At 46.5% G+C, this 125,405-nt stretch overlaps 1 protein-coding gene and 1 long non-coding RNA gene across 3 annotated transcripts; one reads left to right on the forward strand and one right to left on the reverse strand.

Moving 5' to 3' along the window:
* Positions 1–3,073: 3,073 nt before the first annotated feature.
* On the forward strand, positions 3,074–52,270 carry MYOM3 (myomesin 3). Its single transcript, XM_077150820.1, has 37 exons — positions 3,074–3,239; positions 6,087–6,266; positions 6,569–6,649; positions 7,366–7,522; positions 8,305–8,462; positions 13,482–13,577; positions 15,220–15,308; positions 17,226–17,270; positions 18,221–18,361; positions 19,415–19,576; positions 20,227–20,368; positions 21,948–22,147; positions 22,513–22,566; positions 22,861–22,988; positions 24,019–24,202; positions 26,654–26,828; positions 29,215–29,336; positions 29,735–29,922; positions 30,176–30,302; positions 31,372–31,550; positions 34,306–34,420; positions 35,435–35,591; positions 36,272–36,381; positions 37,931–37,975; positions 38,556–38,692; positions 41,851–41,995; positions 42,180–42,239; positions 42,603–42,670; positions 43,633–43,743; positions 45,463–45,550; positions 46,012–46,050; positions 46,312–46,420; positions 47,601–47,764; positions 47,972–48,008; positions 48,204–48,226; positions 49,850–49,905; positions 50,749–52,270. The coding sequence occupies exons 2-37, from the start codon at positions 6,106–6,108 to the stop codon at positions 51,010–51,012; spliced, it is 4,317 nt and encodes a 1,438-aa protein (XP_077006935.1). The 5' UTR covers positions 3,074–3,239; positions 6,087–6,105; the 3' UTR covers positions 51,013–52,270.
* Positions 52,271–71,301: 19,031 nt separating this feature from the next.
* On the reverse strand, positions 71,302–88,826 carry LOC143674757 (uncharacterized). Of its 2 annotated transcripts, XR_013171204.1 has the most exons (4): positions 88,413–88,826; positions 88,162–88,243; positions 72,176–73,570; positions 71,302–71,582 (listed from the first exon to the last, which is right to left on the reverse strand). It is a non-coding gene; the product is annotated as an uncharacterized LOC143674757 (long non-coding RNA). The 2 variants fall into 2 exon arrangements; XR_013171203.1 differs by having other exon boundaries at positions 71,302–73,570.
* Between the last annotated feature and the right edge of the window lie 36,579 nt (positions 88,827–125,405).

Below are 125,405 nucleotides of genomic sequence, written 5' to 3' on the forward strand. Positions count from 1 at the left end.
TAAGAACGGCACACATTTTATCTTGAATCCCAGTGCTTGTTAAAATGCAGAGTTAGAATAAGATGAGAATAAAGGGGAGGGATTTTGTGAAGACATAGGGAGATTTCTGAGGTCTTCTCGAAGAGTCAGATGATTTAGATATCTTGTCTAATTTTTGGCAAATTTTACTTGCCCCTCAAGTTACTTTTATCCCTGTCATGTTCAGGTTGGTTTTAGGTTCACAGGTCTATGGTTTGAATCATGTCCCCCATGAAGGCAGGTTCACATCCTAACCCCTGGTCCTGTGGACATGAATCCACTTTTTTTTTTTTTTTTTACACAGGCAGGTGCGGGAAATCAAACCCGGGTCTCTAGCATGGCAGGCAAGAACTCTGCCTGCTGAGCCACCGTGGCCCACCCATGAACCCACTTTTAAATGGATCCTTTGAAGGTGTTATTAGTGAAGATGAGGCCAAACTTGACCAGGGTGGGCCTTAATCCAATATGATAAAATCCTCATATGCAGAAGAAATTTGGGCTCGGCAGGGAGAGAGGGACAAGGAGGCAGCAGCCACGTGATGGGGGCAGAGACTGAGTTGTGAGTGGCCAGCAAGTGACCGCCAGAACCCTGCAGACGTCAGAGTAAGCTTGGCCCTTACTTGATTTGGACTTCTAGCCTCCAAAATTGCAGGTAATAAATTCCAGTTGTTTAAGCCAATTGGCTTGTGGCCTCAGCCCTGGCAAACTAAGACAACAGGTGAATAGATGAAGAAAGAAAGAAAGAGATGGAGATGAATGTTCCTGAGAGAAGGGGTAAGAGGCGGAAGGGGGCACAGGGACGACAGAGCAAATGGCCTCACCTGCAGGACTACAGCTCTGAGAGCTCTGTCTACTCACAGCCCCTGGGCTGCTGGAACCAATTTTCCCTTCTCACTCTAATAAAGGCATGTAAGAAAGATATAACTCGACCTGTGAGTATGAAAAGATCAGAAATTGGGATTAACTGAAGTTCAAGAGCAGCAGAGGCAGGAGAGGGAGTCTGAAGCACACAGAGTCTTCTGTGAGCAGGGAGAGAGGTGGATGACAAGCATTGGGCCCTGCAGTTCCCCGCTGAAGCCACCAGGTGGGGCTATCAGCCCAGGGCAGTTTGGTTGCCACCTGGAGAAACGGTTGGGAAGGTCAGGGTAGCTGGTAAGTAAAATAGGGTTCAGATGACACTTACCTTGTCTTAAATGCTCTAAAGTCTGAGGAAGGAAGTGGAGGAGAAAAGGAAGAAAAGAGAGGAGGGAAGCAGAGGGGAGGAAGAAGGAAATATCCAGTTACTATTCCAGGTACTTTACACATATTAACCTCATTTGAGTCTCACGACCATTCTGCAAGATAGTTATTCATTCATTCACCCATTTTCAGCTTATATATTGAAGGCCCACTTGTGTGTCAGGCACTTTTCCTAGGGCCAGGGATACAGTGAGAAAGACACGCAAGCAAGCATCCGGCTGTCTTGGACTTTATCTCCAATTTACAGATAAGGAAACTGAGTTCCAGAAAGGAGGCTTGCTAGTGAGGAGAGCGACTTGATTTGAACAAAGGTTTGTCTAATTCAAGTCACCTAACTGTCACTCAGCCTCATGTGTGGGTGGCTGAATTTACATTAAGGGACGTCAGGACCCTCCTGGGGGGCAACACTAGTGATGAGTGAGCAAAGGGGTACACGTGAACCCCAAATCCAGAAGGCTGGGGTGAAAGAAAGCACTCAGCATTCCTGGAGTCCCAGAGGTATTGGTGGAGCTCTCATTTAGCAAAGTTCTGTCGGGTACCAAGCACCGTGCTAGAGGGTTTCCATTTCCAGACTGATCTTTACAATGAGATGGCAAAGTAGGTGTTATTCCTCACTGTACAGATAATAAAACCAGAATGGTAAAATGACTTGTCCAAGCTGCTATAGCTGGTAAGTGGTGGGACTGGAACAGAAGCCCAAGGATACCTTGCTCACCCCACAAGTCTGCCTTAGGCAGGGTTTAGGGAGCCCATTTAAGTGTCTTCTTGCTGGGCTAGAAGCCCATTACCTCATTGCTTACGTACAGACTCACACCCATCCTTCTCAGGGAATGTATGGATTTGAGTCCTGGAAAACCCTTCTTAGATTGGGTCAGAAGAAGAGGGAGGCCAAGTGTTCTCCCCACCAAAGATGCGATAAACACTGGGTCCAGGGAGGAAGGGAGAGAAGCAGGCGAGCTTAGAGAGGGGCTTTTAGGTAATGCAGAAGACTTAGATGTTGTCCCCAAGGCTTTAGGGAGAGTGATGGGCACAGCATTGCTGGCAGCCAGAGGCCCCAGGAGGAAGCCAAAGAAGCTGTGCTCCCCGGGCCGCGCTGCCACCGCCTGCCCCGACACAGGCACAGGTTTCTGCTCAGCCCCCATTGAAACTGCCTGTCCCCCTTTAGACCAGACCCTCCTCCACGTCGGGGGTCTTGCCTTATTCCGAAGGCGCGGAGTAGATGCGAATGAATGAGACAGGAGAAGCGTTGAGGTGCGGGAGGTGTGTGGCCAAGGTTGGGAAGAAGGGACCCACAGCCATCACTCAGGGAGGGGAGAAATTTCCACCAACCGTGAAGCAAGAAATCACTCCCTCCCCTCCCTCAGCCACGCCCCATATACTTAAGACCCCACCTTGGAGAGAGTAGGGGCTGGATCAGAAGTGCTAGGGGTGGGAGAGAGATAACTGCAGACTCATTTTTATTTTTCACGTTCCTTCCACCGTCTTCGTGAGGTCTAGGTGCCCTGTCTCACTGACTCCATGTTCCAGAAGGGGAATCACATCGAGAAGTGGGGCGTCTTCCCCAGGGCCCCCCTCCATCTCGAAAGAATTAAGATCAGAATCCTGGCAGCTGGGAAAACCACTCCCCACGCACCTTCCAGACACCCAGGCTTGAGCCCTCACATTCTTTCCACATTGAAGGGGTAGAGCTGGGCAGAGGGCTTGGAGGCAGGGGGGTGGGGACGCGGCTCAGCTCCACCTGTCGCTGCTGCCTGAGCAGTACTAGCGGGACTGGCCGTCCCTCCCTCTCTTTGCCCTCCTCCCCCACAGTTCTCATCCATTGTCACCACACTGTCTCAGCACTGCTATATTTAAGACCCGTGTGGGCTCCAGGAGCACATTCTCCTCTCAGCGCGCACAGGGCCGAGGACGAGAAGAGGCCAAGGACCTCTCACTCCTGGGATCTTCTCTCCAGAGACTCCTGAGTGGGCACCGCTGCTTCTGTGAGTCACCTCCGGGGGCTCGGACCCCAGAAAAGTGGTGATCTGTGTGTGTGTGTGTGTGCACGTGCATGTTCACGCATGTGTATGTGCATTTGGAAAGGGGCCTGCAGGATTTGGGAACAGAAAGCAGACACATGCTTAGGCAGCACCCCAAGTAAACCAGAGGAGGTCCTAGAAACTCCCGGCCTTGTCCACTCTTCTGTGTCTTCTGAGCTGGGTCTTCTCAGCTGGTCCTTTATGATGTGAATGCTGCAAAAAAAGAAAGACATTTGGGGACGTCCTGGGAACTGGGGCAGGAATGGGCAAGCACAGGGGTAGGATGGCAGGTCCGGCAACCTTAAAGCAAGGCTGGCTGAGCCCTACTTGGCCAACCCAGCAGGCAGAGGAGGAGGGCAAGCACCTCGGATCCGAAACTTAGAGCCGGAAGGGATTTCATCCAGTAGCTGGGGTTTACTGGTATGCGGCCGAGGCCTGGAGAGGGGAAGGAGTTTCCTCAGCTCATCAGTGGCTGGGTCACTTTGGGCCTCTCCGTGGCTGGTTGGGGAAGAACACAGCGCTGCCTGTACAGACAGACTGGGCAGCATGCGTCTGCTCCCCACCCACTGAACGGACCTCGCCGCCATCCATTCGCTGTGGGGCCTCAGCAAAGTCACTCAACCTCTCTGTGCTCCTCTTTTCCTCCTGAGGGAAGGGAGCGGCCTCCTTGTTCTTGCCTTTTGAGGCCTGGAAGGAAAGTGGAGGGCTGGCTCAGAAGGCCGGGGGGCAGGACCTCTGGCTCAGGGCTTCGAACTCCCAGGAAAGGGCATGGGGGTTGGTTTCCCCTCCTGGGCACACATCCCGCTGACCCCTCCCCAGCAGGCACACACAGCATTTTGAAAAGAGAGTACCCTGGTCCTGTGGGAAAAGGGCAGGGGAGGCTCCAAACCTGTCCCTGGCTGATCCTTAGCCTCGGTCAGTGCTTTAAAAAGAATCAGTGGCTCATTGGCTGGACCTGGGGGTCTGGCTGCTCGAGGCCCAGGAGGTCAGGGACAGCACCAGGCCCAGGACCCGCTGTGCTAATCAGGAACAGAGCACCCCAGGGCTGGGAGCCAGCGGCTGACGCCAGGAAATGTTAACCCTCAGCTGCCAGGGCTGGGGGGAGGGGGGCAGCTCCCTCTACCCAGGATGGTCCTCTTGAGCTTGAGGAGGGAAGAGCAGCTGTGAGCAGGGTGGGGCTTCTCTGGGCACAGAGAGACGCTCTTCCATCCGGGAGGGGCTAGATGTGAAGTCAAAGAGATGGCTGGTGCCAGCACGGCCAGCTGAGATTATAAAGGGAAGCCAAGGATCCCTTTAGGGGCAGCTGTTCGCTTCTGCCAACCCCATGCAAGCATCTACTCCCTCTTTCCTGGTGTCCACAACCCCCATCCTTCACAGCAAATCCAAAGGGAGCAAGCATTCAGGACTTTGAAGGAGTAAATGTCCACTAAGGTTGACCAAGATGGCCTTGGCACCCCTGGAACCCCAAAAGAGGGTCCTTCAGGCCATCCCCCATGCCTTGTATTTAGAGACATGGCTCCTGGGTTTGTCTCCACACCCAGCTCAGAATGCACTCAATACACACACACACACAGAGCCACCCACCCCAGCAGGCCCCTCAGGAGCCAGGGTCAGTCGGAGGCAACAGACTGCTCCTCGCTTCCTTCAGAGGCCTACCGGCCAGAATTCCTACCCAGGGGAGGTATGAAAACTGCTCTAGCCGTTCCACCGACGGCGCTTCCTCTAGCGCTAGCTCCCACCCTAGAGCTTTAGCATCAGAGAGACGCTCAGAGACCTGGAAGTAACCTGGGGCCCAGCCCTGGGAGAGAACGTACTGCCCAGAGGCAGCCAGCTCGGTGGCCTCCCGCCCTCCTTACTTGTCTCTGTGTCTGTGGATTCATGCCCTGATCCCTGACCGTCCCGTACACCGATTTGATCCAGCCCTACTGGGTGCCATCTGGGGACCTGGACCTGAGCCTCGGGAGGGCCTGCAGGTGGTGATCACTTTGTGGGAGGAAAGGCTGTGCCACGGACACACAGAGGTCCCGAGGGCTCAGGAGCCAGCCCGCCCCCCGCCCCCACCCCATCCATCTGTGCAACCTTCGACAAGGGGTTTTGTATCGGGGAGGGATACGAGTCTATTTGAAAATTCCTAACATGGGGCCAGCATACAGTAAGAACATGCTGGAAGCCTTACAATCTCGTTTAGGAGTCAAGATGCACAGATACGAAATAGTTAAATGGCCAGGAGAGGCATTTTCTGAATCAGAGCTAAATCATAGCATGCTTATAAAAGCACAAAAGCACTTAGAGGACGGCGAGTCCTAGATGGCCTGTGTAGCGCTGACCGTGTGCCAGGTGCTCACCTTTACAACAACCTGGGAGGTTGGTAGAAACTCCATGGGTGAGGAAACAAGCCTGGGCAAGGCTCAGAGGGCAGGCTGAAGGTGGCCTCTGCCGACTGGGAGGACATCATCCCACCTCACATCATAGGCACAGTCCTTAGACGTGACAGTGTTCAGTGACTCGTCGTTTGGGGAAAACTGAGGCCCAGAGAAGGCAAGGCCTTGCCCTAGGTGGCACAGCGAGGGAAGGGCAGGGCTGCAGCTGGAAGCCAGGGTGCATTCCCTGCTGCAGGGCTCTGCACGCTCAGCTCGGGGAGGACACAGGGTGGTACATAAGCCCGAAGCCTGCCCTCCACCACCCTGGGCAGGGCCCTCTCCCGTGCGGGGCCTGTTTCCCCGGCTACCCCGCAGAGCTCCCAGAGCTGTTGGGAGGATCACTTGGGGCGGGGATGGGCAGATGCCTGACTGTGCACCTTGGCCTTGGCAGGTGGTCGCCCCTGGTAGCCATGACTCTGCCTCACAACCCTGGGAGTGCGGGGGGGCCCCGGCCCCTCCAGGCTATGGAGGTCCACAGGCTGGAGCACCGCCAGGAGGAGGAGCAGAAGGAGGAGCGGCAGCGGAGCCTGCGCATGGGCTCCTCCGTGCAGAGACGGACCTTCCGCAGCAGGTGGGGGCAGCCACGCTGGAGACCCTCCCCAGCCACTGCCTCCGCCCCAGCCCCCCACGCCGAGTGGGGGATGGAGCGCTGCCGCGTGCAGCCCTAAGTCTGATGGGGAAACACAGCCCCGTTTCCTGGAGCTCTTATTCTGGGAGGGGCAGGCACAGCCCTGCCCTCGGGAAACCCCAGGCTGGGGTGTTGGGGGGGCCCACCCTGACGCTGAAGTGGGTGGGGGGAACCCTAACCTCAGGGAGCCCCAGCCAGATTCCAATCCGGCAGGTGCCTGTTAACGCCCCTTTCCCTGGGAGCAGCGAGGAAGAATACCAGTTCAGCCCCGAAGACTACGCCCTGGCAGCGGCCCTGGCTCTGACGGCCTCCTCAGAGATGTCTAGGTGAGTCGGGCGACCTTTCCAGAGAGCCCTGGGTCAGGAAAGGGGCCATCCCGTCCAGTCCCCTGCCTCTGTGCTGGGCACCCACCTGAGCTTAAGTTACCTGCTCAGAGTGACCCATCCAGAATAAGAGGCCAGGCCAGGATTCAAACCCGGGGCTGTCTGACCACAGAGCCCACCCTACCACCCTCTGGTGAGATCTGCAGGCAGCACCATCCCCAGGGGACAGGAGGGGGGCCTCCTGCTCACCAAGGGGCTTCACATGGTGGAAGGGGGGCTGGGATGGGGAGAGCAGGAGCAAGTAGCTCAGCCCCAAGTTTTAGATGCCACCAAGCAAGAGACGGGGAGCCAGCGTCACAGCATGGGAGGCAGCACGGGCTCGGGGCGGTGCCCTGAGCTAGGGGGCTGGGTGCTGGCCTGGCCGGGCCCGAGCCTCAGTTCCCTGGCCTGTGAACTGGGGAGACTCATCCCTGACCACCTGGCTGTAATGAAAACAAGACGAATAAAAGAATCATCACAAAAGCTTTGCAAACTGTAACAATCAATAACGCGAAGGACCCTTGCGGGGTGTTTGAGGGACTAGGGAAGATTCAAGGTCGTTCTTGTTCAAAAGAAGCTTCGAAGTGCAACCGGCTGTGATGGCTGCGAGCCTGGAACTGACCAGGAAGCCCTGGGGCCTGCCTGCGCTGTCCCGGCCCTGACAGCCTCTGTCGCCCTAGGGAGGCCCTGCTGAGGTGCCAGACCACTGTGGAGCTGGAGGAGCGCGGGCAGAAGCGCGTGGGCTTCGGCAACGACTGGGAGAAGATAGAGGTCGCCTTCCTGCAGACGCACCGCCTGCTGCGCCAGAGACGCAACTGGAAGTTGCTGAGGCAGCAGGTGAGGGGTTGGCCCAGGAGTCCAGCAGCCCTTGGTCCTGGGACCACCACGCCCATTCCACACTGCCCGCCTCCCTACCACGCTCTTTTCAAGAGGCAGCTGGAGGTCCAGGAAAGAGTCTGGGCTCTGGAGTTCAGCCTGGGTTGGAATCCCAGTGCCGCCACCTTCTAGCCATGTGACCTTGGCCAAGCAGCTCAACCTTCCTGAGCCTCAGTGTTCTCATCTGTAAAACAGATGCAGGTGTACCAGCTGCCAGGGCTGTGGTGGGAATTAAATGAGGCTTGTAAAGCGACTCTCCCAACACCTGGAACACAGAAGATCCCCCAGGAAATGCTATTCCTGGCAAATGGGAGAGATCTGAAGCCGCCCTCCGTTTCCCCTCCCTGGGGTACTGATATTTAAATAGGACTTTTCAGTGCCAAGCACTGTTTTGAATGTTTTTCACATGTCAACTCATATAATGCTCACTACAATCCACATGGGAGTGGAGGGTATTATTATCACCCCCACTTTACGGATAAGTAAACTGAGGCACAGAGCTATTGTGCAACCTGCCTACGGTCCCACAGCTAGTAAGTGGCAGAGCTAGGCCTGGACTCCAGGCCAGCTGGTTCCAAAGCCCGTGCACTGCCCACTGTGTCACACTGCCTCTCAGCTGGTGGTAAAGGGGGAGCTCCAGTCCCTGGGCATCTCTGCTCAGAACCTGGGCACCGGGGGAGAGGGTGGTGGCAAACAGGGAGGACAGGTGGCCCCTGGCTCACAGGACCCCTTCCCACTTCCAGACAGAGGAGAAGGTCCGAGCAGCCAAGGAGCTGAGGGAGCTGTGTTCTGGCCGGGGGCCTTGGTTCTGGATCCCACTGCGCTCCCACGCTGTCTGGGAGAACACCACTGTCCTGCTGACCTGCACCGTCCACGGCTCCCCTCCACCTCAGGTCACCTGGTAAGCCATCAGGGTGAGAGGGATAGGCCTAGCCCCGGTCACCCGGTGAGTGGCTGGGGTGGGAGGGAGGGGTCCTTCCTCTGCCTCTACTCTCCAGGCCCCAGGGTCATGAGGAATGTAAGTTCCTTACAGCCCATCGTCTCCCTTCCAGGAGCCCAGTTCTTCCCCCAGCTCTTGCTGCCTTGGGGAAGCTGGAGACCAACAGACCCCAAACCTACCGCTCACCACCACCACCTGCCATGCCCTGCCCAGCCCCCAAATACAGCGGCAGCTGCAGAGGAGGTTCAGGCCTGGATTATTCTTAGCTGCCGCCCAGCCAGCCTGGGGCTGGAAGTCCAGGCCCCTGGGGAGTCAACGCTTGTAAAAATATGATTCTGGAGGCATGAGAAGGCAGCTGCTCTGAGCTGGGTGGCTCTGGGTTGGAGGATGGCAGGAGGCAGGAGTGGGACTGGGGTGTAGGAGGGGAGGCCAGGGGGAGCAGGGTCCTACAGTGAGAAGGAGCTCAGGCCTGGGCTGGGACCCCATGTTCCAGGCCTACAGCTTTCTCTCCTAACTCAGCATATGGGTTCAGCTAGGTCTTGCAGCCTCTCTGGGGCTGCCTCAGTTTCCTGCTCTGTAGATGGTGCATGACCTCCTGTCCGGCTTGCCTGCCCTGAGGATTTAGCGCCACTACAATGTAGAGGCCCTTAGAACTTGAGCTGGGAAAGCAGGAGACCCCACTTCTGAGAGTGTAGCCATAGCAGAACCACAGAGCTCAGGCTCTGCCGAAGAGGGAAGGGGGAAGGCGGGGGGAGTCCTCAACTCGTTCTGGTCTCAGTCCTGCACCAAGGAGGCACATCGTTCCTCCTCAGCCCTGAGGTTGAGCCGCTGTTTACCAAGATCCCGCCTCATCCAAAGCCCATCGCCAGGGACTTGGGGGGCAGGGAAGGGACTTCCTCAAACATTTACCAAGCGCGTGATCTGTTCCAGGCCCACAATCAGGCACTGGGACTCAGAAATGAACCAGACATCATCTTGCCCTCAATAAGCTCTCAGGCCAGAGAAGAACTATGGGCACAGAGAGAGAATTACATTCATGTTTGATATTTGAGATTGGAGGGGACAGGGTGAAAAGGAGGATGTGTCCAATCCACCCTAGAAGGATCCAGGAAGGCTTCTCAGAAGAGGTGACATGTAAGCCAGATGTTGAGTAATGCACAGGCACGGCCTAGTAGGAGGGAGAAGTCAAGCACACACGTTACCCAGAACCCAAAGGAAAAAAGCAGTATCCTATACTTGAATCCACTTTACAATTAGCCCAGCCCTTCTCTATCACTCTCTCGTTTAAGCCTCAAGGCCACCCATTGTCCATTTCACAGCTGAGGCCATCAAGGCTCAGGGAGACAGTGTGAATTGCCTGAAGTTGCACAGGCAGCGGGAGCCGGCAGTCAAACTCGGACTTCCTGATTCCCAACCCGTAGCTCTTTCCACTGGCCTGTGATAGTTACAGTTTGTTTTTTCTTAAAACACACAAACTACTTCAGAAATCAGAGAACTAGGAAGCTCTTAGCCCAGGAGCCATCAAGGAAGGGGGTGCCCGAAGGGAGTTGGCCTCGGAACGGGTCATTGCAAGGGGGCATTCGTTCCAAACAGTGTGCCAGGCCCACCTCCAGCAGAGGGACTGGGTGGCCCCTGGTGACCCCGGGCTTTGGGGGTCTGGTTTTCCCTCCTACAACCTGCTGGGCCCCGGATGGCTCCTGACACCCGACCTCAGCTAAGCGGGCGTCAGGGCCTCAGCTGTCCGGCCCCGCAGCCAAGCCCGGCCCTCCACTGGCACTGAGACCTGCACCTAAGCCATTCCGTGGGTGCCCCTTGGGAGGGGGGCTTGTTTCCACCCCTGCCAACAAGGTTGCCACAACAAGGAGCCGAGCATTCCTTCCACGGGGCGGAAGCCAAGGCCAGACCAACTCCAGCCGGAGGGACTAGGTGGTCCTGTCATCCCTGGCTTTGGGGATCCGGTTTTCCATCAGCATCACCTCAGGGCAGCTGCGACTTGTCCCTGGGTTGCCCCTGGAGGTTCTGTCCAGGCCCTGGTAGAGGCCCAGCCCCAGGGTCAGGAGGAAGACCTTGGTCCCCAGGGCTTGCTGGTGAGTCCATTCACTCAGCAGTTATTAAGCACCTCCTGAATGAATACACAGGCTCTGAGAGGACTCAGACACACAGCGAGCCTGCAAGGCATTTAGGCTCTAGTGAGGGAGGCTGGAGGCACACACAGAGCACTGAGCAGGCACCAGAGGGCTTGTGAGCTGAATTAACTTGAAGCAGTGTCCCTAAGAAAGGAGGAGGCAACCTGACGTTGGAAGGCTGAGGAAGGATTTTTTCTAGTGCTCTGCAAAGGAGGTGGGCTTTGAAGGACATGGAGGATATTCATAGATTTGGGGTGGGGGGGGTTGCATCTTGGCAAAAGGACAGGAAAGCCTCCAGGCTGGACGTTCAGGGAACCCCAAGCTTGGGCCAGGGGTACAGGAGGGAAAATGTAAAATGCACTGAGAAGGTGGGCTGAGGTCACATGGCGGGGGAGGGCGGAGGACCTTGACTGCCAGGCCAAGGAATCCTGGAGACGATGGAGAGGCGGGGAGGACTCCAAGACCATGGGGGGCCTCTGAGGAAACTGCTGAGCCTGGGGTGTCAGAAACCCTGCACCCCAGACTCCTGGCTCTCAGGCACCATCAGGACAAGGCCCGGTCTGCCCCTGCTCACCCCGCAGTCATGGGTGGAGGCCGCATTCTAACTGACAGTGGTCAGGCTCCGTCTCTCAGGCCAAGCATCCTCAAAAAGTAACATCTGGGCGGGCCACGGTGGCTCAGTGGCAGAGTTCTCGCCTGCCAGGCCGGAGACCCGAATTCAATTCCTGGTGCCTGCCCATGCAAAAGAAAAAAAAAAAAAGTAGTATCTAATGCCAAAATTAGCGAGGAAAAACAATATTTAGAGAAAAAATTATATGGGCTCTGAGCCAGCACGGGGCTGGGCCCCTCACCTCAGCCTTCACTCAACAGTAGTTTCTGGCATTACTGGCTGCCTCAGTGCCGTCCACCCGGCAGGGGCCATCAAGGGCCTGGCCACACCGGCGGGAGACTGAGGCCCAGAGAAAAGCCAGATGAGAGTCGAGGTCTCCGGTCACCCAGGCTGTGCCCAGAGCAGCAGCTGCTCTTTCTTCCAGGAAGGGCAGAGGCTGGCCAGGCTGAGGAGTCTGGAATGTTCCCGACAAGGTGTGGGGTGAGCTGGAGAGCTGGAGAAATGGGGTGCCAAGACTAAGCACCGCCCTCCCTCCTTTCCATGCGGGGTGCGGCCTGGGGCTGGGTGGTGGGGCCTGGCGTGCCTTCTGGTTGCCATGGAGACAAACAGGCTGGCGCGGAGGGAACCAGCGGTGGGCTGAGGCAGGGTGCCTTCTCTGGCTCAGGCCTCCTCTTTATCCTCAGCCATCACCACCACCACGGACAGAGATGCGTGACCCTATGGACGGTCCGTTCAAACGCCTCAGGGCTCAGAGGCCCAGAGAGGGGGACTGACTTGCCCAAGGTCACAGAGCGTTCTGACAAGAGTCTAGGCCGCCGGACCCTGACCCCACAGGCCCCCAGAACTCACTCCCCGGCCTAATGGGCGGTGAGGAGGGGCAAGGCCTCCTCCCTGCTCAGTCTGCACAGCACAGCAAGGAGGAGACCCCAGAGTTTACAGACAACAAAGAGGGGGTGTCCAGGGTGCACAGGGTGGGCTGACCCGCTGGGCCACCCATGGAAATCACCTGGGGAGTTTTGGAAAATTCAAATTCCCGGGTGCCCCACTCAGAGAGCTGATGGAATTGATCTGGAATGCATCCTGGGCCCGGAGAAGTTTAAAGACCCCTCAGAGGATTCTAACGAGAGCCAAGATAACTGCTGTCCTGTGGGGTGAGCAAGAGGGTAGGGCTCAGGGGTGCCTTCCTTGGCAACCCCCCTCTGATGAAAAGCAGGGCGCAGGCCTGGTGTTCTAGTTTGCTAGCTGCTGGAATGCAATATGCTAGAAACAGAGTGATTTTTGAAAAGGAGAATTTAATAAGTTGCTAGTTTATAGTTCTAAGGCTGAGAAAATGTCCCAATTAAAGCAAGTCTATAGAAATGTCCAATCTAAGGCAACCAGGGAAAGATACTTTGGTTCAAGAAGGCCGATAAAATTCAGTTTTTTTCTCAAGTGGAAGGGCACATGGCAAACACAGTCAGAGTTTCTTTCTCATCTGGAAAGGCACATGGTGAACACAGCATCATCTGCTAGCTTCTTCTCCTGGCTTCCTGTTTCATGAAGCTCCCCGGGAGGCATTTTCCTTCTTCATCTCCAAAGGTCACTGGCTGGTGGACTCTACTTCTAGTGGCTATGTCGTTCTGCTCTGCTCTCTCTGAATCTCACTCATTCTCCAAAATGTTTCCTCTTTTATAGAACTCCAGAAACTTGTCAAGACCCACCCAAATGGGTGGAGACATGTCATCACCTATTCCAGCTTAACAACTATTCTTGATTAAATCACATCTCCAGGGAGATGATCTGATTGCAGTTTCAAACATACAGTATTGAATAGGGATTATTCTGCCTTTATGAAATGGGATTTAGATTAAAACATGGCTTTTCTAGGGGACATACATTTTTTCAAACCGGCACACTTGGGGACCCCTGGGGAGGCCCTGCTGAGGGAGGGAAAGCTACTCTTAACGGGGGGGGGCCCTCTGCTCTGCACCCCCCAGCAAAGGGGGATGGACGCTTGAGCACCTGCAGCGCGGGGCCCCAGGCAAAGGCTGCGCACACCAGGTCCCATGGAATCCTCTCCGCAGTCTGCAAGGTCGGAGCTGTCGGTGCTCCCATTTGGGGGCGACTGAGTTTCGGGGCAGCAGAAGTGCTGCCCAGGGGGGGTGAGCGAGCAGCATGATGCTGCAGCTACAGTCCAGGCCTGAGAGGCTCCACATCCTTTCGGCCGGGAGCCACACGGCCTGCCACAGACCCATGTCCCCACAGGTACAAAGATGACATGCGAATCAATCCCCGCCTCTTTCCCGCTGGAAAGTACCGGATCAAGAACAACTACGGGCTGCTGACCCTGGAGATTAGGAGGTGAGACGGCGAGCCCCAGAGGGACTCGTCACCCCCAGGCCCCAGCACCCCCAAAGCCAACGCAGAATCCCGACCCCTTCCTTGGAGCAGCATTTCCCGAGTTTTCCTTGCCTGCAAAATTACCTGGGATGCTTGTTAAAATACTAATTCCTGGGCTCACCCAGCTTCTCCCAAGATTCAGGTTAGGCTGGTCTAGAGCGGGGGGGCCAAGAATCAGTGTTTAACACCCTCCCCGGGTGATTCTGGTTCCTTGCACTACACCGTGAAAGATTCAGACTCAGAGGCTGGCAGCCAGCCCTGGACGCTGAGTTGGGCGTACGGGAGGAGTGCCTCACTGGGGGAGGGACACGTACGCACGAGCAGGCAAGAGGAACTAGTTAGAGGACGGCCCCTTGCTTGTTGGATAGGCCTTTCTCAGAATGGAGAATTCTAGGCAAGGTTTGAAGGAAGGGGCAAGTGCATGGCAGGAGGCTATATGGGAACATAAAATTACATTCCCCCCAAAAAGTGTAAATATGAGATGCCACATACTGAGCTCCACCCAGGAGCTGAACTCTATGCTAGGTGCTTCGTTCATATCATCGGTAATCTTCCCCACAGTACTTCAAAGGAAGCATCATTGTTCCCATATTACAGACGGGAACACTGAGACTCCAAAAGGTTAAGAGGCTCGCCCCAAGTTGCGCGGCTAGTACGAGGCAGGCCTGGGTTTGAGCCTTGTTCTCTCGATCTGGGACTTTTCCAATATACCAAACCCTCCACCTGCTAGCTGCCACCTGCTCTGGGTTTCAAAGACACTAAGATAAATACGATATTGATCCTGCCTTCCGAGCACAAAATGGGTCATAATGACATAAATGCCTGACCATACCAGGCCACGGTAGGTAGGTGGAACAGTCAGAGAAGATGTGCAGGTCCAGGAGAGCCTCGAGGAGCAATTCCCACCCGGAGCGATGAGGGGAGGCATCATGGTGCCTCCTGCTTGCACATCCCACCACCTACTCCCTTCGTCACCTGGGATAGGGGGTCCAGAAGTTGTCTGCCATCCCACGGGCCCCTGGAATGGAGCTGGTGTAGTCTCCACTGGGAACATGACAGAATTGGCCTGGCTGGTGGTGAGACCCAGGCCTGAGAACCAGGGTACCTGAGCATCCAGCCCAGTTCTTCCACAGAGCGCAGTGTGCCCCGGGCAAGTCCATCCCCTGCTCTGTATGGAAGGAGGAAGTTCCTGCTACAGGATTCTGATTTGGAGGTATTGCTAGGGCAAGAGGCAATGCCAGGGAGAGGGCTCGTTGCCTTCAAGGCAGGTTGAATTCCATTGCTGTGTGACTCTGGGCAAGTCTCTGAACTTCTCTGGGCCTCCAGAGTCAGTTCTACAATGCATATGGCACATGATATTTTCAAAGCACTTTCATCTGAGGTAGTTTAAGCTGGTATTATGATTCCAGTTTTTTCGGAGGAAAACAAGGCACAGAGAGGTCTAGTGGCCCCCCCAAAGGATGCAGCTTTTCAAAGGTGGGGCCTGAACTAGAGCCCGAAGTCTCTGCTTTGTACCCTGAAGGCCTCCTGTGAATCCCAGCCTTTCCCTCCCCAGAGGGGGCCTTGTGTTTCCATGGGTCCCAGCTCCCCCTCTCCTTTCCAGATGCACTAAGGACGACTCAGCCACCTACACCGTGGTGGTGAAGAATGTCTTCGGCCAGGCCTCCTCCTTTGCCAAAGTCCTCGTCCGCAGTAAGTCCCCCCGTCCCTCCGGGCCAGGCTGGGCCACAGCACATCCCAGACCAACACCTGAGGATATAGGTCTGTGGTCAGCCTCAAGGAAGGGTCCCTGGTACCCAGGGGTGTCTGGCCTGATGGCAGGTGGCCAGGGCAGAGACCGAGAGTCTCACCTCACTGGGGCCCTGGAAACAAGCAGGCGGGAGTCTCCTCCTGTAGACAGGCACAGGGAGCGGTGCCAGGGAGGCAGGGGAGAGGCAGGATCAGCCACCCCTGTGGGTTGGCATAAGATTGATTAGGAGGAAGGGGAGGAGACCCGGCGTTTTCTGCGCCTCCCTGTGCACCTAGCACACTTACGAGTCATCTCATTTCGTCTGGAGCTAGTCGGTGGCAGGGCTGGGACTTACTGTCTGTCTGCAGGGCCACCATCAGCATAGCGGGATGTGGGAGGAAGAATTAGAAAAAGGGACCTGAGTCGTGTCCTGGCTCTGCCACCGACGAGTTGCGCGAACCGGGCAGGCCCCTTCTCTGAACCTCGGTTTCCTCATTTCTTAAAGGGGGGCTCCTAGGCCCGCCGTCAAATCCTCCTGTTAATTAAATGAGATCCTATGGATAAAGCTGATTTGCGATGACTTCCCGTCTCCTTCCTAGGACCAGAGAGGAGAATTCCAGGGGGGCCACACCGCGGAGAGCCTCTGTGCCCAGGAGAGAGAGGGAACGCTTGCCCCTCCCTCCCCACCACCCTTACTCTCTCAAACACGCACGCACAGACGCTCTCCCTCACACACACAGGGGCTCCCTGGCAGCTGTCTGGGCAACAGTGAAGCTGGAGTCCAGCGCACCCTCCCTGTCTCTCATCAGACCCTTGTTAAACTGTCCTTCACAGTCCTCTCCACCCCCCGACCTGTTCCCCAAATAGCTCTTGAGTGGCAACTGTCCCACTGCCAGCACAGGCTCTTCAGGCAGAAGTGTGAGCTGTCCCCATAGCTGAGCCCAGGGTGCACCCAAGGTCAGGCACCGGAGCCCTGCCCCCTTCTGACTCCCTCCCCCATCCTTCCCCTCATTTTGTCCAGATCCCTGTCCTTCCCACCACCAAGGCCAGCAGCCCCGGGACCCCCCAAGTTCTTCTTGGCCCCCAGCCTCCCGCTAAGAGCATCTCCTCATGGCTAGTACAAGCCCCTCCCCTGCTCTCATCTCCATAGCAACTGCGGCGGTCCTAGCAGAAGCCCTGGGCTGGCGGCAGGAGCCCTGTAACCCTGAGTCCTCCGTGACCCTCCGAGTGACCTTGGGTAGCCTTCTGTCCCTCTGGGCCTCACTCACGGAAAGGCCTTTCCAGGGAGACAGTGTCGGGTCTGGAACTGGGCTGCTGGGGCGTTAGCTGGGTGACCCGGCCTCAGTCGCGTCATCCCCATGGGAGGACACTGCGGGGCTCACCAACTGGGCCATCGTGAGGGTTAAATGAGTAGGTACGCGGCACGTGGTAAACACCAAGTCAGCCACAGCTGTTCTTTATTCCCTGCGGGTCTGTGCCAACGCGACCTTGGATTTCGCCCTCTGGCCCCCCACTGCTGTGGGCTCTCCCTGAGCCCCCCAGAAAGCCCAGAGGCTCCAGGGATGGACTCCGGCTCGGCCTCTCGGTAGACAGTGTGTGACCCTGGAGCGCGTTTGGGCAGAGAAGGAGCCCCCCTGCTCTGAGCAGGCCCTTGCTGAGGTCTTTATTTATGTGGACCCCCCACCACCAGGTAGAAACCATTGTCACCACTCTCTGACGAGGGAACTGAGGCACAGAGAGATGAAGGAACGTTCCCAAAGTCACAGCATGCGCCGCCAACAGACCAGGACTCGAACCCAGGCCCTAAGCCCAAGCCTCCAAAGCCTTGTAGGAATGTGGGGTCTGAACATTCTCAAACTCTACTTGCTTTGTGCTTTCAGCCTACCTGGGGAAGGAAGCCGGCTTCGATTCGGAGATCTTTAAAAGTAAGGAGGGGAGGGGAGGGACGCACGGCCAGAGGGTGGTGGGTAGGGGTGGTGTCTGGGAATCCTTGTTCGGGCTTTGGCCTCCCCACAGCCTCATCCAATGTCCACAAAGGGCTGTCCACGGGGGGGTGGCCTATGAGCCCCCTGCAGATTAGCTGCTGGGGTCCCAAGGCGCCCCAGATCGGGTCCTTCACCACTGAGCCATCCCCTGTCCAAAACTGAATTAGAAAGGTCAATCCACGGCCCAAAAGACAGATGGAGGTGGCCCCCGGATGTCTGCTATTTGGGCCTAATCAGGTGTTTATTTAGAGAAGTCTCTTCCCCACACCCACACCCCACCTCCACCACCACCGCCAAACCAGGCCCCTCTTCTTGCCAAGACCATCCAGGAGCCATGAATCCTGTTTCCTGGCTGCTAAAGCGAATACCACACAATCAGTTGGCTTAAACAACAGGAATTTATTGGCTCACGATTTGGGGGCTAGGAGAAGCCCCAAAGTGAGCAAGGCCTGTAGGAGGGCTGCACACGGTCCCTGGGCCTTGGCTTCTCCATCACATGATGAGGCACATGACAGCATCTTCTTTCTCCTCTGGGTTCCATGGACCTCCGGTTTCTTGCTCTTCCTATGGTTTCTCCTTCCATGCCCAATTTCCTTTGCTTATAAGGACTTCAGCCCTCTGGGATTATGGCCTGCCCTCGTTCAGTTTGGGCACACCCTAACTGATAGCAACTTCAAAGGTCCTATTTACAAATGGGTTCGCACCCACAGGACCAGGGGTTGGCAACTCAACGTGGCTTTTGGAGGGGACGTGACTCCATCCCCAGCACTGACCCAGAGAAGTTGGGACACTCCAGGAGGGTCCTCATTCACGTCTGAGCCCCAGGCCCAGTCTATGCCCTGGACTGACCACCCCAGACCATTTCCAAGCCAAATTTCTATCCCCACCAGGACGGATGCTTGGTACCAACGTGGAGTTCACCTCGGTGCTGATGCCTGTCTTTGCCCGTGAGAAGGAACCCTTCTCCCTGTCCTGCTTGTTTTCGGAAGATGTGTTAGACGCTGAGCAGAACATCCAGTGGTTACGAAATGGTGAGGACACCCCAGTCCCAGCCCTGCATTCCAGCAGCATCCCCCTTCACCGCTCAACTCGCAGCCAGAGAAGCCGGAAACCAGAGAGGGACGAGCCCTTCACCACCTGCTCATCCCTGGGCCCTCAGGGGAGAGAGACTGAGTGCAGTTAGGAGGGTTGAAGTGGCGGAGGGAGGCAGGGGCACAGCCAGGCGGTGGTCAGAGCAGGCCAGGCCCCATCCACGGCACTTGCTCCACTCACCATGGGACTGCGGAGGCACCGTCCAGAAGGCATGTCAGCACAGGAGCACCCACAGCAGGTTATGGCGGTGGGGCAGAGTCAGGGTACGGGCCAGAGGGCAAACAGCTGCAGACTCGTGGGCTGGGAGACCTCTGGACATGTCGTGGGCCCAGCAGGGGATTCTGCCTCTTAGTCTTTTGAACCAATCTGGATTCAAATCCTGGCTTTGCCAGTTTACTTCCTAGCTGGAGAGCTGGGGCAATGAGAAGTGGCTCAGTGAAGGAAGAGGAGGGCAGTTGAACTGCAGCTAAGGGGCAAGGAGTACAGCCCCCCCCAGCACCCCCAGCTGTAGGCCAGGGGCAGAGAAGTGGGGAAGTCATAAGGAGCCCTGAGGAACAGCAGCAAAAACAAGGCTGAGATGTTCTCCAGAACCTGTTCCGGAAGGGAGGTTGCTGACAGGAGGGAGGGACCTTCACACGATGCAAAGAAAGGAAATGGCCCTGATCCTAAGAGTCCCTCTCTGAGCCCCCACCCCCTCACCCAGCCCCCACCCCTCACCCAGCCCCCACTCCCCTCACCCAGCCCCCACTCCCCTCACCCAGCCCCCACCCCTCACCCAGCCCCCACTCCCCTCACCCAGCCCCCACCCCCTCACCAGAGGGGAGCTCAGCTGCCACCTGGGCAAAGCCCTGGAGGTCACCACCTCACCCCCAAGCCGAGCCTCTGGCTATGGCCACGCCCTCCCCATGCTCTGGACCCCCGGGGGAACGTCTGCAGGTTCCCAGGTGAGGTGGAGAGCCCCCACCTCCTCACCCTGGGCTCCACCTCTGCAGGGAGGTTGCTGAGGTCCTCAGCGCGCCGGCAGCTCCTCTATGCAGACCGCCAGGCATCCGTGAGGGTGTCCCGCGCCCACAAGGAGGACGAGGGCCTCTACACGGTGCGGGTGCCCTCGCCTTTTGGGATCCGGGAGCAGAGCGCCTACGTGTTTGTGAGAGGTGAGGTGGGGGCTGGGGGCGGGATGGGGAGCCCCGAAGCCAGAGTGCTGCCCGCGACTGATTCGCCGTGGGGCCCTGGGCTAACCCCTGCCTCTGAGGCTCCACTTCCCAGCTAGAGAATGGTGTGTGGGCCAGACTCTCTCCAGGAGTCCCTGTGGCACCCTATGAACCCCCAAAAGAACCAGCCGGAGAGTCTCAGACTTGGTGGGGCCTGTGGAGGGAGGGCTCGGCGTGGAGCTGAGATAGAATTCTGGTCCCTGGTTAGGTTCTCCCTGTTAGCTTTTTGATCCTGATCTGGGTTCAAATCCTGTCGTTGCCAATTTACTGGCTGGTTGACCATGGGCAAGTCACTTTGCCTCTACGAGACTCAGTTTCCCCATCTATAAAATGGAGAGTTGCTATGGGGCTCATAGATTAATTATGACTTGTTCTGGGGTGTGGTGTAGAATGGGACCCTAATAAATAGCAGCCCTCACCCCAAATGCTGCTGTTTGGGGAGCAGGGAGTGCTGAATTCAGGACCTGGTCCTCGAGATCAGAACTGAGCCCGTGGGGAGTTATGGAGAGAAAATGCTGGGCAGGAGAGGAAGGGGCTTTTTCTAAGTGGACATCGAATGGAAGACCCTCTGCCTGTTGCCCCCTGGGTTTCAGATGCTGCAGCAGAGCAGCCCGGGGCCCCAGGCTCCCCACTGAACGTCCGGTGCCTGGATGTGCACAGAGACTGTCTCACCCTGACCTGGACCCCACCCAGTGACACCCGGGGCAGCCCCATCACCAGCTACTCCATCGAGCGGTGAGGGGGCCCATGAGGGGTTGGGAGGACGAGCATGGGGGCCACAGGAGGCCCCTGGCCCTGGCCAAGCCCCAGCTCCTTGGAAGAGGATTGTATAATTTAGGAGCCAGAGAAGGCTGCCTGTGACCTTCTCCTCCCCAAATGCCAGAGACGGGGTAGCCTGATCCTAGAGGCAGGAGGCACAGTAAAAAGGGGAGAAGCCCAAGGGGGAGGGCCCGGAACATTCCACCTGCCCCTGTGCCACGGTGACCGTGTGCACGCCTTGCCCCATTTAATCCTCACAACAGCCCCTATATCAGGGAGGGGGCTACAGAGGAGGAGGAAACTGGGGTGCAGGGCGGTGGCTTTGCCCCAGGTCACACTGCCCATCCGTGACCGGGTCAGGATTTGGACTCCCCTGAATGACTGCCCAGTCAGGGCCGGGTGCTGTTGCACAGCCGGAGGAAGTGGTACCGAGGGCGCGGGGGCCAGGCTCCGCGGGCCTGGGAGGCACACTGGCTCGGGGAGTGCGCAGACCGCAGGTGAAGTCCTGACTGCACCACTCACGAGCCCAGGGACCGTGGCCAGGGCATTGCACCTCGGAGCCGTGGAGCCACACTTGTAGCGTGAAGAGAGCAACAACTACCTCCTGCGAGTGCTCTGAGGACTAAATGAGATGCTGGGCGGGAAGGGTGCAGGACAGCTCCCGACCGCGCAGGAAAGCTCTAAAAGGCAGTTGCTGTTTGGATTAGCGTCAAGGTCAGGGAAGGTGGAAGGCCTCTTGGGGCCCGAGGTTGGAGCCAGACTTTTAAAGTGGAGAGAAGGACCTCGGCAAAGACAAGCTGGGTGGGCAGGCTGGGGAGGGGTGCGGCGGGCAGGCTGGGGGTGGGGCAGGCAGGATGGGGGTGCAGGCTGGGGGGGTGCGGTGGGCAGGCTGGGGGGGGCAGGCAGTCTGGGGAGGGGTGCGGCGGGCAGGCTGGGGGTGAGGGCAGGCAGGCTGGGGGTGGGGCAGGCAGGATGGGGGTGCAGGCTGGGGGCGGCAGGCAGGCTGGGGGTGGGGCAGGCAGGCTGGGGGGGTGCGGTGGGCAGGCTAGGGGTGGGGCAGGCAGTCTGGGGAGGGGTGCGGCGGGCAGGCTGGGGGTGGGGGCAGGCTGGGGGTGGGGCAGGCAGGCTGGGGGGGTGCAGTGGGCAGGCTGGGGGTGGGGGCAGGCTGGGGGTGGGGCAGGCAGTCTGGGGGGTGTGTGGCGGGCAGGCTGGGGGTGAGGGCAGGCAGGCTGGGGGTGGGGCAGGCTGGGGGCAGCAGGCAGGCTGGGGGTGGGGCAGGCAGGCTGGGGGCGGGGCGGGCAGGCTGGGGGGGTGCAGTGGGCAGGCTGGGGGTGGGGGCAGGCTGGGGGGGTGCAGTGGGCAGGCTGGAGGTTTGGGCAGGCTGGGGGTGGGGCAGGCTGGGGGTGGGGCAGGCAGTCTGGGGGGTGTGTGGCGGGTAGGCTGGGGGTGAGGTGGGTAGGCTGGGGGGGTGCGGCAGGCTGGCTGGGGGAGGAAAGGCCCTCGCAGAGGCTCCGAGTGGGAAGGGGGAGTGGTGAGCAGGGGCCTCCCTCCACAGGTGCCAAGGTGAGTCTGGGGAATGGGTGCCCTGTCACGAGGCCCCCGGCGGGACCTGCAGATGCCCGATTCAAGGCCTGGTCGAAGGGCAGACCTACCGGTTCCGGGTGAGAGCTGTGAGCAGAGCGGGCAGCAGCCTCCCCTCCAAGGCCTCCCAGCTGGTGCTGATGGGCGAACCTGATGAAGCCCTGAAGAAGACAGGTGGGTCCGGGGACCCTGCGGGGACCCTCTGCAGGGGCGATCAGGGTGTGCTTCACACAGGAGCGGGTGTGCAGCCCCCAATCCAAGCCACATACCCAGCTCTCAGGAGCTCTTAGTGTGATGGGGGAGACACATCTGTCCCCCGAGGACAGAGCATCTCTCTGGGTCTGAGAGTGACTTTGCTGCACTTTGAACCCCTGAGGCCCCGAGGCCCAGCGAGGGCAGCCGGAGGTCACCCAGCGAGGGGCTGCAAGGTCAGGACAGGAACCAGCGGGTGGACTCAGAGCCCAGAGCAGGGCAGCCTGAACACCTTCTCCTGACCCAGCAGCCCCATCTCTCCCCAATAGCCTCCTTTCTCCTTCTAGAGATCCCCTTTGACCTGGGAAACAAGATCACGCTCAGCCGAGACGACTTTGAAGGTGCGTGTCCACCCCCCAGCGCCCTGCCTCCAGACTCCAGCCTCCCTCACGGCTCTGGAGCGCCAGGCACAGACTGGCAGAGGCACCACTGTCCATGTGCAGGATGTGTGTGTGTGGGGGGGTTCTCGGGGTGACTGTGGCCCCCAGTGAGGGGGGAGCCCACTGGCTGAGTGACCTGGAGAAAGTTCCTGGCCCTCTCTGGGCTTAAGTTCCTTCCTCCATGGAATGGGGGGCTGAGATCTGGGGTCTCTCCGGAGCCCACCCATTTCCGCCCCTGGATGACTCTGATTCCAGACTCTGTGACCATCCCCTTGGCCCCAACCAATGTCCATGCGCACGAGATCCGAGAGAACTACGTGGTCCTAGGCTGGGAGGAGCCGAGCCCCCGGGGCAAGGCCCCACTGACATACTCCCTGGAGAAGGTACTAAGACCCCAAGGGCCTCAGCCCCAGGAGAGCCTGAAAACAGGCCTGTCATAGGAGCCCAGGTAGGGGGGAGCACAGGAGGTTCTTTGAGCCCCTGGGCGGTGTCCTGGGGGAGGCGTCCAGAGAACTGAAGAGAGTTCCCCGCCCTCAGGGGCCTGAGGGTGACCCTGCACAGAGGCAGGGGTGGGGAGGGGGTGGGGAAAGCGGTGAGGGGGGAGGGGGGGTTAACTGACCTTTGGAGGCCACCCCAAGCCCCAAGAGGCCCAGTGACTGACAGCACTTCCTGAAGCTGTTTGTTGAAATAGTTAAAATGAAGAGGCACAGAAGACAATGATAACAATCGGAAGAGTCACCACTTCCTGGGAGACCCCCAGCGAGGCCCAGCTGGCCCCGTGCTAAGTGTTCACATCCCACTCTAGCCTCGGGACCCACGTGGGACCCAGCACCTCTTCTCGGCAGGGCCATGCGGGTGGAATGCTAGGCTAACACCCACCAGCGAGGGCGTCGACTGGGCGCTGCTTGGTGTCCTCAGCGCTAGGAGGAGGTTCTCAGTGGGGACAGGTGTCCCAGGAGACCACGAGGAGGGGCCGCTTTGTGGAGTGGATTTCCCAGGGCTGGGGAGCCCCAGGTAGTGGGAACTGGCCCCGGGGGGTTAGGGTCAGTTCGCACCCTGGGTTGTGCTATGTGAGCCTCAGTAAGTTTCTTGATTTCTCTGAGCCTCAGTTTTCATCAGCATAAAAGGGAAAACCTACTTGGGAGAATGAAATAAGACCCAGCGCAAAAACAGGGGCCAGCAGCCCAAGGAGATGTACTTAACCTGACCTCCCTGGAGGCAGAGACCAGACCTAGCGTCTCATCACCTGCTGTGCCCAGCACAGTGCCCGGCACCCACTGGGTGGAGAGGAAAGGCTTAGGAAATTTCCCCGGAGAAACCTCTGGCTCCACGAGCCTCTCCTTTCGCATGTGCAGGCCAGCCTATTTCTCTGCAATGTGAAGTGTGTGTGTGAGTTTCTCTCCTCTTTCACAGTCTGTCATAGGTAGTGGCATCTGGGAGGCCATCAGCACAGAGGACACCGTGAGAGCCCCGCGGTTCGCCCTTTTGGACCTGGAGAAAGGGAAGTCATACCTCTTCAGGGTACGCGCAATAAACCAGTATGGCATGAGCGACGCGTCGGAGCCCAGCGAGCCCATCACCTTGGGAAGGAAGCCAGGTGACCAAGGGGCGGGGTAGGGGGCAGGGCAGGCCAGGCCGCCAGCACCCAGGGCTCAGGACAGCATTTCCCGGTGTCTGATCTCTCCCACCCATCACGAAGCAGAAAAGCAACTTACTCAGAGGCCCAGAAAGTTTTAGGACATCAGAAATCACATTTCTGTGGGCAGGAGGCTTATGGGGGTTCAGCCATACATAACCCCTTATGGGGGTACAGGCAGTTTTTTTGTCCAGACCAACAATTTACAGGTTATAGGATGCAGCTGAGTTCAGGGCAGGAGCCAAGTGTTCACAAGTCATCCTCTGTTCTCAAGAGCTCTGAGCAGCCCCCCCTCTATACTGCTTCTTGCAGCCAAGCTTTGTCAAGAAGTGAGCCTTCTAAGCAGAACCCCCCCACATCCCCTCCTGGTAGGAGCTGAGCCCCCCAGGCAGGACACTGCCCTTAAGTGCAGCCTGGCTGGGCCTGGGAACATCCTTCCCGGGCTACAAGTCTCACAGCCATGGTGACCCTCCCATCTCCAGCTCCTTCTGAGTCTCCCAGCGGCAGCTCCATCCTGGACCCCAGCTTCCCGGGGCTGCCTCCCTCCTGTGAGGCCCCTGGATTCTGGACTTCTTTGCTCTTCAGTCAGATAGATCAGAAAGTTCCCCTTAACTGCCACCACCAGCCAGTGCCTCTAAGGAACCCAGCTGCAGAGTCAGCCCTCAAGGAAAAGCCAGGTTTGCTGCAGGTCCCATTGGGTCAAGGTTCAAGGTCCTAGATTTGCTCGACTTCAACCATCTAGAAAAATATGATCCTCATGGCAAGTATGAATGAGTCGGTAGGCAAGTGCTGTTTTCTGTAATTCTGGTCCCGTGGCCATTTGGGTTGATTCGGAGCCTGGCTAGTGAGCGGTTTGTGATTGGGGGTGAGGCAGGTTCTGGACCACAATTCAGCTTTAGGGTCAGGTCCATGTGCAGTGAGAAGGGGCAGGGGGGAGAGAAAAGAGAAGGGAAAAGAAGGGGCTTTTATTTTTATAATAAAAGTAAATTTAGGGCGGGCCACGGTGGCTCAGTGGCAGAGTTCTCACCTGCCATGCTGGAAACCTGGGTTCGATTCCCAGAACCTACCCATGCGAAAAAAAAGTAAACTTACTGTACAAAAATGGGAAAATAAAAAAATAGTAGAGAGAAAAGAGTCACAACACACACACACCCTGCCCCTGCTCCCCCCCACCCAGGAGTGACACTATTAACACCTGAGGCCTGAGCTTTGGGCCTTTCACATATCAAAGCATCTTTCTGAAAGTACATTCAGACCATGGAAGGAGAGGTTTGCATTCTGTGCCTAAAATTTGATGTCATCTCATAGACGTTTCCTCGGGACATGAAATCCTCCTTGAAATCACGGTTTTGGTGTCTGAGGACCACTCCACACCAAGGATACACTCAGCTCAAGTCCTTGTCCTTGGGTGGAATTAATCCCTTGGATGCTGGGGCCCCTGGGTGACTTCCGTGCAGCCTGCACCCACCGTCACATTGTCTTCAGTCCTAGGGGCTTTGAAGGAGCCGACGGGACCTCCCGTGAGGCCCTGGACCACAGGTCTACATCTCACTGCTTCTCCCAGGCCAAAAGCAGTGCCTGGCTCAGGGCAGGCACTTTATAAATCTCGGATTGCTGTTGGATGGTCAGGGCAGGCTCCAGAATTTGGGAGAGAGGGCAGGGCTGGAAGTAAAGCCTGAGGAGTCAGCTGCAGAGAGGCGAGAGCTGAAGGCATAGGCAAGACCCTCGAGAATGAGAGGAGAGAAGAAGAGTGGAGCAAGTCAAGGGACAGAGAAGCCTGAGAAAGCCCACGCTGGGGACAAAGGGAAGATGGAGGGATACAAAAGGTGTGGAGAGGAGGGTGTTCAGGAAGTAAAAAGAGAACTAGAAAGGTCACACACCTGCCATTTATCCACCCACCTGTCCATCTATCCATCCGTCTGCATCTCTGTTCATCCACCCATTGTCCATCTGTCCATCCATCCATCTATCCATCAATTCCCCTGTCTAACAAATCACAGCAGCCCCTACCTCAAGGAGCCTAATCAAAAGAGGAGTTGCAAGGAAAGAAAAGCAAGTTTTCTAGAGAATGAAGATAAGGACTGAGGAAAGTGGTTATATTTGGTGACTTCTGGAAGAGAGCAAGAGAAGCAGCTTTAAAGATTAATTAATGAGTAGGGACATTTAGTGAGGAAGAAGAGATGTTCCAAGGTAGAAGAGAGGAATTGTTAGGGCGTGAGAGTCTGCGTACACTGCTGCGCCCCGAAAGAGAGCTGTCCCAAGTCCCAGGGCCCAGCCAGAATTCCCGAGCCACCCTCGATTGGGGGTGGGGGGGATGCACCTGCCTGCCGCTCCCACACAACTACCCCCTTCCCCTGCCTGATACAGCCTGTAACCCCGCGTCCTCACTCGGCCCACGTTTCCGTTTTTCAGCTACTCTCCCGCCTCCTGCTCAAGTTCAAGCTCTCAGAGACACGCAGACCTCGGTCTCCCTGACCTGGGAGCCTGTGGAAGGCGGCCAAGACCTCCTGGGCTATTACATCTACTCCCGGGCAGCGGGCTCCTCTGAGTGGCAGACAGTTAACAACAAGCCCATCCAGGACACCAAGTAGGTCCACCCTGGCCCCAACGCTGCCGGCGCTCGGGCATCCTCCAGGGAGGGGCCGTGGCCAAAACAGCAGCCTCCCATCGCCCAGTATTGACTCTGGGCCGGCCGCCGTTCTCGGCCCTTTGCACACATCAGCTCGCTGAATCCGAAGGGCAATCCTGTGAGGTCAGGACTGTTATTTTTATCACTGTTTCGCAGATGAAGAAACTGAGGTCCAGAGGGGTTAAGTAGTTTGCTGACACTCCTATAGCTAGTAAGGAGAGAAACTCACTGGGATTTGAACCCAGTCTCTCGAAGGTCTCTTTTCAAAATACTTGCCAAAGGGCGGGCCACAGTGGCTCAGCAGGTAGAGTTCTCACCTGCCATGCCGGAGACCTGGGTTCAATTCCCGGTGCCTGCCCATGCAAGGAAAAAAAAAAAAACTTGCCAAGGGCATGTTATTTGCAGAATTCATGGATAGGGATACTGGGGCTGGGTCTCCTCCCTCCAGGAGCTTAGCGAGGGAGGCACAGCGTGCGGAGTGGCCAAAGGACCAGGCAGTCTGGGCAGCCTGGGTCCAGGTTCCATGTCACCCTCACTTCCCTCATGTCCCTGGGCAGGAGACTGACCCTCTCTGAGCTGATTCCCTCCTCTGAAGACCTGGGCATGGGGGTGGGGGGATGTTGTCAGACTCTTGATTTTCCATCTCCCGCTTGCTCTAAGGCTCCCTCCTTTCTCAGTAGCCCTCAAACACCCTCGTTCTAGCAGACATGGTGAGTCTCGAGGTTTCTCTCAGTTTTGAGGTTCTTGGGGGAGGGGCTGGGGTGGCAACGGCCCTCCCCTCCCCTCCCATCAGACGGCTGGCCAGGCCCGAGTGCAGCACGCTGGGCTGCTGTCACCTGGGCCCTGAGCCCCAAGGAAATCTTCCCCAAAAAAGGGACGGGACCTTGTGCCCACTGGTGCTTGGCACCTCAGGGCCAGCTGGGAGGAGTCAGTCATGATTTGTTACTAATAACAGATAAAGTTTCCATGTAGTAGAATAATTCGATTTGGGGGGAATTAGCTCTAAATCGAGGTTATCCCTAGAATGACATCCCTCCCCCTACTTGCCTTAGGATGTGCCTCCTTGGGGGCCAGGCAGGGGCGGAGGGAGAGTTGGCGCAAAAGGCGTGGCATGTCCAGGGAAAGTGCCACACCTGGGAAATGTTTTCTGCTGCGTGTGTGTTGGCTGGAAAGGAGTCAAAGTCTGGAGTTATAGCATGAAGGGAGCTCAGTCAGGCTCACCTCCAGTTTTGGCTTCACCAAACCCAGCTCAACAGGAGATGTCCAAAAATCGCCTGAACGAATGAATGGATGAATGATGTATGAACGGGCACAGGGCTGGGATTCAGGGGCCCTGGGCTCCAGTCCAGGCTGGTCCTTAATGCCTGTGTGCTCCTGGCACATTGCTTTCCTCCTGCGAGAGTGCTTCCCAACCTGTAAACTGAAGAAATTGGATGATTGGCTCTGTAAAGTTTGCTCCAACATTCTCAGAGTCAAGTCTCCAAACTCATCTCCAAAACGGAGACAAGTAACAGTACCTCTCCCAAGGGTGTGTGGCAAGCACCTGAGCTAACCCATGCATGGTGTGTGCTGGGCACGTGCTCGCTGCAACCATCACCATTATCATCATCATCAACTGTCACCAGGGTCTGATCTGGGGAGTCGCCCTCAGCGTCACCTGGTCAGGTGCTGCCTGGACCCCTGCCCTCAGGGCCCCTCCCTCTCAGCAAAGGTATGTCCCCCCTTTAGATGCACATGTCCCCAGGTGCGGAGCCCCTACACTGTATCAGCCTCAACCCCTGGTGTGACTGAAGTCCTGGGGCTTCTCCAGGACAGACAGCTCCCCTCAGAATGAGATTTGCACCATGGAAAATATTGAAAAGTGGAAAGGGAAAATGAGGTCCACAGTATGGGTTTTATCAAGAGGGGAAGGGATGAAAAGGATATTTTTCTGTAAGACTGGTTGGCCAAAGTGTCCTTGTGATAACCTTAGATAACAGTTCTCACTAGGGGGTCTTTAAAAGGACTCCAAGGTTTTGAATCACATCAGTGCAGATAATGAGACTCATTTGTCCTTTTTCAAGGATGAGGCCCTAAGCACTGAAGATGTACCATGCATCTGGCATACATTTTAATGGTGGGCTCTAGGAGAGCAAGCATCCTTTAAAATCTTAAGGACAAATGCTCCCTGGTGCTATTTCAGGCATTGCTATAAGAGTACGGGAGATACTTTTAGAAAAGAACTTGTCCAGAACCCTCAAATCCTACCATGCTGGTAGCCTCTTTTCCCACAGGTTGTTCCAGAATGTCCTAGAATGTCTCCGAGCTGTTTGACATCCCTGAAGTCTGTGCATCTCTCTCCCAGGTTTACGGTTCCCGGTCTGAGGACAGGAAAGGAGTACGAGTTTTGTGTCAGCTCAGTCAGCGAGGCAGGGGTAGGTGAACGCTCGGCTGCCACCGAACCCATCAGGGTCAAGCAGGCTCTGGGTAAGTCCAAAGCGGCAGATCCAGCGTGCAAGCTCACAAGGCAACCCTGGGGTGGGCAGAGAGCTGGGGGTTTCTAGGCTACATCCTGGAGGATCCACTCCCAGAAGCCAGTGGTATTTAAGTCCTATGGAGGGGAAACAGGGCTGAGCCTGCCCACCCTGTCCATTGGGGAGGAAGTAACAATGGCCTGAGGCCACGGATGAATTCTGACCAAGTCTGAGAGGTGGAGAGGCCCCCAGGCTCAGAAACCTGAGGCCCAGGTGCCCTCCAGGATTCCAGAAGAGGGCTCTGGCTAAGAGAAAATGCTCTAAGGCAGGGGGTTGCCCACTGGGGATGACTCCTTGGCTCCCTCAAGCACCACTTCCCCAATCTGCCCTCACCTGCTTCCCTCTGCACAGCTACCCCATCTGCCCCATATGACTTCATCCTTCTGAGCTGTGGGAAGAATGACATGGTTATAGGGTGGAAACCCCCCAAACGTCGTGGAGGTTGCAAGATCCTGGGCTACTTCCTGGACCAGCACGACTCGGATGAGCTGGACTGGCATCCAATCAACCTGCAGCCTCTCCCAAAGCAGGTCTGCAAGGTAAGGCTGGAACGTGGCTGCCGGCCTCTGGTCATCACTTGGACAGGTGGAGGCTGGCAGTCACTGTTTGAGGCCCTGAAGTTGAAGGAGACCTCAGGTTCCTTTGCCTCAACCACCCAGAGAATTTTCAAGTGCAGACCTACTTGGACAACGTTGTTTAAAGCTCCCCATAGGAACCTCTCCTAGCCATGGCGCCTCTTCCCCTTTCCTTCTCCAGCCTTGGCCTTCACACTTTGTGTTTCTACCCTTCAAGGTCAGCAACCTTCATGAAGGCCACTTCTATGAGTTTCGCGCTCGGGCAGCAAACTTGGCAGGTGTCGGCGAACTGTCGGCACCCAGTGGCCTGTTCGAATGCAAGGAGTGGACGATGCCTCAGCCAGGTGAGAGGCCTGGAGGCCCTGAAGCCTGGTGCCTGCCTTCACCTCTCCCCTCCCCAAAGTGTAACCCATGAGATGAAAGCCACTGAGTTCTCTGAACAATCAAGATTGCTTTACTGGTCCCTGACCCCAGACCCCCAGCCCCTTACAAAAGCTGACCCTGTAATGCCTGGCCCCGACTGAGAGTTAGCCCTGCCTTAGAGGACCCTGCCCTTGGCCATAGACCAGCACAAACCCTCTCTCAACTGGACACGCTAACTGAGCTGTGATTCTCACCACAGGCCCATCTCAAACCCCAAAGGCCCACAGCTGGAGTGACCAACTAGTTCCAGTGGGCCTGAGACTTGCCTGATTTTACTACTGAAATTCCCATGTCCCAAGAAGCCCTCAGTCCTGGACAGAGATTGGTGGTCGCCCTACATCCTGCTCCCACAATCCCAGTAGCCTCCTCACCAATAAGCCCTCCCCGCCTAGGAAGGAAGGATCAGCTGTCCAACTCTGTTCACCACACTTCCATTTTCTACACAAAACCCTCAGCTGACGGCAAACAGGTACCCTGAGTGACCCTTCAGACAACAGAACAGAGGCTAATATTCAGTGCACTTCGCTGTCACAGACACTTTGCATAAATGATCTCACTAGTGCTCACAGCAGCAGTTAGAGAATGATTACTGCCCCCATTTCACAGATGCGGCAACAGGCAGTGGGGATAAGCAAGAGAGACGGGAGCTGGGACAGGAACCCTGGAGTCTTGACTCCAGAGCTCACTCTCTTATCCTTTACACGACATATGCCATGGTGAAGTCCCTACAGGGATTAACACTACCTGGCCTGGGGATGCACAGGAGCAGGGAAGCTTCTGGGAAGAAGAGGTGCCAAGCACATTTCAGAGTCTTACTTCTGTTTCAGGCTTGGAGTCAAGCTTTGTGGTGCAGCCGAGGCCAGCCGGGTCCCTACTGTGCCCAGGGCAGGCGCTCCCAGGCCTGGTTGTGGCTGACAGGCTGACCATTTTAGCCCACTGACCCGCTGGCCTGCTGGCTGCCTGACTTCCTCTCTGCCCCGTCTCCCACAGGGCCCCCCTATGATGTGCGGGCATCCGAGGTTCGGGCCACCTCCCTGATGCTGCAGTGGGAGCCCCCGCTGTACACGGGAGCTGGGCCAGTCACAGGCTACCGCGTCAGCGTCCGGGAGGAAGGCTCCGAGGAGTGGAAACCAGTCACCCCGGACCCCATCTCTGGCACCCACCTGAGGGTGAGTCCCTGCCCCTCCACCCTCCAACCACCCCTGAATCCTTTCCTGCCACCGGACATTACAAAACCACACAGAGCATCAGCCCTGAAATGACCTCCAAAGGTCACTGCCCTCACTGAATGGCAGTAGAGTCCCCAAGGGTTGGCAGTGGGCTGGGTCTAAGTTGGCAGCAGGCTGAGCCCAGGCCTCCTGCCCCTGGCTGCTGGGTGGTCTTACCTGACTCCACACTGGGCAGAATCTTCCCTGAAAATTCACTTCATCAGCCAGATGCATCTACATTTGAATATGCATATCCCTTGGCCCAGGAATTCTGCTTCTAGGGTCAAATTATAGAGAATTAATTAGGCACACATGCAAAGACCTACGGCCAAGGATGCTCACTGCAGTACTGGGTGTAACAGCAAAAACTGGTACTAATTTAAATATTCAACAGTAGAGGGTTTTCTTAAAAAAATAATAGTGCACCCTTAAAGTGGAATCTTGTGCCAGGTAGTAGAAAAAACAAGTTTTGATTTAAGAAGTAAAGCAGTATACAGAGTAGCAATAGCATAAAGAGTGAGGTAGGCTTATCTGTATGTGTTGACACGAAAATATACCCAGCATAAGTGGTTAAGAGGGGGGGAAAAGAAGCAGATACAGAGTAGGCTGCTTATATGCTAGATAATATATCATATTTATATGTGTGTGCATTATGGGTATATATACATATATATTTGTTGATTTAAATGAAAAAAAAACACTAACCCCTTTGGACAAAATCTAGAAGAGTTGTAAGTTTTAATCATTAGTGATGGTGGTAGTTTTAACTTCCAAACACATAGGAAAAAAGGGAAGTACAAACAATCCTCTTCTGGCAGAACCAAGACAACTCACATGTATTTATACATTTCATAAAACAAAGGTGTGGGCTGAAACATTATTAGCAAACAGAAATCAGCAACTTAGAAAATCAGGGAGAATGAGAGACTCTCGGGCTATCAAAGAGTTCACAGGTCATAGCCACCATTTCTTCGGCGGCACGTCTCACAGGCCTCCTTAACCTAAGTAGCATTTGTAAGGACAGTTCTGTGACGGGGGTTAGCTTTGATTCTAAAGCACTAGGGAAAAGTGAATGTTTTCTCAACTCATTTTCCTGAGATGTGTTTCACCAGCAGACAGGAGAATGCGCAGTTTCAAGATCACACAGTAGAATCCAGTTTGTACCAAGAGAAAAGAAGGCAGGTTCATGAAGCTCAAAACTTCCAATGTGGAAAAAATAAGACTACTAGCTTAGAATGGGAACCATATCATGCTTCTGCGTGGTTTATCTGCATTAAAATGTCTATAAGGATCTTTGGCAGGAAGTTAATTCTGATCATCTCTGGGGAGGGCCTGCAGGAAAACTTGAATTCTTTGTTGTTATAGTTTTCGTTAGTGGTTTAAAATTTTCCCAGCAAGCATGTATTTCTTTTGTAATCAGAAAAAACAAAAAAAAAAAGATGTTCATTTTGAAAAAATAAAATGAAGGCGACCTGAGACAGAATCAGGGAGGAACAACCCCGGCCACTGGAGATGCTCTGAGGTTCTGCAGAATTTCTGCTTCCGGAGGGCTGCTCTCCCTACAGTCGAGAGAGCCAGGCACCGTAGATGGTCTCTCCACCTCCCATTGGAGACTCAGGGGTTGGCCCAGGCGAGGAAAGGGTGACCCTTGGGGACTTGGCACCAGTTTCTGAATGTGCATGTTTGACCACCATTCACTCACTCCTTCAAGTAAACATTCTTGACACTTACTTAATGCTAGGTCTGGAGCCAAGTTCTAGACGTAAAAAGCTAAGTAAGTCATGGTCATTGGGTAACAGGCCATTACAATACTGTGTGATAAATGCTGCAAAGGAGGGGAACCCAAGGAGTTCAGGCAGCTCGAAGGAGGAAGGTCAGAGAAGTTTCCAGGAGTTCTTGCATATGCTGGAGCTGGGTGATGAAGGATAAGTAGGAGCTGGACCAAGGAGGAGGACGGTCCAGGCAGAGGGCTCAGCAAGGGCAAAGCCAGGCAGGCGTGGCACCAGGTACGAGGACTCTGAGGGAGGCACAGCATGAAGAGGGAAGAGAGAGGAGTTAGAGGACAAATGCAAAGGCAAGATTGGGTAGACTTAAGGCATTTGGATATTTGAACTTTATCTTGAAGGCCCCTGAAAGATGTAAGCATGATCAGATTAACATCTTAGAAAGCTTGGAAGAGGGAAAGGTAGATGGGGGAAAATGGTCTAGAGGCAGAGATGTCATTTAGGAAACAGTTGGGATAATCCAGATGAGATGAGATGAAGCCTCCATCAAGGACATGGTGGGACATGGGGGAAGAGACCGCATACGAGAAACATGAAGGAAATAAAATGGGTGAAACTTGGTGATTGGAAGTAGAGGGGCTAAGAAAAAGATAACTCCCAGTTTCTCTCTTGGGTGATGGATTGGTATCACTGGGGAGGGGATGGGAACACAGAGGGTTTTCCTGCTGGGAGGTGGATGATGAGTTAAGCATCAAGCGAGTGGCGTTCCAGGTGTGACACTCAGGGGAGTGATTCCAGGTGGAGCGGCCCATTAAAAAACTGGAATTCTGGAGAGCTACGTGTGGCTGGCCTGCCCCCCACCTTAAACCTGTGCCCTTCCAGAGTTCCACAAATGAGAGACTGACTCCCTGCATCTCACGGCCAGGACTGTGTAAAGGGTGAATCTCTGCCGTCAGGGCTCACCCCTGGCTCCCTGCCTCCCCGGCCCCCAGGTTACTGACTTGCCGTCAGGGAAGAGCTACGAGTTCCGGGTACAGGCTGTGAATTCGGCTGGTCTGGGGCAACCATCAATGCCCACTGACCCCGTGCTCCTGGAGGACAAGCCAGGTAGGGGCGGGCAGGGGGAGCCGGCCACAGCTGCTGGGCCATGCCAGAGGGATGGGGGTGGCACTCGACGGGGCGCCGGGAGAAGCGTGAGGCGGGGCAGCGGCTGGGATGAGGGGACAGGATTCCCATCCCAGAGGGCCGCTCCTCCCCAGTCGCTCCACCCTCCTCCCAGCTCTGTCTTTCCCCGCTTGCCTGCTTCCCCTCCCCACTCCACCTCCACTTATTTCTGTGGGATTCCACAGTATGAACATATGTTTTCCATACAATTTGATGGACTCTTTCATTCTTCCATATTCTCGGGGCCCTGCAACTAATTCTCGGTGGATATTTACATTAATATTCAACTCCATTTTGAATACCAACATGGCTCGGCCTTGAGGGCACAGCCTCTGAGGGCCTCTCCTGTTACACACCCTAGAAGCTGTGCCTGGTTCCCACACCAGCCCCTGAGGCGGGGATCACTGTTCCCAGTTTAGAATTGATTTCATCATAGCTCAAAGAGGTTAAATGACCGGGTCACAAAATTAGTGTATGACAGAATCCATCAGCTGTCCTAACTCTAAAGCATGTTCTCTTCCTAGTCATTTAATTATTCATTCATTCAACAAATATTTAGCGGTGCTCACGTTGCAAGGCAGATGCAGTGGGGAATGAGAGAGCAAGGCCCCTGCTCTGTGTGTGTGTGTGTGCATGGGGGAGGTGTGCAAGGGGAATGGACAGTAAACAAGCAATTACATAAAAGACATGAGTTACGATCATGGCAGATGCTGTTAAGGAAATAAAAGAGGGCGGTGTGGTGGGGTGGGGGGAACTTTAGCCAGCACGGGCAGGGAGGGCTTCACTGAGGAGGTTGCATTTGAGCTGGGAAGGAACCAGATTAGGCAAAGCCTGAGGATTTTATTTATTTTATTCAAATGCACTGGGAAGCCACTAGAGGGGCGTAAGCAGGGGAGGGACATGACCTAGTTTGCTATTTTGAAACGGCTGGTGTCCTCCGTTGGGTCCTCCCCTCAGATGCCCGGGAGATTGAGGTCGGCGTGGACGAGAAGGGTTTTATCTACTTGGCTTTTGAAGCCCCCGAGGCCCCCGATTCCTCCGAGTTTCAGTGGTCCAAGGACTACAAGGGCCCGCTGGACTCCCAGAGGGTAGAGGTCAAGGATGAAGTTAACAGGTAAATGACGGGAGAGGAGGGGCCACAGCTAGTCAACAGGTTCCAGATGTGACCACCTGGTTGGCAGAAGCTCCTGGGTGGGACAACCCGCCAGGACCCCCAGAGAGGGGGCTCAAAGGGGCTACGTGCTCTTTTACCGAGGATGGTCACCCTTAGAGGGAAGTGAGGAGGGGGTGCCTTCATTTGAAGATTACTTTTTTGTAAGGAAGCATGCCTGCCTCTGCCTCCGTGCCTCCAAGGCAAACGCTCAGGACCAGGGCTTGGTCTCTAGCCTGGGCTGCCAGAGACTTGCTCTCTGAGATTCTCTCGGCTCAGTTTCCTCCTCTGTAAAATAAGAGGTTGGGACCAGATGGCCACAAGAGCCCCTGTCAAATACCCCCATGTCTCCTCCTTCCCCAGTAGCTCCATCCTGCAGGAGAGAAATCTCATGCCTTGAGCTATGGGGGGAGAGAGACATGGCAGTGTGGTCTGTAGGCAGACCTTAGGCCCGAGAGTCCCCCCATCAGGGGCCACTGGAGGGGCCAGGCCAGTGCCGCCTGGGGCAGGGGACCTCAAGGAGGTGTGGCAGGGCCCGAGGTAGATGCAGGGCCCCAGAGCCAACAGAGATTCTCTAGTTTCCAGGCTCCAGGGCACAAGGCCAAGAGCCCCTCTTGGAGATTTTGCTATCCTCTCTCTGCCAGGTCCAAGGTCATCCTGAAAGAACCCGGTCTTGAGGATTTGGGCACCTACTCAGTGGTGGTCACCGATGCCGATGAAGACATCTCAGCCAGCCATGAGCTGACTGAGGAAGGTAAGGCTCCCCCTCCACTGCCTCCTCTTGCCCAGAAAGGCAGATCCTGACTAAGGTCACGAGCACACAGGCCTACAGAGGCCGGGCAAGGAAGCAACAAAGGTGAGGTAAACAGCAATTTCCACCAAGAAACAGACCTTCACCCACCTATTCATTCATTTATTCATTCAACAAATATCTGTTGAGCATCTACCATATGCCAGGTAAGGTTCTAGAAACTAGGGATTACAACTGTGAATTCAACAGACAAAAATCCCTGCCTCTTGCACTTCACATCCTTCTTGCCTATCTTTCATTTTCCCACTTTTGATAAAGACAAAGTTATCAGAATTCATCAGCTTCCATCTGTAGCCCTTGAAAAACAACCAAGCAAGTGAAGTGATGAATGGCAAAAAGCAGTTGGTCTCAGGAGTGAGGACCACAATTGGAAGCAGTGGAGACTGTGGCAAACCAGATAGTGGATGCCATGCCTAAAGGGCCATCCATGTTTAATGAATTAAACTGAACTGAACCAAATCAGTGCTAGTGACCGACAGATTTCACTCTCTGCTGTCTCCATGGCAACTGAGGGACAGCCCTCATCTACTGCCTTCCTTGCTGATTGCACATGAAGCCTTCGGTCTTATTAAGAAACAGAAGCCAAGTCCTGGTTCCCAATTCCAATTTCACCATTTGCTGGCTGTTTGACTTTGGGCAAATCACTTCACCTCTCTGGACTTCCATTTCCTCATCTGAAAAAGGGGATTATGATCCCTGGCAGCCCCCAGTAAAACCTGAAGTATGTACAATTAGGTGATTCAAATGCACGCTGAAGACACCCATTAAAGTGATGTTTTCCCATGTGTAGTTTTAAACATGTGCTTGCCATGAATCTGGCATCATGCTAAAGACTCCACTACTTACAAGGCAGAATGAAGCACAGGCTCTGCCTCTGCAGATTCATCCATGAAATACATATTTCTTTAGCACCTCCTGCGTGCCAGGCATTCATATAGGTTCAGAGCTCATTTTGGCTGAAGAAACAAACCTGCCACAGAGAAACTGTTAGCAAATGAGACAGCACTCTGCAGAGTAGCCTTAGATTCTTCTAGACTGCAGTGCCCAGTGTGCATGCCAGATCCTCAGACACCTGGATGCCTGATTACAGTGGGTCTGGGAATCATTAGGAACTGGAGAGGTCCAGAAGCTGTCACCTATAAAGCGGGGACAATATCGTGCACCCACAGGATTGTACGAGGGTTGGAGGAGATAATGCAGTGCAGGACACGTGTCGGGGCTTCTCCAAGGAGGAGGAGCTTGATTTAGGACAAGGAGAACAATATGGGGTGGCCAGCAGCAGCCCTCGGCATTTCTTGGTACCCGGGGGTCCAGGGCCCACAGCACTGAGCATCCACCCCTGAGCAGCCAGCGGACCTCACATTGGGTGGGTGTGGGGGAGTTGCAGATCTCAGATCTTTCTCCCAGCATGGAACCCAAGAATGGTTCCCATGGACCCTGCTGGCCCTGGGATTTCATCCGCCGTTTTCTTCTTTGCTCTTCCCTGTCCCAGAACTGAACAAACTGAAGAAGTTGAGCCATGAGATCAGAAACCCAGGTAAGCAGCTGCAGCCTCAAGCAGCTCGGGCAGGGGCTGACTGTCCCGAGCAGAGCTGAGTGGAGTGGGGAGCTAGAAAGCATCATGATTATTATTATTGCCTCTCTTCTCATTTGGATTTTGGATGACCTAAACTTCTGCTTCTCCCCATTAGCTAGGGGTAGTGTGCAGTACCTGGAGCAGGGGTCTGCAAACTTGGCTGCACATGACAATCATCCTGGGAGCTTGTAAAAATCCCAATGCCCAGGCCATACCCCACCCCCACCCCGGATTAAATCAGAATCTCTGGAGATGGGGCCCAGTCATCAGTACTTCTGAAAGTCCTCAGGGGTTCCAATGCACAGCCACCTTGAGGAGTGCTGCCCCCAGAGACCTAGGAGGGGGAAATGCTTCACAGAGATTGATTATGATTCAAGAAGCAGGTGGCAAAACCACCACCACCCCCAAACCAGCAATGCTGCCTTTGGGTTTTCCAAGCTTTTTTATGTTAAATGCAACGATTTGCTCCACGTGGGGCTGGCCTGGGTGGGAGGGATCCCCACCCACCCCGCCCACCCGTCCCGGTCCTGTGTCCCCCCAGTGATCAAACTCATCTCTGGCTGGAACGTTGACATTCTCGAGCAAGGAGAGGTGCGGCTTTGGCTGGAAGTGGAGAAGTTGTCTCCGGCCGCTGAGCTACATCTCATCTTCAATGAGAAGGAGATCTTCAGCTCGCCGGTAACTGGGCGCTGGGAATTCCTAACTGAGGTTTCTCCGGAGAGCAGCCCGTCGGGGGCTGGCGCAGGTCGATGGTTCTCCGCGCGCCGGTACCGCCCCCTGGCGGGCATTTCAGAAATGACTAGGCTCTTGGGGCTGTCTCCGTGGAGTGGGTGTGGTCACCTGACTTTTTGTACATGGGGTAAAAGACAGAGATGTAAACAGTCGCCATGCGAGGGAGACCCCATAAGCAAAGAATTGACCACGCCCCTCACAACTTTTGACTGTCCTGCCAGACATTCTTAAGATGAAAAATCTACATTCATGTTTATGATAAGCCAAACTTAACCCTAAATCTATTTTATGTAAATAAATAATAACTACGAAGATTTTCTGCACAGTTTTAGCAGGCACTGAATGTAGATCTTTTCTCCTATCACCCGCTTTACCTATACTCTTTTGTTTAATTTTTCTGTTCTTCCTGTACAGAATAGTTTCTGACCTTTTTGCTTTTCTTCCTTCTCCTGAATCCAAACCAATTCATTATAAATCCAGTGCAGACCTCTGACTCCCTCTAATAAGATTGTCTGAGTAACTTCCTATTGAATGCTTATTATTTTAATGTAAATGACTTTTTATTTCTTCTACATATTATCGTTCGAGAATTGCACTGATTTTTTTAGGTTATGTATATATATTTTATTTTTTATTGATTTATATTATATATTCACACACCATGTAAATCATTCAAAGTGTACAATCAGGGTTCACAATATCATCATATAGCTGTGCATTCATCACCACAGTCAACTGTTTTTTTTCTTTTTTGAGAAAAATAGCATACATACAAAAAAAAAAATTTCAACACATCACAACAATTAGGTGTAGAGCAGATTTCAGAGTTTGGTATGGGTTACAATTCCACAATTTTAGGTTTTTACTTCTAACTGCTCTAAGATACTGGAGACTAAAAGAAATATCAGTATAATGATTCAGCAATCATACTCATTTAACTTCACCATCACCTTTGATCTTTCTATCCCACTCTTTAGGGGTATTTGGGCTATGCCCATTCTAAATTTTTCATGTTAGAAGAGGCTGTCAATAATATGGAATAGGGAGATGGAATTAGTTGATGTTCTGGAGAGGCTGACCCCTCTGCATTTCAGCTTGTCTGGTCCAAGTACTAGATAATGACTTTATTTTCTTCTATATATTACAGTTAGAGTGTTACATTGATTTTTAAATTTAATGTGTGTAGATCGGTTGTATTAGATTGAATGGTAAGAGTTGCCAATATCCAACTCTTTTTACTTACAAACATGGTCATTTAGAGCTCATGATCTTTATGAGATTTAAATCTCATAATTCAATCTCATATTTGTGAATTTCATCTCCAGATGGCAAAACAGCCACCAGAAAATCTGTGTTGTAGAGAGGGGTTCTAGTTCTGACAGAGAAGAAAGAGCTCTGGGCTAGAAGTCAGAAGATTCATTTACACCCCCTGTGGGCCATGTAACCTCTAGCAGGTCCTGTCACCTCTGTTGGCCTCAGTTACTCCATCTGTAAAATGGGGCTCATTATCCCAGGATCAGGAGAAGCAAATGAGAAAACAGAATCGAAAGTTCTGTGCAAAGATGAAGCATAACCTTGTCACATGGTAGAGGAAGCATGCAAAGTATGGACTTTTTAATATGTAGTGTTAGAATAATCGATTAATTATCCCTATAGAATATGAAAATAAAATTATTCCTCCTTCAAATCATATATACAACTAAAACCAGAGGGAATGAGAGCCTGCATGTGGAAAATAAAATTTTCAGAACTGTCAGAAGAAAATATAGGAACATAGTTTTAGAACCTGAGTAGGGAAGGAGTTCTTAAACAAGGCACAAAATTTAACATTTATTTTTGACAAAAAGACATTTTAAACAAAATTAAAGCAGACAACAGACTAGGAGAAAATATTTGCAAAAGACAAAGGATAAGAATACAGACTAAGTATATATTTTAAACTCCTACAAATTGACAGGAAAATAAAACTACAAAACACTCAGTAGAAAAACAATGGTCAAAGGATATTAAAGAACCAAATCCCAGAATGGAAAGTCCACATGACGTCCCTGAGTAATGCAGGAAGTGTACATTGAAAGTCTAACAAAATCAGTTGTTGCCCCAAGAGCGTCCACATTGGGTGGGGTGCCAAACATTATTACCATTTTGGAGAACAATTTTGCAACACTTAACACTTAGTGAAGCTGAGATTCACATAGCATATTATAGAGCAATTCCACATCAGGTATAGACCCTAGAGGATCTCCTGAACACGTATTCTAGGATGTTCCTGTAGCTTGTTAATAGTAATACAAAAGAAAGGAAAAGAAACAATGCAGATATTCCAGATAACCGTCAGTAGGGAAGTAGATAAATAAATGACAGCATATAATTGCATGATGGAATATTATACTACAATTAAAAATGAATGAACTGGGCAGGCCATGGTGGCTCAGTAGGCAGAGTTCTCACCTGCCACACCAGAGACCCAGGTTCAATTCCCAGTTCCTGCCCATGAAAAAAAAAATAAATGAAGTGCATCCAAACATTTGAACATGGATAGTTACAAAATAATGTTGAATGAAAAAAGTAAGTTGCAGAACAATATAATCTGACCCTATTTACATAAATGGTTAGTTATGAAATATAACATGACACATTGTTTATGAGTACATGTGTTGTATCCATACACGGACTGTATTTACACACCAAGTTGGCAAGAGTGGCGACCCTGGGGATGAAGAGGAAGAAAGAGAAGCAGAGACTGGAACAAGGAGGATTTCCACATATCCAAAATGCTTTGCTTCTCGAGAAGAAATCGGAAGCAAATACGACGCAGTGTAAACTTGCATTAAGCATGTATACAGGCATATTTATATTATCCCTTATATTTTTATGGCTTTTTTTTTCTTACTAAATTCTAAAAGAAGCAGAAAATAGCAAAAAGTATGGCACCGTAGGGGTTGGGAGCTCACTACTAATTGTGATTAGCATCCAGCACCTAGGACTCCTTCCTTTGCCTGCCTGGTCGAGAACGTTCCCAGGGGCCAGAGGGTCAGGGTAGGGGGTGATTCCCAGGATGGGAAAAGGGCCAAAAAAAGACTCTGGGGGTTTGTTTTCCCCAGAACCGCAAAATCACTTTTGACCGAGAGAGGGGCCTGGTGGAAGTGATCATCCAGAACTTATCGGAGGATGACAAGGGGTCATATACTGCTCAGCTCCAAGACGGAAAAGCCAAAAACCAGATCACCCTGGCACTGGTGGATGACGGTCAGCCACATCCTGCCCGGCCCCTGACCTCTGACCCCTGACCCCTGCACCTGGTTCCCCGCAGACTCTCAACTGGGAGCTTTGATGTTTGTTGAATGTGTCCTGTGTCTTCTGTCCCTCCTAATGTCCCCTCTCTGGGCCTGTGCTTCCCTTGGCTCATGCTGGTCCCCCTTATTATTCACAGATTTTGACAAACTTCTAAGGCAGGCAGATGCTAAGCGAAGAGACTGGAAGAGAAAACAGGGTAAGAACTGTTAGGGTGAAATTCGGAAGCTTCGTGCACCAGGTCAGTGGCAGGTGGGGGGAAACTGCTGGACGAGTGGGTTATAGCTTCCTCAGCTCTGCTGGGGCCCTGAGGTCCACTGCAACTCAGTCCATCTCTGTGTGGGTCCCAGAACAGAACAGCACTTGCCTGACCCTGAAAATGAATGCCTCCTTAAACTCTGCGTTTTTACCCTGGTGGGGGCAGCCTCTGAGGGGACAGTGGTCATTAGCCACTCCAGCCACTCCAGCCCCCCCAGCTGGCTTCCCCTGTCTCACCACCAGGTGGCGCCCTGGCTGAAACTGGTGCCCTAACGGGGCTGACTTGTCTGGTTTGCACTCACAGGTCCCTATTTCGAGGAGCCTTTGCAGTGGAAGGTCACAGAGGACTGCCAAGTGATGCTGACATGCAAGGCAATCCCTTGTCCCCAAGCCCCATGGTTGTCCCTGCCCCACCTACCCCCAAATTCCATAACCTTGCTCTCCTCTGATCCCATACCTGGGAAGTAGCCCCGGGAAGACTGCATTTAACCCAGAAAACACAGGCACCCCTGGCAGCACCTAGAGGGCAGAGCTAGTGTGAGTTGGGTCAGCCCTGAATTAGGTCTCCCTGCTGCTCCGGGAAGGGCTTCTATGGGGCCCGGTGGTCTATATGTTGAAGGACTTCCCTGGTGTGTGTTATTAGCCTTGGCAGGCAGTGGGCTCAGTGCTTCCAGGAGTATTTTATTGCACGTGCCTCACAAGCACCTGTGATAGGCATTCTCATCTCCACTTTGCAGGTGAGAAAGTGAGGAGGGAGATAGCTCCTCCAGACCATATGATAAGAGGCAGAACCCAAGTTCTGATCAAGTCTGTCTGACTCCAATACTTGTGTTATTTCTCAGCCCTCCACCATGTCTTTAGATGATTAGGGAAGGGGAGGGCAAGGGAGAGTGCTCCCCCAGAATCACATTCATTTGGAAACTCAGAGCACCTCTTATGCGCCAGACATTCTGTCAGGCACTGTGCACACAAGGATGAAGAAGTGTCCCAAGGCAGGGTCACTGGAGAACCACATGCCTCACGCTGTGCAGGAAATGAATTCACCCTGACTGGGGAAGGGGCTTATTCTGGGAATGCTTCAAGGAAGGCTTCCTGGAGGAGGTGACATCTACTAGGTACTTATGAGACAAAATAGGGTAGGAAAGGGCTCAAGTGGCAGAGGGCACCCATTAGCAAAAGTCAGAGAGCCAGAGAGGAAACATGGAGATAGATGGTGTGACAGAGGAAGGAGTCAGCCCCAGGGGGGAGGGGCGTTCATGCTTATAAAAGTTTTAAATTTCTACTTAAAAAAGAGAGAAAGTTGATGGAGTCTTCTCCTTCGCCACCTTCCTCAGGTGACCAACACCAAGCCCGAGACCCGCTTCCAGTGGTTCTTCCGGAAGAAAGAGGCACCAAATGGCCAGTATGACCCACAGACTGGAGCAGGGCTTCTCTGCATTGAAGAGGTAAGGGCAGCTCCAGGGCTTATGCCTTCCATCAGCCCCAAGCTGGGCAAGGGGAGGGGAGTCAGAAGAAGGGCCAAAATTAGGGTGAGACAAGTAAGGCACTCGCCCCAAGTGCAAAATGTAAGGGGGTGCCAAAAACCTCAGTAACCAAGATGCTATTGCAATGCATTATTTTAATAAATCAAAATTTTAAATAAAGACAGGATCAATATTACTGATTTTTTTTTTTTCTTTTGCCTCTGTATATGGCTTTAGACAGAGTCCTGGGCTCCAGTCCTGGCCCTGCCACTGACTCATGGTGTGGCCTGCCCCCTCTCAGGCCTCAGTTTTCATGGGAAAAATGAGCAGGTTGGAAGGGAGGCTGTCATTAAGATTCCTTCCTGCCCCAAGAGTCTAATGCAGGCCAGGAAGGGGCCTGGGTATCAGGTGAGTCTGGACAGGACAAAGCAGGACCTGGAGCTCCGTTCTCCCACCCGAGTCTCCCCCACAACCTACAAAGGTGTGTGGTCTGGCTAACAGAACAAGGCTTGTTCTTAATATTTTTCTGTCCTGCTACTGCTACCCTGACCCCAGTCCCAGGGAGGGCTACAGCAAATGTGGGCTTGCTAGCTAGGAAGGGAATAATGATTTCAGGGTCTCCTCCCGAATCCTGGCCAAGGCAATGCCACATCAGCCTTCTTCACCTCTGCACAAGCTCCTCATACAAGGTGTGGGATCAAGTAGGCACTTAATATTTACTAATGAATAGATGGCTCTTGTTACAATCATCCAAACCACTGGTGCAGAACTTGCTGGCTTCCAAAGAAATACCTCACTGGATCCTCACAGCATCTGTAGCATGTAGCAGGGCAAGGAATAAACTGAGGCTTAGAGGATTTAAGTGCAAACACAAGGTTAGAGAATGAAGACAGAATCACTCCAGTCTCCCAGCCCTGGGTTTGGCTGGGCCTTTAGAGCCCTTGTAGGCCAGTGGCGGTGGGTGGGTGGGTCGACTTGGAACTTAGGAGGGGTAGATGGAGGGGTGTGGAAAGGCCTGTTAGTGTTCAGCCCCTTGACCCCAAGATTAAAGCCACCTCTATCTTGGATCCTGCCTCAAAGGCCACTATGTGGAGATGGTAAGGTGGAAGGGGGCCCTTTGAGGGGACAGGAGACACCATGTAAGGGGAGGTCACTTCCCATCTCTTGACCTTATTTTAAAAGCACATCCCAAGTTTTTGCTCTGCTAAGTGTTGGTTCAGATTTCCTTTGGAACTGACACGCAATGTGCCAGAAAGTATTCCCTTGCCCTGGACGAAAGAAAACACACTTCCTTCTGGGAAGTGCAGAGCAGCCCCTCCATCCAGGAACCTCCAGGGTTCAGAGAACCTCAGGTTGGGTGTGTGCCAGGCTCAGAAAAGCTCAGAAGGAGGGCACTGTGCGGTGCTTGGAGCAGCTGGCTGTAACTCCAAATGCAGGCTGGCTGCTTCTGCCCTCAACCGTTCCTTATCCTTTCCCCAGGCTCAGACAAGCCCTAAGCTAAGGATTAAAGGATTCTGGAGCTGGAGGGAGCTTCAGAGACCATCCAGCCCCAGATGAGGAAACTGAGGCCTGGGGAGACGAAGGATAGTGACTGAGGTCAGAGGGTTAGGGGCAGGCCCAGATGCCAGGCCTCCTGATATGCTGTCCATCACTCCTTGTGGAACCCATGCTGGAACCACCATCTCTTGTCCATCTTTCTAGTTGTCCACAGAGTACGAGGGGATTTACAGAGCGGTGGTTTCTGATAATCGAGGGGAGGATGACACTATACTGGACCTCACGGATGAAGGTAGGAGATGGCAGTGTTCGAAACAGGCCAGCAGGGCCACCGGTGGGTCACACTGCAACAAGAGACAATAAAATGCCCTTGGGGTAAAACGTATGTCATCCTCATAGCCCATGGGGAAGCTAAGGCACAGAGAGATTGCATGACTTGCCCAAGCACGCAGAGCTCCTTGGTGGGTGGGGCCTGGTCTGTGACTCTGCTGCCTGCGCTCACCGGAATACACCAGACCCAACCATCAGGCTGACTGGCTCAGCCTACCAGGAAAGGGTCACGGTCGCATATTTTTCTTCCATCCATGGTGCCCTGGACCCCCCTCTCACCACCAAGCCATGGGAATTGTCCTGCAGAGCTCCCTGGGCCCCAAGAGCAGGATGTAAGCTGCACTAGCATTTTCCAATGTCCCCACCTCTTGGTGGGTTCCTGGGGGAGCCTTAAACCTGCTGACAGTCCTCTTCTCTCTCTAGTCCTGGGTGCCATCTTCACGGAGCTGGGCAGGATGAGTGGTAAGCAAGCTTGCCTCTTTGCCCAGCCCTGCCCTGATGCCAAACACCCTCCAGAGGGACCAATAATCAGCCTTGGCTATGTGGGGGTGGGTTTAGTTTTCAACTTCTAAGACTGAGAGAGAGGTATCTGCTTGCAGTACTGCATTGCCCCCACCGCACACTCTGCAAACCCCACCGCCAGAGCAGTGTTGAGCAGGATGGCCCCAAAAGTGCTGCCGAGACAGCCTTGGGAAGACTCACCATCCTGCTCTGCCTCCCCAGCCCTCTCTGCAGCCCCACTGAAAATCCAGGGCACCGAGGAAGGGATTCGAATCTTCAGCAAAGTCAAGTACTACAATGTGGAGTACATGAAAACCACCTGGTTCCACAAGTAAGTCTGCCTGCCCTGCAGCCCTAGCCAGGCTGGAGGGGCCCCTGCACCTGCCAGAGGAGCTCGCCCACACCCAGTCCCTCCATCAGAGCACAGTCCCAAGGGATGGATGGACTTGAGGGTCTCCCCCCGGTCCTGCTGCCCACAGAGGGAGTCAGGGATAGGGAATAGCAGTCAGAGGAGGAAAAGTTCTTGCCTGGACACACAGGGAAGGTGGGAAACCTGGTGGTAGCCCCATTTTTCCAATATATTCATAGACACAACAGGATCATTGTGTCAGAGCAATATCTGAGAACTGGGGGAGGGAGGAAATGGAGAACCCAGGAAGAACCAGAGAGTTGGGTGAGTCACAATATCCTGGGGGCCCTCTGCAACCTTAGCAAACTCAGGCCACCAGGCACCCACATACAGGAGAAAGTGCAGGCAAAAGGGACCTGTGAGACTGGCAACTAAATGAAGGCAGGACAGATAAAGAATCCACAGAAATGCAGGACTAAAATTTAGCCAGGGACTCAGTGATCCCAAATGGTTTGGAAACAAGCCTTTCCAGAGTTTCTTATCGTTTGCGTGCCTCAGCCTTGTGGCGCAGACATTACTGCACCCACTCCATGGAGAAGGCTAGACTGACTTGGTTGTATTTGTCAAATAAGTGAGAGGCAAAGCCGGATTGAATTTCAGGACAACGGGGCTTCCTAGCTAGAGTTTCTGAGTGCACAGTTCAGCCCAGAGGGACAGCTTCTGCAGGGCAACACTGGGGACATGAGTCAGGGTGTCTTCAGGGAGGAAATTTAAGCAAGAAAAGGAGTTGAACTTTATATGGCTTCAAGGGCTAGGAGGAAGGGATTGTAGGGAGAAGCCCCAGGAGCGTATGGACGTGCCTCATGGGGAGGTGGCGAACACGGACCCTGGAGGCTGGGGACCATGTCACAGCAGCAGCCTCAGCACCAGCACAAGGCGACGCACCACAAGAGCTGATGAATAAACAAACAGATGGTTGAATGATGAATGAATGAATGGATGGCTGTTCAGCCACTGTCTGGCGGATAGACACTGCCCTCTGCCCGTGGAACATGAGACAAAACCCCAGGAGCGGAGATTGGGGTAGGGGGTGTACTCTGACCTGTAGTGCTGTCACTGAAGGGCCGAGCCGGGTTAACCCTTTCTTTGCCCGGCAACCCAGAGAGAAACGCCTGGAGAGCGGCGATCGGTTCAGGGCTGGCACCACCCTGGATGAGATCTGGCTCCACATCCTGGACCCCAAGGACTCGGACAAGGGCAAATACACCCTGGAAATAGCGGCTGGGAAGGACTCCCGGCAGCTCTCAACCGATCTCTCTGGGCAAGGTGAGTCCAGCCACCCCCGCAGAGAGACATGTTTGGAAATCCCATGGTCTTGTGCGGGACCCCCATCCCCCCACCCCATCCTGGCACTGGCCCAAGACACCCGGAAGGGGGAGGAGAGTGTGGTGCAACTGGCCAGCGCTAGACCCCGGGCCTGCGGGTCACCGGGCCGAGGCACTGACCCCCTCCCCGTCCTGTCCCTTCCCGCAGCCTTTGACGACGCCCTGGCCGAGCACCAGCGACTGAAGTAAGTTGCTCTCTCTGTCTCTCCGTGTGGGTTACAGGCCTGGGGTGGGGCATGGGGGAGACGAGCTGTGCCCAGCACCCTTCCCGGGAGCCCCAGCCAGCTCCACCTTTCCCTCTTCTCCCCGTCACCCCTACCCGGGCAGGTGTGACCGTTAACACAGGGTCCCTCACGCCTTTCCCTCCTTCTGCTTTTCAGAGCCGCGGCCATCATCGAGAAGAGTAAGTCTCGGCCTGCCCGCCATTCTGGTTTCCGGGCACTCAGGCCAAATGCCGGGCTGCGGGGCGTGCAGTGCCCGGCGGGGCCTGTCCGTGCCTCTGCGCGCGGGGAGGCGGGTTCCCGGGGGCAAGAGCTGCCGGAGAAGTCCCAGAATTCACCGTGGAAGCTCCCAGTGCGGCCCTGGGGCCAAGCACCAGCCACATGGGTGGGACCCGAAGGGCAGGGGACAGCAGGAGGCACTGGGCTGAAGCTGGTTCGGGCTGCTGGGGCTTTGGGACCTCGCCCGATCCAGAACATGGCCCCAAAACCACAGAGACGGCCCCAGCCTCTGAGCCACCATGCGCTGGGGGCTGCCCCCATTGGGTCTCCCTCAGCCGGTCCGAGACCACCCAGCTCCCAAGAGGTGGGCCTTCCCCTGTACGGACCCGGCAGATGAGAAGTAGGAGCGTCTGTGAGGCCGTGACTTCTGGCTGCTGAACCAAGCAGCCCCTACTGCCTGGCAAAGGAGGGAACTGAAAAACTCTAAGAAACTGATAGGAGGACTAGAAATGCTGCTAGCTTGGGATCATTCGTGGGGGTGAAATTCATCCTACATGACTTCACAGTCCCCAAGTGTCCCCACTTGACGGGAAGGCCTGGGCTTGGTGTTCCGATCGCCGTCTGAAATGGAGCACTAAGGTCTAAGGGCCGCAGGGCTGCAGCCCGTGCAGGGACGTCCACCTCGGTGGAAGGAGCTGCCCAGGACCAGCCTCTCCGGCTCCCTTGAGTGGGTCACACGGCCAATCTAATCATCTTCTAGGCAGGAACATGCCGTCCGGTCCTGGAATGCCATGTCCCTGACAGGGCGCCTCCTCAGCCTTCCCTAATAGAGGGAAGTTGCACCTGCCAATGCATGGTTGCCCGGGCCTGTGGAATCAGAGTCAAGCAAAGTGGGTGGGTTCACCCCAACTGTGGAGGGCGCCCGGGAAAATCCCTGCCCTACCTGGTCCATCCTTGGGGCCTTCCCCACCACAGCCAGGGTCCTGCTCCCCTTATGTCCCAATTGGACAGACATGGTCAGCTGTGGGCTCTCTGCACTCCCTGATCATGGCCTGGGCCTCTCCTCACCATACCGTCTGCCCACAGCTTCTGTGGCAGGATGAGGAATCCAGTGGCTTTCTGCTTAGTGATGTGCAACCACCTTCTCTTGCTGCCCGCCCACAGTGGCCACCAGATCCCTCCCTTGACCATACGTGGCTCTGTCCCACTTTTCCTGACCTCCCCTTGGCTCACCCCCTTAATGGGTCCATCACACCCACAGTGTGTCCATTCTACCAGTTTAAGGCTCACAGCCATCTCACTGACCTTCTCCCCCGGTCAGAGAGGGAAGGGCGCCTCGCTGTCACCTCAGCACCACCGGTCAAGCAGTGACCTAAAAGCAATGACAGAAACACTTCATCTCCCATATCTTCTACTTATGGAAGCAAGGAAACATAAAATAAATTTTAGGGATTTCCACCCAAACTGATCAAAATAGAAAAAAAGAAGCATGGTTTACAAAAAAACCTCAACTCTATGGAAATCTGCTTCCGTGAAGCAGCTGGCAGGAAAGCATTCATCCTGGGATCTCTTTTTTTCCCTTCCAGATCGTGCCAAAGTCGTGAGGGGCCTGCCAGACGTGGCCACAATTATGGAAGATAAGGTACAGACCCTTCTCAACCCATGGCCTTCAGCCCACACGTGGGTTTTATCGTGTCGATCACAGATCGTAAGACAGTGGTGCATTGTGGATTCATAAGCCAAAGAGTAGCTGGTCAGCCAAAAGGTCTGGATCCACCATAGCCTGGCCACAGGACCCCACCTCATGGTGGCCTCTAGGTGGCCCTGAGGGTCATTTCTGTTTTGAGGCTTCAGTTTCCATAAGATTTTGACTGGATGATCCTAAGAGCCCTTCCTGAAACTGTGCAAGTCTAATGTTCTAGGAAATGACACTTAGCTTTTTTTATGGTGTTTACATTGTGCCAACCACTATTCCATGTGTGTTAAACATTTCCACTAGTTTAATCAAGGCAACCACTTAAAAATGGTGGGGAGGGTGAGGCCCAGGGAGGTTGAGGGATTTACCTAAGGAAGGGACAGAGCTGGGCTTCACCCGTCCCCAGAGCCTTTGTGTTTACACATTACACTACAGTGGTCTGCATTAGAGCTTGTTCAAGAAGTTTCAAACTCAATTCCAAGAATTTCTGTTCTAAAGCAATATAACCTTATTTGCATGGTAAAATCATAATGACCTGCAGGCCATTCTGTAGCAAATAATTGCTAGAGCAATAATTGCTTGAAATTCTAGCTAGCACTTTAGTCAAAAGGACATGGGCTTAAATTAAATATCTCTCTACCTTTAATATTATCACTTTAAGGGTTACAGTGAAAACACATGTAACGAATTTATCACAAGGAACAAGTTGTCCTAGGAACTTTCTGGGTGAATGCCAAGGATTATAACATGATATGAAACTGAGTCATCTTGTTCTGTCCTTCAAAACAGACCCTGTGCCTGACCTGCATTGTCTCCGGTGACCCCACCCCTGAGATCGCTTGGCTGAAGAATGACCAGCCTGTCACCTTCCTTGACCGCTACCGCATGGAGGTGAGGGGGACAGAGGTCACCATCACCATCAACAAGGTCAGCAGTGAGGACAGCGGGCGCTATGGCGTCTTCGTCAAGAACAAGTACGGCTCCGAGACGGGCCAGGTCACCATCAGCGTGTTCAAGCATGGGGAGGAGCCTAAGGACGTGAAGAAGATGTGACCAGGCATGTTGCAGGCACAGCCTGAGGTCTGGTCTGCATGGAGCAGTAGGGCCAACCAGTGGGACACATCCTGACCCAGGCCATGGGGCAGAGCAGAGGGGAGAAAGGACAGGGTGGAACCCAGGATGTGAGGGCAAGGATGAGGTGGACACACCAGACTTGGAAAGCAAAGACCTTTCTAGTGTCCTGGGAGGCCTCTAGGATAGTAGGGTGAGCACTGGACTTGGAGAAGGAGACCCAGATGCAAGACTTAGTTTCACCTCTAATCTCTCCATGAGTCTTGGCTTTGTCATCTATCAAATGGAATTCCTACTTCTAGGGATTATTAAACCCTCATAGACCATTTATCAGTCAGTGATTGTCAACAGGAGGTAATTTTGCTCCCCAGAGGACACTGGGCCAGTGTTCGTTTTTAATTGTCACAATTAAAGGAGGATTCTACTGGCACCTTGGAGGTGGAGGCCAGGGATCTGTGAGCACCCTACAGTGCTGTAGGACTGCTCCCTACAACAAACAATTATCTGGCCCCATATATCCACAGTACTGAGTTTGACAAAGCCTGCCATATACTGATATATCACGATAGCTCTCTTTTAAGATGCCAAATTTTCAATTCACGTAAGTTCGATAAATACTTATTTAAAGTCTTGCATGCACCAGGTTAAGGGTAACTCTGGGAACACAAAGATAAAAACTGTGCAGGTCCTGCCCTTAAAGAGGCCTCCATATAGTAGGAGAAAAAGTTTTGGGTGCAAATGACTCCAGGACAAGACAGAATATAAGGTTTATAAAGCAAGTCCAAATAAAGTGCCACCAGAGGTCAAAAGAGAAAGACATTTATCTCAACTGCAGGAGGTGAGGCTTCAAAACCCCTGCATCGGAAGGGGCAGAATTGGTGCTGGACTCTGAAAAATAAATCTGATTTTGTGGTGGCAATGGGAGAGGGACATTTCAGGAGCAGAGCATGGTGTGAGCAAAGGTGAGGAGGAGGGGCAAGCTGCCCAGGCAGCCTTGGGTGCCCAGCTAGAGAGTTGGATAGCTTTTAGGAATTCTTCCAGGAATTCCTGCCTGGCAGGACAAATACTAGTTGGCCTTAACTAATGGGTGTCAATGCAGAACTGGGCTCTGATTTCCTACACTTTTTTATTATTATTATTTTTTTGATTATAAAAAGTAAGGTGTTTGTTGTAAAAATTTGGAAAACCCTGGAAATTATAATTTAAAGGAAGAAAATAAAAATTACCCATCTTCTCAAGACCAGGAGGTGACACTCGCCTCTGATTTCTGAAATGACTTTGGAACTTAGGGATAAAATGAATCAGGGCTACATCTACCACCACGGGATGCATCAGACGTGGGTGATTTATAACCCCAGTGGCTTGTGCACTGGGCTGTGTGATCTGTGAGGCCTGGGTCAATGAGGACATTGCTCAGGGGTCCCTGATTGTGCCCTGGGTGAGAACAAGTTTGGGGAATCCTGAAGGTCCTGGAGGCAAACACATATGGGCTGGAAATGCCCTCCACCACATACTCACTGCGTGATCTTCAACAGCTGTGTTCCCTTTCTCCGTGCCTCAGTTTCCCACCTGTACCACCAGGTGCTGAAAGATCATTTCTGAGGCCCCTTCCAGCTGACGCTAAGATTCGTATCGCTCCCCAGAACTTGAGTCTCCTTTGCTTTTCTCCTCCTGTGGAGATGTGGTGAAGTCAGACTCCGCCTTAGCCCATCCACCCACTTTCACACTTGCAATCTCTGAGGAGAGACTTGGCTTCTAGAATGAGTCAAAAAAAAAAAAAAGTCACAGATTTCAATGAAAGTGGCCAGCCCACTAGCCACGCACCTTTTCATTAAAACATGAACAGCCTTCCATGAGCCCTTCAGCTGCCCCAGAGCACCTCCCTCCTCCTACTTCTCAGGACCCTCACCACAACACAGAGTCTGCAGGGGTCGTGATGACGAGAATAAGTTGGGCAGCCCCACACCCGAAAGGTCACAAAGCATTCTCAGACCCCAGTGCTCCTCAGATCACCTGGGACAGCAAAACTGGCCCAGTTCCTACAGATGTGGCAGCTGAGGCGCCTCGAGGTCACTGGCAGTCAGGGCGAGAACCTGAGTTCCCGGGGACTGCTGGCTCAGCAGATGTCCCCCCTGCCAGGAGTGCTGGCCCTGAGTGACGCCGGACGCCGGAGGCCAGTGGTGCCTCAGTTCTCAAGAAACACTTGAGAATGGCCAGAGTAAGGGGAGTGATGTGTGAACGGAGGTGGCTCCTTGGCCCCGTTCTCCGGCAGAGTGAGATGTTCAGTCCCACTCAACCGCCTGAACCACTGGCCTTCCTCCCTCATTTCTGACCTGCTCTCTGTGCAGGACCACTCCTGACTCCTGCCTGGTCTACTCTTTCCAGCGTCCTGCTTGCTGGGCTCCTCTACTTCCCCCTTAGCTACAATTCCCACTTGCTCCTGTATTATTCTTTTCCTGGATTCTGGAAAACATCCCGGTTGGTTCTGTTTGGTCCCTGGAACACTCCATGGAACACTAAGTCAGGAATTTTGCATGCCTTCTCCGGTGGAACCATCAGCAAGCACAAATTCCAGCATCCTTCAAGAACCCTCGGCGGATCTCCCAGCAAGCTGAGTTTCCAGAAGCCCGGGCAGGGTGTGCAGGTTGAAGGGAGGATAGTGGCCAGTGGGGTCCCCCTTTACCACACCACCTGCCACCCTACCCCCACAGCTCTATGCCACCTTCCCTTCTCTCATGCAATTCCTGGCACTAACCAGGAACTGCAGGAGAGACAAGAACCCTGGTGGGAAATGACTGCCCTGAGTAATCATTAACCTCTCTCCACCCGGCCTCAGCCCTGGCTCTAGCTGATTCTTTCAATATCTAAAAATTCCCAAATAGCTTGAAGCAACTTGGGTGACATTCTGATGCCAAATATAGTTTGGGAAGCAATATGCCCCAGATGTCCCTAGCTAGGGGAAGTCAGATATTTGATATTTCTGTCTGTGAGAAAAGTTATCAGTCCTGAGGCTGGAGGACTCTCAGCAGAGAAGTACCCTGGGCTCAGAGCAAAACAAATTGCACAGTGTCTGTGGAATGTGCCCCTCCCCTCCGGGCCTCCCAGAAATCCGCAGGCCCCTGGGCTGCTTTCCACGTCACAGCTTCCTGTGTGAGCAGATCTAAAGAAGAGAATCAAGGCCACACAAGAGCCTTTTCATTCCATCTATGGAAATGTTCATGGTGAAATGAGTCCTTGGTTTGCTTTAAAATACTTAAGCTCAAAAAAAAAAAAAGTGGGAGAAGAGGAGATAAGTAAAAAAGTTAGCAAAATATTGATAATGTTTGAAGTCTGACGATAGGTACACGGGGGTTCATCCTACCATTTTCTCTACTTCTAGCAAATGATTGAAATTTTTCATAATTTTTTTTTAATAGAAAGAAAGAAAAGACCCATGGGAAGCAAATCCTCAGCTGTCTCTTCATCTCAAAGTATACTGGTTATCTGTGTCTGGCAGTTAGTCAAAGACATTAGATACAGGCAAGTAAGCACAGAGCTCTTCACTTGCAGGCAATTTATACAGCCTGTTATTTTCCAATTGCACTAATTAAAATGAACGGCAACATAGGTTCTTTATAAGAAATAATTAGCAAATGGTGCTGTGCTTAAAACACACACACACACACATCCAAATGATTCATCGGCCGTGTATTCATTCAGCAAAACCTTTTATTGAACTTAACTATGTGGCAGGACACCTGGTGGTGTAATCTGAGGTCCAGCTTTGTATTTAATCGTGGTACGGCCTTGAATGAGTTATTTAAATTTTCTGCATCTCATCTGTAAAAGGAGGACCGTGGGAATGAGATGCATGATGTTCGCCCATGTCCAGCCCAGTGCCTGATAACGGCAGGAACTAAACAATGATGCATTCCCCCCACCCCCCACCCCCCACCCCCACCCATTCCCTGGAATCACAGTCCAGGGGGCAGGACAGTCACTCCTGCACATTTTTGACTGATGACAGTATGTACGTTTTCAGACATGGGAACTCACAACCTTAAAAGGGATTTTTTAGGTAGTGTTTATTTTTTCAATGATAGAAATCGTAAATGCCTGTTGTAGAAAAATTGGACAACACAGAAGAGCATAGAGGAGAAAAGTAAAAAACAGCCACCCACCAGAAATAAGGGCTTGTGGGAGACACCGTTTATTCAGCAGCCTAATGGATATCCCTACCCCTTCCTCACTGCCCCCTCCGCTGTAGAGACTAAGGAGCTAAATAGTCACTTTCCCAGGCTCCTTGTACTGCAGGTTCTGGTTAAACAGATCTAAGCAGAGATCTGCTGGGGCATCTTAGAAAGTTCTTGATGTTCTTGAACAAGGAGACAGAAAGTGCTTTTTCCCTTCCTCCTTCTTCCTGCCTCAAATGAGGACATGATGTCTAGAGCTTGGGCAGCCATCTTGTGACCACGAAGAAAAGTGAATTGCAGATATGCCAGCACTGAAATCATCAAGCTGCTGATGCCAGGCCCTTAGCCACCCACCTCCAGACTACTTAGAAGAGAAAAATAAATCCCTTCTGCCTTTATTTCTTTGAGCTGAAAGCATTCCCAATTCACACACCACAGAAGATTTGGGGGGTATTTTCTGCTAGTCTTACAGGGTTGAGAAATCCTACAGTCAATTTCACACTCTGGTATTTTCTATGTGCTGTTAAATCATAAGAATTTTCTCACACCCCAATAAGCATTCCAAAACCCTATATTTGTCTGTCGTGTGATTATGCACCATTTCCATATTGTTAGAAATGTAGATAGTCTCCAATTTCCCACTATTATAAGTCAAACCGGGATGAACATCCTTGCATATAAGTCTTTGTCAGCATCTGTTTAGGGTTGATTCTAGAAAGGGAGTTTTTAGGTCAAAGGGCATGAATTACTAGGTTGACAGCTTGTAAAGGCTATTCTGGTATTTAGGACCAAACAGATTAGCTATACAGCAAGGGTGGAAGCCAGTAACCTGTGACGATGCCCTGGGCCTTCCCCTCAGGGACACAGGTGGGACATGAGTCCATCAGCCAGCACATTTATTGAGTGGCTCCTGCACTCCAGGTGATAATGATGAGGAACAAAGAGACAGGGTCCCTGACCATGTGGGACATGCCTTTATCAGATGGCTACCCAGAGACCATCTTTTTTACTGGACCATGGACAATGGACAAGAGGGCAGCTCATCTTTTAAAGTAAAAAAGCAAAAGACCAACTGAGAAAAACATTTTCGATCTATCCAGCAACTATAAGGTTAACATACTTAACACACAACCAAAGTCCGGTCCTGTTGTGACTGGCATGCAGCCATTAAAAATGACGTTGTAGAAAGGTATTTAGACACAAAGAAAGATGTCCAGGATAGGTTTTAAAAATCAAAAAGCACGTTTCAAACAGTATAAACACTGTGATCTTATTCTAGTTAAATAAAAATTATACATATAATATTTAGAAGACTGGAAGAATATACTCAAAAATGTTAACCATGAGTTCTCAGGCTGGTACCCAGGTGGGTGATCACTCTGGCATTTGCCAATTGAGGGCAAATGCAAGGTGTGATAATGGGACCAAAGTAATGTGTGTCGTGTGGTTTGTTAACTGGTTCTCAGAGCCCCACCCAAAGCACCAGTGGTCATAGCTGTCCCCCTGAATGTGTCACCTCCTACCTGTCCTGCCTTGCCTTGACCTTCACCTCCCTTTTCTTTCCTCCATCACAAGTCTCTTACTTTGCTATTCATTCTAAACATACCAGCCAGGTACTGCCCTATTCCTCGGGCTGAATTTAATAGTCCTTTCTGTACTTGGAAGCACAAACGACATAGAGAAGACATTGGAGATCTCAGAAGCATGATGAAGAGGTAGAATTTTGAAACATAACATTTTGAAAGATTTCTTAAAAATAATTGCTGTTGGATCTTCTGGCTATTTTACTGTCAATATTCTCATCTGAGGAAGAACTTCAATTACAACTTAAAAAATTAATCTGTAAAAGAAAATCAGCACATTAAAATATGTATATAGGTATAATTATTTCCATATTTATACTTATATAAAAGTATTTTAGAACTGTATTGTTAATTATCTCTTGGGTTGGATTTTGAGTGATTTTTATTTTCTTTCTTATAATTTTCTATATTTTCCAAATGTTCAAATAATCTTATTACCAAAAATAATAATAAATGTTAAGAGAGTGGGGCTTTGGAGTCAGACAGATGGGTTTAAATTCCTGCTAGCTCAATTTGAGAAAGTTATTTAACCTCTTGAAGCCTCAAGGCCCTTCTCTGTAAAATGGAATAGTGATGATATTTGGGCTTCATAGTGCTGTGGTGAGCATTAAATGAAATAATATGGGTAAATTACTTCACCCAGGACCTGCCACCAGAACGTCCTCAATCCACGTAAGCAATGATGCTGATGATGGAGGAGACAGAGAATGGTTTCACAGTGGTCCCTAAAACCCTACAAAAGTCATTATTTTAAAAGGTGGTTTAGCAGGGTCTGACCTCCCAGTGCCAGAACTAGGGTGTCAGCCAAGCCCCTGGTCACTTTTGGAGGCATCGAATTCCATGGAACAGGAATCCCCTCTCAGTGTGCCTGGGCTTCCTGCCAACGAACAATCCTGAAACCAGGTTCAAGATACAAATTCAATGCACACAAAATAATATACGAATGTTCATTCTGTGTACGGAAACAGAGAGTCCCTCCAATCCCAACCTTCTGTCCTGATCACTAAATGCCCAGAGCTCTAAGCTGTGTGTCCTACTTAGGCTCTTCGAGACCAACAAAGCAATTCTCCTACTACTGGTAAAACCCTAGGTTGCCACTCACTGCCTCAATTTCCCCAAGGCCACAGTTCATGAACTGTATTTGAAGGGGGAAAGGACCCTCTCCATCTCTCCCATCCTCACCATTTCTTCTGCCACAGCTTTCTCCTTTCAGAGAGACAGCCCTGTCCCCGGAAAGCAACAGACACAACCATGAGATTGCCTTTGAAAACTGACTACCATTCCCTCTGATGTGGACCCATTACCACTTTCCAAAAGGAGGTATAAAAGAACAAATTCCTCCAGACTATTACTATATTGGTGAGGTACTTGATGGACCTCAGCTTCTTTTCTGTACATCCATAAAACAGGACTCCCACTGCCTCTTTCTCCCTCAATGCCTCAAAAGCATTCTCCTCAGTTCTGGTCCAAGATGGCAGGCTGCATACATGTATTTTCTTCTCTCCCTTCTAAGATCATATTAGAATGATAGTAAAGGACTTTAAAAGGAAAACACCTGTAACAACAAAGAAAACGGGAGCTCAGAGTCAGCAGTCAAGAGCATACAACATATTTTTTGGAAGGTGGAAAGTGGATACAACAACATTGATTGATGAGGTAGACAGAGAACGCTTAGGCTCCAAAAAAGCTTGGAGGGGGCTGCAACCAAGGAGGGCACGGACCTGCCCAACAGAATACCCAGCAAGCTCCCAGCTAGAAGGCAGTGAAGATGACTGAGTGGCAAGAGACACTGAAGACAGGGGGGTAACTAAAGATTTACATGTTACGTGTAGACCATCCAACTCCCCTCCCCTCATCACACATGTGCAGTACACACTCCCCTTTTCCCTACTTCCACAGGCAAAATGGCCTGGAGCTTGGCATTTATCCTCCCAGCAAAAAAAAATCAAATTATTCTTTTCTAAAGAAATTGAACATTCCAGAGAGACGTGGAACAGCTGGTAAGGGTAGCAGACCACCTCCACCCCCACCCCCCACCTCACCCCCACCCTATCCTATCCCAGGGCCAGGCCCTCCTCTGCCAATATTGAGATGGGTTCCCTTCTCTGTTTCAAAATAAATTTTGAAGGTTGGACAAGAAAGACATAATCCAAATGTAGAGAAATGGTACTAAAGAACAGGGAAGCAAAGTTTAGAAGGAATAGGAAGCTAGAACAAATGAGGAATTTGGTAAAGATGGTATGCGGCCCATCTCAAAACTAATGCGGTGGTTAACAGTATGGTGGACCCTGGAGCCAGGCAGCCTGCATTAAATCCCAGCTTTTCACCTCTTTGTGATCAGTTTTCTCATCTGTAGAATGGGGATACTGCTCTACCTTACTCTTGAGGAAATTGTAAGGATTCAATTAATGATCATATGTAATAATTAGAAATGTGCCCAGCATGTGATAATCATGCAAAAAAACAAAAAACAAAAAAAAGCAATTGATTGGCTACTCCTCATAAGAAATAGAGGCTCAAAAATAAATGCCAAGAAAAAAAACTGGTATGGGAAAGACGTAGTCTAAAAATAATACAAGACATGATTTTGAACAATTGGTGGCATGGATGATGGGAGACTCCATTTGAAATTGACTCTGGGGACATTCTCCTTTAAGTAACATCCCAATTACAGCAAAGGAATTGTCATCCTAGCACACTATTTGGCACTGTTTACACAGTCATAATAATGTAAACTCTATTTATTGGAGGTCAACAGATAGCTGTGGAAAGTTCGTCCATACAGAAAAGAATAAGAAAAGATAAGTCTATGACATAGAAAAGATAAGTCGATGAGGGTAAAATACATAGTATCAAAATTAGAACCAGAAGAGAAGAATGGAGGCAGCATAACAAGAAGTCACAAGAAATTCCTAAAATCAATGAATTAAGAAATAACCATACAACCCTACCTTTAAAGATATGGGGATGACCACTAAAAGAACCAAAAAGAGAACCATTTAAAATGGCTCATCTGAAGTTGTTTTCTGAGAGTGAGAAGCCATTAAAGTCTTCAGGCAGCTAATAGCACTTAGTTTATTTAATTATCTTATGACAAATTCTCTGGTCCCTATAGCAGCCTCGGGGTTAAGAGCACCAGACAACATGGGTTCAAATCTCAGCTCTTTTATGGCCACCTAAATCACTTAGCCACTCCAGAATTCAGTATTTTCACCTGTCCAGAAGTGACAGCAAACATGCCTCCCTTCCTACGGGATTGCGAGAATGCGCCTACAGATGCTCTCCATTATAACTCAAAGGATTGGCTGGAGCTGGCCTTTGAGGCAATTCAGCCTCAGGCAGAACCTTCCCCTGTTTAAATGAATCAGAAATTGAAGAGATTTTGTTCATTGCACATATCAAACTGCAAAAGCATGCAGCATTCTGGCCAAATAACTCAGCTCACCCGGTATTAGTATCTCACTCAGGCCCTGAGCTGAGGTTGAGCCAAAGGGGCAAACGGGTTGGTGGCTTGGTGGAATTTGTTCCTCCTGGCATAGACTGGGCGAGCCAGCTTTTCCAGCTTTCATACACCGTGACATCTTTAGTTGCTTCCTACTTGCTTTGGTTACTGACTTCACTGGATACTAAAGTTGCTTGCTAAAGTTTCCCATTAACCTTCTCCTGTTCCCCATGGCGAGATGCCCAAGGCGTCCAAATGTATAACACTTTGAGCAATTATATTAGACACTGGTATAGCAAATCTTTTATCTATGTGCCACCTCATCTGATCTTTACAGTTGCCTTTTGGCAGATGTTGTAAACCAGTTAAGGAAAGGAAGACTGGGAGGTTGAGATTTTCCAGAGTCCACACAGCTAGTGAATGGTTGAACCAAGATCCAAACCCCAGGCTGCCTGACCCTAACACTCTTTTAACTATAGATATTGTCAGGTTCATGTGTCAACTTGGCCAGGTGGTGGTGCCCAGTTGTCTGGTTGGGCAAGCACTGGCCTATCTGTTGCTATGAGGACATTTCATAGACATAAACCATGACCACGTTGGCGGCCATGTGGGGAGTATCTTCTGCAATGAGTGGAGCTTAATCTGATCATCAGAAGCCTTTTAAGGAGGATTCAGAAGAGACAATCCCCTTCTGCTTCAGCCAGCCAGCCTTCCTGAGAGTTCACTGAGGAACTTCACTGGAGCTGCCAGCTCGCGGCCTGCCCTACAGACCTTGGACTCTACATCCCCAAGGTTACATGAGATACTTTTATAAATTTTATATTTACAGATATCTCCTACTGATTCTGTCTCTCTAGAGAACCCTACCTAATACAGATGTCCATACCACACCTTCCATATTCTTCATTATCGCCCTGAAAGTTTGACACGTTAATCAATAAATTCTAATCCAGGCCTGGCTTGTTCAAGGCAGCAGCCACAGGTCACATGGTTATTGAGCACTTGAAAATTGGTTGGTCCAAATTGAGATGCGCTGAAGTATGAAATACACACCGAATTTCAAAGTCTTAGTACAGTGAAAAGAATATAAAATAACCCCATAATTTTACATTGATTATACATTGAACTGATAATATGTGGGAGCTATTGAGCGAAATAAAGTATACTATTAAAATTGATTTCACTGGTTTCTTTTGACCTTTTTAACGTGGTTGCCAGAGCACTTTAAATTCTTCATGTTATATTTCAATCCCGCGGAGCTAAGCTAGACTGGGCAATTAAAGGAGACACCTGAGGCTCAATGGAAAGCCCACCTCAGTGCAGAAGTTAGGGCACCTGAATTCAAGTACTGGCTTTGGTACTATCTCTCTTTGAGGCCTTAAGCAAAACCACGTACCCTCTCTGAGTGTCAGTTACCTACCTCTACATTGAAGGGTTGGATCAGGTGATCTCAATGAGTCCTTCCCCCTTGACAGTCTAAATTTGTGCCAGCAGTTTCCTCAGCCCTCAACATTTACATCTTTATCTTGTGCCTGCTGGGAGTCCTATCCCCTCCTTCTACATCGTGGACTCCTTGAAGACAGAACAACAGTAAGCTATCATCCCCTGACCCCCAGCCCCTGTCCACTGCACTGAACTCAGCACACAGTCAGCACTTAATAGTAACTCGTGGGTGGTTTGATACATCTTTAAAATAAATATTCAACAGCCCCTGCTCCACTTTTCCCCCAGGGTTTCTCCAGTGATCCGCATGGTATAGTTTCAAGGAGCACAGAATGAGAGGGCAGTTTGGCAAAAGTTTAAATAACTTCTTGCCACCCGAGATATACAAAAGGTGAAGGGAGAAGTTGAAGAGTAGCTGTTATTATCCAGCCCAGAGCCTCTAAGCCTACTTTGATCACCAGAAGTAGCAGAAGAATATAAATAAGTGTGAAACATTTTGTTCTGAGTCTGTTTGCACCCATTTTGAGTAGGTGTTCCAGGAAACATTGGAAATTATGAAACTAACCTGATTAAAATTAAAATATACATGAGGTGAATCAAAAAAGTATTTGCAAAGTCCCCTTGGGGGAATGGTGAGAAAGGGGGAAAATTCAACTTCCCCAACTGGAAAATTCTTGATATTCTCACAAGCAGTGGGGACAACCAAAGCAATAAGCTGAGCCCCCAATCTTGAGATTTATTCATATGAAACTTAACTCTGCAAAGGATAAGATAAGCCTACTTAAAATTAGTCCTAAAAGTCACCCCCAAGAGAACCTCTTTTGTTGCTCAGATGTGGCCTCTCTCTCTCAGCCAACACGACAAGCAAACTCACCACCCTCCCCTTCTCTACGTGGGACACAACTCCCAGGGTGTGGACCTTCCTGGCAACGTGGGACAGAAATCCTAGAATGAGCTGGAACTCAGCATCAAGGGATTGAGAAAACCTTCTCGACCAAAAGGGGGAAGAGAGAAATGAGACAAAATAAAGTGTCAGTGGCTGAGAAATTCCAGAGTCGAGAGGTTATCCTGGAGGTTAGTCTTATGCATCCAATAGATATCACCTGTTTAGTTAAGGTGTAATGGAGAGGCTGGAGGGAACTGCCTGAAAATGTAGAGCTGTGTTCCAGTAGCCATGTTTCTTGAAGATGATTGTATAATGATAAAGCTTTCACAGTGTGCCTGTGTGATTGTGAAAACCTTGTGTCTGATGCTCCTTTTATCTACCTTATCGACAGATGAGTGAAAAGTATGGATTAAAAATAAAAAAATAATAGGGGGAACAAATGTTAAAATAAATTTAGTAGATTGAAATGCTAGTGAACAATGAAAGGGAGTGGTAAGGGGTATGGTATGTATGAATTTTTTTCTGTTTTCTTATTATTTCTTTTTCTGAATTGATGCAAATGTTCTAAGAAATGATCATGATGAATAGACAACTAGGTGATGATAGTGTGAATTATTGATTATATAACAAGAACGGAATGATCATATGGCAAGAATGTTTGTGTTTGTATGTGGTTATGTTTCACAAATACAAAAAAAAGTACACATGCTTTCATTCTATGAGCAGGTCCTCTAATTTCTGTTTTGAAAAGCATGTTCTACATCACTCCAGAAAAAGAAAAAAAAGTATATTCTGAATTTAATTAGATTATTAACCACCTAGGGACAGGTGTAGCGTCCCAATCACCTTGATATTTGGTGCCTTCATGGCATTGGGAAATTGGAAAGGTAAAAAATAATTGCTGATATAATTAAGTAAAAGTCACAAAAACAGTTACCAACTTCAGGGACTGGGGTTAGATAAAGTATTCATTTAGAACTAATGTAAACTGAACTCTTACTATGAGCTAGGCTCTGTGCTAGGACATGAGTGATCACATTTAATCCTCTTCATACCTCTGTGAGGTAGGTTTCTATTATAATGCCCCATTTGGTTTATCTGGGAAGTTCGTTCCTTCCAAAAATATGTTCTAAGCTCCTGCTGTGAATCTATTCTAGGCATTGGCATCTCTATTCTCATGGGCCTTACATTCTAGTGAGAGGAAGATAATAAGTTTACAAATAAATAAACACAATAATTTCAGATAGGAATGTGTTCAAAGTAAAGAAAACGAGGTACATATGGTAAGGTATTAGACACTAATGGTGAAGATGGAGCTAGCGTAGGTTGTAATATTAGGGACAGCCTGTTTGACAAGGTGACCCTGGAGCTGAGACTTGAAATGTGAGAGGGGGCCATCTTTGTAGGGAATGTCCCAAGGGAAGGATATCACAGTCAGAGAAGACCATCAGGGAAAGTTCTCGGGCAGGCATCAGCATGTGGCAGAGGCACTGACAAACAAGGGAGAGAATGCTGGGAGTTGAACTCCAGAGATCACCAGGACCCATTCACATAGGGCCTTGCAGCCTAGTCAGGACTTTGTATTTTATTCTAAATTTGATGGTGAACCACTGGATAGTGTCCAACAGTGACATCATGCGATATGAAGACCGGGCAGTCGAGAGACTGACAGTGGAAGCTGGAAGACCAGTTAGCCTACTGCAGTTGCGCAAGCAAGAGATTATAGTGGTCTGGATGAAGGAGATAACCATTGGAGATGGTGAAAAGATGGTAGATTTGGAACATCCTTCAGAAGTAAACCCAACATAATTTCAGGAGAGTGAGGGAAAGTGTGAAATCAAAAATGAGGCCTAGGTTTGGGACTTGAACAAAGGAATTGAGGTGGAGAACCTGGATTCAGTTTTGGCAATGTTAACTTGAGTTGCCTCTTAAACACCTAAGTCAACGAAGCAATAAGATGTCGATCTGGAGTTGGGTGGGAGATAGGAAGGCTGGAGAAGGCTGGAGACATGTGTGATAATAGCATATAAATGCGTCCCAAGGCCATGCAACTGAGAGATACAATCTAGGGAGAGAGCGTAGATTGAAAAGAGAAGAGAAGAGAAAATGAAGCATACCTTTCCAAGTACTCTATTACTAACTGGTTGCTAGAAGGAAAATGTAACTTGACAACAGAAGGCTTCATCTCTCACCATCTTTACCGGTCATCTATATTAGATCGCTAATAATAGAGGGAAACCTGCCATGCCTTGGATGTGATAATGCAATATGAAGCATACAGCATCACTCCTCAAACATTTATGGTAAAATGTATTACCTAAGTCCAAAAAACCTTCACATCTAACTCCCAATTTACAGGAACTATGGGACATAGAAGAACATGCTAGTTGTCATATGAGGACGGTATGACATAGTTCAAGACCACACCTAGTTGTCTTTAATTAATCGACAGTCAAGTATCTTTAATTAATCAGTGTCATGGAGTGGGGAAGATAGTTGGGAAGACTCTTCTAGATTAAAAGAGACTTAAGAAATATAGCATCAACGTGTGGTCCTTGACTAGATTCTAGTTTGGGCCAACTAGACATTTGGAGGCTGGCAGGAACTATAAAACTGTAAAAGACATTTAGAGGCTGGCAGGAACTGTGAAGAGTGGAATTTTTCCATGCTTGTAAGCTAACAAATTAACCTGCCACAATTTCATGAATGCTGGCAGAAGACATGAAAGTCTTGGGTTAGAGACATAGGACATTATTATTCACAGCACAATGAGCTGCATGATTTGCATTCATGTTTGCATTGATTTCCTTGACCCCCAGTCCCAAGGGGCTTACGCAGTGAGTTTACATCACAGCCAAGGAAATGTGAGCGTCCGACACCCAAATCTTTTAGAATGGGCTGCAAACCAACCTGCCCAACATTCTTTCCTGAAGGAAGATATTATCTTCATTATACTGGACAATAAATTATTCTAAGAGACACACTATCTTCCAAGATATTCAGTGCTTCTGCTCACAACACATGCAGAAACATGAGAGATCCCTGGAGAACTATTTACCAACAGGAGACAATGAGGAAAATTTAAATCTGGACTGTGTATGAGATGATATTAAAGATCTATTGTTAATTTTGTTAGATATGATGATGGTATTTTCATTAGGTAAGATAATGTCCTAATTTTCAAGACATGCATACTGAAATATTTAGGGCTGAGATGTATGAGGTCTATAATTTACTTGAAAATTTTAAAAAATGGATGAAAATATAGCAAAAGCAAAATTATCGCTAAATTTCTGTAATGGCTGTATGAATTTTCTTTATACTATTCTCTCTACCTTCCTGAATGTTGGAGATTTTCCTTATGAAAAAGTTTTAAATGCTTATTCTTTTAAATTACAAACAGAATACGTGACTGAGATTTTTTTAAAAGGGTTGAGTTATGAAATCAGATTCAAATAAATCGTTGCTCTTACCCAGGACCAAACACTACTAATTCAAAGGATGCAGGCAACTTGGAAACAGGTGAAATCTGAGACCATCAATGCAGTTCCCATAAATACTTTCTCTCCCATATTAGGACCTATTATCGTTTGAATTAAACATGTCAGGTTTAGGCAATTATGCATGACATCAGTGTCAAGGGAAAACCATATTGGTTATGGAGCATCTTCATTTTATATCCCATTAATTATACAAGTTCATATGAGATTTTCCAGCAAACCATGCCCCATAAATCTATAAATTCCAAGTTTATTCACAATTACAATCTTGGCAGACCAGGTATATCCCATTCAATGCATTTCACAAATAAGGACTCTCTGCCATTATCTCTCTGCAAACCATTTTTTTTTGTTTGTTTGTTTACCTGGAATTCTGGTAACTAGCCTGTTTGCAAGGAGATCTAAGGGAGAACTACCCCCCTGCCCCCCAGCAAAGATCCTTGGTTAAGAAAAGTAATAGGTTGCAAGCCTGCTGCTAACTCTTTCCCTCCCAGTGACTATGTCCTTGCTGTAAAAATTCAAACATCATAGAAATATCTAAAATAAAAAGTAGATACTCATTTACCTCACTCTCCCCAGTATGTATCACACACACCTTTACCTCACTCTCCCCAGTGTGTATCACACACACCCTCTGACTCCCCCTTTCCAGAGGTAACTACTGCCAGCATTTTGCAGTATATCCTTCCAGTTCCTTCCAATACATTTACATTAATGTGTACGTATTTGTATATATAGAGAGATATACCCTTGTGTTTGTTTGCTTTTGTGTAAATAGGATTATTTTATACATATTATTCTGCACCTTGTTTTTTGAACAAAATTGGATATCTTTTCACAAGCAGTGTGAACTACCAAAGCTATAGGCTGAGCTCCCAGTCTTGAGGGTTGTTCATATGAAACTTAACCCCACAAAGGATAGGTTAAGTCTACTTAAAATTTAGGCCTAAGAGTCACCCCCAAGAGAGCCTCTTTTGTTGCTCAGATGTGGCCTCTCTCTCCAGCCAACACAAGTAGTCTCACTACCCTACCCCTCTCTACGTGGGACATGACTCCCAGGGGTGTGGACCTTCCTGGCAACGTGGGAAAGAGATCCTGGAATGAGCTGAGACTCAGCATTAAGGGATTGAGAAAAACCCTAGAATGAGCTGAGACTTAGCATCAAGGGATTGAGAAAACCTTCTCGACCAAAAGGGGGAAGAGTGAAATGAGACAAAGCGTCAATGGCTGAGAGATTCCAAACAGAGTCAAGAGGTTATCCTGGAGGTTATTCTTACGCATTAAGTAGATATCACCTTGTTATTCAAGATGTAATGGAGAGGCTGGAGGGAACTGCCTGAAAATGTAGAGCTGTGTTCCAGTAGCCATGTTTCTTGAAGATGATTGTATAATGATATAGCTGTCACAATGTGACTGTGTGATTGTGAAAACCTTGTGTCTGATGCTCCTTTTATCTACCTTGTCAACAAAGGAGTAGAACATATAGAATAAAAATAAATAATAGGGGGAACAAATGCTAAAATAAATTCAGTTTGAAATGCTAGTGATCAATGAAAGCAAGGGGTAAGGGGTATGGTAGGTATAATCTTTTTTTTTTTCTTCTTTCCTGTGTTCATTTTATTTCTTTTTCTATTGTCTTTTTATTTCTTTTTCTGAATTAATACAAATGTTCCAAGAAATGATGAATATGCAACTAAGTGATGATATTGTGAATTACTGATTATATATGTTGATGTTTTATTTTGTTTCTTTATTTTTTAATTAATAAATAAATTTCTAAAAATGTATTAGATTTTCATGAAAATACAACCTGGTTATGTAATATGGTTTAAAAAATTGGATATCTTTTAATTTCTGTATAACATTTTCTACCACATTCCAAACAGTGTTTAACCATTCTTTATCGATGGGCATTTAGACAGTTTCCATATTTTCATGTTACAAATAATAATATAATGAACAACCCTGTTCATATACTTTCAGATTCTTGTGCAGTATTTCTGAGAACTAGGGCAGTTCTATAGGATAAAATATTTCTTTGGGACAGATAACTAGAAATGGAACTGCTGTGTTGAATGATGGCACATTTGAAGTTTTGATAGATGCTGGCAAATTGCCCTCTAAGAGAGTCTGTACTATCTCATACCCTCATTGCTGTGAATGAAATACCTATAACCTTATACCAATAACCAACCCTGGTTATTATCAAACTTTAAAATTTTTACTTTTCCGATGGGCTGAAAATGACATCTCAATCATTAATTTGTTCTACAAAGACTTTCAGCACCTACTATATGCTAGTCTCTGGGAAGCTGAGTGTGTTGGACACAGAGAGGTAGAAAGGCAAATGATTAAAAGACATCCCCGGGGTGGGGAGAGTAAGAGCGAAGGCACAGATATCAGCAGGCGCATGGCCCGTGTAGGGGTCAGTAAGGAAACTGAAATAGCTGGAATTGAGAATGGAGTAGGGGAAGACTGGGAGGGAACACTGTGCAGCCAATTACACCAGGAAGCAGGGCTTGGACTCGACTCAGTGGGTTCCACATGGCCAGTCCAGTGCCTTGAGTGGCAGAGTAACAGAGAACAAACAGTGTTTAATTTAGCTTGCTTTGCCCCAAAGTCAGACCCTATTTTAGTATGTTAAATCTGCCCAAATGCAATACGCCAAAAATGGATTGGCTTTTTTTCCCCAAAGTTTAACGGGTTTATTGAGGTGAGGAATCAGGGAGAGGATGGGTAGGAGAGTGAAAAAGACAAAGCAAGTGAGAGCCTGAAAATGGCTCCCAGTTGGGGAGCCAGTGAAAGGAAAGAGAAAATGCTCCTGCTCTCTGTTCTGGGAGCTGTGCTTAAAAGGTACAGTGACGTCAGGAGTGGAAGGTGTCCACTAGGTGGTGTGTCATCCCTGGATTGGGTGGGGGCTTGTGAAAAAGGAATTGGGGTTAGATTTGGGGGATGCTTTAGCCCAGCTCAAAGCAATTTTTGGAGGGAGCAGGGACATCACGTTCTTTCTTTAGCTACTTCCTGGGGACAAAAGGGCATAGTTGGGGGGTGGGTGGGGATAAATCGCTTCAAGCTGAGTGGGGGACATCATTAATTGGGTTCCTGGGTATCCTCAGTTGGAACAGACTGGTAGACAAGGATCTGGATGCAAGTGCTTTATTTGGGAAGTAATCCCAGGAAACACCAGTAGAAGAAGGGGCAAGTAAGATGTGAAAAGGGAGGGAGCCAAGCAAGGGCTTCCTGAGCAGATACTGCTGTGGACAATCAGGCTGAGACCAGTGAGGACTGTCTGAGACACTCTATAGAGAGCAGAGTTCTCCCTTCCAAAGGGCAAGGAAGTTGGGGTGTTTACCTCCCAACTTCTATCCCTCACAGTTGGAATTATGCTGGGGCATTAATCCCCCAGCATTGCCAATATTTCTGTGCACCCGCCAAGCAAATAGCTGTAGTCAGAGATGAGATGAAGCCACTGCAATGGAACTTTCCATGGGTGATCTCCAGGTGGACCCAGGGAGTACGAGCCAGGCACGACTACAGGCTTTTAGGACTACAGATCAGGCTTAGAAATGCTCTGCATCATGAACAAAAAAGAGCCTTAAGTAACATTATGACTAGTGCTAAAGTAAATATGGTGAAAACACATTGTCATTTAGCCAAATCAACAGCTTTACAGCCACTAACCTAATTATAAACTATTGTGGTTAAGGCATTAATGAAAAAGTAACCTAGATTATTCTTTTCCTGGAACACAATGAACTACTAGTAAATAGCCATTTACAAAAGTCCATTAGCCCCTAGTCAATAATCTTCCATGGGCCTAATGAGATCCCACACCCCATATAAATAATCTCAGATACTCCATGAAGTCACATTTCATCCCAGCCATACTCTTTTGCCCTCTACCTCCTAGTTCCAGAATGGCATTCAATGGAACATGCAAGCGCATAAGCCAAAAAACCTTAGGAAATTATCTGTGAGCTCATGGTAAATTTGACATCATAGTTCCTGAGGCAGACTGGTTTTTTAATAGATGTTAAGACTGAGTTAGAAAAGTCACCTGGCCTTGGCATTTTTGATAAAATTTTCCCACCCAGAAAGTTGATATGCAAGGCTGTAGGATGAATCAGGGCAGAAGGTAGAACACACAAGGGGACTAAAAGTCAGGAATCTTGGTTCCTGTTCCTGGCTCTACCACATACTTTTGGCATCACCCATGAGCAAGTCACTTTACTCATCTGCTGATTCCTTACTTCACTCAAAGATTATTCCACTGAGCATCTTCCCTGGGCCAGACCCTCTGTTAAGCACTAAGAATACAAAAATCAAAAACTTAGGGAGAAAAACAATCATAAGATCATCTCAATAGATGCAGAAAATGCATTTGGTAAAAGTCAGGATCTTTTCATGAAAAAAGTTCTTAGTATACTATGATACAAGGGGATTCATTTAATCTGATAATGGATATTTATTTTTAAAAAAACCCTACAGCATACACTTCATACATATTGGTGAAGTGTTTGAAATCAGGAATAAAACCAGGATGCCCAGGTCACATTTTTTCTCAGCATTGGCCTGAAGGTCCTAGCTAATAAAAATCAATGAGGCAAAATAGAGAAATAAAAGGTATCACGATTAGAAACTGGATATTGTCATATGCCAAGAGTCCATAGAAATTTAGGTCTGTTTCTGGGCTCTCTAGTCTATTCATTGATTTATCTGCCTACATATGATTGTGTACATAGAAAAATCCAAACAACCTACAGACAAACTGCTAAACTTAACAGGAAAATTTAGCAAGGCTCGTGGGTATGAAAGACACATATAAAATCCGTGTTAATTCTTTGCACAATTGCAAACAGAAAATGAAAATTTACCCCAAAAATCATGTACAAATAATTAAAAATATGAAGTGCCTAAGGAAAATAATGTCAAGACCTCTACGGGGGGAATTATAAAACCTTATAAAAGACATTAAAGAAGATCTATATAAATACAGAGACATACCATATTCATGGGTTACAAATTTGCTGTTGCAAAGACGTCACTTCTCCCCCCAAACTGATATACAAGCATATCACAGGCATACTGCTGGAAAGCACTGCAGTAAAGCAAATATTGTAATAAAGTGAGTCACACAAATTTTTTGGTTTCCCAGTGCATATAAAAGTTATGTTTACACTATGCTGTAGTCTATTAAGTGCGTAATAGCATTATGTCTAAAAAAAAACAATGCACATACCTTAATTTAAAAACACTTTATTGCTAAAAAATGCTAACCCTCATCTGAACTTTCAGCGAGTTGTAATCTTTTTTTGCTGATGTTGATGGTTGACTAATCAGGGTGGTAGATGCTGAAGGTTGGAGTGGCTCTGGATATTTCTTAAAATAAGACAACTATGAAGTTTGCCTCATCAATTGACCCTTCCTCTCACAAAAGATTTCTCTCTGGCATGCTATGTTGGTTTGACTCTTTTACGTATCCCAGAAAAAAACATGTTCCTTTAATCCTTTCTTGTGGCGGCAGACCTATTATAGATAGGACAGTTTGGTTAGGTTATTTCAATTGAGATGTGACACAGCGCATTCAATGCGGGTCTTAATCCATTACTGAAGCCCTATATGAGAGGATAAAAGGCTGAAACACAAAGAGAGCTCAGGGAGAAAATGCCCCAGAGATGCTAAGAAAGGACCCACAGAAACTCAGGGGGAGCCGCTGACACCAGAACTCAGAAGAGAAGGAGCAGCAGACGTCACCGCCTGCCTCCCATGTGTCAGAGGAACCCCGAATGCCAGCAGCTTTTTCTTAGAGAAGATTATCTTTCTCTTGATGCCTTAATTTGGACATTTTCATGCCCTTAGAACTGTCTATTTGTAAGCTAATAAATCCCCATTTCTGGTAGATTGCATTTTGGCAGCGTTAGCAAGCCGAAACACATGCGATGATGTTTGACAGCATTTTACCAACATAGAACTTCTTTCAAAATTGGAGTCAATCCTCTCAAACCCTACCAGTATGTTATCATCTAAGTTTATGTAATATTCTAAATCCTTTGTGGTAATTTCAACAATGTTCACAGACTCTTCACCAGAAATAGATTCCAACTGGAGAAACTACTTACTTTGCTCATTCATAAGAAGCAACTCCTTATCTGTTCAAGTTCTGTCATGAGATTGCAGCAATTCAATCACGTCTTCAGATTCTACTTCTAATTCTGTTCCTTTGCTATTTCTACCACATCTGCAGTTACTTCCTCCACTGAAACCCTCAGTCATCCAGGAGGGTTAGAATCAACTTCTTCCATATTCCTGACAATAGTGATATTCTAAACTCCTCCCATGAAGCACAAATATTGTTAACAGCATCTAGAATGGTGAATCTTTTCCAGAAGGTTTTCAATTGACTTTGTCCAGATCCATCAGAGGATCTGTCACTATCTACGGCAGCTATAGCCTTACAAAGTGTATTTCTTAAATAATAAGACTTGAAGGGTGAAATGACTCTTTGATCCATGGGCTGCAGAATGGATGTTGTGTTAACAGGCATGAAACAACATTAATCTCACGTACATCTCCATTAGAGTTCTTGGGTGACCAGGTGCGTTGTCAATAAGCAGTAAAATTGTGAAAGGAATTTTTTCCTGAGCAGTGGTTGTCAACGGTGGGCATAAAGTAAACCATATTGTAAACCTATTTGCTATCATCCAGGCTTTGTTGTTCTAGGCTGAGTCAATTCAGCATAATTTGTAAGGGCACAAGGATTTTCAGAACTGTAAATGAGCATTAGCTTTAACTTAAAGTCACCAGCTATATTAGCCCCTAACAAGAAAGTCGGCCTGTCCTTTGAAGCTTTGAAATCAGGTATTGACTTCTCTTCTCTAGCTATGCAAGTCCTATATTGCATCTTCTTCTGAGACAAGTCTGCTTCATCAACACTGAAAATCTGAAGTTTGGTGTAGCCACCTCCATCAATCAGCTAGATCTTCTGGACAACTTGCTGAAGCTTCGGACACCAGCTCTTCCTGCTTCACCTTCCACTTTTATGTTATGGTGATGATTTCTTTCCTTGAACTTCATGAACCAACCTCTGCTAGCTTTAAACTTTTCTTCTTCAGCTTCCTCATCTCTCTCGGACTTCATGGAATTGAAGAGAATCAGGGCCTTGCTCTGGATTGGGCGTTGGTTTAAGGGAATGTTGTGGCTGGTTTGATCTTCTATCCAGACCACTAAAATTTTCTCCATATCAACAATCAGGCTGTTTTGCTTCCTTATCATTCATGCTTTTGCTGGAGGAACACTTTTAATTTCCTTCAAGAACTTTTCCTTTGCATTCACAACTTGGCTAACTTTGGAACAACAGGCCTAGCTTTTGACCTCTCTCAGCTTTCAACATGCCTTCCTCTCCAAGCTTTTGTTTTTAAAGTGAGAGATATGTGACTGTTCCTTTCACTTGAACACATTGTTGGTTATAATTGACCTAATTTCAATATTATTGTGTCTCAGGGAATAGAGAGACCCTAGAAGTGCAAGAGAGAAACAGCCAGTCAGTGGAGCAGTCAGAACACACACATTTATCTACTAAGTTCACTCTCTTATGTGGGCACAATTGATGGCGCCCCAAAACAATTACAATATTCATATCACAGATCACCATAACAGATAAAATAATAATGAAAATTTTTTAAATATTGCGATAATTACCAAAACATGATAGAGACATAAAGTGTAGGAAAAATGGTACCCATAGACTTGCTCAAATCAGGGTTGCCTCAAACCTTCAATCTGTAAAAAGCGCAGTATCTGCAAAGTGCAATAAAATGTGGGATGCCCAGAGAGGATTGCTGTAATGCCAATTGAGGTCTTTTGTAGAAACTAACAACCTGAGTCTAAAATGCATATGGAAGCGCTAAGAACCAAGAATAGGCAGGGTAATCATGGGAAGCCGTGCCCTACAAAATTTCAAGACATTTCTAAAGCTACCATGATTAACACAGGCTGGTTTTGGTACAAAGATAGATAAATAGACCAATGGAACAGAATAGAGAGCCTTGGAAACAAATCTAAACCTTTATGGGCCCAGACATATGACAGCAGTGGCATTACACATCCGTGGGAGAAGACAGTCTTTCAATAAATACTGCTGGAATTGGATAGCCATATGCCACACAAAAAAATCACTTTCAGATGAAATTAAATTATCTAAATGTAAAAATCAGAACTGTAACTGTATCATCATGAACTCAGGTTGGGGAAGAATTTCTTAAACAACATACAAAGAACATTATTAACCTTTAAAAAAAAAGATCAATAAGTCTGACAATACTAAAATTTAAACTTCTGATTATTAAGCAATATAGTACAGAGAGTGAAAAAGACAAGCCAGAGAATGGAAAAAAATTGTTTGGAACACATAGAACCATCAATAGGTGTGGAGTGGCTGAGAATTTGAATTTCTAACAAATTCTCAGGTGAGACTGATATTGCTAGTTCAGCTTCCACACTTGGAGAACAGTTGCTCTAGGGGAAGCAAAGGATCAGGGTAGCATTTCACAAATTTCCCTCTTCCTTTTTTTTTTTGGACTATTTTGAAATAATTTCAAACTTACAGGACAATTGCAAAAAGAATACAAAACCCATACAGAGAACTCCAGCATACCCTCCACCCAGACCCACCAACTTTTAACATTTTGCCACATTTCCTGTATCACTCTACCTATCTATCATCTATGTTTCTATCTTATTAATTTCAAGATATTTTTACAGTTATTGCAAAATTTCTGTTTTTAAAACATTTGACAGTAGGTTTATACATCATGCTCCTTGCACAGTTAATACTTCCATATGCATTTCCTAAGGACAAGGATTATCCACTTATGTAACCACCCTATATTCAGTTATCAAGTTCAAGAAATTTAATATTAATTAATATGAAGTTTAAAGTCTAGATTCCAATTTTTAATATGTACCAATAATATCCTTTGGGGCCTTTTCTCCTCCATTATTGGATCCTGTCCAGGATCAGGCATTTCATTTAATCACCATTGTCTCTTTTGTGTTTCTCTTTTTTGAATTCGTGGAAACAAATATGCAACATAAACATTCATCTTCTTTCCAGGCTAGTTTCAATATAATTTTTAAAAAAGGACCATGTTTTTATCTTCAATTAAAGCACATGGATTTCTTCATATTTGTATATTTATACTAAGCTGGGTATGGAATTTTTGGTCTTTCAAAATATGGTGTCCATGGAAAAAGAAAAATAGCAGAAGTGGTCCTTATGTTAGAAAAGGCTTGATCCTCTGGAACAGACGGAGCTCCAGGGTCCCTTCCAGCTTCAACTGGACCATGAGCCCAGAAGAGCTAGAGATTTGTCACCTAAGACCTAATAGATTCACACTCAATATTTTACATCAATAGTAACACATGGACTACAATGACAATTAATATAATGATAATGTAACCTATAAAGGTTTCATGCGCTAGGTTTGCTTTCCTGGAACCTATAATTCCAGAAGGGTCCCTAAGTCACATAAATCCTGACACTCAGGAGAGACCAGCCTCTCCAAGATTATCAACTAATTACACCCCGCTATCCCCCCGAGGACAGCCCTTCTCAACATGAAAAAGTCAGAACAGGCGTTGCTCAAAGATCCTTACAGATTCAGAGAAGGATCAAAGGAGAAAGAGGAGTTATAACAAAAGAAAATGGGATTTAACAAACGAGTATGGCTGCTGAATCACTATATTGATTTTCCTTCTAGCCTCCAGTGTTTTGGAGCAGCTAGAAGGAAAAATCTGAGATGGTAGAATGGTAACCTATGATCAACTCTGGGATATGTTCTGTAGCTACTTGTTGAAGTGTGCTTTGAAAATTATTGCTTTTTTCTTTCTCTGCTTTGTATATATATATATATGCAGATGTGTATATACATATATATGCTATATTTTACAATTAAAAAGTAGACAAGAAATAATAAAATAAAATTTTAAAATAAATCAGACAAAAAAAAGAGGTCACTGGACCCAATAATTACAGACTCCTTCCAGCTCTGACATCCTAGGATGGGCTGAGTATTGAGACCTCCTGAGAACTTACCTGTATTGTATGGATTTTTCCTGGGGTCGGTCCTGTCTACCCCAATACCTTTAAGAATGCCTCAACAGCGGCTGCTGCTAAGTTATGTATTTTCAAACAAAACAGTCGCTGAGGCCTGAATGGTGTTTACAATGCCTTAAAAATAGACAATAAAGTCTTAATGAATTTCCCGAGGTCCAAAGCAAAATATGGACTCTTTCTAAACTATATGGGATGAACTAAAAGACTAGTGTGCTGGTTCGAATCTGCTATGTACCCCCGGAAAAGCCCATGTTCTTTTAATCAGCCCCTGTGGATGGCAGACCTATCGTGGGTGGGACCTTTTGCTTAGGTTGTTTTCGTGGAGCTGTGACCCAGCCCATTCAACGTGGGGCCTAATGCCCTAATACTGGAGTCCTTCCTAAGAAGATAAAAGTCAGAGACATTCTGGAAAGAGCAGGGAGAAGCTGAGAGGAAAACGCCCACAGACGCTCAGAGACATTCTAGAGAGCAGGACCCGTAGATGTCACCATGTGCCTTCCCACGTACGGGAGAACCCAGCGGCCTTCCCTCCAAGAAGGTATCTTCCTCTTGTTGCCTTAATTTGGGCATTTTCATGGCCTAAGAACTGTAAAATTTGTAAACTAATAAATTTCCATTGAAAAAGCCAACCCATTTCTGGTATATTGCATTCCGGCAGCTTTAGCCAACCAAAACAACTAGTGAACAAATTATTTTAATCATAGTGACTTTTCTATCAGAGTTCCTCTCTGGATCCTAATTCACCAACTTGTTGTCTTACCAAATGGAAAACCACTGCACTGATCCTGATGTTGGGACTAATTGTCCCTAAGGACACATTTGGCCCTGTTGCCCCTACTGCAGAGATTGTTCTCTACACCCATCTCCACAACTCAGAGGCTCCAACCACGTGGTCAGGGTTTCCAAAAACAGTGGGAAGTTACTGGTTGGCCCAGTCTGAGTATGCCCGACATAATGTTAAATACAACAGTTTCCTGAGATGCCCCCTGTATAAAGGGCCTTGTCTGACATTTTTCCCTCCCACTCCAGGGCGGCCCCCAGAACTTCACTAGGTAAACCTTATAGAAAAGCACCTGACTCCCAGGTCTGCCTCTATCTCAAAAAACAATACACCATTCTAAACTAAGTTGCTTCAACCTCACTTTATAGCTAATCCTGGCTCAGAACTAACACAAACCTAAACAGAAAATTCAGTCAAACAAATAATTCAAATAAAATTATAAACCAGCAACTATCCATCCAGCCATCCATTCTAGGGGCAGGAAAACAAAGAGAAGAGGTTAGGATTAATAAAAGTTAGAAGCTTAGAGGAGGGGCCTCACAGATTCCTAAGGATTATGATTAAATTATGGCTCCTAAGGAGGAGGCAATGCTCAGCTGATATGGGTGTCTCTGATGGTAGAGGACACGTGAGCACATCCGTATGCAAAAAATTCACCCAGCTGTAAATGAAGGATTAGTGCAGGCTACACACTTTGTAATATGTATCCTATCCCCAATAGAAAAAAGAAAGGAGGGAAGTATTGGGGAAGGAGGTGGGACGGGGGGAGAAAAGTAGGGAGGGGAGAAAGGAGGCAAACATCCTTCCTTAGGAATCATCCTAAAAAATCAAATAGACTAATCTGCTAACCAGTCAAAGAGAAGTGTGTGTTTAAATCAATCAAGATAATCACATTAGAACCAATTAAAAACAAAATTCATGTTGTTATGACATCTTTAAAGTTACACTGGTCAGCTCCACAGACTAGCCATCTCATTCAGTTTATAAGCCCTTGATGGACAGACACTAAGAAGGAAAAACCGTAAAAGTACTAAAAAGTTGTCCCATTGCCTTTATGCCTGTGTTTTCTATTTCTGGCACGTAAGTAATGCCCTATATCTTCCCGTGGACAAATTGAGTAGATCCTGATCAAATGGCCATCCAAATATATACCTACATTTTGAAAAAGGAATCAAAGCAGTTCTAACATAATACTTATCCAGCTATAATTTGATCATTATTCTTGGGAATAACAGGGAGGCATGTAGAAGGTCAGCTAGCACTCAGGGAAGCTATGGCAAAAACCCACACAATGGTTGGCTTAAACACAGAAATGTATTGGTTTTGGAGGCTAGAAATCCAAAATCAAGGCATCACCTGCCATTCCTTCTCTGAAATCTATGGTGTGCTGGTGGTAACTTGGTGGCAATGAATCTCTGCCTCTGCCACAGGCCATCTGTCTCTTTCTGTCTCCTCATGTGGCTTCAGTTTGCATGTCCAAATGTTCTTTCTTATGAGGACTTCAGACATGCCTGATTAAGGCCCACCCTGTTTCAGTTTGGCCTCACCTTAATAAGATCTTCAAAGATCCTATCTACAAAAGAGTTTACATCTGCAGGACCAGAGGTTAGGGCTTGCACATGTGGGGGGCATGATTCAATATACCATACTCAGCATTTGGGCAAACATTTTAAAATTATGTTTCTCTATCTCCACGATAAAATACAAATATCTGAAACATCCTGACCAAGTTGATGACAAAAGCCAGCTCATTAACTACAAGATATTTTCCAGACAGCTGGTCAATTAGAAAATTTCCCATTTATTTAACCAGAGAAATAGACCTTATGCTACAAAATCTTGAAACATTCTTCTGATTATTGTGATAAGTGATATTAAACCTGAAGCAGTTGGTCTGAATATATAAAACCATACATTGCCCAGACTACAGCCAGAGGTCATTATCTCGGGTCTATCCTGTCAATCAACTCACTCCTGCAAAGTTTCAGCAAAAAAGTCCACACTTAGGGATTCAGGAGACATAAAAAAGCATTTGATTTTGCAACAACACAAATGTCCAGCGTTAGGTGTGACCTGAGTGAGTTGTGATGACATCTTGTTATAGTGCATAGTGCTTAAAGCTGATGAGGTAGAAGCCTATCTATTGGTATAGCCAAAAAACATGTAAAAAGATGCTCAGCTTCATTGAAATCAAAGAAAAGGACATTGAGACCTAGAAATATGGATCCTTTGACATTATCTGCCATAAAAAAATCCTAAATGTATGGAACACTACACAGCTATTAAAAGAATGAAGTAGATTTAACGTGTTGACAAGGAAAAGTATCCACCATATTTAAGGAATTATTCTTAAAGTCATAAAATGCAAAGAAATGTTTCCACTCAAATTTCTACTTCTGCAGTTTCACCAAACTGAAAGCTCCAGAGAAAAAGATGTCAGCTCTTCCCTCCACCAACCGATGACATTAGCAAGAGTGAATGGCTTTAGACTCGCCATTGGGAACCACGGTTCTGACTCCACTGTGCATTGCAGTCACTGTAAGCAAGTAATTTTTCATAATTTATTAACCCCATCCTGGACAATAAGAAATGCTGATGAGGCAAACAATAACAAAAGAAATAAACATAGAGATAATATTTACTTTGAAAGTGGTGAGAAAATGAGGAAGGTAATGTTGTACGTGTGTATGGAGGGAATTGTCACAGTGGGAACAGGTTTAAAGAAAAAGCAAAGCATGCAATATATGAAAAGAGCAGGGTCTGTTCAACCAGAAAAAAAACTGCGAGAAAAAAGAAAAGTGAGACTGATGGAATGACTAAACAGAATCAAGCCAGGACTTAATCAGCTAATTTGTCTGGAAGTATGTAGTGGAAAAGGGTTAAAGCTTAGGTCAATCCTGATAAATTTAAGGGGAATAAGCCCCAGAGAGGTAAGCCCAGGTAAGTCAAAGTAAGCTCCTTTCGGCTGCCACCCCCATTAAGTCACTCTACCACTGAAGGTTTCATCCATTAAAGAAAGCAGACATTGGGAGGAGGCAGTCGTCCTAAAAGTATTCTGTTTTAGTTTGTTAAAGCTGCCAGAATGCAATATACCAGAAATGGAACAGCTTTTAAAAGGGAATTTATTAAGATGCAAGATTACAATTCTAAGGCCATGAAAATGTCCAAATTAAGGCACCAACAAGAGATTACCCTCACTCAAGAAAGGCTGATGCCATCCAGAACAACTCTATCATCTGGGAAAGCACGTGGCTGGTGTCTGCTGGGGTGTTTGGCTTCTGGACACCTCTGTCAGCTGGGAGGCACATGGCGACATCTGCTAGCTTTCTTTCCTGGCTTCTCACATCATAAGGACTCCCTGGGAGTGTTTTCCTTCTGCATTTCCAAAGGTCTCTGACTGTGTGGGCTCTGAAGCTTTTTCCAAAATGGTTCCCTCTTAAAGGGCTCCAACAAGCAACCCTTGAATGGGTGGAGACACATCTCCCTGGAAACCACCTAATCAAAAGGTACCACCTACAATTGGGTGGGTCACATCTCCATGGAAATGATTAAAAAGCTCCCACCCAGCAATACTGAATGAACATTAAAGAACATGGCTTTTCTGGGGTCCACATTAGCTTCAAACCAGCCCTGTGGGTTACAGAAGGAAGGTGGAGGAAGAATACTTTGACTTTCATCCTAACCCTTGTAGGGCTTCTATTTTGCCCACATCACTCACAAATACCTGCCTCCGAGGATGGGGAATTTCTCCCAAGATGTCTCAGGGGAAAGGCAGAGCAGAACCAAAAATGTTTTCCTCCAGCTCATCACCCCCAACCCATGCCCCACCCTCCCCACCCACCCTCTGTCCCAGACTGGAAGCCTCCCACCTACACTACACAGGCGGACAGCCTCAGTCTCAGGCAGGGGCTGAAATGAGGAGAAGGGTGCTCTCATTTTTATTTCCTGTTGGTTCTGAAGTCTATGTCTTCCTCCAGCTCCTATAGTTCCTCAAGTGGATATTAAGGAAAGGAGCTAGAGCCCCAAGCCAGTTCATCATCTACACTTTAGGGGCTCATTGTGACTGTAAAGTAATTTCTTTTAATTATTGTTGAAATATGATTTTCATGCAGTAAAAAGGACCGGTCTGAAGTATACCATTTAATGAGTTTTGACAAGTGGCTACAACAGTAAAATCAATAACCCAAACAACATTTAGGGAATTTTTATCAACCCAGAAAGTTCCTTCATGTCCCCAACCAGTTAGTCCCCTTCAGAGGCAACCGCTGTTCTGATTTTCACAAACTTATATTAGTTTCTACTTGTTCTTGAACTTCATATAAATGGAATCATATTTGTATCTTGCTTCTTTTACTCAACCCTAAATGCATTTTAGAATATAAAAAAATAAAGTTTACTTTTGAAGATAGGTTGGAGGGTGACTAAACTCACTTAGCTGAAGCCCTTGTACCATTTAGTTTTAGGGTACTTAGCTATATGAAAAAAAATATATATATATACATGGAACAACAAAGATTTATCTTAACACAAATTATAGAAGGAAATATAACTGACTGCAAATAATATAACCAACATTAAGTCCACATATGAAAACTGAATATCACTCAAAATCCAAGGTTGAAATTATCTCTCTCGCTCACCAAAGGAGCATACACGAAACCTTCCTGTCCTGGGTTCTTGGCTTTGTGTCCTGTTCCCTGCTACTATGAGTTATGCTTTTCAATTTTCCAAAAGTCTGATCTCATCCAGGGTCCTCTTATTTATTTCTGCAAGTGCCAAGTGCTGGGGGAACTTTTGAAGTCATTTTCCAATTACTAGAATTTTATTTTCCCAGTTTTTTCTCCTCAAAAGGAACTTTTCTGTCCTGATAGAGAACGAGGAAGAGGAGGAGGAGGAGAAGAATATGTCATTCAAAAGTCAACAACAGGGGCAGGCTACTGTGGCTCAGTGGCAAAATTCTCGCCTACCATGCCGGAGGCCTGGGTTCGAGTCCCAGTGACTGCCTATGCAAAAAACAAAAACAAAAAAACAAAAACAAAAACTTGATGACAGGAAAACTTTTTAAATAAAGAAAAAAAAAAGAACAACAAGGATGCACAGGTGTTCAGGGGTAGAATGCTCTCCTTCCATGTGGGAGACTTAATCTGCCCCTGGCTGCACAACTTGCCCTTGGACAAAGTTTCCTTACACCTTGGCTACAACCCCTAAAGTACTCTCAATACTTTCAAATGCTCAACCTACTCCTGCCCGGGGCACCCATCCCACCTGTCCTCCTCCATGCTGCCATCTTCACATCTCCCTGGGTGCCCATCCCTCCCCTGATCTGCTCTCAGCCAGCTGCAGCTTTGAGTTCCCCAGGAGCATTGCCAACTCCTTCACCACCCATCACCCTTGGAACACTGACCTTGCCACCATCACTTGCCTGCCACCAACCTCTGTTCTGCCCATAAGCTGCCAACTGCATCACTGACCATTGCCATTGAAATATATCAGTTCTGCTGCTTACCTGTCTGCTGGGGGCAGGGAAGGACTCAACTTTCTCTGTTGCTTGGGCTGCTGATGCTACGACTCTCTCAGCTTTCACGTCCAAAGCACTCTCCTTTCCCAACACGTGAGCCACCACCAAGAGGTTCCAATTGCAGCCACACCTTTGCAGTGAGCCACAGCTCACACCCCACTCCAGGCCCTCTAGCCAAGGCTAGCCTATGGCCCAACTCCTTCTGCCCCATTGTCACTTCTCCTTGGAACATAGTTCAGCCTATGGCTGAGCTTCTGTGGGTCCACCTCCCACCAAACATGCCAGTGTGAGTTTAAACCCCAAGAAAAGTTCAAATAGTTTCCTCTGGTGCTCCCAGACCTATGTAAATGAACAGCTCTAACCATGCTGCAGGATTTTAATGTCATCCAAAGTGGGTTTTGCTCCTGAATCCTCTCCCCACTTTACTGCAAGGAGCAGCGAGAACATATGACGCTCACTCCCTCAGTAAAGCATGGAGGATACAGCAGAGCAAAGAGTCAATGCTGGGCTTTTGAGTTTCAAAATAGACCTATGGGGTGAGCCACGGTGGCTCAGGAGGCAGAGTTCGCATCTGCCATGCTGGAGACCCAGGTTCGATTCCTGGTCTCCTGCCCATGCAAAAAAATATATATAGAGAGAGAGAGACCTGTGAAATTTATGGCACATGCCATACTTGGGGAAAAATAAAAAAGGGTTTTGAATTTTAAATCTAAGACCTGAAAGATTAAATGCAAAAATGTGTGTCTTAATATATTCAGAGAAATGTGTGATGAAGTAAAAGCAAACTTTTCCAGCCCCAGAATTGAAAAGAGAGAAGCGAGCTAGGAAGGAGAGCAGGGGAGGGGGGGGGGGCTGGGAGCTGGTTGGTTTGGGGCCTCAGCTGGGAGGACTCTTTGCTCCCTGGGGTCTCATGCTCCAGTCGGCTAGCCTGAGCTTTGTCACCTGCGGGCTTAGGGCGCTGGACTTCTCTTAGAGACCTGCTGCTTCCTCTGGCTCTGTTCAGGAAGCGAGGCTTGGGGCCTCTCCTAAGGCAGAGCCAGGCTTTGCTGGTCCTGAAACATGAAATTTGGGGACCCCTGTTTAAGAAATAGAAAAAAAAAAGAAAAACGAAGAATATAACAAAGCTCAGGCTAGCCGACTGGAGCATGAGACCCCAGGGAGCAAAGAGTCCTCCCAGCTGAGGCCCCAAACCAACCAGCTCCCAGCACCCCACCCCCCCCCACTGCAGCTGATGAGTGATCACAGGCAAGACCAACAGAACTGCCCAGCCCAGCCCAAACAGCTGGCCCACAAATAAAATGGTCATTGTTATAAACCACTACCTCTTAGAGTGTTTTATCACACAGAAACAGATAACTGATCCAGTGAATTTGGACTTTATTATTCAAAACAATATTTGTTGAGACAAAGAAAGAAAGAACAGAATTTTTACATTAGCATGAGGCTCCTGTGTTTAAAAGATGGATGCAGAGATGGGGACAGGGAAAATGCCTGGAAGGTTACACAAGAGTCTCAGCCCTAGTTGGGGTGGGGAGCTGTGGGAGAGGGAAGCTTATACTTTTCATAGGGTTGCATGTACACCGCATTTATAATGCAGGAAACTTACAGAGCCTTTGGCTATGTACCAGGCACTGCGCTAAGCATTAGGGTCTAAAAATGATCTACTCTGAGCAGGGAGAAAGAAGGCTAAGGGCAAATGGATGTTTCTATGAGGAACCCGGGTGGGGATGGGGAGGTCTGCCGCAAAAGTTCACAGAGGAAACTTGAGAAATAAGTAAATGCCAGTTGAACACAGTGGGTGCAGGCCTGAGAGTGGGGGGCAGAAGGGATGCCACTTCCCTTCTCTGTGCCTCAGTTCTTCATCTCTAAAATGAGGGAACGGAGCTAAAATATCTTGGGGCCACTTCCAATTCTGAAGCGTAGGCCTTTATTCACCTTTTCTCTCCCTGCTCAAATGGCCTATTTATCACACAGTGAACATTTAAAAACCATATCCCAGGGAAGCTCAACATGTGGACAGAGCTGTATCTCAGCATTCAGGCATGGGAGTTTCCTAATCAGACTTGAACAGGCATTTTGTGCTTCTGTAATTCAAAAGCCATATGTGTGGATTTCAGACATCGGGTTGCGTGGTCTTGCCAGGCTCCGGCAGATCGAGCCACTGAAAAAAATTGGGAATGACAAAGCAGAGGGACAGTGTCTTGTCCTGGCACCCAAGGCAAGTTTCTAGAAGCTCAGCAGCACCATCCAGAGAAATGGGAAAGGACACTGGAGTGAAGGAAACTGGATTTAAATCCAGTTCCATCTGCGTGCTCTTGACAGATCAATTATTCTCTCTCTGTTTTTCCATTTACATGTAACTCAAATGTAACGGAGCCTGCTGGGGCCCACTCCTCCTTTCAGACAGCTTCCCATGTCATCACATGTGCTCCTCCCCCCCCCCCCCCCCGCAACACATCTACATCCAAACCCAAAGGCAAAGATGGGTTTTTCTTGAAGCTTTGTGGGGAGAGGATTTCGGTGTACATCACACATAAACATTGCCTAACAATCTTGGCTTTTCCTCAAATTCCTCACTAGTTGGCAGCTGCTGCAGTTGTTCCCTTCTGTCTGTTTTCTGATTCTCTCTCTCTCTCTCTCAAATCTTCTGGCCTCTCTTCACCCTCTCAGCTGTGGTTACTCCCTGGAGCCCTGGCCCTGCCCTTACCTACCAAGCCTAGCCATTCTTTTGTTTTAAATAGCAGTGTCTCCACATAGCAAATCAAAGGATCTCTCTCTAGACTCACACGCTTAGATGATGGTCCATAACTCATCATTCAAATATTTTTGTTCTCAGAATGGGAAGCAGTTGCTTAATATGTGCAGAATGTTAACCAGCTTGAACTTAAACATTTGGAAAGGAACAGAGGTGACGGCAGCATGTTATTGGAAGAATAATTAATAGGGCTGGATTATAGGTGAATATAGTGGAAAGGAGAAGTTTAGTGTCATATGTGTCACCAGAAGGAAAGCTAGAGGTTTAAATATGGGAATGTATAACAATGAATCTTGTGGTGGACAATGTCTGTGATTAACTATACAAAATAGGAAAGTTTTTTCATGAACTAGAACAAATGTACTACTACAAGGAGTTAATAACAGAGCGGTGTTCTAATTTACAAGCTGCCGGAATGCAATATACCAAAAAACAGAACAGCTTTTAAAAGGGGGAATTTATTAAGTTGTAATTTTACATCTTCTAAGGTCGTGAAAATGTCCATATTAAAGCAAGATTATAGAAATGTCCAATCCAAGGCATCCAGGGAAAGACACCTTGGTTAAAGAAACCCAGTGACGATCATTTCTCTCTCAACTGGAAAGGCACATGGAGAACATGGAGAGATCTGCTAGCTGTCTTTCCTGGCTTATTGTTTCCTGAAGCTCCCCCAGGGTCATGTTTCTTCTTCTCCAAAGGTCTCTCAGCTCTGAAGCTTTTTTCAAAATGGTTCCCTCTTAAAGGGCTCTAGTAAGCAACCCCACCTTGAATGGGTGGAGACACATCTCCATGGAAACCATCTAAACAAAAGTTACTCCCCACAACTGGGTGGGTCATATCTCCATGGAAACAATCATAAAGCTCCCACCCAGCAATACTGAATAAGGACTAAAGAACTTGGCCTTTCTGAGGTTCACAACAGATTGAAACCGGTATAAGGAGTATATGGGAAAACATACTTATTGCAAAACTATGGACTATACTTAACAGTAATATTTTAATATTCTTTCATCAACAGTAACAAATGTACCATACCAACACTATGGATCAATAATAAGGGGGAATAAAGGGTATGGGAAGATTTGCTTTTTTTTTTTAATTTTTATTTATCTTCTGGAGTAATGAAAATGTTCTAAAATTGATCATGGTGATGTATGCGCAACTACATGATAAATACTGTGAGCCACTGGTTGTATGGTCAGTGGTTTATACGGTAGGTATGGATGGATATATCTTAATAAAATTGCATTTTACAAAATACATATTAAAAGTTAAGAGGTGTATTTTGTCCAAAACCTTAATTTTGGGTAATTTTATTCAAAAATGCCTGGATACCTCATTTAAGCAACCCAAACACATGGAGCCCAGAATGGGAATGAGGGCTTTTAATTCTGTATAGCATAATATAATACTCAGATACATGCTATAGTATGTTGGGCAGATAATTAAAAAGCATTGATAAAGATCCTTGAGGGACTGAAGAAAAATATGGAACTACTAAACTATTCTACCTTAGAAACTCCTGATACTGTCTCAAACATTAAGGACTCCCAAGTTAATAGGCCAAGCCCTTGATCTTGAGGCATGCTCTTATGAAACTTATTCTGTAGCAAAGAAGCTAAGCCTAACTATAATTATGTCTAAGAGTTACTTCCAGAAAACCTCTTTTGTTGCTCAGATGTGGCCTCTCTATCTCTAAATTCAACTCTGCAAGAAAAATCGCTACCCTCTCTCCCTACATGGGCTATGACATTGAGGGGTGAAAGTCTCCCTGACAATGTGGGACATGATTCCCAGGAATGAGCCAGCCTCTGGCACTGTAGGATCCACAGCGCCTAGGTCCTGACCAAAAGGCGGAAAAGAAATTAACAAAATAAGATGTCAGTGGCTAAGAGAGTTCAAATAGACAGGAGAGGCTATTCTGTGCCCTAATCACGTATGCAAGCTTCAGCTAGATATTGCTGATTGCCAGGGTTTACCAAACTCCAGCAACATCATTCCTGTTAACCTTAAAGAACACTGTTGTTAGACTAACAATGTGTTAGTCAGAACCATCAGTAGAGATCTATAAATATGAGGTTTATAAAGGTGTCTCACGCAATTGTGGGAATGGAAAAGTCCAAAATCCCCAGGGCAGGGTGTGAAGCTGGCGGCTCCGACGAAGGGTCTGGACCAACTCCACAGGAGAAGCTCGCTGGCTGAAGAAGCAGGGAAAGAGTCTCTCTTCTTCCTTAAAAGCCGTCAACTGATTGGATGTCTTGTTGTGGAAGACACACCTTAGCTGATTGCAGATGTAATCATTTAATACACCAGCCTTCTGGTTTATCAACCAGCCATGAAATATCCTTGCAGCAATGGTCAGGCCTGTGCTTGTCTGAGCAGAAAACTGGGTATAATCATTTGGCCAAGTTGACACCAGAACCTAACCATCACAAACACCTAGGGCTCTATCTGAGATATTACAAAACTTCCATGCACTAAGTTTACTTTACTCCAGATGGTTCCTAGGCCAAGATAAGTCCTGAAACCCAGAGGGGCCAGTCTCTCCAAGAACATCAACTAATTCCATCCCCCTATTCTATATTGTCGAACCTCTTTTCAACATGAAAAAGCTAGAATGGACATAGCCCAATTATCCCTAAAGATTGGGATAAAGATCAAAGATCAAAGGAGAAGGAGGAGCTATAACAGAGAAGATAGAATTTAACAAATGAGTATGACTGCTGAATCACTATATTGATATTTCGTTTAGTCTCTACTGTCTTGGAGAAGCTAGAAGGAAGAACCTGAAATTGTGGAACTATAATCCATATTGAACTTTGAAATCTGTTCTATAACTCCTTGTTACAATGTACTTTGAAATTTATTGCTTTCTGTATATATATTTCACAATTTAAAAAGTCTCAAAAATTGGAGGAAAACGCCTACCTCACCTACCTCTCTGTGAGGATTAGATGAGGTGAGCATCCAGCACAGAGTAGACAAGTGGGTAAATGTGTTCCTCTTGCCTTCTTTGCTCCTGGACAACAATGGATAGAAAAAGAATGATGAACGGGACAGAAAAGCCAGCTGCCCTAAAGAGAACTGTTGATCACTTTGTGTTGAGATTTTGGGGGGCCTGTGACCCTGACACCCCCCAAACACACACCCCCTTCCAAGATTCCCACAATTCCCCTCAGCCTACTTACCCCATTATCCTCAAACATCACCCATTGTGGCCACTTCCCCACCTGACACCCCAGTTGGTCTCTCAGATTAGGAGAATCTCAGGGATTCTCCTAAATAGGCAGACAAGTTACTCCCTAATAAAAGGCCCTGTTCTCCTTTCTTACTCCTTGAAATCCCCTCTGTGCCCTAATCACAAGGCGTGGGGAGTTCCGGTCCCTGTAGGCAGAAACTAATTTCATTTGTGCTACTTCAAAACATGCTGTTTCCTCGACTTCTGGGAAGATGGCGGACGAGAGTGGAGTGAGTTCACCCCTGCTCCCTGAAACAAGATAGAAGATGGGGAAAACGTGTGCAGGACTACAGGTCCTGGGGTGTTAGAAGTTCAGGGTGGGTCTCCTGCATAGTAGTCAGCCATCTGCCTCTGGAATGCCTGTGCCCCCTGGCCTACCTCATAATACACCCTTATGTTGAATTGTATCCCCTACATGAGATCCGGACCTTGATTGGGCAGAGAATAACCAACAAAGTGTAAAAGGCAGTATTCAGCAAAAACTAAGTAAATACAAAACTTTAGAAGAGTTTTAAAGCCAGTGGAATGTGGTGCAGGGCCCAGGGCGGGGTGCCTAGAAAGTTGCCAGGTTTCCATGGAAACCAACAATGTGAGGCCTCAGCCCCTGCAAGGTGTTGGTCAGGAAACCAACTTGCATAATAACCATATCAAGATAAACAAATGCCCAGAACAAAACGTGCTATTTCTCCGTGTGGCACTTATAAAGTCAAACATGCACTTACCACATAACCCATTCTATTTCAAGTACTACCCAAGAGAAACGGAAGTGTAAGTCCACGCAGAGACTTAGACACCCATGTCCATAGCAGCTTTATTTGCAATAGCCAAAAACTGGAAACAACCCAAGTATCCATGACAGGAGAATAAACCAAACTCTGTCCCTACAATGGAAGAAGCAATAAAAAGGTATTAGCTACGGACAGAAGCAACCACACAGATGAATCTCAAAAACACTCTGCTGAGCAAAAGAAACCAGCCCAGAAGCATACACACTGGATGATTCTACCTATATGAAATTCTAGAATCTATGCTGTCAGGCAGCAGGTCAGCAGTTGCCTGGGGTCAGGGGTGGGGGAGGGGGGAATAGCTACAGAGAAACAGAAGGAAACTTTAGGGTGCTGGAAAAGTTTTATACCTTGTTTGTGGTGGTTATCACCCAGGTGTAAACACAGTCGAAATTCATCCATCATAAAACGGATGCATTTATTATATGCAAATTATTCCGTAATAAGGTTGAACTTTGAAAAAATGTTCTGTTTCAACAGGGTTCTCAGAGGCCCCCTCTGCCTCCGAATGTGCTGAAATACTCCAAGAGGTTGCTGACCCGCATCCCAAGCAAAACCATTCCCATCTCTAAAGCTGTGAGGTGGGGAGTGGGAGAGGGGTCCAAGGATACACTCCCCCCATGTCTTTCTAGGGTTAAATTTGTACCAATTCAGAGGCCGAGAGAAAGTAGTTTTCCTAATTCATTTCACCAGGCCAAAGTTTATCCCCCTGCGGGGGGGGGGGGGGGGAGCAGACCCCCAACTGTTTCAGTCCCTATAGCAACATCCTTGACAAAGTTTGTATCTGGAAAGAATGGTGAGATCTCCATGGCAACCTGTCCCAGGCCCCCACGCTGGCAGGGTTCCAAGGCCCAGAAATAAAGCCAGTGGAATGTGGTGCAGGGCCCAGGGCGGGGTGCCTAGAAAGTTGCCAGGTTTCCATGGAAACCAACAATGTGAGGCCTCTGCCCCTGCAAGGTGTTGGTCAGGACGCTTGGGTCCCACCAGGACCAGACCCGGGGGAAAAAAACACCCGGAGAAAAAAAACACGTTCCTAGAAAACGCACACAAAGAAGAAATATCTTAAATCAACATTTAAGCTTCCACATTGGGAAACTAGAGAAAGAAGAACAACATAAACCTGAAGCAAGCAGAAGAAAAGAAATAATGGAAAATAGAGTAGAAGTCAGTGAGATGGGAAACAATAGAGAAAATCAACAAAACCAAAAACCAGTTCTTCGGAAAGATCAAAAGAATTGATAAAACTCAAGCCAGGCTACCCAGGAACAAAGAGAAAAGACACAAATTACTAGTATCAGAAATAAAAGAGGGTGTATCACACTACTGAGCTCATGGATGGTAAAATGATAATAATGGACCAATTCCTTGAAAGACCTGGCTACTAAAGTTCACACAAGGAGAAAGGGGTAATCTGTATAGGCCCATATCTGTTCAAGAAACTGGATCAATATTTAATAACCTTCCGAAACCGAAAGCACCAGACCAACACTGATGAATTCTACCACACATTCAAGAAAGAAATTAAATCACTTCTCTATGATCTCTTCCAGAAAACAGAAGGCAGAAGGAACATTTTCCAAATCACTCAATGAGGCTGGCATTAGTCTGACACCAAAACCAGATAAAGACATTATAAGAAAGGAAAACAACAGTCCAGTAGCTCTCATGAAACCACATACACACACACACACACACACACACATACATACTTCCTGCTCATAGGACGACTGCACTTTCATTGATAAAAGAGACCTGTTGAAATGAGAGCACCAGCTTTAGAACCAGACAAACCATGATTCCAGTGTCTGTTCTATCACTTACTAGCAACTTCAGGCAAGTTTCTGGAGGAGTTATCCACATGGCCCTCTCCCTGGCCTCCTCCTTGTCTTTGCTCCGAGCTCACCTTTTTTTTCCGTAAGCCCTTCCCGGATCATCTTAAATCAAATTGCAACAACATCCCTCTACCTTCTGCCCAGCCCTGTTTCACTTATATTCTCCAGGGCACTTAACACCACCAGGCACACTATGTATTTTATTTATCTTGTTTATTGTCTTGTTAATGTCAGCTCCACAAGGGCAGGGACTTGTATCTGTTTTGTTCATGCTCTATCTCCAGCTGTTCTGTCTCTAGAGCAGTGCCTGGCACACAGCAGGTGAACGATGAACATTGGTGAATGAGTGCATGGACTCCTCTGAACCTCAGTTTCCTCATCTGCAAAATGGGGATCATTCTAGCCATGTAGGGTTAATGTGACAGTTAGATGAGATGCTGGAGGCGAATGCCCAGTCCTTAGTGGGGATAGTGACAGCCTTCATTTGGCAAGGCTTAATCAGAAACAGGCCCCTCATGACACAGTGGCTCTTTAGCACTTCAGTTCACATTTAAGAATGGTTTTCATGTATCTTATCTCTTTAATCTCCTGAGCCTAAGAACTTATCCTGTGTCCTAATTTTGCAAAAGCTCTAGATATTAAAAGACAGAGAGAATTGGTCCATGGAGGCATTTTCCTGTCTCTAAATAATTTAATTAAGTGATTGAGGAAATGAGCCAATTCATTAATAAGAAAGCAGAGTCTTCAAAACTGTGACAGTTTCAACCAGCAGGAAATGTGTAACCTGTAAAAGGAGAGAACCGTATTTTATAACATCCTTAACATGTGCCAGGTGATATGTTAGGGATCTGACAGCTTGGTTCATCCTTGTGCCAACCTTTTGAGGAAAGTATTTAAGAAGGAAGAATCTCAGGCTGAGAGGTTAGGAGACTGGCCTGAGGTCTCGCATGTTAGAATTCCGCAGAACCCTCAACACCCCCACTCCCACTGTCATGATGGAACTAGCCCTTACCATATGTCTCCACACAGCAATTGCAGACTGCATTCCTGCAATAACCCTTTAACCCAGAATCCACCCTCTGGCAACTGCATTCCTGTGATAATTTCCTTGCTCAGTACTCACTAAAACTACAGCACTGTTTAAATTGTAAATCCTGCCAATGAAGGGTTGCTAAAAATCACACATTGCACAACGAATCCCTTCACCTTCCCATCTAGTCCAACACCTTATACTTCCAATACTCAAATCCCTCATCAAAACCACACATCAAAGGCGGGCCATGGTGGCTCAGCAGGCAGAAGACCCGGGTTCGGTTCCTGGTGCCAGCCCATGCAAAAAAAAAAAAAAAGAAAAGAAAAAAAACACCACATGTCACACCCAAATCCCTTTACCCTCCCATCTAGACTAAAACCTTATACTTCCAATACTCAAATCCGTCGTCATATATATACCAAAGACCCAGGAATGTTAGAGATTCTCCCTCACAAAGTTGGCAATGATTAACCAGTTGTGGCTTATCTTCCCATAACTACAACCCCATCCATGGCCTACATGACTGATGGAGCAAACCACAGCTTATGTGCTGGAATGCAACCCACCAATGCCTCTCAAGGACGGCAAAGAAACCTAACAGTTCCCTATTGGCCCTAAACCTCCCACCCATAACCAGTCCTCCTACCTATCCAAAAATGCCACTCCTCCTTACCCTAGTTCCCCACCAATCACAAAATAACCCGTCAGCTGTACTAACCCCTTCTCGTCCCACGTAATACAGTGTATATAATGCTGTACGACCCTCCCAGCGGTGGGCTGAAGCCTATTTGTCAGACCCATTCCACTGAGAGAGCTTTTCAATAAACTTCCCACCCGCAGTCATCAGTCTCTGCATTCCGGTGTGCGCCATTTTCCCTAACATGGCAGCAGCAAGCGGTAGAACAGGAGTTCCACCAGAGCTGATCAAGTCCCAAAGCCTGGGTTTTTTCCATTGTCCCACCCCATTTCCTTTGAAAAATGCATTTGGTAAATGGCCTTGTGTGCCCAAGCTAGGGAGTTTGGATGTATTCTGTAGGCAATTTTAAAAATAAAAAAGCAACTAAGTATTAGGTGTTTGGGGAACCATTGAGGAAGGGGGAATTAGTTCTGCCTGAGAAGGGAAGACAGTTGAGCAGGGCCTTCTACATACTTTGGGGACTTGTATTTCTGTTTCACTAACTCATCTTTGCAGAGCTTGTCTCTGGCTTTTGGTTCCAATATGTAAAAACAAACAGCTGTTTCTATTCATAAGAGTTTTCCACCTTGTCATACTTTCAGCAGGTCAGTCCTTTGGGTTCTTTTATTTTTATTTATAACCGGTTGCAACATTTCATTGCCAGATTTTAGCATGTACTGGCAGCAGCCCCTTTCTGAAGGGCTGGAGGCTTCAATGCTACAAACTTAAAAACCCAGGCAGAATGGAAGTTTCTCCAGAATACGAACCTAGGAAGTCTGGTCATCTGCTTGTCTGAATTAAGAGGCTACACCCAGTGGCCTGCTGGAGCCAGCTCCAACTAGCTCTTACGTTCAGGGGTGTCCCCGTTTGGTGCTTGGAATCAGCCCTGGTGAAAGTATTATTCCATAGAAACCAACAAGTGCTACAAATCCAGGCTTTTTGTCTGTTTGTTTTTAGAGAGCAGATTGCCAAACATTCTTCAGCATACAATTGGCTATACAAGATCCCTTAAAGCCCTTTGTTAACAAACAGAAAGAATCCTGGATTAGATGTCAGAAAACTTGAACTGTAGCCTGGTTTAGTTAAATAACTCACTGTAAACCTTACGCAAGTCATTTCACCTCTGTGGGCCTCCAGTTTCCTTATCTATTAAACACAGGAGATTGACTAGATTCAAAAGCTAGCATCCCTTACCCCTGAGTTATTCTCAAAAAAGAAAGCAGCTTGGAGAGTCTTCAAACTACTTTCAATATTAAAAAAAAAAAGGAAAATCATGCATTAATGATAAGTTCATAAAGACTAACGATAAACAAATTGTGTTTGGTGGTTAAGATCTTTCCGAATATGAAATCCATGTGGGAAAAAATAATTAAAGGGGTTCTTGGGCCTGAAAAGTTTGGTCCCTCTGTTCCCTTCAATCCGATAAACTGAGCACCTGAAATGGGGCAGACCTGGACATGCAAGCATGTGGTGTGATAAATAGGATCGAGGCTCTGATGGGTAAGAGCCAGGCTGTAAGGGGGCATACAGCAGGGGCACTAACAGCAAGGGAGAGTGGAGGCTGGCTTCTCGGGGGAAGGGGCATCCTATGGGAATTAAAGTCCAGAGTATGCAAAGAGGTTACTCAAAGATTAGTAATTTCAAGGAAACCATTATCACCCTGGGATGGAGGAGCAAAAACTGTCAGTGTTGTCACCAAAAGCAGGCTCATCTGCCGCATGCACAAAATCAATGCCAGTGAAACCAGAATTTTGAGAAGAGAGTTTATTGCATACTCAACTAGCAAGGAGACCTAAGAAAAATCCTCAGATCAGTCTGCCTGAACAAAATGGAGCCTAGGGTTTTGTACTAGGGGAAGGCGGGCTTAAGGGAATGGCTGAAGATGGGGTGAGATGATGTGGGCTAATCCAGTTGGGGGAAGGCAGGCTAAACTTGGTCTTAAAACCGAGGCTTAGCATGCTCAGTGGCTAGAACAGGTCAGAGCCAGCCTTAGCAGATGCTGCAAAGGGAAAGGAAACAGTAACTTTTCTTGTAGAGAAGCAAGATCCTTCTGAATAAACATAAAGAGGTGAGAGCTCAAACATAAGAAATGTACATTTTTTTCGAACCAGTAGGGGAGGGGCTACGTAGGAAGAAAAGAGATTGGTAAGTGGCAGTCTCATTACCCAAAGCTCAGAAGCGTGGCGTCCCTAAGGCTCCTGTTGGCTGTCGGAGGCCTGTAGCCTAAGCAGGAACCCAGGAGCCAACATTTCAATGTCACTGCTCCCTGGTCATGTGGCCATCACCCAGATCCACTGCGACCATTGTCACTAGAGCCAACATTATCACCACCCCAATGCTGTCACATTTGCTGTATTGCTGCCACTGCTGCCAAAGATGTCACCAGAAACCAGAAGCAGGAAGGCAATCAATTTCTCCTCCCTCCATCTTCCAGTGACTTTCATTGGCAGAACCTAAACCAAAAACCAACTAGCAAGGGAGTCTAGAAAACATAGTTGGTGTCTCTCTGACAATAGCACAGCACAGAAGGGCAGGTGAGGACTGAAAGCAATAGAGAAATGACCAGCACAGTTCTACCCCTCTTGCTATTCAGATCCATTCTCATTCTTCTATCTATATTTAATTTTCATACAACAACACTGTAACTTTGTGCTTTCCTCCCTAAGAGTATGCACTAATCCACACAAAGACCCACTCTTTCCTCAAAAAGTGAGGTATAAAATGCATCTCTGTATTCATCTCTCTTAGCTCAATCACAATGCCTTTTATAAACCAGCTACTAAACTGAGGTTAATTATGAACACTGCTGTCCTCTTATAACGTTCTTGCTCATAAACTTTTCATGGCTCTCCATTGTCTTCAGAGTTAAGTCAAAACGCCATAGTTTGGGGGTTAAGGACCCACCAAATGAGGCTAAACCTCCTTTCACAGTTTCTCACTACTCCAGTTAGATTGAGCCATATTTCGTTGCCAAAACACACCCTGTATATTTCTCCCTCTAGTCTTTGAGCTTGTGATTCCCCACCCCCGCCTCAAAATGCAGTCCCCACCTCTTCTTCTTTTCTACCTGCTCCACTCCAAACCAAGGCATTTTTCAGGGCATAGTCAGGTTCAGTTCCTTCACTCAGCCTTTCCCAAAGGCGCCAGGCCCCAGGGCTCTTCCCATTCTCTCAACTTCTAGTCTGACCACCAACAGGGGCCAACTAACCTGCCTTGAGTTTGATTCTTCCTGGCTTCGCCACAACCCCTAATGGTATTTTGCCTCCCACGTTTCCATTTACTGACCACCACCTGGCTGAAAAGGACAGGCAAAACGAATTGGCAGTGCAGAGCTGGCTATCAATTTGAAGCAAGAGACATCTACTGCCCAACATCAGCATCCTACAACCTCCCATAGACTCTACTAAAGCTCTGCCCATTTGATTCTGAATTAAAAGTTAAAGCAGTATGTTAGCTCGCCATCCGACACTTCAGAGGCTTTCTTCTGGCCTCCAGAAATGCTGTTCTCAGATTACTACCAAGCTAGCAGCCTGGGTGTGGGTAGCGCAAACCACTCAGCTTACCAGCTAACATCAAGCCAAAAATGGAAGCAAACAAAATGCTTTCAAGGGGTGTTGCCCAACAGAAATTGTTCACACTGAGAAAACTTATAAGGCTCTGAAGTGCATAGCTCCAGAACGAAACAAATTTCTGTTTGGCCATCCAGAATTTGTTCCTGACAAAGGTGACAAGGAGCAAAGCAGCCGTAAACCTTTCTTGTCTATGAAGGTTTTAGATATGGTGTGGAAAAATAACTCCTACAAACAAAAAAAGTTCCTATAACACAAAGGGCAATTATCAAAGAGCCTAGAGGCATAGCTCTTGTCCCAGTTTTGTCCTGGATGAAATATGTCCTTTTCCCTTTCTAGATTTCAGTTTTCTCATCTGGAATATGAGGGAATTGACTAGATAATCTCCAACGGCCCTTTCAACCATAAAATCCAAAAACATCACTAATCGTTTTCTGCTCTCCTTGTTACAAAATGCCCAGTTGCTCACTGGAGACCATTAACTAGCTATTATCCTAAGGACCACCACACAGAACAGTTGTAGCTGTACACTGAACAAATGCAGAGGGCGACATTCACATTGCAATCGGTGTCAACGATACCCCTTGTGTTGGGCTGTGTTCAACCTGAACATCCATACATAGTAGCCCTATTCTTCTTGATTTTGTAAAATATTTAAGGTTTAATTTTTTATTTTCTGAATATCCACTGTCTCCTGACCTTGGATTCCTAAAAGCAGAGATGAAACTACATTAATGTCTGATACTGAGCAAAATATTCTCTTAGCGATTAACTCAATCTTCTGCCCTCGTGGACTTGAAATGAGGATATCAATATTAATGTACTCTATTTATTGATCACCTACTATGTGGTAGACACTTTATACATATTACTACATTTAATTCTCATGAAAATCCTATAATATGTATATTATCCATATCTTTGGGTGAGGATGTTGAGGTTCAGGAAGACTAAGTGAATTGCCCAAAGGGTCATACCCATAGCTGGAAAGTGGCAGAGATGAGGATTCAAACCCACCTCTGACTCCAAAGCCCATCCACTTTCCACTCCACTGTCCATTGGAGTATCTTCTGTATGTCCCATAATACTCCTACAAACTGAACACATCAGTAAGTAGACAAGTGTGTGCCAGTTTGAAAGTATTATGTACCCCAGAAAAGCCATGTTTTAATCCTGATCCAATCTTATGGGGGTAGCCATTTCTTTTAATCTTGATTCAATATTGTAGGGTGGAGAGGGGTGCAAGGTATTTCAGTGGTAGAATTCTCACCTGCCATGTAGGAGACCTGAGGTTGATTCCCGGCCCATACACATCCCAAAACAAACAAACAAACAAAAAATTCAACAAATGGTACTGCAATAACGGGATACTTACATTGGAAAAAGAATGAAATGTGACCCCCATTGTACAGCATATAAATATAAATAGTGGGGTGAAATTTTTTATTAGATTATCTCCACAGACATGTGGTATACCCATTTGTGAGTGTGGCCTTTTGGTTGGATGGAGATGTGACTCTGCCCATTCAGGGCAGGTCTTGATTAGTTTACTGGAGTCCTTTAAAAGAAGAAACAATTTGAAGAACCTCAATGCAGATGCTTGGAGAACAGTTGCTTCAGAGCTGAAAGACATGGATGATTGGAGATTCTTGGAATGCTGACAGCGAGAATAGATGCCTAGACACAGGCAGAGCCCAGCAGATGTTGCCATGTGCTTTCCCATGAGATATAAGGAAGCCAAAACCCAGAGTTGTGTCCTGGAGGAACTAAGTAAAGGCCCACGAACACTTAACGAGGAAACCACTGGCATCAGAAACTGAAAGCAACACAGCCCAGGAGCAAGGGACAAGCAGATGCCATTATGTACCTTCCCAGGCTGGCCTTTCTAATTTTTTTTTTTAATACCAAACAAACACAAACATTCTTAACTTTTGATCATTCCATTCTACATATATAATCAGTAATTCACAATATCATCATATAGTTGCATATTCATCATCATGATCATTTCTTGGAACATTTGAATCTATTCAAAAAAAGAAATAAAAAGAAAACAGAAAAAAATTCATACATACCCCTTACCCCTCCCTTTCATTGATCACTAGCATTTCAATCTAAATTTATTTTAACATTTGTTCCCCCTATTATTTATTTTTATTCCATATGTTTTACTCACCAGACCAGCCTTTCTTGAGCCAAGGTATCCTTCTCTGGATGCCTTAGTTAGGACATGTTTATGGCCTTAGAACTGTAAACTTTTAAGGTAATAAATTTCTTTTATAAAACTTGTTCCATTTCTGGTATATTGCATTCCAGCAGCTTAAAGAACTAATACAGGGGGTCTTGGCCAAGATGTGAGATTTAGTTCATCCTCCAGAGCAGCTAATAAATAGCCAGGAACAGTACAGCACAACTGCTGGGAACACATCAGTGACCACAGTCTGGACCAGCTGGATTGGCTGTGAGCTGCCCCAGAACTGTGAGTTCCCCAAGCTGTGGAGCCAGCGCCCCTCCCCCACAAGCTGCTTCCCAGAGGGGAAGGAAGGTGAGTTTACCAGCAGCAGGGGCTGAGTGCAACCAAGCTCCAATTGTGGAATTAATTAACAAATTCTGACTACTAAAAATAGGCCCCCAGATCAGCTGAACCTCCAGTAAAAGTGGAGGTTGCTGGTTTTTGCCCTGGCGCAGAGGGGGCAGGGCTGACGGAAAAAGAAAACAAAACAAAAAACAGAGTTTTTTTGGACTTGAAAAGGTCTGGGCCCTGAAGGAAAGGAGGGGGCACATAGGATCTGGAGATACACAGAGCAACGTACCAACTTAAGCTCTTGATTATCAAAGCTGAGGAACAGGGGTCCTATTTGGAAAAGGATTTTTCTCTTTCGTTTTGGTGGCTGTGTTTCTATGGCTTGACTGCTCTTTGGATACAGCTGCAAGGCTTCTCGGGCTCCACTGCCCCAGGCATAGGCAGAATTAAGCTTGTTTGAGTGCTTGTCTGGGACCTGTGCCTTGCTCAGGAGAGGGGTGGGGCCCAGCTCAGGTGGAATCCCTCCCTCAAGGAGTTCAGACCCCAGAGTCTAGAAAAGTGAAGTGATTAAAACCAGACTACAACCTCTCCTCTGTCGCCACCATGTCCCCAGCAGGGAGAGTCTGCTGAAGTTAAAAGTACCTCACCACCTTATGCTGGTGGGACCTGCAGGCAGACAAGCACCACATACTGGGCAGGACAGGAAAAATGGAGAGCCCAGAGGCTTCACAGGAAAGCCTTTCAGTCTGCTGGATCTCACCCTCAGGGAAAATGGACAAGGTGACTCTTTCCTCCTCACAGGAGGCCAGTTGGGTCTGGGAAAATCTGGCTGGGGTCTATAATACCTAAGCAGGCCCTCCTAAGGGGGGAAAAGGCACCATACAGGCAGGGGAAGAAACAAAAACTGAAAAATTCTGATCTGTTAAACAAAATCTAAGCTAGAAGTCCAGAATAAGCTGAACTGAATGTCAAAGAACAAACAGACAACAAAGTCATCCAGCAAAGAAAATCCTAGGTAAAAAAAAAAGTGGAAACAATCTCCAGAATAAACTAATTAAGGTAATTAAATGCCTAGACACCAGCAAGAAATTACAACTCATACTAGGAAAATTGAAGATATGTCCAAACCAAAGGAACAAACCAACAATTCAAATGAGATACAGGAGTTGAAACACTTAATTCAGAACATTTGAACAGACATGGAAAACCTCATCAAAAATCAAATCAATGAATTGAGGGAGGATATAAAAGAAGGTAAGAAATGAACAAAAAGAAGAAATTGAAAGTCTGAAAAAACAAATCACAGAACTTATGGGAATGAAAGGCACAGTAGAAGAGATGAAAAAAAACAATGGAAACCTATAATGTCAGATTTCAAGAGGCAGAAGATAGGATTAGTGAACTGGAGGACGGGACATCTGAAATCTGACAAGAAAAAGAAAATACAGGGAAGAGAATGGAAAAATATGAGCAGGGACTCAGGGAATTGAATAACAACATGAAGTGCATGAATGTACATGTTGTAAGTGTCCCAGAAGGAGAATAGAAGAGAAAAAAAGAGGAGAAAAACTAATGGAGGAAATTATCACTGAAAATTTCCCAACTTGTATGGAAGACTTAAAATTACAGATCCAATAAGTGCAGTGTACCCTAAGCAGAATTGAATCAGACATACTCTGATACTTACTAATCAGAATGTCAGATGTCAGAGAAAAAGAGAGACTCTTGAAAGCAGCAAGAGAAAAGCAATCCATTACATACAAGGGAAGCCCAATAAGACTATGAGTAGATTTATCAGCAGAAACCATGGAGGCAAGAAGACAGTGGGATGATATATTTAAATTACTAAAAGAGAAAAACTGCCAACCAAAAATTCTATATCCAGCAAAATTGTCCTTCAAAAATTAGGGGGAAATTAAAACATTTTCAGACAAAAAAATCACTGAGAGAATTTGTGACCAAGGGACCAGATCTGCAAGAAATACTAAAGGGAGTACTCCAGACAGATATGAAAAGACAGGAGAGAGAGGTGCGGAGAAGAGTGTAGAAAGGAAGACCATCAGTAAAGGTAAAAAGAAGGAAAATTAGATATGACATATAAAATACAAAAGGAAAAATGGTAGAAGAAAGTACTGCCCATATGTAATAACACTAAATATTAATGGATTAAACTCCCCAATCAAAAGACATAGACTGGCAGAATGGATTAAAAAACAGGACCCATCTAGATGCTGTCTACAGGAATTGCATCTTAGACCCAAGGATAAGCATAGGTTGAAAGTGAAATGTTGGGAAAAGATATTTCATGCAAACAACAACAATCAGAAAAGAGCAGGAATAGCTATGCTAATATCCAACAAATTAGACTTCAAATGTAAAACAGTTAAAAGAGACAAAGAAGGACACTATTAATAAAAGGAGCAATTCAACAAGAAGACATAACAATCATAAATATTTATGCACTGAGCCAGAATGCTCCAAAATACATGCGGCAAACACTGAAAACACTGTAAAGAGAAATAGACACATCTATCATAATAGTTGGAGACTTCAATTCCCCACTCTCATCAATGAACAGAACATCTAGACAGAAGATCAATAAAGAAACAGAGAATTTGAATACAATAAATGAGCTAGACTTAACAAACATTTTTTGACCATTATACCCCACAACAACAGTATATACCTTTTTCTCAAGTGCTCATGGATGATTCTCAAGGATAGACCATATGCTGGGTCACAAAGCAAGTCTCAATAAATTTAAAAAGACTGAAATCATATAAAACATTTTTTCGGATCATAAAGAAATGAAGTTGGGAAATCAATAATAGGCAGAGTGCCAGAAAATTCACAAATATATGGAGGTTCAACAACACACTCTTAAACAACTAATGGGTCAAGGAAGAAATTACAAGAGAAATCAGTAAATATCTCGAGGCAAATGAAAATGAAAACACAACATATCAAAATTTAAGGGATGCAGCGAAGGCAGTGCTAAGAGGGAAATTTATTGCCCTAAATGCCTATATCAAAAAGAAGAAAGAGCAAAAATCAAGGAATTAACTGTCCACTTGGAAGAACTAGAGAAAGAACCACAAACTAACCCCAAAGCAAGCAAAAGGAAAGAAATAATGAAGATTAGAGCAGAAATAAATGAAATTGAGAACATGAAAACAATCAAGGAAATCAACAAAACCAGAAGTTGGTTCTATGAGAAAATCAATAAGATTGATGGACCCTTAGCGAGGTTGACAAAAAGAAGAGAGAGGATGCAAATAAATAAAATCAGAAATGGAAGAGGAGACATAACCATTGACCCCACAGAAATAAAGAAAGTAATGAGAGGATACTTTGAACAACTTTATGCTAATAAACTCAACAATGTAGATGAAATGGACAACTTCCATTTCATGGAAGGTATGAACAACCAACAATGACTCCAGAAGAAATAGATGACCTCAACAAACGAATGACAAGTAAAGAAAGTGAATCAGCCATTAAGAAGCTCCCCAAAAAGAAAAGTCCAGGACCAGATGGCTTCACACATAAACTCTACCAAACATTCAAGAAAGAATTAGTACCAATCCTGCTCAAACTCTTCAAAAAAAATTGAAGAGGAGGGAAAGCTACCTAACTCATTCTATGAAGTCAACATCACCCTCATACCAAAGCTAGACAAAGATATTACAAAAAAAGAAAAGAAAACTGCAGACCAATCTCTCTTATGAATATAGTTGCAAAAATCCTCAACAAAATTCTTGCAAATTGAATCCAGCAGCATATTAAAAGAATTATACACCATGACCAAGTAGGATTCATCCCAGGTATGCAAGTGTATTAGTTAGGGTTCTCTAGAGAAACAGAATCAACAGGGAACACTTACAAATATAAAATTTATGAAAGCGTCTCACGTGACCGTAGGAACGCAGAGTCCAAAATCCACAGGGCAGGCTGCGAAGCTGATGACTCCAATGGATGGCCTGGATGAACTCCACAGGAGAGGCTCACCAGCCAAAGCAGGAATGCAACCTGTCTCCTCTGAGTCCTCCTTAAAAGGCTTCCCATGATTGCATTTAGCATCACTAATTGCAGAAGACACTCCCCTTTGGCTGATTACAAATGGAATCAGCTGTGGATGTAGCTGACGTGATCATGACCTAATCCTATGAAATGTCCTCATTGCAACAGACAGGCCAGCACTTGCCCAATCAGATGAACAGGTACCACAACTTGGCCAAGTTGACACCTGTCCCTAACCATGACAGCAAGGATGGGTCAACATAAGAAAATCAATTAATGTAATACACCATATCAACAAATCAAAGCAGAAAAATCACATGACCATCTCAATTGGTGCAGAAAAGGTGTTTGACAAAATTCAACATCCTTTCCTTTTGAAAACACTTCAAAGGATAGGAGTAGAAGGGAACTTCCTTAACATGATAAAGGGAGTATATGAAAAACCCACAGCTAACATCATCCTCAATGGAGAAAAACTGAAAACTTTCCCCCTAAGATGAGGAACAAGACAAGGATGTCCACTATCACCACTGTCATTCAACATTGTGTTGGAAGTTCTAGCCAGAGGAATTAGACAAGAAAATGAAATACAAGTCATCAAAATTGGAAAAGAAGAAGTAAAACTCTCACTATTTGCAGATGATATGATACTATATGTCAAAAACCCCGAAAAATCCACAGCAAAACTACTAGAGCTAATAAATGAGTACAGCAAAGTGGCAGGTTACAAGTTCAACACTCAAAAATCTGTAGTGTTTCTATACACTAGCAATGAACAATCTGAGGGGGGAATCATGAAAAAAAATTCCATTTACAATTGCAACCAAAAGAATAAAATATTTAGGAATAAATTTAACTAAAGAGATGAAAAAACTATAAGATATTGTTAAAAGAAATCACAGAAGGCCTAAACAAGTGGAAGGGCAGACTGTGTTCATGGATTGAAAGACTAAATATAGTTAAGATGTCAATTCTACCTAAAATAATTTACAGATTGAATGCAATACCAATTAAAATCCCAAAAACTTACTTTTCAGAAATAGAAAAAACAATAACTAAATTTGTCTGGAAGGGCAGTGTGCCCCAAATAGCTAAAAGTATCCTGAGAAAGAAAAGTGAAGTCAGAGGTCTCACACTGCCTGGTTTTAAGGTGTATTATGAAACTACAGTGGTCAAAACAGCATGGTAATGGCATTAAAATAGACATACTGACCAATGGAATTGAATAGAGTGTTCAGATATAGACCCTCTCATCTATGGACAATTGATTTTTGATAAGGCAGTCAAGCCAACTCACTCGGCACAGAACAGTCTCTACAATAAATGGTGCCTAGAGAACTGGATATCCACATGCAAAAGAATGAAAGAGGATCCATATCTCACACCCTACACAAAAACTAACTCAAAATGGATCAAAGACCTAAACATTAGATCTAAGACCACAGAACTGTTAGAAGAAAATGTAAGGAAATAACTTATAAATCTTATAATAGGAGGCAGTTTCCTAGACCTTACACCCAAAGCATGAGCATTGAAGAAAGAAAGAAAGAAAGAAATGGGAACTCCTCAAAATTAAACACTTTTGTGCATCAAAGAACTTCGTCAAGAAAGTAAAAAGACAGCCTGCACAATGGGAGATGATATTTGGAAACTATATATCAGATAAAGGTCTAGTATCCAGAATATGTGAAGAGATTGTTCAACTCAACAACAAAAAGACAGACAACCCAATTACAAAATGGGCAAAAGACTTGAACAGACACTTCTCAGAAGAGGAAATACAAATGGCCAAAAGGCACATGAAAAGTTGCTCAACTTCCCTGGCTATTAGGGAAATGCAAATCAAAACCACAATGAGATACCTTCTCACACCCACCAGAATGGCCATTATCAATAAAACAGAAAACGACAAGGGCTGGAGAGGATGTGGGGGAAGAGGCACACTTATCCACTGTTGCTGGGAATATCAAATGGTAAAATTGCTGTGGAAGTCAGTTTGATGGTTCCTCAGGAAACTAAGTAAAGAATTACCATATGACCCAGCAATACAATTGCCAGGCATCTACTCAGAGGACATGTGGGCAAAGACACAAATGGACATTTGCACACCAATGTTTATAGCAGCATTATTTACAATTGCCAAGAGATGGAAACAGCCAAAATGTCCATCAATAGACAAGTGGCTAAACAAGCTGTGGTATATACATACGATGGAATATTATGCAGCTGTAAGACAGAATAAAGTTATGAAGTATGTAACAACATGATGGGCCTTAAGGACATTATACTGAGTGAGATAAGCCAGAAACAAAAGGACAAATACTGTATGATCTCACTGATATGAACTCATATTAATGAATGAAACTGGATAATTTCAATTAAGAACAGAGGTCATCAGGAGATAGAAATAAGGTAGATGTTGGGTAATTTGAACTGAAGGGATACAGATTGTGCAATGGGACTGATTGTAAAAATTCAGAAATGGATAGCTCAATACTGCCTAACTGTAATACAATAATGTTAAAACACTGAGTGAAGCTGAATGAGAAAATGATAGAGGGAAGAGGCCTGGGGGCACAAATGAAATCAGAAGGAAAGATATACGGTAAAAGACTGAAATGGTATAATCTAGGAATGCCTGGAGTATATAATGATAGTGACTAAATGTATAAATTTTAAAATGTTTTGCATGAAGAAAAACAAAGGAATGTCAATAATGCAGAGTGTTAAAAATAGATGGTAATTAATATTTTAAAACTTCAACTTAAGTGTGAGACTAACGCAAAAAAATATTTATTTGGTACAAAATTTATATTTTGACTAGTGCATTTCCTAGTATAACTTATGTGGACAGCTTCATTGAACACCATAAACACATGGAACCTTGAGTAGGGCATAAGATTTTGTAGGTTTGTCCAGGGTGATGCCTCAATAAATCCCAGAAGGATTTGAACAGTGAATAAAAAAGTATTTGCAAAGTCCCCTTGGGGGAATGGTGAGAAAGGGGGAAAATTCAACTTCCCCAAGTGGAGAATTCTTGATATTTTCACAAGCAGTGGGGACAACCAAAGCAATAGGCTGAACCAGCAATCTTGGGGGTTGTTCATATGATATTTAACCCCACAAAGGATAGGATAAGCCTACTTAAAATTAGACCTAAGAGTCACTCCCAAGAGAACCTCTTTTGTTGCTTAGATGCGGCCTCTCTCTCTCAGCCAACACAACAGGCAAACTCACCACCCTCCCCCTGTCTACGTGGGACATGACTCCCAGGGGTGTGGACCTTCCTGGCAATGTGGGACAGAAATCCTAGAATGAGCTGGGACGCAGCACCAAGGGATTGAGAAAACCTTCTCGACCGAAAGGGGGAAGAGAGAATGAGACAAAATAAAGTGTCAATGCCTAGAGATTCCAAACAGAGTTGAGAGGTTATCCTGGAGGTTATTCTTATGCATTAAATAGATATCACCTTTTTAGTTAAGGTGCAACTGAGAGGCTGGAGGGAACTGCCTGAAAATGTCGAGCTGTGTTTCAGTAGCCATGTTTCTTGAAGATGATTGTATAATGACATAGCTTTCACAATGTAACTGTATGATTATGAAAACCTTGTGTCTGATGCTTCTTTTATCTACCTTATTGACAGATGAGTAAAGCATATGAATTAAAAATAAATAAATAATAGGGGGAACAAATGTTAAAATAAATTCAGTAGATTGAAATGCTAGTGATCAGTGAAAGAGAGGGGTAAGGGGCATGGTATGTATGAAATTTTTTCTGTTTTCTTTTTATTTCTTTTTCTGAATTGATGCAAATGATCTAAGAAATGATCATGATGATGAATATACAACTATGTAATGAAAGAAAAAGAATGTTCATATTGTAAAAAAAAAAAAACTAATACAAAGTGCAAGTACTGAGAACTTTCCGTTAACTGCAAACAGCAGTGAAGCCACATAAAAACACCACAATGAAACTCAGCGCTGGCCGAAATTCGTCCTGATATCATCACTAATTGGGTATATGATTATCTCCCTGTGGGCTCAGTGTTCTCATCTCCCAAATGGGGATGGTGTCTCACAACCATTTTGACATATTCAAGTTCCAGCAATTCCTAGAGCAACGAGCGCTTAGTTATTAGCAGTCTCTGACTTTTCAAGTGTATTAGGCTTTTCTGCCTCAACTAAACTCCGTGCCACTCTCGCATCCACCCAGCCACCAGGGACAGCCCCCTGAGGCTCCTGTTCCTTTGTGCTCCCTCCTCACTCTCAAGACCCCTGGCCGGGTCCAAGGGCTGATTTCCATAAAGATTTCTACTTGTGGGCGGGCCACGGTGGCTCAGCAGGTGCTTGCCTGTCATGCCCGAGGACCCGGGTTCGGTTCCCGGTGCCTGCCCATGTTAAAAAAAAAAAAAAGTATTTCTACTTGCTTGTTATTAACAGCACGTGTTTCCTTCCCTCTCATGTCTCCAATTTTTCCAAGCTTTTCCCAAAGAATCATGTATTGCCTTCCCAAAAAGGGCTGACAAATAGTTGCAGCCAGGCTGGCGACAAATGTTAGAATAGACGCTGTCTGGTCTTTTACAAACCCTGTCTTTTGATTCAACACCACTCACCAGAACAAAAAGACATGCCATTGAAAAATACATAAAACCCTAGAAGGTTTAGATCCACACCAGGTGTTTCCTCTCACTATGAACAAACCATATGATTGCGATCAGGGGAAGAAGGGAGAGAATCTGAATAAAATTAAAGCACATATGAATTATTTTCTTTTTTTTTTTTTTTTTCTGCAAAGATAAACTTTATTGTTAGTTTTTTCTTTCTTGTTCCTTTCCAGAAATACACAATTGAAAATTTTTTATTGTTTTTCTCTTCCAGTTCTCATTCAGGATTTGTGCATGTCTATTCTTTTCTTTTCACTGAAAATATTTATGAAACGATCTTCAAAAATATGCTTCTTACCTTCTATTGCTTCATTCAGTATAAAATACTGGGGCACCTCTTAACCTGTCTCATTTTATCCTCCTTTTATTTTCCTTTCCCTTTCTTATCTCATACACCTTGACTCTCCTCTGCACTGTTTTTCTTCTGCAGACTCTGGAACCCCTCTTTCATCTTTCTTTCTTACTGCAGATGGATTTTCCTGCCCTGACTTATTGCTGAAGTTCTGTTTCCTACATGTCCTCAGAACATTTACCATTATCACCATTTTGAGGCAAAGCAGCCCCTTCCCAGAGCCTCTGCACAGACATGTTAAGTCCAGAGGTTTCTACAAGCGTAGGGTTTTTCCCATAAAAGAATTCCCATGATTTCCAGTTTGGATTCTAAGTAAATAGGGTCAGGCTTCTTTGCCATCCTCCAGAAAAACATTTATTGGCTGGCATTAAGGACAGTGTTATAAGACAGGTGGGATTTTTCTCTCTTTTGTACACACTCTTTCACTTGGCAAAAATAATACTGATACTGGTTCACTCCACGTATAGTCTTGTCCGGTACTTTTCAATTTTGGCACTCCTTTGACTCCCTGAATGAAGCAATTTAGCCATGGCTCTCTGCTTTAAACACCTATCGTTGTTGGCTGTCCTTCTCAACTGCCCCTAGCCATTCCTCTGTCTCTGAAAAATGGAGAAATCATTGACAATAGGACCAAGAATTTATCCCACTTTCCAACTGTCTGTTGAAGTAAAAGCATGGGTCGGCTTTTCTTTCTGAATAACCCTTATATTTTTAAGCTCCACGTTATTGTGGAGTTCAGAGTTTCTTAAATGAGGGGTGCAGGAAGTGTCAGCATCACCACCACCCATAGCAAGCTGAAAACTCACACTTTAAAGAACCCTTGCCTACCCAGGGAAATGTTTGCATATTAAATCTGTTTTTAAGTTATACTATGGCAAATTGCTTTTCCATCATTCAATTATTTTTTTCCAAGGTGGAAAAATCTTCATTCTCATGTCTTTGCTGTGAAGAGGGTACGAGCTCATGGGGAGTGACCAGTTTGGGTAGATGCTTGGCCTTGCTGCCCATTCCAGTGGGTGTGGACCCTCATAAATGAGACTGTTCAGGATGTCACTTCACTTGAGGTGGGCCCAGCTGGTTCAGGTGGAGCGTTAGTCTGGAGGCCTGGAGCCCTGATAGACTGAGAGATGAGCAGTGTGAAATTCAGACAGAGAGAAGCCATAGGGAGCATCCAGGGCTGGCATCAGTGGGACCCAGGAGAGAAAGGAGTCCCTGTGGGCTTCGCCCTGTGGGGGAAAGCCCGGGACTGAGGAGCGCCGGCAGCTAGCCCAGAGTGCCACAGCTCCCAGGAGATGCTGAGATTTGGTACTTCTCCCAGCCTCAGAACCATGAGCCAATAGCTTCCTTTTGTTACGCCAACCCCACTGCATTTTTTTTTTTAGTGTTTTTTTTTTTATTAATTAAAAAAAGAATTAACAAAACAATTAGAAATCATTCCAATCTACATGTACGATCAGTAATTCTTAATAACATCACATAGTTGCATATTCATCATTTCTTAGTACATTTGCATCGATTTAGAAAAAGAAATAAAAAGACAAAAAAATAAGAATTAAAACAATAATAGAAAGAAAAAAAAAAACAAAAAAAACAAAAACAAAAAACCTATACCTCACATGCAGCTTCATTCAGTGTTTTAACATAATTGCATTACAATTGGGTAGTATTGTGCTGTCCATTTCTGAGTTTTTATATCCAGTCCCGTTGTACAGTCTGTATCACTTCATCTCCAATTATCCCTTCTCTTTTTTTTTTTTTTTTAATTAACGGAAAAAAAGAAATTAACCCAACATTTAGAGATCATACCATTCTACATATGCAATCATTAATTCTTAACATCATCACATAGATGCATGATCATCATTTCTTAGTACATTTGCATTGGTTTAGAAGAACTAGCAACATAACCGAAAAAGATATAGAATGTTAATATAGAGAAAAAAAATAAAAGTAATAATAGTAAAATCAAAACAAAACAAAACAAAACAAAACAAAACAAAAACCTATAGCTCAGATGCAGCTTCATTCAGTGTTTTAACATGATTACTTTACAATTAGGTATTATTGTGCTGTCCATTTTTGAGTTTTTGTATCTAGTCCTGTTGCACATGAATTATTTTCTTAATACAGCTAATATTTCCTGCTCTGTGAAGTTTGGATGCAAGATTTAATTACTTTTCTACATCAAATTATATCTGCATCTGAGCTCTCACCCGTCTAGATGGGGAAAAACATCATCTTAGTTATGTGTCAAGGACCTGCACTCATCCCAGAATTGTACTTGAGCATGAGGGCACTTAGGCAATCCAGAAATTGGGAGGCAATTTCTCTGATAATTAATCTTATTATGATTGACACTTAGATGTTCATTACCCAGACCATACGGTCCATTAAAAGGTGATTCACAGCGTCTGTTCCCTCCATTCCCAGCCCGGCTATGGGGCCTTGATCACTCCCAAAACTTCCACAGTAATTAGGGTTTAAACCCCAGAATTCCGTGTGCCACTTCCAACAGAGAACTTAGCCCTCCCACAGTGCCGTGTGATAGCTGGACACTGGTCCCAGCCACTCTTGTACCCACTACAGCCACAAGGGAGAGTTCTCTGTGGTGCCCGCTCCTTTGTGGCTCCAGCTGTCCCAGCTACATCTGGAGAAGGTGAGGGTACTGGTGAAGCCTGGGTCACAGGTCCACACCTTCACTGCAGGGGAGGCTGGGAAGATAAGTGCCTGCTCCATAGGAGGTAGACTCTGCCCCTCATGGGGACACATATACATCAAGTGGGAATTCCCCAAACAGGGCATGGGGTTAGTTGGACAGGAAAAAAGAACCACAAATGTCTATATAGCTTTTAACCTGGAGTTCTTGGGAAACACCCTTACCCTGTCTTGGCCTCAGCATCCTCCACTGAAAATAAGAATAACCACACCTAACTTCACAGAGTGAAACCCCAGGAGGCAAAGACAAATGTGGATGGTTCTGCCTCCTTGTCTGGTGGGGTACAGCAGGGCGGGGAGCAGGGACACTGGTCCCCAAAGAGAGGGACTGAGATGGCAGGAAGGAACATGACCAAAGTCAAGAACGTTTTGATCAAGGCAAGGACCTATTCTGGAACACCCACTAGCAGTGGTACTGGAACAAAAACCTTCCTTCCCACTGGATTATTACTGAACAAAGAGAAAGAGTCAAACTCAGAGGAAAGAATCTTGGGTAGGACATGAGACTTTGTTGGTTTGTCCAGAGTGATGCCCTGATGAATCCCAGACTGATTCGATCAGTGAGTGGAAAAGTACTTGCAAAGTCCCCTGCGGGGAATGGTGAGAGCAGGGAGAAATTCAACTTCCCCAAGTTGAATTTTTGATATTCTCACAAGCAGCGTGGACAACCAAAGCTATAGGCTGAGCCCCCAGACTTGGGGTTTGTTCATATGAAACTTAATCCCAAAAAGGATAGGTCAAGTCTACTTAAAATTTAGGCCTAAGAGTCACCCCCAAGAGAACCTCTTTTGTTGCTCAGATGTGGCCTCTCTCTCCAGCCAACACAACAAGCAAACTCACCACCCTCCCCCTGTCTACGTGGGACATGACTCCCAGGGGTGTGGACCTTCCTGGCAACGTGGGATAGAAATCCTGGAATAGGCTGAGACTCAGCATCAAGGGATTGAGAAAACTTTCTCCACCAAAAGGGGGAAGAGTGAAATGAAACAAAGTGTCAATGGCTGAGAGATTCCAGACAGAGGTGGGAGGTTATCCTGGAGGTAATTCTTACACGTTAAGTAGATATCACCTTGTCATTCAAGATGTAATGGAGAGGCTGGAGGGAACTGCCTGAAAATGTAGAGCTGTGTTCCAGCAGCCATGTTTCTTGATGATGATTGACTAATGATACAGCTTTCACAATGTGACTGTGTGATTGTGAAAACCTTGTGTCTGATGCTCCTTTTATCTACCTTGTCAACAGACGAGTAGAACATATGGAATAAAAATAAATAATAGGGGGAACAAATGTTAAAATAAATTTAGTTTGAAATGCTAGTGGTCAATGAAAGCAAGGGGTAAGTGATATGGTATGTATAATCTTTTTTTTTCTGTTTTCATTTTATTTCCTTTTCTATTTTCTTTTTATTTCTTTTTCTGAATTGACGCAAATGTCCTAAGAAATGATGAATATGCAACTATGTGATGATATTGTGAATTACTGATTATATATGTAGAACGGAATGATCATATGTTAATGTCTTTGTTTGTTGTTAAATTTTTTAATTAATAAAAAAAGGAGTAAGGGATTTTGATGATGTTAAATTTTTTAATTAATAAAAAAAGTAAGGGATTTTGATGATGGCAGTGTGTGACTTGCAGAGAGCAGAGAAGAAGGGTTTAAAGGATCATGGAAGGATGGGTGATTGGCTCAGATTAGGGGATGTACAGAGCCATGTGGCAATGAGTGTTGGGTGCTGAGAGAATCTGGGACTTCTCATAGTGACCCATATAAGTAGGGCTATAAGGCCTGGTGGGAATCATCCTGATGGTTTCTTAGGGTGAGATGGATCATTCCTTTTCATGAAACTTCCTTGGGATTCATCTCTTAAGCAATTTATAGTGGAGAGTGCTACATTAATAGCATGAATGTAACCCCCCTTAACTGGTCTTATTAAAAAAAATCAAACAGCTACATTATGCATGGTAATTATTAGAGATTCTTTATTTTCCATCATCTGTCTCTAAAAGGTATCACTCAGTCTAGTGGGGAGCAGGAGGGAGGGTACTACCAATTTACAAGTACAGTCTCTGGGGAAGGAATTATATTTGCTGCCTTGGGGAAAGAGATTAATTCCCCCTGAGAATGGAAGGTTTTAGGGAGAAGAACAAAGAATAGATGGGAAATGAATGGAGAAGCCCCTTCTCTAAAGACTAAGGAACCGCTGATTTGGAAGTAACTGCAGAATCTCAAAAGAAAAGTTGGTTGGTCCTAGGGAGCTGGACGTAGGGCACATAGCAGAATAGAAAGGCATCTTCCTGCTCTTAGAATGAGAGTGATCCGAAAGACTTCTGAAATTGGAATCTTTTAGACTCCATGTGGTTTATATAACCTGGCTGTCCTCCATTCCTCCGGATTTCGGAATGGTTGCCACTCCTCTCAATATCCCCAACTATTACAGTCAGAACACCCAACTTGAAATGCCACTGGAAGTTTCAGTCTGTTCCCCAATATTCTAAACTCCCCAATAATTCTCCTGCTTTTTGAAGAGCAAGCCCAGGCATCACCTCCTCTAGACTTTCTTTACCTTCCACCACACCTACCAAGCCAGACTGGATTAGTGCCCCTCCTCTCTAACCCTATAGCCCCCAAATAAAATTGCAGCAATGTAGGTTAGTGGTTATGAGCACAGTTCTGAAGCTAAACTGCCTGATTTCAAATCTTAGCTCTTGCTACTTCCTAGTATATGACCTCAGGTAAATCTCTTCATCTGTTATTGTTTCTTATCAGTAAAATAGAAATAATAATAGCATTTATTTCGTAGGATTATTATGATGATTAAAGACATTCATATGCTTAGAGTACTTAGAAGAGTGCCTGGAACACAGCATTCAATATTGGCATTTATTTTAATCATTACATGTATAGAAAGTTTGTATTTGGCTCTATATTAAAAACCAATCATCTAAACTTGCTCTTGAAGGCATTAAGAACAAGACTCAAAAGGATTAAACTGCGGGCAACGGTGGCTCAGTGGCAGAGTTCTCGCCTGCCATGCTGAAGACCTGGGTTCGGTTCCCGGTGCCTGTCCACGCAAAAGGATTAAACCAATCCACAAGTAAAATAACCATGTATCAGAAAAAGCCTAAAACTCTTTAAAAAAAAAAAAAAAGCCAACATTCTACAGCATAAAACTTATCCAATCAACAATTACTAGACATGTGAAAAAGCAGGAAAATGTGACTTACAGCTAGGGCGAAATCAGAAACAGACCCAGAACTGAAAGAAATGACAGAATTAGCAGACAAGAACATTAAAATAGCTATGATAAATATGCTCTGTATGCTCAAGGTGGTAAAGGAAAACCTGAACATAATAAAGAAAAAATGGAATTTCTAGTGATGAAAAATACAAAATAAAAAATAAGGCTTAAAATGTAGAGGGTTCCTACTTGCAATGATGGAAATGTTTTGCTAATGGATGATTGGGATAGTAGCACATTGTGAACATAATAACATTGAAATACATATCTGAACATGATTAAAAGGGTTATAAATGTTAGGTTGTATATATGGTAACAGAATTTAAAAAGTCCATGGAATTGCATTGTACAAACAATAAACCCTAAGTTAAACCATGGTCTATCCTTAATAGTACAAGTAAAAAAATGTGCTTTCATCAATTATAACAAATGTCCCACACCAATGCAAGGAGTTAACTATAGGGTGGTGTGGTAGTTAGATTCAGTTGTCAACTTGGCCAGGTGAAAGCACCTAGTTCTGTTGCTGTGGCCATGAGCCAATGGTAGGTGAATCTCATCTGTTGCTAATTACATCCGCAGTCGGCTAGGAGGCGTGTCTGCTGCAATGAGTGACGTTTAACTTAATTGGCTTGTGCTTAAATGAGAGAATGCAATGTAGCACAGTCTAGCAGCTCAGCATTCCTCATCACAGCACTTGCAGCTCAGCCCAGGCCTTTGGAGAAGTCACCCCGGGGAAAGTTGTTGGAACCCAGGGGCCTGGAGAGAAGACCAGCAGAGACCATCCTGTGCCTTCCACGTAAGAAAAGAGCCTCAGTGGAAAGTTAGCTGCCTTTCCTCTGAAGAACCAACAAAATAAATCCCCTTTTATTAAAAGCCAATCCGTCTCTGATGTGTTGCATCCCAGCAGCTAGCAAACCAGAACAGGTGGTATATGCGAATCCTGTATTTTATGTGTAATTTTTCTGTAAACCTACAACTTCTCTAATAAAGAAAAAAAAATTATTCAGCTAGGACTCATACAGATGATACTCTATAGAAGAAAAGAGTCACAAATGAGTTTGACTGTGTTAAAAAAAACTTTATTTATAGACACTGAAATTTACATTTCCTATTATTTTCATGTCACTAAATCTTATCTTTAGAAATTTTTCCAACGCTTTAAAAAATGCAACAAACATTTCTTAGCTTGAGGGTCATGCAAAAACAGGCTGTGAGCCAAATTTGATCCAAGGACTGTAGTTTGCTGACCTGTAACATAGACTCTCACTTTCCAAGGTGGATCTAGCTGCTGCCAGCCTGCCAGCTACAGAGATCAAGGCGAACCACTGATTTGGCATTATTTCCCACAACCAGCCACTTGCAAGTTGGCTGCATGGTTCCTTTCCACCTTGGAAGGGCCAGTGGTACATTACCACAAGTGCAGACAACTATTTAGGGTAGATTTATCACAGAATCTTACATGACAGCATTTGACCAAGGACTTCACTTCACAGAAAAGGAGGTATAAGAGTGGGTCCATGTCCATGGGGTCCACTGGTCATTTCATATCCTGCACGTTCAGAAGCCGCCAACCTGTAGGACATCGGAATGGCCTACTGAAAGCACAGCTGAAGTGCCAACTGAGAGGCAATACTCGGCAAAGATGTGGTGCCATCCTTCAGGAAGCAACAAAATCACTGAATCAGAGCCCTCAACCTGGCACTTGTATGCCCAGTAAGAATTTATGGGTCTGGGAACCAAGGAGTAGAAGCAGGAATGGTCCCACTTATTATCATTCCCAATGACTCACTGGAAGTCTTTTGCTTTCCATCCCTACAGTTCTGAGTTCTTTGTGGCCTTGTTCCCAAAAGAGGTACACTCTCGGCAGGGTCTCAGCAAGGATTCCATTTAACCACAAGCTATGACTTTGGACCCCTTGTGTCCAGGGACCAGCAGGTGAGAAGAGGAGTTACATCTTGGCAGGGAAAATTGACCCTGATTGCAGAAAGAGGTAGCGTTATTGTTGCACAATGGGGGCTGGGAGGAATACGTGTGGAACCCCGGTGATCCACTTGGATGCCTCTTGATATCCCTTGCCCAATTGTGACTATGAAAGGACAAGTGTAGCAACCCTGACTAGGGGCTCAGACCACCACCAGGTATACTGTTGTTGGGGCCCAGAAGCAGGTGTCTGACTGTTGGCAAAGCCAAGTCAGAAAAATCTTGGAGGCACAGTCCCTTGATCTCCTGTGAAATGAGGTCCAGCCTGTATGCACCTCATCTAATCTGGCCTTACTGTGAGAAAGTTCTGCCTCTGCAGTTTCAGGCAGATTAGTCAATGCTCACTCTGCTTTCAAGGACGCTGACTCTGGAGCCCAAAGAGAGCTGTATAGAAAACATTCTGATAAGTAATAAACGGTTCCTGGGACAGGAACTGTGAACCAAACTTTGTAGCTTTGCAGGCATGGCAGATATTAAAAATAATCTTCCTTTGCTATACTCCCTAAAGCAGTTCCCACGTAAGAGCACAATAAATAGGTGGATGTCAGTTTATTCAGTTCTCTTGCTCCTGATGAGCTTGAGTCCCCTGACCCCACTTAACTAACTTCTTGTGTCTGTCATCTCTTAATCCTGTGCAGTGCCCTTTCTTCTCCCCTGTTCCCTAGGGAAATCCTGGCACACTATCAATACTTGCAGAGGTGAAAGCTGAGGGGGAGGAGAGGGAGGAGTACCATTTGGAGCCTGAGAAAAACTAGTGAAAGAGGCTCTAGTTCTCCCCACCAACTATCTTCTAAATTTTCCCCTTAGAAAGAGAGGCCATGGGAACCATGAAGGAGATGCTTCCCGAGCATATAAGGAGAAGGGGATCATGCAAGGCATGAACTTTGACCATGGAAGTGTGCTGCTTAGATGTCCCTTCAAGGGTGAACCTCCCACAAGAAGTGAAATTAGCTGACAGCCTCCAGCTGCAGTACCTTCAGCATCCAACACAGCATCTGAACTGAGGCCATGCTCTTCCTGGGCAGCCAGCCATAGACTGAGCACGGCAAGCCTACTGGGACCTGACTATTTCTGCTCATCTTCGGACTCCTCGATGAACCATCTTTGTGCAGGGCTCCCTTTGTTTGCAGGCGAAATTTTATCAGAACTGCACTGCAGCATGAGGTTCTTCCTACTCAATCTTCCTTCCTTGACCCTCTCCTTTCACAGGATCAGATCTCATCTGAAGACCCTGACTGCCTTCTCCTGCTCCGCTTCCCCTTTGTAATTCATAGGCTTTAACGCCAATAGATCTCTTGTATTTCTTACTTCCTCTTGACATCTGTTTCCCAGAAGACACAAACTGACTCACCATCTAACCTATCAGTTCCACTTTTAGATATATACCCAAGTGAAACAAAAACAAATATCCACAAAAAGAGTTGCACACCAATGTTCACAGCAGCTTCATTCATAATAAACCAAGACTGTAAACAACCCAAATGTCTATCAATAAGTGAGTAGATAAACAAATTGTAGTAGACCCACATAATAGAATATTGCTTGGCAATAAAAAGGAATGAATTACTTATATATATGAAAACATTGATGAATCTTACAAACATTAGGCAGAGAGAAAGAAGCCAGACACAAAAGAGTAAGCACTCTGTATGATTCCAGCTTTATGAAATATTAGAAAAGAAAAATACAATATATAGTAAAAGAAAGGAGATCGATCAGTGGTTGCCTGGGGCCATGGGTGGATGGAGAATTGACTGGGCTAGGGCATGAGAGAACATCTTGGGGTGATGGAAGTGTTCTGCATATTCCTGTGTTCTATATTTGATTGTGATGATTCTTATATGAATGCACAAATCTGCTGAAATTCATTGAAAGGTACACTACGCATATGTATGCATATTAATTATAGTTCAATAAACTTAATTTAAAAAACTAAATATTATCTATTTTAACTAAACTAACCTTCACTAAATGGACAAGTGGCTTTACAAGTTTCCTTTGAAGAAGCAATAGTTTAAAGATCATATTTCGCCTGATAAATGTGGGCTTGCTGCCGGATGCACACAGGAACCAGGGTTGCAAACAGAGAAAGAGGTTTATTTTATGGCTGCCTGTAAGGAGAAAGGAGCAAAGTAAAACTCAGATCTGTCTCCCTGTGTCAAAAGGGTTTAGAGTTTTTATGAGATTTAGACAAAGAAAGGCAGAGACAGTGTCACTGGCAGATACTGATTGATTGGTTATGGTTAATTGGAAGTGTACAAGTGGACCTGAAGACTGACAAGAACATTAGGTAACAGTTTGCAGATGTAACTAGTTCAATAACATTTAGACAACAAGTAAATAAATGAACTATAAGATCTGACAAAAACCAGCTGGGGCAAATAGATTGTTATGGGTTACAGCAGAATCGTAAAATATAGGATAAGTAAGGGAATAGAAGTAAACTAAAATTACATTTACAATGAAAATCTCATAGTGCGTAGTTATGATCTACAGGGAAACAGGTTTTTCCCAAGGACCCAGGGGAGGGGTCCCAAAGGAAATGGGCTAATTGACGACAAGAGCAGTTACACAGTTATATTTCCATGCCAATAAAATAAGGGGGTTAAAGTTCTTTAATCCTCATTCAACATTGCTGTGTGTGAGCTTTTCTGTTGTGTCCATGGAGATGTGACCCACCTAACTGTGGGTATTAACTTTTGATTAGATGGTTTCCATGGAGATGTATCTCAACCCATTCAAGGTGGGGTTGCTTACTGGAGCCCTTTAAGAGGGAATCATTTCAGGAAAAGCCCTAGAGCCATGAGAACCACCAGAACCAACAGAGCCAACTGAACAGACAGAGCCCTGGGGAACCGTGGAAGAGAAAGCCAGCACATCTTGTCACATGCCTTTCCAGCTGAGAGAGAAACCCTGAATATCATCGGCCTTCTTGAACCAAGGTATCTTTCCCTGGATGCCGTAGATGGGACTTTTTATAGCCTTGCCTTAATTTGGATATTTTCATGGCCTTAGAACTATAAATTAGCAACTTATTAAATTCCCCTTTTAAGATCCAAAAAAAAAAAAAAACAACTGAGGGGGTTAAACCAAATCCATGATCTTTTGATCACAAGAAGGTGAAAGACTAGAATCCCCTGGGCAGGACTTTATATACTGGATTTCTGATAAGAATTTAACAAGATGTTCCATGGCTTTAAAAATATCTGAAATCTATGGACGAGATGACCTGGAAAGCTATAACATTCCATCTCATCCTCAGTCACTTCCCATGCTCTTTGGTTACAACTGTTACACCTGTTACTTAACAGTCTTAATAACCTACCTACAAAGGACAATAACACCTGGAATTTCTGAACGCCTTTAGAGCAAGGGTTCTCACTCTATTTCAGTTCCCCTACATCCCCCAAATGCCCCAGAGCATCCTGATTTTTTATTTTTATGAAGAGTAGGGAGGTGTTCTGTGGAGGATTGAAGAGAGTCAGGCTCTGAAGTCAGACTTGGAGGCTTAACTTTGGCTCCAACATGTAAGAGCTGGTATTTTTAAAGATGGGGAGCTATCACAGCATGCTGTCTACACTTTTGGAAATGACTCAGAAAATAAGGGAAATTGGCAATGTAGGAGAAAAAAAGGGGCAGCTGCAGGAGCACAGTGCCCAGCGGTGGGGATGGCCTTAGAAAGGAGTAGGGAGAGTTCCCCCACTGTACGAAGAGGAAACGGGGTTACAACACCGGTGGTGGACAGGAAGATGAACAAGTCTCTCCTTCTGATCCATTTTCTCAGTGAAATCAGCTGCGAGTAAAGAGGAGCTAGGAGGTTTTTGAGGTTTGAGGAGAGAAAGAAGGCAGGAGGAAAAACCCTAGGAAAACAGTGAATTGAGTAGAAAAATACAGAATTGCCAGGTAGTGCTGGACACTCACTTGGCATTTGTAAAGATAAATGTTCTGCAGTTTAAGGAGTTTCAGAATTTTTCATGTGCAATTGCCTGGGTACAGGCAGGAAGTCAAAGGTTTAGTGGGAGTTGGGTTTTTCCCAGGATAGTACAACCAATAGAAGAGGGAGCAAGGGAGTTGAGGATGTATGTAAGGAAGTGATGATGGGCCTTGGAGTCTAATATGGATAAGGAGAGAAGGAAAAACTACAGGTTGACTTTCCAATTGTTACTTGGTTATACTGTAGCTAAGTGGGGAATTAAAGAAGCTTGAGGTTTTCTGTTAGTTTGCTTGTTTCTGTGTTTTGTTTCAAATGGTCTCTGACTAAAGGCTTAGGGACACCAATAAAATAATTGGATGCCTTTAAGCTAACTGACAACAACCTTTTGTCCTGGGCCTGTTGTTACCGGCCCCTGGAATTGGATAGTAATTGATGGACAGTTTGGCTGTTATAAACTAATCTGATGAAAATTAAGGCATAAGTGAAATATGAACTAAGTAAAACTATATCTAAACTTCCATTTTGTGAATACGATACACTTTTCAGTCTTTAGAACTCCTTGAAAGCATAGGAATTGTTTTATTTATCTTTTATTCTTAAGCCTTATATTCCATCAGAAAGAATTATATAGTGTCTCAAAGTCTCAGTTGTAATATCTGTATAATAGAGAGAGTTACAGTATTTACCTCATGGTAGTGAAGGTTAAATGAGATAATGCAGATAAACTGCTTATCACTGTATCTGGCAAATAGTTCTTATTCAATGTTTACTTTTATTATAATCATCATCATTGTCACCATTTCATTATAAGCGCTATAACCATGGTAATGAAATGTGCTCTTCTAACTTAGTTTTCCTCCCCCATCCCCATTCTTTCCAAATAAAACTGATTTTATTGCAGAATGACAATGGTTTGCCTCCCTCAGGATAGGGTTGGCCATGAGACTCAATTCTGGGCAATGAAGTCTAAGCAGAAATAAGATGGGGCTTAACAATAACTCCTTGTGTGTATGGGTCAGGTGACTGGCTGAGTTAACATGTGCCTTTTTGCACTTTGTCCCACCCTTTATTCTTACCTAAGATGAAGACAGGATGCATCCAGCTCCAGCAGCCATCTTGTGACCATGAGGCAACTTGAGCATAGAAGCCAACATTGGGAATCATGGCACAGAAAGAGAAAAATGGGCCGGGGTATCTATGATATCCTGGATTATGTACTCCTGAATTCTCATTAAACAGAAAATAAATAAATAAATAATCAAACAAATAAATAAAATCTTCTAATTAGGCCAGTCTATAAACCAGTGTCCTCAGCTATAAAATGGAGAGAATAATAGTAACCTAGCTCATAGGGTTGATAAACAGATTAAATGAGTTAAAATATGTAAAGCAGTTAGAACAGTGCATAATAAGTGTGTTAGCTGTCATTATCATGATCAAAATTATTATTATTATATCAGGATTTTGTAACTGGTACCTGGGTTCAATTCATAACTGATGCAGCAGTTACTAAAAATAATATTTATTAAGACTGTTTATTGGCCAATGAAGATATTCTTGATAAAAATGTCTGATGGGGAAAAAAGCACCTTACAAAATCATATATGTAGTCTGATCCCAGTTTTAACGATTACAGGCATACTTTGGAGATATTGCAGGTTCAGTTTCAGATCACCACAACAGAGCAAATATTGCAATAAAGTAAGGCACATGGTGTCATGGTCAGGTTCATGTGTCAACTTGGCCAGGTGGTGGTACTCGTTTGTCTGGTTGGCAAATGCTGGTCTGTGGGTTGCTATGAGGACATTTCATAGAATTAAATCATGATCACATTGGCTGCATCCACAGCTGATTGCATTTGTATTCAGCCAAGGGGAGTGTCTTCTGCAATGAGTAAAGCTTAATCTAATCACTGGAAGCCTTTTAAGGAGGATTCAGAAGAGACAGTATCTCGTCCTGCTTTGGCCGGCGAGCCTTTCCTATGGAGGTTGTCCAGACCCTTCATTGGAGTCATCAGTTTCACAGCCTGCCCTACAGATCTTGGACTCTACGTTCCCATGGTTATATAAGACACTTTTATAAATTTTACATCTAACGATATTCCCTGCTGATTCTGTTTCTCTAGAGAACCCCAGCTAATACACATGGAATTTTGGTTTCCCAGTGCATACTCTACTGTAGGCTGTCAAATGTGCAACAGCATTACATCTTAAGAAAAAAATTACATACCTGAATTAAAATATGACATAGAGACCAAAGTGAGCACATGCTGTTGGAAAAATGGCATCCATAAACTTGCTTGACACAAGACTGCCACAAACCTTCAACTTGTAAACAACACAATATCTGCCAAGTACAATAAAGTGAAGCGTAATAAAGCAAAGCACAATAAAACAAGATGGGCCTGTATACAAATGTATAGAAATGCATCAGTTTTAATAATGATTAGTTCTGGGTGTAGGATTATAGGAAATTTTTGCTTTCTGTATATTTTTCTTTATTTCCAAAATTTTAACAATAAACACATGGCATTTATAACCAAAGAGCATGTTATTTTAAAACATTAAAACAGGGCTAGGGGTCAAGATGGCGGCTTAACAACATGCGCGTTTTAGTTCGTCTTCCAGAACAACTACTAAATAACCAGAAACAGTACAGAACAGCTCCAGGGGCCACGTCAGTGACCAGACACACAGCGTACCCCAGTCTGGACCAGCTGAACTGGCTGCGAGCACCCCCCCAAACTGTGAGTTCCCAAAGCTGCGGCAGCCAGCGCCCCTCCCCCACAGGCCGCTTCCCAGAGGGGAAAGGAAAGGACTTTACCAGCAGCAGGGACTGGGCACAATCAAACGCCAATTGTGGAACTAATTAACAAATTCTGACTACTAAAAATAGGCCCCCAGCTTAGGTGAACCTGATCAAAGCGGAGGTTGCTCATTTTTGCCCTGGCGCCAAGGGGGCAGGACTGACAGAAAAAGGGGGGAAAAAAAAGAAGGAAACAGAGGTTTTTGTGGCTGTGTATCTACAAAGGCTTGACTGCCTCTGGATACAGCGGCAGGACTTTTCAGGCTGCAACTGCCCCAGGCATAGGCAGAAGTGAGCTCTTTTGGGGGAGCTTGTGCCTTCCCCAGGGGAGGGGTGAAGCCCAACTCAGGTGGAATCCCTCCATCAAGGAATTAAGACCCCAGGGCTTGGTAATTTGAAGCCATTAAAACCAGCCTACAACCTCTCCTCTGTCTCCACAATGCCCCCAGCAGGGAGAGTCTGCCAAAGTTAAAGGCACAGCATCATCCTATGCTGGTGGGACCTGCAGTCAGACAAGCGCCACATACAGGGCAGGATAAGAAAAACAGACCCAGAGACTTCACAGGAAAGTCTTTCAACCTGCTGGGTCTTTCCTGCAGGGAAAACCCACACAGGTGACTCTTTCCTCCTGATAGGAGGCCAGTTTGGTCTGGGAAAATCTGGCTGGGGTCTATAATATCTAAGTAGACGCTCCTAAGTGTGTGTGTGGGGGGAAGGCACCACACAAGCAGGGCAAGAAACAAGAAAACAAGAACTGAAGAATTCTCCTCTGTTAAACAAAACTTAAGCTAAAGGTCCAGATAAAGCTGAACGGAATGTCAAAGAACAGACAGACAACAAATTCATCCCTCAAGAAAACCCTAGATAAAAGAAGTGAAAGCAATCTCCAGAATAAACTAATTAAGGTAATTAAATGCCTAGACACCAGCAAAAAATAACAAATCACACTAGGAAAATTGAAGATATGGCCCAGTCAAAGGAACAAACCAACAATTCAAATGACATACAGGAGCTGAAGCAATTAATTCAGAATGTACGAACAGACATGGAAAACCTCATCAAAAACCAAATCAATGAATTGAGGGAGGATATAAAGAAGGCAAGGAAAGAATAAAAAGAAGAAACTGAAAGTCTGAAAAAACAAATCGCAGAACTTATGGGAATGAAAGACACAGTAGAAGAGATGAAAAAAACAATGGAAACCTACAATGGTAGATTTCGAGAGACAGAACACAGGATTTCAAAACTGGAGGACAGAACATCTGAAATCCAACAAGAAACAGAAACTATAGGAGAAAAATGGAAAAATATGAGCAGGGACTCAGGGAATTGAAAGACAATATGAAGCGCATGAATATACATGTTGTGGGTGTCCCAGAAGGAGAAGAGAAGGGAAAAGGAGGAGAAAAACTAATGGAGGAAATTATCACTGAAAATTTCCCAACTCTTATGAAAGACTTAAAATTACAGATCCAAGAAGTGCAGTGTACCCCAAAGAGAACAGATCCAAATAGACATACTCCAAGACATTTGATAATCAGAATGTCAGAGGTCAAAGAGAAAGAGAGGATCTTGAAAGCAGCAAGAGAAAAGCAATCCATCACATACAAGGGAAGCCCAATAAAACTCTGCGCAGATCTCTCAGCAGAAACCATGGAGGCAAGAAGACAGTGGGATGATATATTTAAATTATTAAAAGAGAAAAACTGCCAACCAAGAATTCTATATCCAGCAAAATTGTCCTTCAAAAATGAGGGAGAAATTAAAACATTCTCGACAAAAAATCACTGAGAGAATTTGTGACCAAGAGACCAGCTCTGCAAGAAATACTAAAGGGAACACTAGAGACAGATACGAAGACAGAAGAGAGAGGTGTGGAGAAGAGTGTAGAAAGGAAGACTATGAGGAAAGGTAAAAAGAAGGAAAATGAGATATGACATATAAAATCCAGAAGGCAAAATAGTAGAAGAAAGTATTACCCATGCAGCAATAACACTGAATGTTAATGGATTAAACTCTCCAATCAAAAGACATAGACTGGCAGAATGAATTACAAAACAGGACCCATCTATATGCTGTCTCTACTCGAAGGACACGAGGCCAAGGACACAAATGGACATTTACACACCAGTGTTTATAACCGCATTATTAACAATTACCAAGAGATGGAAACAGCCAAAATGTCCATCAACAGACAGTTGGCTAAACAAACTTTGACATTTACATAAAATGGAATATTATGCAGCTATAAAACAAAGTTATGAAGTATGTAACAACATGAATGGACCTTAAGGACATTATGCTGAGTGTGATTAGCCAGAAACAAAAGGAAAAATACTGTATGGTCTCACGGATATGAACTGACATTAGTGAATAAACTTGGAATATTTCCTTGGTAACAGAGACCATCAGGAGATAGAAATAGGGTGAGATATTGGGTAATTGGAGCTGGAGGGATACAGATTGTGCAACAGGACTGAATATAAAAACTCAGAAATGGACAGCACAATACTACCTAACTGTAATGTAATTATGTTAAAACACTGAATGAAGCTGCATGTGAGAATGATAGAGGGAGGGGACCTGGAGACATAAATGAAATCAGAAAGAAAGATAGATGGTAAAGATCGAGATGGTATAATCTAGGAATGCCTAGAGTGTATAATAATAGTGAAATGTACAGTGTACAAATTTTAAAAATGTTTTGGCATGAGGAAGAACAAAGGAATGTCATTATTGCAGGCTGCTGAAAATAGATGATAATTAATACTTTAAAATGTCACCTTATGTGTGAGACTAAAGCAAAAAAATGT

This window comes from Tamandua tetradactyla, chromosome 2, assembly GCF_023851605.1.
Source record: "Tamandua tetradactyla isolate mTamTet1 chromosome 2, mTamTet1.pri, whole genome shotgun sequence".
Classification (NCBI taxonomy): Eukaryota; Metazoa; Chordata; class Mammalia; order Pilosa; family Myrmecophagidae; genus Tamandua; species Tamandua tetradactyla.

Coding starts and splice junctions, on each gene's coding strand:
- MYOM3 (XM_077150820.1), top strand. CDS start 6,106: ATGACTCTGCCTCACAACCCTGGGAGTGCGGGGGGGCCCCGGCCCCTC. Junction 48,227..49,849: donor CGCGGCCATCATCGAGAAGA/GTAAGTCTCGGC, acceptor TTTCCCTTCCAG/ATCGTGCCAAAGTCGTGAGG. Junction 49,906..50,748: donor CCACAATTATGGAAGATAAG/GTACAGACCCTT, acceptor CCTTCAAAACAG/ACCCTGTGCCTGACCTGCAT.